Source organism: Zootoca vivipara, chromosome 7 (genome assembly GCF_965207765.1).
Source record: "Zootoca vivipara chromosome 7, rZooViv2.hap1.1, whole genome shotgun sequence".
NCBI lineage: Eukaryota > Metazoa > Chordata > Lepidosauria > Squamata > Lacertidae > Zootoca > Zootoca vivipara.
The window spans coordinates 76963115-77094026 of record NC_142590.1 but is presented as its reverse complement, the minus strand read 5'-3'; the positions used below and the strand labels follow the sequence as shown (position 1 = coordinate 77094026).

The following is a 130912-nucleotide window of genomic DNA, read 5'->3' as shown; positions in this document are numbered from 1 at the left end:
GGCTAGGGTTGCCGACTGTTCAGCCAGCCACTCTGGTCTTCCATGCTGCGGATAACCTCATATGCCAATGTCTGCTGCAGACCAAACTTGCTATTGGGGCAGACCACTGGGCGATTTCCCCCCTGCTAGATCAGTTGGCAACCCCAGTTGAAATGTAACCTGGATAATGCTTGCTCCATGCAGCCCATCCAGCAATCGTCCAAGTAGAACGTGCGGCTCAGCCACCCCCAGAAGGTATCGGATGAAAGAACAAAAACTTTACCTAGCTTTGATTGCTTGATATTTCCCCCTTCTGGGCTGTTCTTCCCATGGTATTTCTCGCGTGCTTTAGTCTCATTTAGGCTGAAAGAGGAAGACCAATAACGCAGACACTTCACATATTTGTGCTGGCAAATTCATCGAATCCCAAGCTGCCATTTAGATGCTTTGTACCTGAAATTCCCTCGTGCCGTTTCCATTGGGTAAAGTGTTCTTCCTCGCTTGCTGTCCTTAAAAAGAAAAAAAGAAAAAAACCTAGCATGTAGCGTTGCTCTGAGTTGTCAGACAGTTTGCTGCACTTGGCTGCAGGAGCGTTGACACTCCTGCAGCGTTTGCAAAGCGACTGCTGTGTTTGTTTCATGTACCAGCCCGTCGCTCAGAGGCTTGTAAAGCGCTTTGGGATCCACCGAGATGGAAGGAGCTTCCTTTATATGTATACTCGTTACCCTTAATGCCGAGAAAATGCTGGTCGTAGCTGTAGCAAGCATGGCAAAGCATGAGTCATGCAAAACGTGGCAGATGCCTTGGTCCACTGGTGGTCTCAGCTAAGCTGCTGTTGTAAACTAGCATGCTGTCTATGGTGTGAGTGGGAACAATGAACAAGAAACAGGACGGGACACCTGATCTGTCCCGGATTTCCAGGACTGCAATGCAAAAGGATGCGCCCAGATTTTGTGACAACAGGCCCATAGCCAGCATGTGCAAATAAGCAAGCCCAGATGATTCTGCAAAGTTGCACGCACACCGACAACTTTACTACCATAATGTGTCTTATTGGGGTCCACAGATCTGTGCAGAATAATTAGCCACTAGCTTGAGGACACTGTGGAATAGAGTCCCGGCACAAAGAAAGCTAGCCCTCTGCTGTAGCGCCTCTGCATTAGAGTTGCCACCTAAATAGCCTGAAGCATGGAAATATGTCAGGCTATAGAAGGGTCACCAAAGAAGACAGCAACCTTCTTGTGCAACCCAGAAATGTCCCTTGTGGCTTTAAATCCACCGTTGATTCAGGCAACCGGGAAGCCTCGATGCTTCTCATCCACTGGTCTCCTGATCCTTTTTTGCAGCCCTCTCCTTTGTCTGCTGAAGCAAGTAGGGCACCAGGAGGACAGCAGCAGGGCAAGCAGTGCGGGAGAAAAAAACAGACAAAAAGATAGGGCAAAGTGAATGTGAGAAGTCACTACTGTGCCATGCCCTGATTTAGCGGGAGATTTAAAGGTCCATGGGCAATGACAGACTTGTGATCCAGTAACTCAGTGGGTGGTGCTACAGCATCTTTCTGTCTTCAGGTGCTTCTGTGAGGTTTACCCACATTGCAGTCCACGAGGGCTGCTTCCCAATCACAGGGCAGGGAATTTGTGCCGCTAGACAGGGAAGGTAACAAGATGTGAGACCCCAGATTGTGGTTTGCTCATGACCCCTCTATTCTGTAACCTGGTGCTGGGTCCATGTGAACAAGTTTCAAGCGCACACGCAAATCTTTGCACAACTGGAACCTTAAACATCTAGCCAGGCAGCCTGTGTGTGTTTTTAAACACAGATCTCCACTAACAGCTGGCCAGGTTAGATGAGAAGTTCTGGGCTTCAGACCTTATTGGTGCTACTCAGAGGCAAAACTCTTGAGATCAGGGTAGCAAGCAAACAAACTAGAACAACTTCCAACTGTTTGCGAGCCTATCTTTTTTTTTACACCTTTTAAAACCTGGAAATCCTACCCAAAAACCTGAATCCCTCACTCCAGACTGACCACCCAGTGGCCACCACTGAACTACCAAGGGCTACAGCTGTGAATTCCACAGCACCACCCATCCCTGCCACATGGAAACAAAATAAACCACACCACCAACCCAAACCCTCTATTTCTCTGCTTAAGAACTTGATTGTTGTGCAGAAATTGTACTTCCCTGCCCTTCCTCCCTCCCCCCCCCCAAAAAAATAAATTTGCTCGTGCAAAACTATTAAGCACTGGTTCAATTAAGTGTGAGTTCTGTTTCTCGCTGCGCTCCACCTTCTGCCGAACTAATAGAACTGCAAATGCAAGTCCCTCTGGGGCATGAGAATATGGAAAGGTTTCAATCTCCTTGGTTAATGACACCGTATCAAGGAGAGGGGAGGACAGCTCATTTGTCAGTGGTACAGGGGACCAATACTGTGCTTTTAAGTTGGCAGACAAATCTGCCTTCTCCAAAAATTACTGCCTCCATCCCCAGAACGGGCCAAATTCTCATTCCAGCTGAACTGTGACTATTTTTCAGCCTCTCGGGCTTCTGAATACTAATGGAGAGGGGAGGGAAGTTGCTTGGATGAGGGTTGTCAACTTTTTAACATGCCACCATCCCTGTGCCTTTAACAGCTGCCTGAAACACAAAGCTGTTTACACGTTACTAGCATAAAACACAGCTGGGTTGTTCTATGTCTCAATTTGGACCGAAGCTGGTTGGGGTGGGGGTGGGGACTCACCAAAACGCAGCATTTGAAAGAACAGGATGGATGCAGGGTAGAAAAGGATTGTGGCTAATGCCGAATGTACACACCAGCTTCCTGAACCAGAAGCAGGAGTGCATTGGATGTGGAGTAAATTGGGAACGTGTACACAGCCACTAGGAAGAGATAATGTCCGTTCCCAAACTGTAAAAAGTTGCACTGATTTCTGCACATCAAGGTGCTGTTAAATGGTGCAAGAGCAGACCGAAGAGCTTTTTTTCTAATCAGTTGGCAACCCTGCTATGATAAAGTCAGCTAGCAAAAAGTTTGCATTTTACCCTGAGCTGCGGCAGGTGGGGAAGGAATGGGAAAGAGAAGTTGCTTCTCCCTTATAGGGGACATGCTAGTGATAAGTTATTACACAAATGCTTCACAGTATTCCTGCATGCTCAAAAGTAGAGTCCTCCTTTAGCAACGCCTGAAATCAAGGATGCCTACAAACAGAGCACCCTGCTGATTATCTGCGTTTTACCATTCCTTAATGCAACCACAAAACTGTGATCCAGCACCAAGGCTAACCCAGGACACCCTACAAATGGCCCCACTGCTATGCCATCAATGGAAGCCTCCTATGTAATAGGTGAAGCTCAGCAGTAGGACTTAAGACCTCTCAGTCTGCATATCCTGGGACCATGCCTTCTCCTCAAGTATCCAAGGTGAAACAAGAACACCAAGCCATGAGATGTGGGATACTTCTGTACACTGCAAGATTGCCCCCAGATCACATTTTCATGTCGGGTTAGGATGGTCAGATGCAAAGGAAAACAGTATAACGCTTTAGGATCCAAACGGTCATTTCCTTAAGAGGTTTGCATTTTAATAAGTACCGAAGCAATGCTTGCAAACAAGTAAAAATAAAATACAATAATACAACTAGAAAAAAACAGATTTAACAATGTAATAGTGTTGGTACTGCCCAAATGGCCAGGAAAACAATAATGTAGTTGCCAGAAAACCAAAATGTGAGCCTCCCTACTGAGAACATGCCATAAACTACCGTAGTCAACATAATAGTGTGGTGTAAGTCTATGTCTCTGAATTATCAGCCTTGCCACTACATATAGGGCCAATATATGTAGTTGTGCAGATGAGGGGATATCATTAGGCATGCTATTTTGCACCCCTGCAAGAATCCCATGAGTTTCTGAGCCATAAGCAGACAATGCTTCCACACTCAGCTTCCCCTGCCTGCCGTGTGATCAAGAGGACTGGAAACTTGGCCATGTGTGTTTATAAAAAAAAACCCTCAGTTGCCCTCTTAGGGCACGGTGTTGCTTTTTCAGTTTCACAGTTCTTCCCCCCACCCCCAGTTGTTCACATCAGTCCAAGCTAATGGTTTGGATGCGGGAACATATGTTGAGATTCCTGCATTGCAGGCGGTTGCACCAGATCAGGGGTCAGCAAACTTTTTCAGCAGGGGGCCAGTCCACTGTCCCTCAGACCTTGTGGGGGGCCAGACTATATTTTGAAGGGGGGGAAATGAACGAATTCCTATGCCCCACATATAACCCAGAGCCCCCACACACCCCGGAGATCCTGGGGGCCAGGCCAGACCACAGGCCAGACCCTGACGCCGACGCCACTGCCTACACAACAGAGGCCAGAATACCCACCTGCTCCCCTACCACCAAACAGACCGGACCACACCGACAACCCCACCACCCCCATCAGACCCCGCCGGGAGTCACAGGGATGAATTGGGGGGGATACAGGGTGGGGGGTGAGGGGAGTCACAGGGATGAACCGAGGGGTGGGAGGGAGGGGAGTACAGGAAGGGGAATCAAAGCAGTCACAGGGATATACCGACCGATTTGGGGGGGGGGAGCCACTGCAACGCGTGGCAGGGTACAACAAGTTTTAAATAAAAGCACACGATCTACTCATGTAAAAACACCAGGCAGGCCCCACAAATAACCCAGACATGCATTTTAAATAAAAGGACTCATTCTACTCATGTGAAAACACGCTGGTTCCCGGACCGGCCGCGGGCTGGATTGAGAAGGCGATTGGGCCACATCCGGCACCCGAGCCTTAGTTTGCCTGTCCATGAACTAGATGGTGCTTGGGGTCCCTTCCAACTCTACAATTCTGTGATTGCTGTGATGTTTGTGTGCCCATCAGAGGAAGCTGACAGTGCAGGGATGACTTCACCCTATGCAAAGGTGGTTGACACCTTCGATAGAATTAGGAATGGCTCAATACGGACACTGATTGGAGTGAGGCTGCTTTGAGAAACAACACATCAAACAGCAGCATTCTATAACCAAGTACTGTATAGGGTACATGTGCATTTTTAGATAAGGTCATGTGAAAATGACCTAAACCCCAGCACTAGAAATGCACTGAGCGCACAGTAAATGAGAGAGCAGCACAGGCTTTGACTGCATGTACCCATCTCTCGGGGAGCAGTTTAATTCTGCAGCCCTTAGGAAATCCCTATACTTCGCTAATGCTGATTTCTGCATCATCAGATCTTAGCAAAAGGCACAGGAGCAGTGTTTTGTTGTTGCTTCTGGCCGGTTGGCAACCCTGCTCAACTTTACATACCCATTTGAGGAGGAAGAGACATTCCTGGCAACATATAGCCCTGCTTGGCAAACGACTGCCTGAGCCGCAGTGCCCCTTTCAGAGCGATAATAAGATTTTCTCGCTCGGCTGCAGTAAAGTGAGAGTTTGGCAACGGCAACTGCTCCATCGTGTTGCCTGCGTGTCAAAACTGTTGTGCAAATCAGCCCCCGCGGCCGCCTGGGACCCTCGCTCTGTCGCATGCGCTAAAAGCTCATCACATAACACGCAGCGCTGTGCTTCTCCTCTGTCGGCTCCCTGAACAGCGGCCGGCTCGGGTGTGTGGGCCCTTCTGCAGCTGCTGGGCCACTGTAATTACCCTCGGTCAATGAGCCTTGCTAAAATGAACCCGCTTGAATACCAGGCAAGGGAGCAAACTCCTGAGCTGACAACTCCTGTTTGCTTTTGGGCAAGGCACAAGCAGTTTTGCTGCTTTCTCCAGAATCAGCAAGCAGAACAGGCCATCTGCTCCGACAGACCTTAATAGGAGATCATCAGCGTCTCTCTTGCCCCTGGAGCCTCTGCGTACACTTGGCAGGGCTTTGGACGGCTTCGACGCACGTCCCTTTCCCAAACGCTGGGAAGGAGACAGAGAAAGAACCAGTCCGCAATCCTGAATCAAGAAGGGATAAAGCCCCCAAATTACCTGCCCACTTATCTTTGCTGAAAGTGAGGACCCAGGGCAAGTACTTTTCCTAGCAGTTACATATAGGGGATTTTGGCTTTTTTCTGTACCTACCTGGCAAGCAGCATCAGCCAGATCCCCCTCATTTCTGCAACTATTAAAAGGTGCAAGATGCAGCCCCAGCCTCCTCTCCATCTGGCCAGCCTAATAAATCAAAGGCCCAGTAGTTCTGAAACCAGAGTCAAGTTGCCAGCTTTGCCTTCCTCTGGCTGCCCCTCCAGCAGCAGTTTGAGCTGCAACAATTAGCAAGTGATTACATTTAGCAGGTGAGCATATTTAGCTCCAAGCAAGTAAATGTTCGCTTGCTTATCTCTGTATTATCGCCAACCCTCTCCTAAAAGTTGTGGCGGGGAGCAAGCCAGGTATATTCTTTCTTGCTAGTTGGTTACCTCAGCATTGGGGCTGCCAGCATGTCCCACTGTACAGAGGTCAGTCCTCTGTTTGAGGGGTCTAGACATGGAAGGTAAAGGTAAAGGTACCCCTGACCATTAGGTCCAGTCGTGACCGACTCTGGGGTTGCGGCGCTCATCTCGCGTTATTGGCCAAGGGAGCTGGCGTACAGCTTCCGGGTCATGTGGCCAGCATGACAAAACCGCTTCTGGCGACCCAGAGCAGCGCATGGAAACGTTTACCTTCCTGCTGTAGCGGTACCTATTTATCTACTTGCACTTTGACGTGCTTTCGAACTGCTAGGTTGGAAGGAGCTGCGACCGAGGAACGGGAGCTCACCCTGTCGCAGGGATTCGAACCACCGACATTCTGATTGGCAAACCCTAGGCTCTGTGGTTTAACCCATAGCGCCACCCAGATCCCTCTAGACATGGAAGACTGGGGCTCAAATCCCCAGCCAGACACTGCGTTCATTAGGTGATGGCCAGTCAAGGCCTCTCGGCCTACCTTACCTCACAGTAGGGTTGTCGCCCATCCTTAGGAAAACAGGATCGCCCCATTTTTGGACAAAATGTCCTGTTTGGTCTTCAAATGGGATGCCTTTACCCCCATATTCGAGTTTGGCCAACCCAAAATGGCAGTTGTGTTGCTGTTGGTGCAGCTGACCAGGAGCCTGGCCTGGCGCGAGTGACAATAGAGAGAAGGGGGGAGGAGCGACCTCCCTTCTCCCTCCTTCGCCCCCTCCTTCCTTCCCTCTTGCTGGTGCTCCTCCTCAACCGCCACCCTTTGGTCTAGCGAGGTGCATGTCCACCACTGCTTGGCCCCTCCACCACCCCGACCTGCCCTCCCCCCCAGGCTTGACTGTCTACTGACGGTGAGAGGCTGGAGCTGCGGCTCAATTCTTCTGTGGGAACCATCTACCCATGGCCCCTGCCTGTCAAGGGAAAGAGTGGGGCCAAGCCAGGGTGGTGAGGGAGGTGGGAAGCCGAATTCAGGGAGGAATTCAAGTAAATCAATCCAGAGTATTTGCTACTTATATGGAATTAGTCCTCCATTACATTACTTAATTGCCCTTCAGAAGAGGGAGAAAAAGGAGGAATCTAGATCCAGGCTTGGGCATCATCCGCAGAGGCTACTCTGTTACGACAAGTAGGGCGCTTCCCCAACAACCTTAGTCTGCCCTTTCCGATGCCACAACTGCCTTCCTTCTTCCTTCCAACTGGTCAGGGGATTGTTCTGTCTGTCATTCGTGCTGGTGCCAAATGCTGTTGGTCTCCTTGCCTTTTGGCCTACCAGTCCAGTGGGCACCAGCCATGCCTGGGCATCATCCTCATGTATTATTGTCTGTTAAAATGCTTGTTTTATGCTGGGTGCTGTGCCTGGATCAGTCCAGTGGCTCAGGGAAACTTGCAAGCAACACACACAAGTTAAGGTCTGTCCACAGACTCCCAGTCTTTTTTAAAAAATGAGGCAAAAGGAGAGGGCAGTTGGAAGGTAGATGAAAGTTTACACTAACCGGAAGAAAAGGAAGAAAGAAAATGTCCTAGTTTTGAACTATGTTTAGTAGTTCAACTTAGGAGTTGAAAAAAATAAGTCAACTAGAATATTGACAGGGAAACACAGGGACCCTTTACTTTTGTGCGTGATGTGAACAGAAGAGTATTTTTGTCAGTTTTTCTGTTAAAAGTCCAAAAACTCTACTGCAAGGTGGCAGGAGGAAGTTGGGGAGAGCATCTTAAGTCCTGAAATCAGCTTCCCAGGAGGCTTGCCAACTTCTATTAGCACTATTTGTTTGTATTAGCTTTACTCATCAGCCCAGCATGCAGAAATTTGGCAGCAGGAGCTTTCCTTGGCACAGAAGGAAACTCTGCGGCTGCTGAATTCCTGTCTGTGGAGTTGTTGATAAAGGCACAGTAACAATGGCAGTGAAAAGTTGGCGTCGCAACTATACGTGCCAGTCCGCTTACCTCTGGAAGAGGCTGCAAGGTGGTGCTGGGCCTCTTGCCCTGCTGCCTTAGAACAGTCACTTCCCCCCCCCCCCCGCCTCCCTTCCTGCCTGCTTGTGGTGCTCTGCAAAATTCTCAATCCCATACAGATATGTGGGATTATTGGTCTGCAATCTGGAGAGTGTCCCTGTGGAGCAGTCTTGGAGACCTGCTCACTGGAAAGAACAACAGGAGGAGTTGGAGTGGGCAGAAGAAGCCGCCTTGTCTGTCAGCAATCCAACTGCAGTGCCTGTAGTGCGCCTGATCTTGTTGGACTACAAGTCCCATCATCCATGGCTGTTGGCTGAGCTGGCTCAGCATCATGGGAGCTGGAGTCCAACAACAACGACTGAAGAGCCTCGGGTTCACCACAGAGATGGCCCCTGCATTCTGGTATGAGTTTGCATGCATGACCACATTTTATCTCAACAAGTGTGGGGCACTCCCAGGGTTTTCCTCCCCACTTTCGCCAACAGAGATCCTACAACCTTTAACAACTACAGAACAGCCAGGACTTCAACAAGTGCAGTGTTGCCCTGAAGAGCGGTCCACTGAGGAGAAATCCGCACCTGTTGGATTTCTACCTGTTGTGCAGCAGTTAGTTGCACAAGGCTTTGGAGTGGAGGCTACCCCTCTGGAAACCTATGCGCTCCAGTGCTCATGGACGACATTAGCAATCTTTGCACATCTTTCCTGGTCTGGTTTCCTCTCTTCCATTACGGGCGCCTGGCCCTGCATCCTTTCTCTTCCACCCCAGCCCAAGTCACAAAAACTCATCTCCCCAAAACGTAGTGTCACTTTGGATTGTATTAGTCTACAGGGCAAACTTTCCACGGCAGAGGAAGCAATTGATCTGGTCCTCCAGCCGTCTCAGACAGATGCAGACCAAGTAACAGGAAGCCGCATTCCTGGGCCTGGAGATAGAGAGGCCCTAAATGGTCTGAGTGTATTAAAGAGTCTCATTTTATGATAGACAAGGCAATCAATTTGCAGCCATAATGGGTGCAGCGATGCCTCAGCCCATCAGGTACCGCACAGAAGATGGGGGTTCTTTGTCTTCTCGTTTTAGCAGCTCCCTTCTTATAGCTTATTGAGGTGGAGCGAGGGAGGGATCCAGTTGTAAAGTCCCTGTGGCAGAAATTTATAATCCCAAACAGTAATTTCCACTCTGCTGCTGCTGCTGCTCAATTTGTTCTTAAGCAAGTTGCGCAGTCCCAGAACTGAGGTAGAACTTTGTTCTCAGTCCAGGCAGAGTTGCTCTTTCCAAGGGCAAGTTAGCGTGCAGAGGGCCCATGTCCTTAAATTGTAAGGACGGAGGAGAAATTTGGTACGGTTAGCTCTGCATTTTCATGCAAACCTACGCAGTGGAGCCTTGACCATGAGGGTGAAGGAGGGGGGCACTGTCCCACCAAGCACAGTCTGCCTTCAGCTTGTCCTGCGGCGCTCTTACTTGCACTGCCTGTCACTGCCAACTTTCTCCTGTAGGCTCAGTGTTGCCTTGGCACACCTCAGCAGGGGGGAAGATAGAGAGAAAGATGGGATTGGTTGTCTGTGCCTGTTGTTTGCTCTGGTGCCACCTACTGTGGGGCTCCCAGCCATCTGCCCTACCAGCATTAGGGGTCACCAGCCCCCACAGAACCTAGACAATCTGCATTTCCCAAAACAATGCATGAACCGAAACACACAGCTATCCTCGGGGATTCTCACTTTGCCAGATGTTGTTGTGTGGTTCTGCAGCAGCAACAGAAGTGCATGCAAAGATACACATTGTGTAAGGTAACGATAAAGGGACCCCTGACCATTAGGTCCAGTCGTGAGCGACTCTGGGGTTGCGCGCTCATCTCGCATTATTAGCCGAGGGAGCCGGCGTATAGCTTCCAGGTCATGTGGCCAGCATGACAAAGCCACTTCTGGCGAACCAGAGCAGCCCACGGAAACGCCGTTTACCTTTCCGCTGTAGCGGTTCCTATTTATCTACTTGCATTTTGACGTGCTTTCGAACTGCTAGGTTGGCAGGAGCTGGGACCGAGCAACGGGAGCTCACCCCGTCACAGGGATTCGAACTGCCGACCTTCTGATCGGCAAGCCCTAGGCTCAGTGGTTTAACCCACAGTGCCACCTGCATCATGCACAAAAGCTTAGATAAAGATGTTATATATGTATGTTGTTGTTGTTGTTGTTGTTGTTGTTGTTGTTGTTGTTGTTGTTGTTGTAAAGAAGCTGGTAAAATGCGGCTAGAAAATGCTACCATTCAGTGGATCTGTAACTGGCTGACTGACCGAAACCAAAGGGTGCTCATCAATGGCTCCTCTTCATCCTGGATCTGGAGAGAAGTGAGTAGTGGGGTGCCACAGGGTTCTGTCTTGGGCCCAGTCTTATTCAACATCTTTATCAATGACTTGGATGATGGGCTTGAGGGCATCCTGAGCAAGTTTGCAAATGATACCAAATTGGGAGGGGTGGCTAATACCCCAGAGGACAGGATCACACTTCAAAATGACCTTAACAGATTAGACAACTAGGCCAAAGCAAACAAGATGAATTTGAACAAGGAGAAATGTAAAGTACTACACTTGGGCAAAAAAAATGAAAGGCACAAATACAGGATGGGCGACACCTGGCTTGAGAGCAGTACATGTGAAAAGGATCTAGGAGTCTTGGTAGACCACAAACTTGACATGAGTCAACAATGTGATGCAGCAGCTAAAAAAGACAATGCAATTCTGGGCTGCATCAATAGGAGTGTAGCATCTAGATCAAGGGAAGTAATAGTACCACTGTATTCTGCTCTGGTCAGACCTCACCTGGAGTACTGTGTCCAGTTCTGGGCACCACAGTTCAAGAAGGATACTGACAAGCTGGAACGTGTCCAGAGGAGGGCAACCAAAATGGCCAAAGGCTTGGAAACAATGCCTTATGAGGAACAGCTTAGGGAGCTGGGTATGTTTAGCCTGGAGAAGAGAAGGTTAAGGGGTGATATGATAGCCATGTTCAAATATATAAAAGGATGTCATATAGAAGAGGGAGAAAGGTTGTTTTCTGGTGTTCCAGAGAAGCGGACACAGAGCAATGGATTCAAACTACAAGAAAGAAGATTCCACCTAAACATTAGGAAGAACTTCCTGACAGTAAGAGCTGTTTGGCAGTGGAATTTGCTGCCAAGGAGTGTGGTGGAGTCTCCTTCTTTGGAGGTCTTTAAGCAGAGGCTTGACAGCCATATGTCAGGAATGCTTTGATGATGATACCTACTTGGCAGGGGGTTGGACTGGATGGCCCTTATGGTCTCTTCCAACCCTATGATTCTATTATTATTATTATTATTATTATTATTATTATTATTATTAGCATTTCACTCCTCCATTCCTGGATGTGTGATTGTTACATCACATGTCTGTGATTATTTTCTAGGCTGGAAAGCCTGAGAACGGAAGCTAGCATTATCTCTTCCGCTCTGTTGTGGTTTTGTACTTTTTACTTTCTGTTCTCTCTCGGAGCTGAAGTGAGAGAATGTCATGATCGCTTTGTCCTGTATATACTGCTTAATAAAAGCTTAGAATGAGCACACCAATCTTCACTTTGTTCCTGCTAAACTCTGCTAAGTGTGCGTGCACATAGGCATCTGCTATATGTCGCTGGAGCGCCCTGGGACTGTTGATTTGTGGAGGTCCTGGAGCTGGGCAACACCAGGAGGACGCCCAGAGAGGTTTGTCTCATCCCAGGGGCTGCATGGGCCCCCAGAGGCATATCCTGACAATTTATACCCCACTCATCTGGCTGGGTTTCCCTAGCCACTCTGGGTGGCTCCCAACAGAGGACTAAAAACAGAATAAAACTTCAAACATTAAAAACTTCCCTCAACAGGGCTGCCTTCAGATGTCTTCTAAAAGTCTGGTAGATGTTTTTCTCTTTGACATCTGGTGGGAGGGCGTTCCACAGGGCGGGCACCACTACCGAGAAGGCCCTCCGCCTGGTTCCCTGCAACATCACTTATCGCAGTGAGCAAACCACCAAAAGGCCCTTGGAGCTGGACCTCAGTGTCCAGGCTAAACGATGGGGGTGGAGATGCTTCTTCAGGTATACTGGGCTGAGGAAATGACCATTTTGCGCTTGTCCAATATGTGCGCGACCAAGCATGCGTGCATTGCCACGACCTAGAAGTGACCAGAAAACGGGTGGGGCAGGGCAGGGGCGCAAAGGGGTGGAGCAGGCTTATGTATGCTCCACCGACATGTGTTGCAGGATCCAGAGCATACCCCCACACAAAATGGTTGTTACCTGCACAAATCTATTTAGAATATATCAAAATGCATGTATGAGTGAAAAAGCTGCATAAATGCATTATATTAGAGGTGCAATAACTTTATAATAATAATAATAATTTATTATTTATACCCCGCCCATCTGGCCGGGTCCCCCCAGCCACTCTGGGCGGCTTCCAACAAAATATTAAAATACAGAAATCCATCAAACATTAAAAGCTTCCCTAAACAGGGCTGCCTTAAGATGCCTTCTAAAGGTCTGGTAATTGTTATTCTCTTTGACCTCTGGTGGGAGGGCATTCCACAGGGTGGGCATTAACTTTGCATGAATACCCGGTTCATTGTGTGTGGTCCATTTGTGGCCTGGTGAGAAAGCTGTCGGAGCCACTCTTCGATCAGAGATGCAATTCGGGACTCACTTTCGCAAAGCAATTCATGATTTCTCAATAAGGAAATATTTGCATTGCTTTGTTACCTGCCCAAGCGCACAAGGTGTGTCTGGCCCACAGGTATTTCACAACAGTTGTCACAGAGCTGAGCAACAATACACGCTTCTACTTGTGGGTGATGAATCACCATAAGGTATGCCGTATCACCTGCTCATGTCTCCGCATCAAACTGCACAGCTGTGGGGGCCTGTGAAAAGTTGGCAACCCCTCTTACCAAACTCCTCCCCTTCCACCTCCTATACCCCCATCCCGTTTTCCTTGTTCTGTGCTTCAGATGTTTAAAACACACACACTTCCAATCAATCCTGGTATGCATTTTCAATTCTCCTGCCCAACGTCTATTTTATTAGGACAATTTTACATCATGCATATGGGGTGTTAAATAATGAAGGTGATGGTACAATTATTCCTGCGGACGGCGGGTGAGTGTGGCTATGCATATTTCAAATGTGTGGCCTTTGGAGCAAGCTGGTTTCCTTGTGGTTTAACTGCAGGTGTCAAGTTAATCTGCAGAGATCAACTTAAAATTCTGTGGCCATCACCAGTCCTATGGGTTTTAAGAACCATTTCACACATTAAGTGCCACCAAGTCCACCCTCAGCAGTGAGCTGTGGGCCAAAATCCTGATTCAAAGAAAAGCATGTGCCTGTTTCCCTCCCAATTTACAGATGTGAAAAGTTTCTCAAACTGCCACTGTAAAAGCAAAATATATATTACTAGAAAGCTGCAGTGGCTGTCCACCGAGGGATGCTTGCTGAGCAGAAAAGCAAAATGTTTGCAGCTTGACATGCAAATGTCAGCAGTGAACGCTGGGAACCCTGCAGAACTTAGCTGGCAAGAAGGGTATCTAGCATAAGTCAAATTCCTCTTGAATTCAGTTTTTAATAGGTCTCACTTATCCATTACACCGAGTATTGTCTGCTTTGGCAACGGTTCTCTAGGGGACCTGGCTGAAGTTGAGCACAACACCTGCTACCTGATCTTTTTAACTAGAGATACGCGGGTGGCGCTGTAGGTTAAACCACAGAGCCTAGGGCTTGCTGATCAGAAGGTTGGCCGTTCGAATCCCTGCGACGGGGTGAGCTCCTGTTGCTTGTTCCCAGCTCCTGCCAACCTAGCAGTTCGAAAGCACGTCAAAGTGCAAGTAGATAAATAAGTACCGCTCCGGCGGAAAGGTAAACAGCGTTTCTATGTGCTGCTCTGGTTCACCAGAAGTGGCTTAGTCATGCTGGCCACATGACCCGGAAACTGTGCACTGTCAGCTCCCTCGGCCAGTAAAGCGAGATGAGCGCCGCCGCAACCCCAGAGTCATCTGTGACTGGACCTAATGGTCAGGGGTCCCTTTACCCTTTATGTTTAGGGTTGCCAGACATCCAAGTCTGACCTGAAGTCCTCAGGTTTGCCTGGCCTCTTCCAGGTGGCAGGTGGAGGGCTTGAATCTCCAAGTGGGTGAGAGCTGCTTTAATAATAATAATAAAACATTACTATTAAGACTGCATGCAAGAGCTGGCTGCAAATCATAGCACAGGCACTTGGGAGATCTGCCCTTCTCCTCTCCTAATTAACTTCCATTTCCAAGGTCTGCCTCAAGGCATCACAGGGTACTGTCCCTAGGTCTCAGATTTTGGCCCTGAAATCTCAGGCTCTAGGATGTTCCTGAAAGTGTATGATCACATTAAAGGTGATTTGAGCCAAAATAGGATGCTCAGTGCCTTGGGGGCGGGGCAGTTGTTGTCTTCTTCTTCTTCTTCAGTGATCACTCGTAGCCGAATAAGATTGTCTTCCATTAACACAGTTATAACAGTGAGTCCATAAGTGACTGTGGAGGCCAATTCTGGATCCGCATGTCCTTCCACAGTGGAGACATAGGTTTCCGGGCGGGAGATGATTATGGTGAGGGTTTGCCAAATGTGCCTTCCACTTAGCACTTTGCTCCTTTTCACCCTGAATTTGTGCTTCTTCAAAGTCCATGACACCTTTGGTAAAGGCTCTTCTCCAATTGAAGCACTCGCAGGTCAGTGTTTCCCAGTTATCAGTGCTTATGTTACATTTCTTTAGATTTACCTTGAGAGCATCTTTAAACCTCTTTTGTTATCCACCAGTATTCCGCTTTCCATTCTTGAGTTGGGAATAGAGTAGTTGCTTTGGAAGACGATCATCAGGCATCCGCACAACATGACCAGTCCAAGTTGATGGTGAAGAATAATTGCTTCAACACTGGTGATCTTTGCTTCTTCCAGTACATTGACATTAGTTTGCCTGTCTTCCCAAGTGTTGTGTAAAATTTTTCAGAGACAGCGTTGATGGAATCTTTCGAGGAGTTGGAGATGGCGTTTATAAGTGGTCCCCGTTTCACAAGCAACAGTAAAGTTGGTAGTACAACAGCTTTGTAAATGAGCATTTTGGTTTCCCTGTGAATGTCCCAGTCCTCAAACAGTCTGCACTTCAGTCGTGGGAAAGCTGCGTTCGCAGAGCTCAGGTGATGCTGGATTTTGGCATCAATGTCGGCCCTTGTGGAAAGATAACTGCCCAGGTAGGAGAAGTGATCGCTGTGGCGGAATAGTGCCTGGTGATGATTCCGGTTCATCATGGGTTAACCTATCACTCCCATGATAGGCAGGTGTTCCCTGGCAGGCGGAGCTAGACTGCGTTCTAAATGGAGGGGGAACAACTGTCGAAAGGCAGTTGGGGGTTGGGAGTTGTGGAGTGGAGGGTTAGAGAGGGAGCAGGAGGTTAGGTTTGGGAAGAAAAGTTATAACCATTATTATCAAGATGCAGGAGATGTATTAACAAGTCTGTATTATATGAAAAGAAGATATGCACTTTTAAGAACCAGAGAAATCCAGGTTTTCAAGTTAAATAATAAAGTTAAATGTGCCTAAATGTTCGTGCAGTGTCTCAGTACCTTCAGAGGTCTGACTAAGAGGCGAGAACAAAGCTTTCCTGTGGAAGAGGAAACTCTTTGCTTTTTCTCCTGTCATACAAAGGGCTGGTTAGTGAAGCCAAGGGAGCCACATAGTTGCCTAAGGGAGAGGCAAATTGTAGCAGTAGGGATCCATGGGAGGGAGACCCCACTGGTGGCAATAGGTTTTGAACACAGAGCCCTGAGGTACCCTGGAGGCAAGTCCAATTTGGACACTGGAGGTTTACTCCCGTTTGTATAGAAGCACAGGGAGAGCCTCTGTTGTTAAAGCAGTGAAGGGTGGGAAACGGGGAATCCCTCACAATCGACACTTTCCAATGTTACACCATTGAGTTGGATTTGTGGTGCTGCAGGGGGGTTGTTTTGTGCTTGTTGGTGCAGCACTTTGGTTTTTTGGATATTGAGTGATAGGCCAAGTTTTCAGTAAGCTTAAAGTCAGAGTGTGTCTGTGTTTGCATACTCATGCAACAGAAATTTGTCAGTGGAATGCAGGTTCTCTTAATGTGTTCCACAGAATAGTAACTCAAGGGAAAGTAGCAACGTGAGCAAGCCAATTAGGCTGGGAATGGAGATTCCACCACTTACGCACTTACTGTATTTTTGTAGACTGCAAGTAACAGGACTACTCTGAGGTGCTCACAAAGCAAAGCATCAAAATAAAGAGTAGAAACTGCAGCAAATTAAAAATTTTTTTAAAAAACACCTCACTTTAAATACACGTTCAAACATTCTCAAAAACTTGAAACTTCAGGCACACTTTCCACAAAATATACATTTTGAAGCATACAAACACTGCAAGTTGTTGTTGTTGTTTATTTATTTATTAATTAATTAATTAAATTTGTATACTGCCCTATACCTGTAGGTCTCAGGGCAGTTCACAACATAAAATTACAATAAATAAAAAACACACAAAACACAATAATAATAATAATAATAATAATAATAATAATAATAATAATAATAATTTATTATTTATACCCCGCCCATCTGGCTGGGTTTCCCCAGCCACTCTGGGCGGCTTACAACAGAAAAATGAAATAAAATAATCTATTAAACATTAAAAGCCTCCCTAAACAGGGCTGCCTTCAGCTGTCTTCTAAAAGTCTGGTAGCTGTTTTTTTCTTTGACATCTGATGGGAGGGCATTCCACAGGGCGGGCGCCACCACCGAGAAGGCCCTCTGCCTGGTTCCTGCAACTTGGCTTCTCGCAACGAGGGAACCGCCAGAAGGCCCTCGGTACTGGACCTCAGTGTCCGGGCAGAATGATGGGGGTGGAGACAAAGACAATCCAATAATCCTTCTTTCTACAACACATTTAAAAGGGCATCGGATATCAATCAGTCGGAGCAGAAATATATATATATATAAATAAAACATTGTCCAGTAGCAACTTAGAGACCAACTAAGTTTGTTCTTGGTATGAGCTTTTGTGTGCATGCACACTTCTTCAGATACACTGAAGAATTTAAACCAATGAACAATCTTAGAATTCTAGCAGCAGCAGCAGCAGCAGCAGCAGCAGCAGCAGCACCGCAACAAAAGTTATTGATGACACAGATGATTTAGGAAATACTTATTAAGATGTGTAAAAGCAGAGTCCATCACCCATCTCCTACTACCCTCCTGAGAAAAACCCCACCCCACCCTCCCACTACGTATATAAGGGTCTGGTGACTTCTGTTTCAGCGTATGGTATCTGAAGAAGTGTGCATACACACGAAAACTCATACCAAGAAAAAACTTAGCTGGTCTCTAAGGTGCTACTGGACAATTTATTTATTTATTTATTTATTTATTTATTTATTTATTTATTTATATTCCTACTGCATAAGACCAACACGGCTACCTACCTGAATCTGTCGGAGGTTTGGTTAAATAATAATAATAATAATAATAATAATAATAATAATAATAATTTATTATTTATACCCCGCCCATCTGGCTGGGTTCCCCCAGCCACTCTGGGCGGCTTCCAACAAAACAGAAATTCTAAAATACAGAAGTCCATCAAACATTAAAATACAGAAATCCCTCAAACATTAAAAGCTTCCCTAAACAGGGCTGCCTTGAGATGCCTTCTAAAGGTCTGGTAATTGTTGTTCTCTTTGACCTCTAGTGGGAGGGCATTCCACAGGGTGGGTGCCACTACCGAGAAGGCCCTCTGCCTGGTTCCCTGTAACTTGGCTTCTCGTAGTGAGGGAACCGCCAGAAGGCCCTCGGAGCTGGACCTCAGTGTCCGAGCAGAACGATGGGGGTGGAGACGCTCCTTCAGGTATACCAGACCGAGGCTGTTTAGGGCTTTAAAGGTCAACACCAACACTTTGAATTGTGCTCGGAAACGTACTGGGAGCCAATGTAGGTCTTTCAGGACCGGTGTTATGTGGAAAAAGGAATGCTTTCACCTAAAGGTGTATAATGAATGGTTGAGACAGATTTTAGCAGAGCTATTTTTCTAGCTCACCATGAACTTCTCCCTTGTCCTCTTAGAATGGCAATGGCACCCACCTGAGAGGTGCTGGGGCTGAGCTCCAATGAGCTCTGACTGAAATAAAGCCTTGGATTTTAGTATCCAAAAGTGGTAATTGACAGAGCTGCAAGCTACCTAAACATACAGGCAATTGTGCCAGGGAGCCAGATGCATCGGCAAGATATCCAAGACAGAACCAGCCAAACAGACACAGTTGAGCTGTGGCAGAAGATAACAGGCGTACAAGATTCTAATTACATAGCAGGAAATGGGGAATGCGCCCTGGGGAGGCGGGGGGGGGAGAGCATCTTCACTCCTCCCACCCCTCCAGCTTGTTCAGTTCTACATCTTCTTTTCAAGACTTGTGGGGTAAGTGAGCTGGACCCAGGAGAGAAGACTTCAAATCTCCACTCAGCCCTGAAGCTCACTGGATGGTCTCTTGGGCAAATCACTCTTGCTCAGCCTAGCCTACCTCACAAGGCTGTGATGAGGATGAATTGGGCAGCAGGGAACCTAGCTAACAGCAATGGGTACAGAATAAGCCCCCCCTCTCCCCAGATTGAGGCTGAAATTCTATGTACATTGCTTGAGTGTAAGCACCATTGAATGCTGTAACACTTACTTCTGAGATCAGCCCTGAGTGCTCACTGGAAGGACAGATCGTGAAGCTGAGGCTCCAATACTTTGGCCACCTCATGAGAAGAGAAGACTCCCTGGAAAAGACCCTGATTTTGGGAAAGAGGAGAAGGGGACGACAGGGGACGACAGAGGACGAGATGGTTGGACAGTGTTCTCGAAGCTACGAACATGAGTTTGACGAAACTGCAGGAGGCAGTGGAAGACAGGAGTGCCTGGTGTGCTCTGGTCCATGGGGTCACGAAGAGTCGGACACGACTAAACGACTAAACAACAACAACAAATATGCACAGGATTTAGGTTTGTAGTTTTGTCCTGTATAGAAAATAGGAGCTTCTTCTTCTTTTAAATGAAGGCTAAGACTCTAGTCTAGGCCCTTCTGCTGGTGTTGCAAACCATGGCCCTTTAAATTCACTGCCCTGGGAAATTGCCCCATTTGTCCTCTCATAAATATATTTCTGGATGTGCATCTAAGGCATGGGGGGTGCACTTATACACCCCCACTGATCTCAGTGATTGGACTGGAATATGTGATAGAAATATTGTCTTCTCAATAGGGCTGGGCAAATGTTTCAACTTTGGTTTCTCATTTTCCCAGTCTTAATTAAGTTCAGTTTTCTTGCAGTTTTCTCTTTAAGTCACCAGTGAATTTCTCCTAATTTTCCATGCCATTTTATCCATGCGTCTTTATGCACACTATATGCTAGTATGCGGAATTTTGCAAAAAATTATTTGGCTGAAGAACCACATTGCTAAATTCAGAAAAGCACAAGTTTAGAAGAAGGGTGGCTGTGTTTTGGAAAGGGGAAACTGGAGGGGTTTGCCTTTTGGAATCGAATCTCCCCCCTCCGTACCTTTTGTCTTTTGGGGTCATGCCCCTCCTCTTTATTGCCAAGATGTAAGCGGCTACCCTATAAACCGTTGCTCATGCTACTTCTGCAAGGGCCCCTTGAAAAGCTGGCAACCCTTGCTGCGAAATCAAGCCTGAAAGTGTGCTTTACCTTGAGGTCCTGAGAAGGTGACCTTAAGCTTTTTAGGCTCCGTAGCAGTAAAAGAAGATCTTCTCCCCATCCCTCTGAATTTCCACTAAAAGCCTTGTTTATTTGATCCAGACACAGTGTGCATGCTGTCAGCTAACCCCTCCATTATCACAAACGTCATTTTGAACAGATTCAGAGGGTTTCGTGCTCAGCTTCACAAGGCATGTTAGAAAAGCTCTCCCAAACACAATTCACACTGTAGGTTTAACCTTCCTAGAAGTCTCTCCCCTGCCTATCTTTTTAGCTCTGGTGACACCGATAAATGCATCAGGCTCCCGCGGGAGGCTTAGATGCCAAAGCCTCTCCTCTCTGGCTGCTTTTTGTCACTCCATCCATATCACTGAACCACAGCCCAACTGGGGAGCCTATTGTATTCCAACATGACTCCTGTATTTTATACATTTTTAAAGAGCTGCAGCCTTAAATAAATGGCGGAGAAGGTCAGTGAGGTGCTGTGTCTGGTGAGAGAGCATCATGGCTAGACAGCCAGTCTGGGCAAGAGGGTGCCCTGATTTAGAATCAGAGAATCGTAGAGTTGGAAGGGACCCTGAGAGTCATCTAGTCCAACCCCCTGCAATAAAGGAATCCTGTCCACAGCCATCCCTGGGTGGGCTCAGTGCCCTTACGTGTGCCAGGACTTACTGAGGATGCTCTTCCATTTTTCATTGTTGTATTAATCAGCTATGAAGCCAACCTCTTCTGAGTCCTTTTCATGCCTCTTCTGGTTCTGGGAGACAAGGGGGAGGGGAGCTTGTCGCAGCAGGAGGGGGAGACACCCATGGCTTCTGCTGCCTGATTCTGGGCTTCTCTGCCACAGACTCTCCCAGCTCACTAAGTCCTATTACGTGTCTCGCCATCATTCTCCAGGCTCTGAGCCTTCTTCCCTGGGGGTCCCCCAGCTGCTTCCTCCCACCATCCCTCTGCATCTAACCAGTCCATGATGGGTAGGATGATGGGTCCAAACGTTAAATGTGCTTATTGCAGCATCTGTGACCTGTACCAAAAGTGCAAGGATATTTGTTTACCATGAAGCAACAGGAAAGTATGGGGCAGGTGGGGAGGGGGGAGGAAATGTGTGTGTCTTTAATCTTTCTCATGGGGTCCACTACATAGGTATATATTTAGACACACGCAGAGAGACACACACACCTTCCTTCTGCGTCACTGGTGGGTGAGTGATTAGCAAACTCTTTGTTAATTCTAATTGCTTTCTTATCAAGCATTTGTACTGTTTATCTCCCAAACATCTTCATTTGAAGCTTACGCTGCATAGCAAGCCTCTTGCTAATTTGGTTCTTTGCCATACCAAGGAAAATGCCCACTGCCCGTTGCTTTATGGCTTGGTGTGTCCAGGGTATTGAAAGAACTTTCCCCCTCCAAGGTGGATTTTATTTTACTCATATAACTTTTTTTTACCCCTTGCCTTTCTCTGCCCTCTTATGCTCTGCTCAGAGTGTGGCTGGTTTGGGATTACTGTACCTCCTTCTGTTGTTCCAAATCACTTCCTTTCATGGTGCCAACGGGAAGGAGAAGGTGGGATCATCTCAAGGGGTCCCCCCCCAGGTTTGTAGAAGCACAAAATAGTGACACAGTTGGGTGCCACCCATTCTCACTGCCGAGCAGTAGCAAGAGTCCATGGGGCTCCAGATACTCAAGAGTCTGTGTTCCTTTGGAGAACTGAGACACAACAGAGAGCGCCATAGCTTTAACGGCTTATTCACCTATTTACACCTTCAGTCTGCACAAAGGGAGTCCAGATCTTACAATATGGGCATTTCAGGAGGGTTCGTCCTCCACAGCAGTGCAGCCAGCCTTCAGCCAACCTGCCCAAGATGGATCCCAGTCTTTTCTCTCCCTCCTTCTTCCCAGAACACCTTGCTCAAAAACTCTCTTTCCCTTCAAACCCCATCACCCCATCACCTTGGCAACATCTGTCTCCCCAGGCCAAAGGATCCCTCTCAGGTGGCCCATCAACATATTTTGTCATGTTAACAGATCCGCTCTTCACTGGGCCAGCCAGGCTGATTTGCATTAAGTCAGTCCAGGGATTCCTGCCAACCTAGCAGTTCGAAAGCACGTCAAAATGCAAGTAGATAAATAGGAACCGCTACAGCGGGAAGGTAAACGGCGTTTCCATGTGCTGCTCTGGTTTGCCAGAAGCGGCTTTGTCATGCTGGCCACATGACCTGGAAGCTGTACGCCGGCTCCCTCGGCCAATAATGCGAGATGAGCGCGCAACCCCAGAGTCGGTCACGACTGGACCTAATGGTCAGGGGTCCCTTTACCTTTACCTTTTACAGTCCAGGGATACCCTTGTCTGGCACAGCTCTGCAACTTGTACTTTCATCCATATTCCAATTGACCAAATTCCTACCGCTTATTAATTTCTAGGGTTTAGGGCAGGGGTGTCAAACTCAAATTCATCGGGGGCCGCATCAGCAGTTTGGTCACCCTCAAAGGGCCGGTTGTATCTGTAGGACTATGTGTCCACTCTTTATTATCATAAATTATTGTCACTGCATTCAATTATTACTGTTTTTTGTAATAATGTAAGTAATAACTAGCTCTGAAAGCAGAAACATAGTCAGAATAATGGCAAGTAGATATTCAAATGCACAATTATTGTACAATTTATTGAAAAATGATTTTTGGTAACTGCACTGGGTGGTGGAGGCTCGCTAGGGTTTCATGCAGGACCTTTGCAGAGCTACTAGTACCTGGAGATGCTGGGGTCCTTCTGCATGCAGGGCAGATGTTCTGCCAGTGAGCCACCACCCTTCACCAAAGGGACTGGCTGAGGTTGACTCACTGAAGCTGCTCTCCTGGTTCCAGGGTTTAAGGGCCAGAAGTATAAAGCAGCATCCTATGTTTCTGAGGAGAGGGAGAGGGAGGGGAGGGGAGGAAGGAAGGAAAGAGGGGAGAGAAAGAAGAGTAGGAAATAAGGAAGAGAATAAAGAAGGAAAGAAAAAGAAAGAGGGAGAGAAGACGGAAAGGGAGAAAGAAGGAAGGAAGTAGAGGGAAAGAAAGAATAAGAATGAGGGAGAGGAAGAAAGTTGGGAAGGACGGAAGGAAGGAAGGAAGGAAGGAAGGAAGGAAGGAAGGAAGGAAGGAAGGAAGGAAGGAAGGTAGAAAGAAAGAAAGAAAGAAAGAAAGAAAGAAAGAAAGAAAGAAAGAAAGAAAGAAAGAAAGAAAGAAAGAAAAGAGGGAGCAGGAGGGAGAGAGGAAGGAAAGAGGTGAGAGAAAGAAGAGTAGGAAAGAAGGAATAAAGAAGGAAAGTAAAAGAAAGAGGGAGAGAAGACAGAGATAAGGAAGGAAGGAAGGAGAGGGAAAGAAAGAATAAGAACGAGAGAGAGGAAGAAAGAAAGGGAAGGGGGGGTCGCCGCCTTGATTCAGTGCCAGAAAAGAGCGCGAAGGGACCCAGGGGCAAAAAGCATTTCCCCGGCCCCAGCTGTTTGTCGGCGCTTTGTTGGCGCAGCGCTTCAGCAGCAAGGTCCCACTGCTGGGTCCTGCTGGCTGGGGCGCTCGGCGGGCCACATGACGAGGTCTGGCGGGCCTTGTGTTTGACACCCGTGGTTTAGGGGGTCCCTCCAAACCTATAACAATATATTTAAGAGAGGGAAAGCCTAAAGCAGGAGTCCCCAAACTCCTGCTGCGGCCCAATCGTCTTCTAAATCCGCCCCCTGGATGGTCCAGGAATCAGCACATTTTTACATGAGTAGAATGGGTCCTTTTATTTAAAATGCATCTCTGGGTTATTTGTGGGGCATAGGAATTCGTTCATTCCCCCCCCCCCAAAAAAATATAGTCTGGCCCCCCACAAGGTCTGAGGGACAGTGGACCGGCCCCCTGCTGAAAAAGTTTGCTGACCCCTGGCCTAAAGTGACTCTAGGGCCATCGTTTGATTTCCAGCATTGCAAATCATTCTTTTTTACATCCAGTATTGACATCAGCCTCGCTCCCCATTCCTCTCCCGAGTGCCAGCTTCCATATGGCACTCTTCACTCCCGGCAAAGGTTTGTTTCCCCCACCCCTTTGCTTTCTGAGGACTTTTAACTTCTTTGCTCTCAGCTGCCTGCTTCACTTTGACTGGCGAGCCAGAAAAGCCCAGAAAGGTGTCAAAGCCTTGCAGAGAGCTGTCGCATGAGCTTCGAGAGCTCTTGAAGAGCAATTCAAAGCAATTGGCTCCGTTGGGGACCATTGCTGCCCATCACCCGGAACGTGGCCTTGGAGGCAGGCAGGCAGGCAGGTGGGGGATAAAAATCAGACCGCTGGATTTCAACGGCAGGAATGTTCCTTCCAGAATTGCTTTGCCATCTAGGTTTTTTTTTTCTTCTTCTTACTGCAGTTGCTGCCGGTGAGAAGCTGAAACTCTTCATCGGTGGCATCTATCTGCTCCCTTTCTTCCAACAGCTGCTCCTCTTTCTGTTGCACAAGTAGAGACAGGAAAATCTGGGAAATGGGATTGGTGGTTGGAGCTGCCAGCGAATTCAGGCAAGAATGCCTTCCTTGAGAAAGGGAAGAGAGCTGTCATTCTCAGATCTGACTGGCTGAATTTCTCTACCCACCCTTCCTCCCCAAGGAACTTGGGGAAGCAAACAGACATCCTGTTAAGAAACAACAGCAAAGCAAAAGCCTTCTAAAAACAATTTGACTTGAAGACAGTTAAAATTAAAAACATGATAAAAGCAATTGCAATTAAAAACAGTATTCCATCCAATGAGCTCAAGGATCTGTACCTTTCAGACACCTAATAATAATAATAATAATAATAATAATAATTTATACCCTGCCCATCTGATTGAGTATCCCCAACCACTCTGGGAGGCTTCCAGCACATATAAAAGCATAATAAAAAGTCAAACTTTGAAAACTTCATGATACAGGGCTGCCTTCAGATGTCTTCTAAAAGATAGATAGATGATAGATAGATACAGTGGTGCCTCAACCTACGAATTTAGTCTCTTCCAAAGGCACCTTTGTAGGTCGAAAAATTCGTAAGTCGAAAAGTGCCATTGGAAACGCAATTCCCCATAGGAATGCATTGGAAACGGAAAAAATCGTAAGTCGAAGCAACCCCATCTAAAAATTCGTAAGTCGAAAAAACCCTATCTAAAACCGCCGCGGTTTTCGTTCGGATGTCGAGAAATTCGTAAGCTTGCAGCCATTTGCCCAATTCATAAGTCAAAAAATTCGGTTGTCGAGTCGTTCGTAAGTCAAGGTACCACTGTAGATAGATAGATAGATAGATAGATAGATAGATAGATAGATAGATAGATAGATAGATAGATAGATGATAGATAGATTAGATAGATACTTTATTGTCATTGTACATAGTACAACGAAATTGAATGCCATCCCATGAAAACAAAACAAAAACACAATTACAGCCACACACACACACCCATCACAACTCCCCAAGATCATATTATTTAGTTTCAGCATTTAATATGGTTATAGCTCTTGGATAGAAACTGTTTTTTAATCTCTTCGTTCTTGATTTAATTGTTCTGTATCTCTTGCCCGAAGGCAATGGTGCAAAAAGACTATATCCAGGATGAGATGAATTCTGTAAAATATTATTTGCTTTTTTAAGGCAATGGGAACTGTATAGTTCTTCCAGAGATGGAAGAGGATGACCGATAATCTTTCGGGCTGTGGTTATGACCTTCTGGAGCACTACATCCATGACTGTGTAGTTGGAAAACCAAGCACAGATACAGTATGTAAGAAGACTATGCTTCAGGTATACTGGCCTGGGTAGACAGGGACATTTTCAGATTCCTCCTGAAAGTTAATAGTGTTGGGGACAGGTGCAGCCTCTCCTGGTATGCCCCGCGGAGGACCTTAAGGTCTACAAACAACAATATGCTGGAGATCCCGAGCCATAAGGTGGCTAGATTGGCCTCAACTAGGGCCAGGGCCTTTTCAGTATTGGCCCCAACTTGGTGGAACGCTCTTTCACAGGAGACCAGGGCCCTGCGGGATTTGTCATCTTTCCGCAGGGCCTGCAAGACGGAGCTGTTCCGCCTGGCCTTTGGGTTGGATTCAGTCTGACCCCTGTGTTTTCTTCCCTCATGGTTTGGATTTATGGACTACTTAAAATGAGGCTGCATTTTAAATTTTAATATTGTATTTTAATCTGTATTTTAATTAATTGTTTTCTTTTCTTTTATGTCTCATTGTAATTTTATTGGTGTTAGCCGCCCTGAGCCTGGTTTTGACTGGGGAGGGCGGGGTATAAATAAAAAATTATTATTATTATTAGAGAGGGCATTATGGGAGAGAATCTTAGATTGGCATTACCTCACCCACTTCAAAATGTGGTCAGCCGGCCAAGCTGTGCTTAGAGGCCCTCCTATTTATTTCTGCTGAACCAGGACCCTGGATGTCTGCCCTAAACTCCCAACTTGATGGCACCACTGGTCATTCATGTAATGAGAACAAGGATGCAGGGTGGGGCTTTCATGGCAGGGGGGCTCCTGTGCCTTTGATAATGGACTGCAAAGCTGAAATTCAACCACAAAAGCTTTCCACCACCAGCATAAACATGCAGAGATTGAGAACGTTTTACCTGTAGAAATTCTGCTTCTCTCTCTGCCAAAGGCAGCAGGAGCTCTGGCAGAGGAAAAAGCTGGTGACTTTATTGAGAAACAAAGAAGGAAAGTATATTCTTCCCACTGCTTTTTTTAAGCTTACAAGCTTATCTAACTAGCAAGCTTATCTAACACACACAGGGATGTGTCACTGTCATCCAAAGGGAAGGAACCATCGCTCAATGACCAGCAGAAGGTCACAGGCAAAATCAGATTAAGAAGACAGGCAGAGGCCTAAGGTGGGTCACCTGCAAAATGTGATAGAAAGGACAACGCAAATAGAAATGAGACACTTTTACATTTGCATGCATAGGTAAGGCTGCCACGCAAAGTTAACAATCTCACATCAAACAAACAGCTTGCAATGAGCCTGTTGGCATGCAAAATACCTTTACATTAAAAGCAGCTAATGAAACGATGCCTTATGAGGAAACGATGCCTTATGAGGAACGGCTTAGGGAGCTGGGTATGTTTAGCCTGGAGAAGAGGAGGTTAAGGGGTGATATGATAGCCATGTTCAAATAAATAAAAGGGTGTCATATAGAGGAGGGAGAAAGGTTGTTTTCTGCTGCTCCAGAGAAGCGGACATGGAGCAATGGATTCAAACTACAAGAAAGAAGATTCCACCTAAACATTAGAAAGAACTTCCTGACAATAAGAGCTGTTCGGCAGTGGAATTTGCTACCAAGGAGTGTGGTGGAGTCTCCTTCTTTGGAGGTCTTTAAGCAGAGGCTTGACAGCCATATGTCAAGAATGCTTTGATGGTGTTTCCAACTCTCTTCCAACTCTATGATTCTATGATTTCATTCTCTGCATCTATGAAAACTTTTAATGGACCACAGCAACACAAAAGCACACATGGTTTCGCCTGTACAAAATGGCCACACATTTCACCATGTTTCTCCAAGGTGAGGAGAAACTCTTCAACCATTTCGCAGGGAAGAAACGCACCAGTAGCAGTTTCTCTCCCCTCTCCCCTCTGCCCCAGCCCCTCCCTCCCTCCCTCCCTTTCTTTTTCAGCAACTGTGTTGGCTGCCTCACAGCCATTTTGCCTCCTCCACAATGACCTGGACCCAGCATCATTCTAGGACACTCTGTGGGGGGGTGGGGTGCAGCATGGTTGCTGCCATCCAAACAGAAGCGGATCATATTTGGGGGACATTCTGTAAAGATGAGGAAAAGAAAATTTATTTGGGGGAAATTTTGTAAAGATGAGGAAAAGAAATTTTATTTGGGGGAAATTCTGTAAAGTTGGGGGAAAGAAAAAGCCAAGGGGTGGGGTGGGGATGTGGCCTGTAAAACATTGGTTCCACTCTATAGGAAATGTCATTTTACCCAATAGTTCTCTTTTGATTAAAAGGGAAGAGAAATGTAAATATGTGCATGGGCTGCCCTCTAGTGGTAGTCCAAAAGCTTGCATACGGTGAAGCAGCTTGCGTTTCAAAGGACGTCATCTGGGGATCACATGACGCCATCTGCGTAAATATGACATTGCAAGGGTATTAGCACAATATGGACGGAGTGGGGAGGAGGGAAGAGTCTTGCTACAGTGAGGATTGCCCTAAAGGAGAAAGATGATTGTACTTGCCATTTTTGGCTACAGGCTGCACGCCCTTAGGTACTGGAGAGGGAAAGGGGCATTTGCTAGCTTGGAAATAAGAGAAGTAAATAGTCCAAGCAGAGGCAGGGCACTTCTGTGGGGGTATAGGTTAGTCTAGGTAGGATTTGCAGCTTTTCCAAAAGTTAATATGGATGCCACTTGCATTTAGTGTTAGATCCTTTAGCATCTTGCATTATTACTAAAGGCACTAACTTCTGTATGCAACAATAAGAGAAGGGGAGTGGATTTGGATTGTTTGTCCCAAATGATGTCGGAGACCCCCCAAAAATGGCAGCCGCTAATAATAGGAGCACCTCCAACCAGCTTTGGCTGATGTGTCCGCTTTATCTGGCTAGAGATAGCGTGCCTACACTTTTCCACACTTCGGTAACTGCCAGGATGGGAAGTTCTCATAACACTAGAAATTGTGGACATCCAAGGAAGCCGAATGTTGGAAATTCAGGACAGTCTCCCCAATGTTCAGCTTCATTGGTTTTAGTATTATGAGAGATGGAGAGGGGGGGAATATCACTTGGGGGTGCCCTTAGTTCTCAGGCATGGGTCCTGAAATCTCAGGGTCCAGGATGCTGTTTACCTGGCAACCGTAGCTCAGAAATTTTTGCAGTACTGTATTGTAAGAGGGAACACCACTTGGATAGCTCAGTCAGTAGAGCAGGAGGCTCTTAATCTCAGGGTCGTGAGTTCAAATCCCACATTGGGCAAAAGATTCCTGCATTGCAGGGGGCTGGACCCCCCTCAGGGTCCCTTCCAACTCTACAATTCTATGGTTTTATGTATACCATCATGTGCACATATCATGGATGCACAATAAAAAGGACAGCTGGAGCCCAGCCCTCACCAGTCACCCCTACAAATGGAATTTAACACACACACACACACACACACACACACGATATATGCATTTCAAAACTTTACTTCCTCCCCCCTCTTTCTGCAGTTCCTTAAATTTATTTTTAATATTTTCTGCACATCCAAATTATCTTGACTTATTCATTTATTTATCTTCTTTAAATATACTTTATTTTTCCATCTATAACACGCCCCCATATATAAGATGCCCCCTATTTTGGGGGACTCCGAACTGAGAAAAATGGGGGGGGGGATATTGTATTGTATCCATGTATAAGACAACCCACAATTTTGAACATAATTTTTTAATTAAAAAAAAAACCTAGTCTTATACATGGAAAAGTACGATATACTCTTATGTAGCTGCAGTGTGGAATGTCAATACAGACATGGGATGAAAACAATCACACATCAGCAACGGGAGGAAATAAATCCCAACAGCACACTGGGTGGACATTGGGTCAGATTACCGATACAGTGGTACCTCAGTTTAAGTACACAATTGGTTCTGGCAGTCTGTACTTAACCTGAAGCATACGTAACCTGAAGCGTACTTTCCCATTGAAAGTAATGGAAAGTGGATTAATCCGTTCCAGACGGGTCCGTGGAGTACTTAAACTGAAAGTACTCAAACTGAAGCGTACTTAAACCGAGGTATGACTGTACTTGTACCTAAAGGAAATAAAGGGCTGGATAGAATTCTAAGCATCCCATGCCACGTATTTCTGGGATTTAAGACATCGCAGCACCTCCCCCTGCCATGAAACGCAAGCTAAGAAGAAAGTGACAATAAAGCTAACTCCCAGATGTGCGAGGGTTAATAAAAACACAGAGAGACTGCAGTTCTCCTGGTGACCAGATGGCGGTTGCAAGAGAGACACTTTGGCTCTCCTTCGCAGGAGCACAGGCCTCATTTGCAAGCAAACGCTCCATGATTATGTATGCAAATAGGGCAATTTAAAAACCCCCGAGCCGACGCAAACAAATCTATACAGCATCAAACAGCCGGGATCGGCTTGGCCTGCTATTGCCTGCACTTTTGCTTCTATTAACTTGAGCTTAAATTGAAATGTAGTTTCCCCCATATGTGTCATTTGGATTAGAAGCCTGAATAATTTGCCGAGAACACGGCGGAGCAAGGCTGGAATGCTAAAACTCCGCCGCAGACTGGAAATGTTTGGGCTCCGACGTGGTTAATAATCTAAACTGAAGGTTTGGAGAAAACAATCAGCGAGGCAGGGACACGCTCGCTGCCAGCGGGATACAGCTCCAGTTTTTAATAGGATACCCGGTCAGGAGAAATATGTTTGCATCAAGGAGGCTGTGGATGTCTGGAGACAGGCTGCCTGGCTGGACCTCTCCTAGGAGGTGAAAGCGTCATGGGTGCAGTTTGCCATGCAAAGGGGGAGTAGCGCCCTCTGTGGCGGAGCATGTGCTCTACATGTACACGGTCCCGGATTCAACCCGTGGCATCTCCAGGTAGGACTGGGAAACACCTCTGTCTGAAAACCTGGAGAGCTGCCGCCAGCCAGTGTTGACAATACTGGCAGGCTAGATGGAGTAGTGTTCCTCTGAGCTTTGCCTCCTTAAAATCCCTTCTTCTGAGAGTGGCTTTTGGAAGTAATGGGCTACGCAGAAGTGGCAAAGCTGACAGGGAAATTAAGAGATCAAAATGACTAACTTCTTATATAAGAATGGAGGGCCTTACATGGGCTATTTTTTAAAAAATAATAATAATACCGTAGTCAAATGAAATTGCGGGCAGGACTCGAGATAAAAGCTGTGGAAGAAAATTGATAAAATAACTGTAACTTTTTGTCATAGAAAAAGATATAATGCAGTAGAAAATGTTTGATTAAGAACACTGTGGAAGTGGGGAATTCATTTTATGAAACAACGTAACTATGCGATATATGAAGATTATTGTGAAAATATTCAACAATAATAATAAAATTATACAGCAAAATCCCCTCTTCTGAAAGCGATCATTCACACTGAAATTATCCATCCCTAGCCACTACCCCAATGAAAATGGCACACAAATGCATATTTATTTTGGAAACTGCTGTTTGGCACAAATACATTTTTAAAAAAACGTGTTTCAAAATTTGTTTTTGAAATTGGCCATTTCTCCCTGCCCGCCACCCTCCAACTGCAAAACTTGCACTAATCCAAGGATATTTTTTTTTAAGCAGGCACATGTGGACAGATAAAACAAATACTTGTGATGCCTGCAATAGACTTCAGGTTTCTGGAATTTCTGGAGGGCAGGGAAGTAGTATTTGAGAGGGAGGTAAAACAGGACACGGTGCAAATTCAGCCCAGTGAGCACAGCCCAGTGGTATGGATGAGTAACATCTAGACAACTAAAAGCACTCTTTTGTGGATGAAAGCACACAAAATCACGCATACACACACACACACACACACACACACACAGGCTCGGTGGATCCTCACATATGCATTAAAAACACCCAGGTGTGTACACAGCCTCAGTGATCATGTTTATCTAACTTTGAGGTTCGGGCAGGAAAGATGGCTAAAGTTTACCTTACTAGCCCTGGCAAGTATTCCTTTTGTCAGCTAAACTAGAGGTGACATGTCACCGCAAGAACTAAGGAGTTGGCTGCTCTCGGCTTGTAGAAATATCTGAAAGGGAGAGGCTGGGTTTCCACGGTGCAGCTGAGTCATTTCAGACTCTGGACTTCCCAGTCTCACAGCCCTCCATTCAGATGGCAGTGTGTACTTTTTGGACCCCACCAAAATGTGACAAGTCAGCTCTGTTGTATTTGGGGATCCATCCTACTCATTCCGAGTAGCTCCCTAGTCTGCTGGCCCCAGGTCCTGCCTGGTGGGGCCACTGCTAGCCTTTCCCAGTGGCTTGGAATCTGCTACCTGTTCTCTGTTGTGGATGATGCCCATTACAGCAGGAGTGGAGGACCTCTTTCAGGCCGAGAGCCACATGGACCCACAGTTAACTTTCTGGGGGCCAAATGTCTGGGGAAGTGTCTTAGGGACCCCAAAAAATACCTTTCAGAATGATTGCACCACATTTGTTGTTTAGTCGTGTCCGACTCTTCGTGACCCCATGGACCAGAGCACGCCAGGCACTCCTGTCTTCCACTGCCTCCTGCAGTTTGGTCAAACTCATGTTGGTAGCTTCGGGAACACTGTCCAACCATCTCGTCCTCTGTCGTCCCCTTCTCCTAGTGCCCTCCATCTTTCCCAACATCAGGGTCTTTTCCAGGGAGTCTTCTCTTCTCATGAGGTGGCCAAAGTATTGGAGCCTCAGCTTCAGGATCTGTCCTTCCAGTGAGCACTCAGGGCTGATTTCCTTCAGAATGGATAGGTTTGAACTTCTTGCAGTCCATAGGACTCTCAAGAGTCTCCTCCAGCACCATAATTCAAAAGCATCAATTCTTCGGAGATCAGCCTTCTTCATGGCCCAGCTCCCACTTCCAATCAATCTGATTTCAATGCTGCCCATCTGGTGATGTCCATGTGTAGAGTCGTCTCTTGTGTTGTTGGAAAAGAGTCTTTGTGATGACCAGCTTGTTCTCCTGACAGAAATCTATTAGCCTTTGCCCTGCTTCGTTTTGAACTCCAAGGCCAAACTTGCCAGTTGTTCCTTTTATCTCTTGACTCCCTACTTTAGCATTCCAATCCCTTGCAATGAGAAGAACATCCTTCTTTGGTGTCATTTCTAGAAGGTGTTGTAAGTCTTCATAGAATTGGTCCATTTCAGTTTCTTCAGCATTGCACCACATAGGAGCAGTTAATTCTTTTTAAAAATAAATAAATGACAGATTTGGGGTAGTCTCGAGGGACCCCAAAGAGCCTCTTATGGGAGCTGAATGCTTCCTGCAGGCCCTGGGGTATCTACACCTGCACTGACTGCTAGACGCCTTCAAATTGTACTTAGCATCTCCTGGCATTGCAGCCTGGATGAAGCAGGACAGCATTTAACTAGACCTCCTCAATGTCAGGCCTGTACACTTATAGCTTTAGACATGTCGTTACCTGCTAAATTTAACCACTGGTGCTTCACTGTTATCCACCTGTAACACTGCAATTCTCAAGCCATCCTCCGTGTCTATTCTCATAAGAGATTTAAATGCACAAGCAGATGGGCAGGTCGAATCCACTTGATGAGCCGGTTAGTGCTATATTCAAGCATTTGGGCATGAAAAGGTGGCTATCAGAAGCCCTCGAATCTGTTCAGAATGGCTCCATAAAGAGCACCAAATGATACGTAACGCAATGGAGTCAGACACAAACGGGGCTTTATTGCTGAGAGTGTGGCAAAGAATAGCAGAAGCGCAATCCGTTATCCTAAATCTCCTGGTAAGTCCATTAGCCGATGAACACCGATGAAACTGGGGGGCTCAAACTTGACGTAAACTAATAGGAACAGAGCCTTTTTCAGATGTGGCTTGACCTCCATGCATGGAGAATGCCCAGATACACTTGAGCATCTGCTCAGGTGGCGCAGCATCAAAAGACCATTGGCCAGTGGGAAGATCCATAGATCAGACCCCCAGAGGGTCGACATAACCTGCCCAGGGGGTCCATGGGATATACCCATCAACAGTCTGGGACATCCCATTTTGGGGGGCCTTGCTCTCACATGGAACAACTACAAAAGTGGCACTGCCGACGTGAGCTGCCATACGTCCAGATTTCCCCAGAATACTGAGGTCGACAGCAGTTGTCCAGGTGAAAATTTGTCAGATGTCCGAGAAAATCCATGGCAGCTCATACCAGCAGTGCCGCTTTTGCAGTTTTCCCATCAAAATGGCTCAAAAATAACTTTTTTCACCGTTTGAAAAATGGTAACCCTACCAGGTGCGCATGTCATGCAAGATCGTGGTTGCCCCCAAACACACACTTTGGGGTGCTGTGCTCTCACGCAGGTACATGACTCACATGTGAGTGCGGCCCAGAAACACACTCCCAGTTTTGCGCTGGGACTTATTGGAGGGTATGGGGGCACCATTCACATATTAAAAACTACAGTACTACAGAGATGTCAACCTTTTCAAAAGCAGGAGGCCCATGGCTTGGCTTTTGAAAAACAGGGGGCACACAGTACTTGGCTAATTGGAAACCACTGCTGTGAAGATGCGCATGTGGATGTCCTCATGCTCCTGCTCTCGCCCCCTCATGCAAATGAAGCAAAAACATACAGAGGACTAGTGTGGGTGATGTTCTATTGACACCAAGAAAATAATCCCAGGGTGGCATCATCTTGTGAAACATGACAGCAACATAGCCCAAGGGTCTTATCATCCAGACCCTCCCTCCCTCCTTCTTGGGAATCCCCACTTTAAACTGGACATTCATGTGCTTTGAATGTATCCGCACCATACATTCAAAGCACATGGCTCCCCCCAAAGAATACCAGGAACCGTAGTTAACCCTGAGAGAGCTGCAGTTCCCAGGACTCATAACAAACTGCAATTCTCAGGCTTGTTGGAAGGAAGCCATGGATGGGTGCGATTTAAGTCTCTGGACCTAGACATAGAGATATTTGGCCGATGTTGTGGTAACAGGAGACAAATATTGCTATTGGCCCAAGGACTAAAATGCAACTTGCATATACACGCATATCGGAGTTCTCGAGTTCAGTATGGATTTCCAGTCCACGTAACACAACAGAAAGATGAACCCATAGGAACCTACAGTGTTTGTAAAGAACAGGTCTGGGTATGTTTCAGGCCTGAAGGCTGTTCAGAACCAGTTCAGAACCAGTATGAGACAAAAGAGCAAATATCCCAGGCTTTCAAACTTTGCTTGTTCTTGGAGAAACAGATTCCTGGAAGAGTTTCACAACAAATCGGGAAATGGTGTCTGGTAATGCTGAGCTGCCTTTCAATGGATCCTTTGTGTATTTAGCGTTCTCCTGTGGTTGCTTCATTGGTGGGTGGAGGAGCTCCATGGGAGTATGGTAAAGGGGAAGGGGAACAGACAGATGGGCGGGCACCTGGTATTGTCACAAGCAGCCTGCCCGCAAGCTGGCACCAGGGGTTGGCATCATCAGGTCTGCCAAGCCCCCCCCCCTCCGCAGGGAGTCAAAGGCTGACACCCAGAGCCTCCTGGCCCTGCAGCTGTTCCTCCTTGCTGTCACTCCCTTCAAGGGAAAGTTTGCTGCTTTGCATGCAGAACATCACAGGATCAATTCCCAGCATCTCCACGTAGGGCTGGGAGAGACTTCCCGTTCCCCTTTGTGAGTTTTGGTCAGGGCCAGGCATTCCTTTGTTGCAACAGGTTGACTACAGCAGGTTCACTATACTAGTCAGTCTTGGCAATAAAGTTTTGAATTCCACCAGTAGAACATTTAATCAACAGGGAAGAACTTTAAAAACTCTCGTTCCATCCCCATACCCTCCAAGTGTCCCTATTTTCCAGGGATAGTCCTGGAATTATGAAAGTTTCTGATTTGATCCCGGAATGTCCCTATTTCCCCCACCAGTGCTCCAGGAAGAGGATGAGCCTGTACTTGTCCAGAGCGGCGGTGGAGAGGGAGAATCCTGTCATCTCTCCATGGCCTCCCACCTTCGGCAGCTCATGGTGGTTGCTGGAGAGTGGGCAAGGAGGAGGAGAGTGGCCTCCAAGGCCTCGGGGGGGGGGGGGAGAAACGGGGAGCAGAGAGGAGTACAAGGAGTCTTGATAGGAAATGCTGGGGGGGAGGACTTCCAGTCTACCGCGCTGGTGGAGAGGCGCAGAAACCTCGAGGTCCAAGGTTTCTGGCATCACGGGGGGGATCCGCAGGGGCACGCGGATCCCCATAAAAACCCCGGGTAGAGCGTCCCGGGGACATAGTAGCCCGACGGAGCTCCAAACGCGACTCCTCCGCTGCCCAGGAAGCTCGGCAGAGCCCCCGAGAGCCAGCGGAGTGGTAGTCGCGGGAACCATTTTGGGCACCATCGTCACCTCCAAGAAGCGAAGCTCCGAGCCTACAGCCTGCAAGCGGTGGATTCTTCCTGCAAAAAGACTGGATTTGAACTAAGTAAGTCAAAAAAAATTGATCTGGACTAAGAATTTGGCGCTGGGAGGAGGCTTAAAAGGGAAGTCAGGCCCCCCCCCCAACTGAGTATTGGACGATGCAGTAAAGCTATGGAAAGCTCAGAAATTTACCTTAAAAAACTTTTTCCTGATGCAGAGTAAGGGAAAAAGTTAAAGTGCATTTAATCTCAGCAAAAGACTGAGATTTGACAAGGGAAAACCTCCCTGTGAACTTGGAACCGGGTCAAAGGAAAGATCGGCTAGCCGTCTTTATGACATCACAATACAAAGGAATGCACCTCTCTGAGAGCTAGAGACTGAGAGCTGCAGATAAATAAAAGAGGAATTTTTAACTTTAAGGCTGCTCAGTACTGAGTTGGATTTGGATGGTTAAGAGAAGAAGAAAAGAAATAGAGGTTGGATCCAGACCAGACAGGATTTTAACTTTTTTTTTTTTACATTTGGATAATACAAAATAAGGATAATAACAACACCACTTCCTGCCTGTTACAAATATGGAGGAGGAGAGCATTAGCAGACTGGGAGAGAAGGTTCTGGATGGTGGCAAGGAAGACACACAGTGGGATTTGTTGATTTTGAAAACAATTCTGGAAATGACAGAGGAGATTCGTAATTCTAAACTTGATATAATGTGCATGTATGAGAGGACTGAGGAATTACCAGAATTGAATATTGAAACAGATGAACTATTTGGACTTAGAAAGGAAGAAAAGGGAGAAGAAGAACGACCAGAGGAAGACGTATGCTGTGATGTGACTTTTGGGGAAACTTCAGAAAGGGCAGAGGAGAATCATAATTTTGAAGGACAATTTGCTGAACCAACAGAACTGATTTCTGAGATAGAGGAGGAGGAAGAAGAAATCACTGTTCCATGGGTGGGAGAGGTGAAACAGGGAAGGGTTGTGATTCAAATGCCCCTCAAAAAGGGGAAAAACAAAAAGGTTGTTACCCCGGTGAGAGAGGGGGAGAGGGGGGGGAGTGGGGCAGGAAGAGAATGAGAGTGGAAATAAAGTGATGGGAATATAGCAGGGGGGAGGGTTCAGCAAAATTTAGACTGGGACAGAGCAGGAGTGGGGTGAGTGAGAATTGTATAAATTTTTATGGATTGATAAAAAATGGTCTGAATTTGGAATGTATTAAGGAGCTGGCTGGAATTTCTGGAGATACCGATTCCAAGGAAAGGGGGTAGATTTAGTTCTGTGGGTGGGAATAAAAAGGGGATAAAAGAGCTTGACAATTAAGTCTGAATATTTCTGGGTAATAGGGTAGAGAACATTGGGTAATAAAGGCAATGTGAAGTATGAAGGGTTAATGGTTAAAAAGAAGTTATATTTTGGAAGAAAGAAAGTGTGGTTAGAATTGGAAACTGCAATAATTAGTGAATTATTGAGAACTCAAGAAGGGGGAATGAGGAAGTCCGAAATGTTTAGAATTAAAGTTGAAAAGCATGATAATATTTTTTTTATTTTTTTTATTATGAATATGGATATTTTCTTTTTATTCCTTTTTTATATAAGTGAAGAATATTGACGAAACAAGATTTGAGGAAGCTATGTTGTATTTTTTTGTATTTTTCTTTATGTAAAATCCAATAAAAATTATTATTATTTTTTAAAAAAGGAAATGCTGGGGGGGGGGGGAACCAGAAATGGGAGGTCGAGGGAGGTTAGTTGTGGGGAGAAGTGAGGGATGTCCCTATTTTCATCTGAGGTAGAAAGGTAAATGTAAAGGACCCCTGGACGGTCAAGTCCAGTCAAAGGCGACTATGGGGTTGTGGTGCTCATCTCGCTTTCAGACTGAGGGAGCCAGTGTTTGCCCACAGACAGCTTTCCAGGTCATGTGGCCAGCATGACTAAACCGCTTCTGGTGCTACGGGACACCATGACAGAAGCCAGAGTGAACAGAAATGCCATTTACCTTCCCGCCACAGCAGTACCTATTTATCTACTTGCACTTAGATGCTTTCGAACTGCTAGGTTGGCAGGAGCTGGGACAGACCAACGGGAGCTCACCCTGTCACGGGGATTCGAACCGCCGACCTTCTGATTGGCAAACCCAAGAGGCTCAGTGGTTTAGACCACAGCACCACCCGCTCTCATTTTTACCTCATCTGAGGACTGTTGTCCAGAGGAAGTCCTCCTTCTCACAGTGCCTAGTTAAATATGGAACTCGCTCCCACAGGAAGCAGTGAAGGCCACCAACTCACCAACTTTCAAAGAGATTAGACAAATTTGTGGAGAGGAGTAGCTAATGCTTGCGAATACCCATCGCTGGTAACCACAAAAGGGGAGAGTGCTGTCGTGCTCAGGGGGTTCCTCACAGGCATCTGGTTAGCCTGTGAGGACAAGATGCTGGGCTAAAATGGGCCATTGGCCTGATCTTGCCGACTTTTCTTATGTTCTTACAGGACAGGCTTTGGCACAGCGCTGCTTTAATTTAGCCTTGGGCAGGGAAGACCTTCAACCAGATGTCTCCAACTCTCCTCTGTAAATTAGGGCACACAAGCAGCCTCGTTACTTACAGCAAGCTCACCTTTTAATCACATGGAAATTTACTCTGACAGCTCGATGGCCGCTCTATGTACTGTCCCAGTAAGCCCAGTCCATGCAGATCTTCTCTCTCTCTCTCTCTCTCTCTCTCTCTCTCTCTCTCTCTCTCTCTCTCTCTCTCTCTCTCTCTCAACAGAAAAAGGACAAAGCTTAAGACTTGTTCTTCTTTTCAAAAAGTTGGCAGGAGGGAGCGTGATTTCTCATAGGCCCACAACTATAAAGAGAATCACCAAGGGCGTCTTCACCTCCGAGGAAGATGGATGTGCGAGTGCCTGCCGCTCGCTTTCCGAGGGGCCTTAAGGCTAAAAATGACCAATGGGAGCTGCTCTGGTTCTTTTAACTAATCGACTGGAACCTTCTGAGCAATGGCAGTCATTAGGAACAGGAGTGCTGCGGCAGAGCGGCCCGAATGGCGAGGCTGTTGCTTTAACCAAAAGACGCCGTGACAGGAACGTCTCTCTGTTGAGGCTGTTGGGAAGGGCTGACCCCGCCGGATGCGTAAGGGCAGCATCAAACACAGCAGCGTGGATTTTCTGCAATACCTTGGCAGGCAGGAAGCTGTTGGCATTCAGAGCAGGGGTGGGGAGCCCCGTTCACATTCCCTCAGAGGCCATCTTCCAGGAGCCACATGCCAGCAACCGTTACTCTATCTCTCTCATGCATCTCTCTCTCTGTTCCCCATCCCGGCAAGCAAAAGGCATTAGCACAACTTGAAAACCCTTTTCCAGCCAGGCAAAGGCACTTGAGGAGGGTGGAGAACCAGGCCGTTGAGGTGTAGCTTGAGGGTGTGGGTGCAGCCTGGAAAAGGCTGTTGCCTAGGAGGACTTCCAAAAGTCAGATAAAGAGGCCTGGAGCCCGAGGTTAAAAAGCATAGAGCTGTCTCATACCAAGTCAGACTTCCCATTCAGCTCAGGCCATTGTCTATAGACTGATAGGTTCGATCCCTGGCAGCTGCCAGCAGTCTGAAATCTGGCATAGCTAAGGCCAGTTGGTGACACGAATACTGACCTGGATGGACCAAATCTGACTCATTGTTTAAAGTAGCTTCCAATCTTTCTGTGTACCTCTGTCCGTTGCCTCAGGTGTGCCCTTACCTGAGGCCCCCATCATAGATGGCCTACGCTTCCCTTCAAACTTATTCAGACATGGCCCATTCCTGAGGCCCTGTTAGCAAGATGTCTTCCAGAAGGAGGGAACTTGTGTGGAAATTGATCCACAGGGCGGTCTTCTACTAAATAGCTATGCACCTGCAAGAACTAGTGCTAGAGCAAGGGGACATTCCCCCTGTATGCACCCCACACCATCCCCAAATCTGCTCTGTGGATTGAATGGATTTAGGGGGTGCACAAGGGGAGGAGAGGGGAGGAGAGGGGGGAGAATATTCTGTTTTACCAAGGGAAACCCTTGCACTGTTGGAACCAGCAACTTAGCGCCAGGTTGAATGCAACCCACAGAGACCTTAATAATGAGCTTGCTTATATAAGAGAGTTTGCTTTAATTTATTTTAGGAGAATTTGCCTCTGCTTTCCTCATTCCTGCGGTGCCACTCCTTTTTTTCTGGGCTGACTGTATTGCTCACCTCTGAATTTTTATTTTTATTTTTAATAATTTTTATTAATTTTACTGAAAAGAAAACACAGCACTTTTAACACAACAAATACAAACAAAAATAACAAAAGAAAACATTATAAGAATAACAAAACAACAACACAAAAATCCAAAGACTATAATCCTTTCCCCTTAACATTATTAGAGGGGACTTCCTCGAGTTCCCTCTATCTGCGGTTCATTTCTCATTCATCTTTAGCAATTTCCAATTCATTATTTAAAACTCTTTACAATTTCAATTCTCTCATACATCAATTTACTTAACATAATACTTAAACCCGCAGTTTCTATAAACTTCTAAATTTAATCTTAATATACAATTTTACCATACTTTTTTAGATAAACTTTAAAATCTTTCCACTCTTCTTCAGTCGCTTCTTCTCCCCGGTCGCGAATTCTCCCGGTCATCTCAGCCAGTTCCATGTACTCCATCATTTTCATTTGCCAAACTCACCTCTGAATTTTTGGCCCTTTGCTTCATTAGCATGACTGAGGGATGCGGTTTGCTAGGCATGCTAATGCCCTTGTTGCTTTTAACACAGTTACATGTGCTTTAAAAGCAACAACTATACACTAATTCTTCAGGCTAGGAATCTGAACATGAATCTACTTTGAAAACATCCTTTGACTGAGGTGTACGCTAAATAAGTCTTCAAGACTTCTGGACAAATGATCACCTGAGCTCTTTCCCACAAGCTACCAGCAGAGGGCAGAAATGACCAATCTGCATGGGGGAAAAAAGATGAAACTTATTAAATGGTTAAGTAGGTGCCTTTGTGCCTTTATACAAAGATAAGGTGTGGAACTGGGCAGAAAATAAGTCATTGGGAGGATTCAACTATTTTTAAATAGGATCAGATGTCCCTATTAAAAAGATTACTAAAAGAAGATAATAAACATTTCTGTCAACTAAAGGTTCATACGCCTTGTGGGTGAGGTTTGCCTTTGAAAATACAATAAAAAGAACAAGTTAGTCCATGTTTAGAACCTTGGGTAAAGAAAGAAAAAAGTATTTCTTTAATAAATAGGAAACTTCTTCCCCCAACAAGAGAGGAGACCATTCAGATGGTTTAACATACACTGCAATTTTTTTAAAGAAAGTAAAATAAAACAAACCATTTTATAGAGTAGCATTTTAAGAAGTGAGCGTTTGTTTCCCCACTCCTGTGAATAGTCTGAAAGCATTTAATGAAACGTTTAAAACAAAGTATAAGCTAATATAGTAATTTTTTTTCCTTCAGAGATCCATGTTAATGTTTGATTTAAATAAATTGTTCCAAGAAAAATGTAATTGTTACAGGTCAGTTATTTAAAGTGCAATTAATCTCAACTCAAGCTTCAGTTAAAAGACTTTGGATGAAATCAATTATAAATATTAACTTTGTTTCTTTCATATGAAAGATCCAGATCCAGCAGGACTGAAATATCAGGTGACCACAGAGTGCATTAGAAGGTTGGTGTCTTCTGAGAGAACAACTTGAAGAGGTGCAAAATACAGTGACATTCTTAATGAGCTGAGAGAGATGCGATGATATAGTTCCAAATTATCCCATTATCCAAATTATCTCCGTAAACTGGCAGAGAGCCACAGAGAACTGTTGCCTTGTGGGTGTCTTTTCTTAGGATGAGAAAAGTCTGTGTTACAGGGCATGATCCTGGCAAGAGGCCATCCAATTCAGAGAGGTGTGTGAGTGATTCATGAGCAACAGGAGTTTCATTAGGAGAAAAGATCCTCAGGGCTTGCTTTGCCGCCGCATGAGGAATAGTTGAGGGAGTTGGGTATGTTTAGCCTGGGAGAGGAGATAGAATACCCATCTTGAAATGTCTCAAGGGCTGTCCCACGGAAGGTGGAGCAAGCGTTTCTCCTGCTCTGGAGGGTAGGACTTGAACCAACGGATTCAAGTTACAAGAATGGAGATTCCAGCTCAAACACCAGGAAGAGTCAGCAGTGTGATGCAGCAGCTAAAAAAGCCAATGCAATTCTGGGCTGCATCAATAGGAGTATAGCATCTAGATCAAGGGAAGTAATAGTACCACTGTATTCTGCTCTGGTCAGACCTCACCTGGAGTACTGTGTCCAGTTCTGGGCACCACAGTTCAAGAAGGATACTGACAAGCTGGAACGTGTCCAGAAGAGGGCAACGAAAATGGTCAAAGGCCTGGAAACAATGCCTTATGAGGAACGGCTTAGGGAGCTGGGTATGTTTAGCCTGGAGAAGAGAAGGTTAAGGGGTGATATGATAGCCATGTTCAAATATATAAAAGGATGTCATATAGAGGAGGGAGAAAGGTTGTTTTCTGCTGCTCCAGAGAAGCGGACACGGAGCAATGGATTCAAGCTACAAGAAAGAAGATTCCACCTAAACATTAGGAAGAACTTCCTGACAGTAAGAGCTGTTCGGCAGTGGAATTTGCTACCAAGGAGTGTGGTGGAGTCTCCTTCTTTGCAGGTCTTTAAGCAGAGGCTTGACAGCCATATGTCAAGAATGCTTTGATGGTGTTTCCTGCTCGGCAGGGGGTTGGACCGGATGGCCCTTGTGGTCTCTTCCAACTCTACGATTCTATGATTCTATGAACTTTCTGACATGAAGAGCTGTTCGACAGGAGAACGGACTCCATCGGGAGGTTATGGGTTCTCCTTCCTTGGAGGTTTTTAAGCAGAGATTGGATGGCCACCTGTCATGGATGTTTTAGCTGAGATTCCTGCACTGCAGGGGGCTGGACTAGATGACCATGGGGGGTACCTTTCAACTCTACGATTCTATGAAATTCGCTCCCCCAAGACGCAGCGATGACCGCCTACTTGGATGGCTTTAAAAGAGGATTAGACAGATTCATGGAGGGTAAGACTATCGGTGACTACTAGCCGTGTTGGCTATGCTCTGCCTCGATGCTGGATATAGCATTCTTCTGAACACCAGCTGCTGGAAACCACAGGAGGGGAGAATGTTGTTGACTCAGATCCTGCCTTGTGCATTTCCCATGGGAATCTGGCTGGCCACTGTGAGAACAGGATGCTGAACAAGATGGGCCACTGGCCTGATCCAATAGAGCTATGTTCTTATAAGATCACTAGATTGCTGCAGGCTGGTTTATATGCTGGAGCAGGGGTCAGCAACCTTTTTCAGCCGTGGGCCGGTCCACCATCCCCCAGACTATGTGGGGGGCCGGACTGTATTTTGAAGGGGGGGAAATGAACAAATTCCTATGCCCCACAAACAACCCAGAGATGCCACTCACCTCCTGCAATATTAAAAAGTCAACTGCTAATATAACACTATCAGAACATATTGTTTTCAGGGAGCCTGTTGATACTTGCAGCACCAGCCCATCCCAGGGCGGCTTTGAGGTCAACTTTATGGGCATGGGTAAATAACTTCCTGGAAAAACACGGAGACACTACATAGTATGGGCTTGGGCATATCACCTAATTAATGCTGGGTTTTTAATAAACAAACAAGGAAATGAAACCATCTGGTGATGAGCAGCTGGAGCAAGTTCCTTAGTTTTGGCGAGATGTTTACAGCTGTGATAAAATAAGCTCTAGAATCAGAAACTGGGTAAGGTCGGTCTCACAGAATCAGAATTGTAGAGTTGAAGGGACCCCGAGGGTCATCTAGTCCAACCCCCTGCAATGCAATAATCCCGACTAAAACATCCATGGCAGATGGCCATCCAACCTCTGCTTAAAAACTCCAATACTCATAAAGGTGCAGGGTAACAAAAGCAGGTTAGGTATAGTTCTGTCTCCAGTTTCCATTCCCAACTTCCGGTATGTGCAGCCCAATCTTTTTCTCTGAAGTAAAGCATAAGAAGGATTTTTGCAAAAATAAAATAAAATCTTAGATCTTGTGGAGGTCATGGCTGGGACAATGTGGGCTAAAGCCTGGCTGCCTCGCCATCAAGCATACAATCTCCTACAGCAGTCTTGGTCAACCTGGTGCCCACCCAATGTTTTGGACTACAACTCCCATCAGCCCTGTGCTGGCTTGGGCAGATGGGATTTGTAGTCCAAAACACCTGGCAGGCATCAGGTGGGCAAAGGCTGTTCTACAGTCCTTGTGAACGGTTTGGGAACACCTGACACTGTAGTGTCACTGAAGTTAAGGCCTGATCAATAACCTAGACTAAGGCTCCTGCTGTATATTGTGCTCTATATATTGAGAGCCAGTGTGGTGCAGTGGTTAAGAGCGGTAGACTCGTAATCTGGGGAACCGGGTTCGCGTCTCTGCTCCTCCACATGCAGCTGCTGGGTGACCTTGGGCTAGTCACACTTCTCTGAAGTCTCTCAGCCCCACTCACCTCACAGAGTGTTTGTTGTGGGGGAGGAAGGGAAAGGAGAAGGTTAGCCGCTTTGAGACTCCTTCGGGTAGTGATAAAGCGGGATATCAAATCCAAACTCTCCTTCTTCTTCTTCTCTAGGAGGCTTTGTTTGGTCGGAATCAAGAACACACCACCAGAGTTAACACTAAATACATTAATTCCGGTAAATACGCCACCACAGACACTAGAGGGCTGTGGAAATTTGTGTACCAGGCTTTTTAGAAACTTCTACCTATGTACTGTCTGATACCAAAGGGGTGCATTGGTTGCCAGATGTGACTCCCCCCCCCCCCCGCAGCTCTCCTACCCCATTAAGGTTGTTCATGGCATCAGCCATGGAAAGGATCGTCACTTAGCTTTGGAGACTCCAGCTGTCCTAGGTACCAATTTACACTTCACACTTGCAAGCCATCAATGAATGGACAGTTCAGAAACGCCAGATGACAATAACTGCTCCTTGCTGTGGCTCCAAGCCAACAGTGCTGATTAGGGGGCCTAATCTTTTGTCATTATGGAGCTCTCTTCATAGTTCCACCGCCCAGGTAGGTTCAAGGAGTGGCAGCCTGGGAGGAGACATTTGAGGTGGCAGCTCCTGGCTGTGGAGTTCCCTCCCTAGGGAGGCGAGTCTGGCAAGTGGACTGTATGTTTTTCATCATATGCTAACTCTTTGCCCAGGTTTATGACACCTCAGAGGTATACATTTTAGTCCCCAACCTATTCTTCAGATTGTAGTTTGTTTTAACTGATTTTGATGCTGCATTTTTACGTTGCTGTAAGCCCGCCCTGGGACCTTATGGTGAAGGGCGGGTAAGAAAGGAAATGAATGAATAATACACATGTTCTCAAGTTGCTGTTGAGAGAGAGAGAGAGCTGGGGATTAAATTCAAGCAAAGTTCTACATCGCAACTGTAGGGAGGGTGAAGTGTGAGTGAAGTAAAGGAGCAGGGTCAGGCCATTTCAATCTCAGAAATAAGAAAACAGCTCAACATCTTCTGAAATACCAGAGACAACGAGGCTTTAATTAGGTGCTTTTCTTCATGCACAGTAACAGTCTTCTGGTACCATTCTTGCTCCGCACCCCTAGCCCATAATATACCAACAGAGCAAATGTAAAGATGGACCTGAAATAATAATTTAAATTGCTCACCCCACTGATGGAAGTTCACAGTATTATTCATCATTCATTCCCACCATGGGTCAGTGTATTTGACAAAGTATAGGATAAAGTGCATTACGGGTTGTTGTTTTTTGACACAGTCCTACAAAAGCTCCCTAATGTACATTTACAGAACAAATCATAATGGGTACAGCCCATTTTCTCATTATTCCAAAGTAGATGGTGCTTGCTGTTCAAGGATTCGACATAACTCCCAGAGACATTTGGCATTAGAGATCGTCCTTCATTTCAAACTATGGTGCAACCTTTTCTTAGGAAAGGAGTTTCCAGGTGGCACTCTTACAAAGGTGTATACTGAGTACACTCTGCACAACTCGAGTACTGTCATAAATCTAATTTTTGGTGTCATCGACGCAAGGGAGTCCACCCTGTCACAGTAACTCCTGCTCATCATCTTCAGAACCGGAGGGCCCTTGTCGCACTTCTTCATACCATTTGTTGGTGAGGGTTTTCATCTGTATGCGTCCGTGATGTAAGTCCTAAGGCAAAGGAACATTGCAACCACTTTAGACAGCATTTCTATCTTTCCCTACGTTGGAAGCACAGCCTGTAGCTGAAAAGTGTGAGTTCTGAACGTGTGGGTTCTGAACAAAGCAGGCACCGAATCTAATTATGAAAGATTTCTTTGTATGCTACAAAATGTTGCTGTAGCTCATCCAACCACGCTGTGAAAAAGGGAGCATAGGGGCAACATTCACACAGAATAAAGAAACTTTGCAGGTGGAAGGAGTTTTCTCTGCCAGGGTCTCAGCCTGGGAATGCCCTTTCTCTCCTGAATCCCACACCTAACCTCTCTCCCCAGGGAGGCCTGAACGGCACCAATGCTGTCATTGTTTCAGCACCAAGCAAATATAGGTTACTGTAGTTTGTTTTTGTTTGTCTCCTAGGCATCTAGGCATCTGGATTGAATGTTTTTACACTAATAGTGTTTTTAATAAGTTGGGTGTTTTTTTATAGTATCACTATATATTTTCCTTCTAAACTGCTTCAGGACATTGCTGTGGGAAATGATTCCTCAGAATGTAAGAAGAGCATGCTGGATCAGGCCAATGGCTCATCTAGTTCAGTGTTCCAGCTGCCAACCAGATGCTAGTGGGAAGCCTGCAAGGTGGACATGAGCACAACAGCACTCTGCCCACCTGCAATTCCCAGCAAATTCCTTCAGTGCCTGAAGGCCCCAGTCCTGCTACTCACCACCTGGCCTAGGGCAGGGCCCGAGGCCTATAAGAACTGCTGCTGCTGCTGCTACCAGCCAGGACTCCTCCTCTGCTCAGTGCCTGAAGGCCCCAGTCCAGCCACTCACCACCTGGCCCAGGGCGGGGCCTGATGGGCTCTATAAACTAAGGACTGTTGCCGCCACTGCTGCTGGGCAGAGAGGGCTCCATTTTATTTTGTTTTTTGTTTAAATTCCTGGTATTTTTTACCTATCTTATTTTAAACTGTATTAAGGATGTATTCTTAGTTTTAGATTTTGATTTATGTCGAAATTGTTTTCCATTTGGTTGTGTATTTTTTGATGCGGTTTATGTATTGCAGGCATCCCCAAACTTCTGCCCTCCAGATGTTTTTGACTACAATTCCCATCTTCCCCGACCACTGGTCCTGCTAGCTAGGGATCATGGGAGTTGTAGGCCAAAACATCTGGAGGGCCGCAGTTTGGGGATGCCTGATGTATTGTTTGTGACTTTTGTAATTGTGCTAATGCTGTATTGTTTTAATATTCGATTGGGAGCCGCCCAGAGTGGCTGGGGAGACTCAGCCAGATGGGCGGGGTACAAATAAAAAATTATATTATTATTATTATTATTATTATTATTATTATTATTATTATTATTATTATGTTCAGAGGCACAATGGCCAAACCCACCTCTTGTGTGAGCCGCCTAGTGAAGAAAGGATTCAAGTATTTAACATCGAGCCACATAAAGCCTTTGAGGTCCTGGCGCTTTAAGTAGTGGGCTTCATACTCTTCCTCAGTGAGTTCGGACAAGTGTTCAGATTCAATGGTGTTACCCTGGAGAGATCAGAGAAGGGAAACGAAACATCAGAATCTCAAACCATTGTTTCCTCGGTCACTTCTTAGCCTTTCCCATTCACATACTTCCCTGAAGCCAATCAATACCCCCGATGGAAAGCACCAATATAAAAAATAACGATTGTTCGGGTAATGGACTGCCAATTTGCAGCAGACCATTTCAAGAATGTGGGTTCAGAGGAGGCTAAAACTGCCATGACATTTGTCAGTCCTGCTCTGATACTGCTGACGGCTATGGCTGTGCCAAACACATGGAGAAGGAAAGCGGCAAGCGCATCTGCAAGGGACTGCTTGCCTCTTTTGTGAATGAAACCTCCAACCGAGCTTTGCCCGGTCTGGATTTGCACCAGTAGCATCAAAGTAGATGGTCAAGAAACATTACCATAGGAAAGGGGGAAGCCCCCTGAGCCTAAACCAGGCATCCCCAAACTGCGGCCCTCCAGGTGTTTTGGCCTACAACTCCCATGATCCCTAGCTAACAGGACCAGTAGTCGGGGAAGATGGGAATTGTAGCCCAAAACATCTGGAGGGCTGAAGTTTGGGGATGCCTGGCCTAAACTGTGGCACATGCCACTAAACTGTGGCTTAGCACAACATGTAAACTAGGCTTTTAAGTGTCCTCGATGGGAGATAATGATGTTGGAGTCACCAGTGTTTTAAAGGCCGTGGGTGCATTTGGATTTTTGAGTGAGTGATGTGGGAGCCACCTGCTCTGGTTCTCTCCCCTTGCCCTGGATCAGCTCCCCCCTCCCCTCCCCACAAGAGAAAGAAAGCATAAGTGTGCATGCATGTGTGGGCTCTCTCTCTCTCCTCTCTCTCTCTCTCTCTCTCTCTCTCTCTCTCTCTCACACACACACACACACACACACACACACTCTGCTCGCTTTTCGATGAATCTGGGTGAAAGTCAGATCCTGTAGAATGAACCTGGCCTTGAAAAGTACATAGAGATGAGAGGAAGTGGGAAAAGATGCTTCAGCCTTTATGTGAAGATTCACGTGAGGTGTGGCTCTGAATGCTCTTTCAGTACAACTCATTTTCTCAGTACACACTGGCCTGTTCTGAACCTTGCAGAAGAGCAGCTTGGGTAGAGCCAACTGTTTCACAGTACTTCTGGTCTGGCAAGATAGTGGGCGTAAGCAACCTTTACTCTTTGGGGAACTCTCTCTGCCTTTCTCTGAACAGAGTCATCCATATCCCCATTTTGAAATGCTTGCCAATGATTTACAGCTGCAGCTTAATGGCGGAGGGGAACACCACTGTCTCCCTGAGTGATGTGTGACTCACTATCTATGTGTTATTGACATTTACTTATATGTGACTCAGTCCACCCAGTGCTATCATGACTGAATTTCAGCAGAAATGCTATTTCACTTAAAGGAAATAACTTGCCATTAGACTTCAAGTTGTGAGTGGTATTACAAACTGGAAAAGGGCTCTGTCAAGCCCTAGATTAAAGGGCAGAGATGTTCCACGCGGAACATTTAGGAGGCCTTCAACTCCTTGGCCTGCAAGCCTCTCCTTTCCTTTAATGCCCATACAGTGACAGAAGCAGTCAGAAAGTTTGGCGAAAGGGAAGGATCCGCCCCGCTTAAGCCTGGAAGGAAAAGGAGCTCACCATTTTTTCTGTCTTGCTGAGGTTAATGTCCTTCTTGTTCTTTCGCCGGGCTTTGGAGTCTTCAATGTCAATCAGTCTGATTAAGGGCATGGTTCCTCCTCCCAGTAACAAGATGGTGAACAGCACAATGATGATTGTCGTGGTGCCAATGAGCTGCCGCTTCTCTATCGGCTCCAAGCCCAAATGGAGGCTCAAGGCATATGGGATGGCCCCACGCAAGCCTAAATGAGCAGAGGAAAAGCCCGCAAAATAAGGAAAGCAATTTATTTACCAGTGGGCAGGCTTCCCAAGCTACACAAACAATTTGGTTGTTTTGCTTGTTGCTTTAAGACTGGGTGCATCCCATGCCCGGCACCCTGCCTTGTTCTCATGGACAGTGAAAAATTATGAGTGATGCACGGTCTTTGAGGAGCACAGATTTTTGACAAGGCTGCATTGGTCATCCCTTGTTACCCTTCACCCTGTCTCTGTTGGGGAAAAGGTTGCAGCTCAGTGGTAACATGTTTTTGCATGCAGGAGGTCTCGGGTTCAATCCCTGGCATTTCCAGACAGGCCTAGGAGGGACCCCTGGCTGAAGCCCTGAGGAGCTGCTGTGAGTCAGTGCAGGCATAACTGATTTATATGGACCATTGGTATAGGACAGCTTACTATGTTCCTAGTGTCTCCTTCACAAAATGTTGGACATTTGAGTTGCCTTACGCTGAGTAAGGTCCCTGGCCCATCAAGCCCAGTATCATTCTGACAGTATTGCCTACTCTGACTGGCAGTAACTCTGCCCGGAGGTCTCCACCCGGAGGTCTTTCCCCATCACTTCCTACCTGGCTCCATAAACACAGCATCCATAAACACAGCAACCTCCTACCTGGCCATTCCACTGGAGATGCCTCAGCCGCAGAACTGTTCGGCAGTGGAATTTGCTGCCAAGGAGTGTGGTGGAGTCTCCTTCTTTGGAGGTCTTTAAGCAGAGGCTTGACAGCCATCTGTCAGGAATGCTTTGATGGTGTTTCCTGCTTGGCAGGGGGTTGGACTGGATGGCCCTTGTGGTCTCTTCCAACTCTATGATTCTATGATTCTATGATTCTATGATTCAGCATGCAAAACTTGTGCTCTGCTGCTGGCTGATGCCCCTCTTTTTTCTGCAGGGCAGTTAAATTAGTAGCATACAAAAAAAAATGGAAACTGTAAACTCCTCAGGGCAGGGACCTGTCTTTTTGCTTGCATTGCTCCATAAACGTTGATCAGTAGTACAATATGAAGAAATAACTAGGATTTTTAAAAAAGCATCAAGTAATCCAAAATACTTACCACTAAACCACATGATGAACATCATTTTTGGGGTGATCTTGTGATCGCGGAAGAAATTGAGCAGGTAGGAGAGAGGGAAAATATTGACAGCTCTGCCAAAAAGCACAAGCACCTGTCAAAAAGCAAGCAAATTAGCCACTGGGCAAGGGGAAGCATTCTTCCAGGTGCATCGGAGCAGTCCAAATTGTAAGCAGCTTGTGAGGACATACCTCAGATCAGATGACAATCAGAGTCACAAATAACCCATTATACACCAGCTCTTCTGCCAAGGGGTAGTATCCAAGGAAGTGCTTCCAGCAGCAAAAGGATTTCTATTTTACACAACTCCCCCTCCCTCTCCTGTCCCTGCATATGCCCCGTGTTCTCCCCAAATCTGCTCAAGAGGGTCGGGGGGGGGGGACACAAAACAGATTTAGGGGCTGTGCGGGAAGAGGAAGAATTGCATCCATGGAAAGCGTAAGAAGGTCACTGCCCTAACTAAAGTGTTTTCATTAAAGGAACTAAAACTATTCCTTTAAGAAGGGGAGTGGGGTGTAGCTCATGATATACCGGTAGGTTACAATAATGTGTGTGATGCATGTAAAATAATACATTTTTAAAAAATTATTTCTCAGTTATACCCCATCAGGGATGTGGGTAGCGCTGTGGTCTAGACCACAGAGCCTAGGGCTTGCCGATCAGAAGGTCGGCGGTTCGAATCCTGCATTGCAGGGGGTTAGACTAGATGAGCCTCGGGGCCCCTTCCAACTCTACAATTCGAAGATCATTCATATGCTCCTCCCCTTGGCAATTCACTGTTCAACAGTGACAGAATAACACTCCCTGCTAGTAGCAGTCTCTGCTGTAGACTAATTCTCTTTAGACTACCCACTGAAAGCAGGGAGGGGAATCCATCATTCTGACACTCTTAACTATTTCTGACTATGAGACAGCACAGGCAGCCAATAATCTCCATGTTTACTTGGAAATAAAGCAGCACTAAATAAAAAGAGACACTTCCAAGGAAATATGCAAGGGAGCAGAGTGCATATTAAGTAAACACAACTATATTATCAGAGCTTAGGCAAGAACTATGGGTTTCTTGCACAACCACTACAAAACAACATGTCATGTTCTGAGATGTGCACCTTTCGTTTTGAAAGAGAAGCAAATGCCTAGCTCCCAAGGCCTCCTGAGAGCAAAATGGGCAGAGGCAGTACCTCTCCAGTAGCAGACATGGGGGGGAAACAAAACAAGGTAGCCATCACTGCTTTGTCGTGCTTGCAAGCTTATTATGGAGGCACCCAGCAGGCCAATGCTGGAAACAGGATGCAGGACTGGGCAAGTCACAATGTCTTGCCCTAGCTGGGTCCCTGGTTGCAGGGGATTTGTGCAAGGCAGGAATGCCCAAGGCTGTTCCAAGGTCCAATTCCAGGCAAGTTATTTGCTCCAATAAGGGCTCAGGAAAAAAGCAAACCAATGGGCAGTGCAAGGTCCATGTCCCAGGAAGCGAAGGGTCAATGAAAGGCTCAGGAAAAAGGCAAACTGAGGGGCTGTTCAGGTAAGCAGTGCGTCAAGATCAGGGGCAATGTGCTGTGCAAGCTGCTCTCCCAGCCTTGTAGTGAGGCTCTTAAGACAGAGCCCCACCCTGGCTCCTGCGAGGTTGGTAAAGAGCAGTGGCGTGTGGTAATGTTTTCATAGGGAAACAGTTAGGGCCAGAGGCATAAGCTTGTGAGGGTAGAGGACATAGCCCCATCCAAATCCCCACCCCCCGGAAGAGTAAATTGCAGGTTTCTGTTAGTCTGCTAAATTCTATTCTGACAAATAGCAGTTCCATAAACTGAGGGGCCACCACAGAAAAGGCCTTCAGATTATGGAACTCCCCCTCCACGGAAGTGAGGGTGGCCTCGACCAAAGAAACCTTTAAGTGGACTTCAGAAACCTATTTGTTAATCTGATCTATTCACAGAGCTCTGCTAACTCAAGAGCACAGCCACTAAAAGTCGATGGGATTTCATTAGGGCAGACATTTCTAAATTATAAGAAAATCCCACAACTCCAGAGTGTGATTGTTAATTTACTTAACTTTCTCATTCACCCTGTTCTTGAGACCTGCATTTTTGAACTTTTCACATATACCCAGATAAATATACTACAAAGAGAATATATGCCAAAATCACAGACCCTTGGGGACTTTGACCAAGATCTTTCAGAACTTCTGAAAAGCTCTGTCTCAGGCTTTTGACATGGTGCCCCTAAGTGCAGTCACCACGAATGCTTTGCCATTATTCCTATTTTGCAAAAGAGAATCTTTTTTTAAAAAACAAACAAACCATGATGGCTACTCAGTGGGTTCATAGCTCATCAGAAAATGGAACCATTAAAATTTGGGGGTCCTTTGAAACAGCACCAGAGGAGCTCAATACAACACCTATCTAAAAAAAGTCTGAATGTTTATCCCTGAAGAAAGTACTTACTATGCACCAGATGACAAAGGACATTTCAAACTTGTGAGGAAAGCTAAATATTGACAGGCCTAGAAATGCAAAAACGCATGTTTCTGAAAGAGAGAGAACAGAGATGAACAGTCAACCAGGCTGGATAATGCAAAACCACATGGATGACCCTTTGATGCTGCAGTTTATTAGCACTGAATTACTTTGGTCTGAACGGTGTGGGGAATGCTTAAAAGGACTGCTTGATACGTATGCAGCTGTATAAATGAACAGGCAGCTGGAAGAGTGTTGTAAAGAGAAATGGAAAGAAGCATTCATGACACCCTGATAGTTTCTATTTTCTTCTTAAAGGCAGTAGAAGAGGAAAGAGGGAGTAGGAGGTTCCTCTTCTGCCTCCTTCACAGAAAGCTCTAAAATTGGACTATATTTCCTTTTATGTTCTAAGTTGGGGGAGCATACATTGAACTGGTGAACAAAAGCAACAGCAACCCACCCCACTTAATTTTAGACAATAATTAAAGAACTTGTATGTATATGCTACCTGTATGAGAACCGTGAGCAGGAACAGCAGAGAAACAGATCCCGAGAGCAAATGGATTGTACTTTGGATGTACTGACACAAAGAGCCTTACATTTGGGCTCATGTAACTAGTTGATTAGGGAGTTATCAGAAAACAAAACTTTGTAGACAACTGCATGTGCTTAAAACTAATTAATTTGTTTAGCAATTAAGAGTGTTGGACTAGGACCAGTAAGAAGAGGGCTCAGCCATGAAGCTCACTAGTTGACCTCGGGCCAATCATTTGTCTCTCAGACTAACCTACCCCGCAGGGTTATTGTGAGGATAAAATAAGGACCAGGAGGTGAACAGTGTGCACCACCCAGAGCTCCTTGGATGAAAGGTATGACATAAATGTGATGATGATAATAACAATAATTTAATCCCCACTTAAAATGACAAACAAAAATGGCTAAAATAAGGCAATATCAGAAAGGATGGGCTATGCAGAGAATACTTTTTATATTTAGTCACTTCATATTCTTTCATATTCGTTTGTTACCAGGTCCCCCCTCCCCAAAAAAAAGTTTCTTTATATCCAAAAGCTTTTAACAGCAACATAGGCATGTTGCGTCTCCTAAATCTAAAAATAGCCTAGAGGGGGAAAGGAGTCAAAGAGATCTATTTTGTTATCAATCTTGTGGCAAGTCTTAGCCAGAGCCCGGAGGATGAGGGAGAGAAAAAGATTTACTGCACATTTTATCCTGTTTGGCAGTAAAGGTGACTTTAGACTGCTTGGCAGACTCCGTATTAGTAAGTCGGAAATGTGTGGAAGAGATACTCCCCTGGCTACAGGAACATTTCTCTCTCTGCCTATAATTCATGTCTCTGAATGGCTTTAAACGGCGGTTAGATGAATTCAGATGTGATCGTTCTGGCAGCGGCTGCTACCCAAGGTATCTTAAGTGTTCAGGTTCACCGGGGGGAGGAGATTAGCAGGTGCTAAGGGACAACAGCAGAGGCGAGACATCACCTCCATTCCCCCACTGCTGGCTTTCCCAGAAACATCGATATGCAGTGATGTCCAAGACATTGGACTAGATCAGGGACGGAGAATCTGTGACTCTTCAGATGTTGCTGGACGTCAACTCCCATCATTCCTAGTCATGCTGGTGGGGGCTGGTGGGAGTTGGAGTCCAACAATATCTGGAGGGCCGCAGGTTCCTTAGATCCAGCAGGACTCTTACAATAACTTGAAACCCCTGCTACTTGCTCAAGGTGGGGCGCAGGATTCTCCTCCTTGCCATTCGATCCTAACAACAACCTTGTGAGGTAGGTTAGGATGAGAGACAGTAAGTGACTTGTTCAAGATCACCCCTTGAGCTTCATGGCTGAGTGTGGATTCGAACCCTGGCCTCTCGGGTCCTAGTCCGGCACGCCAACCACTATGCGACACTGGCTCTCTCACACCACGCTGTGCACAATAACTCCTAACCACACTGCCCTGAGCTCCATGGAGGCCTGGCAAGATACAAATGTGAGAAACAATTCCCTGCTCAGGGGAGTTTTTAATGTCTGATGCTCTATTGAGTTTCAGTTTGTTGGAAGCTGCCCAGAGTGGCTGGGGTAACTCAGATGAGCAGCATATAAATGATTAATAATAATAATACAGTCATGCCCTGGATCCCAAACACTTTGGTACTCAGACGTTTTGGTTCCCAAACGCCGCAAACCCAGAAGTGAGTGTTCTGATTTGCAAACGTTCTTTGGAAGCTGAACGTCCGACAGGGCTTCCAATTGGCTGCAGGAGTTTCCGGCAACCAATGAGAAGCCACACTTTGGTTTCCAAACGTTTTGGAAGTCGAACGGACTTCCGGAACGGATTCCATTCGACTTCAAAGGTACAACTCAAATAATGATGGCAAGCCAGTCTATAGCTACGTGAGATCTACAGGAGTATGTGGATAATCAGGAAACGTTTGAATAGCTGAAGTTCAGATTAAGGAGACCAAGAAGAAGGCAGCTTATACCACACATGAAAGCAACGGTCCTCAGTGTCTGCTGCATTAGGATCTGTGTAACCGGCGAGAGGTTATGGTGAGTGTAGTGGGACATCACGATGCCAGAGAACAAGATAGCCATGATACCTGGAGAAAAAACAGCACAAAACAGGTAAATATTATTTCACGTTATCATTGCATAACCTTACAAATCTCCCCCAGTTCTTGCTCATCCCAGACCAATTAGCAAAACATCAACACTGTTCTGTGACGCAGAAAAGGGAACGGGGAAGATAAATCAGGGAGTGAGCCCTACTCCACCTTCGGGTGCAAGTAGTTGCATCGACATTGTACAATTAGTTTGGCCAGCTGCCAAAGGCGCCTCAACCATCTGGTTCAACCTGTGCAAACATAGCCAAACTTGTCACTGTCAGACTTAAAGGAAATTTTTATGAGCTCAAAAAGCACAGAAGCTGCTATATATGCAAGGGCTTCCTTATTCCTTTCAAAATTGGAGGCAGATTGGAGGATGGATGCTGATGTTTAGGCGCCTTTGAGATTAATGGGAGGCAGTCCCTGCTTATGACGGAGCCTCAGGTTTGTGCTGGAGCTCCTAAGGCACTTTGGATTGGGCTACCGAGCTGCATCACCGTACGAGAGGCTAAATCCACATGTTTTCTGCCTTAGGGGTAGAGGAGCTATAAATCAAAACATCTACAGGCCAGGAAAAGGCACCATCTGTCCTTCCACAGCATGCACTGCCCAGATTTCAGGGGGGGAAAGCTTGCAAGAAACCAAGAAGGAAATAAAATACCGGTATTTTCTGGGATAGCAGATAACGCTGGACTGCATACAGTCTGTGAACATATTGCATTTCATCATCGACAATCTTCTCACTCTTAAGCAGCCACCCTTCAATACAGTTAATAAGTCAGCTCTGGGGGTGGGAGGGGCAGAATCTGAAGTGGCCCCTTCAAGATGAGCACATTTATTGTGGCACAAGGCTTCCTGGGTGAAAGCCCACTGAAACCCGGACTTCCGGTCTGGCGCTAATGGAAGCCGGCGAGGGAATTCTTGGGCTCCGAGGTTCCCTGCGCCTCAGGGGGGGGGAGAGCCGCTTGAGCGAAGCGGCCACCCGGAGAACCCCCGAATTGAGCTTTTCGGGAACGTGGGCACTCTAAGCTGAGCTCCTTAGAGTCCCGTTCGCCGCCCGACAACCCCCTTTTTTGGAGTGACATGAGCAGGTTGAGCGGGACGGAGCCTTGGGTCGATTCGCTAACTCTGAGGCGCAAAGCTCCGTGCCAGTGACAGCGCACGCCAGATGCCTTCAAAGACTTGATGTGGACCTGTAAGTCCCCACCGAGAAACCAATAAGCAATTGCCGAGCCTGCAGCCATTATGCTGGAACGGGACTCTGAACTTTGCTAAAAACTAAATTGAATTCTTCCCCTGTGGTAGCGGAGCCAAGGGGAGGTGAGTGATTTTCTGTGTGGACTTCTGCAAAATTGGAACTGCTTAATAATGAGCTCTCCGGTAACCGGGTGGCAGGAACCTGGAGGCCCCGACCAGCTAAGATTGGATTTTGCCTCTGGCACAACAGCCTATGCGCCATATTGTAACTTGAGAAGACAAAGGATACAGACAGTCAAAACAATCTGACAAGGTGTGTGAGAACGGGATACAAAGTGTATGGGAAAAAGTTCAAGAGGTGATGATGGGAGTAAAAGAATACAAAAGACTTACAAAGTTATGGATTGAAACCCAGCACCCACAGACAGCTTTGAGACACAGACTGAAACTTCAGAAGATAAAAACTTTAAACTTTTAAAAGAGGACCAAGAGGAGCTCCAGACTTTGAACGAAGTGCAACCGGTGAGAGAGGTTGCACAGGACATGTGTTATAACAAAAGAGCTGCATTGTGTAAAGACTTCCAAGAAATGCTTCTCCCAGTGAGAGAGGGAGAACAGGTTCTTGGCAAAAACAACCAAGCTGTGTCAAGAATCAAAGAGGTGGTCTGGATTCGAACATCCTTAGTGAGAGAAAGGAGGCAAGAACCAGGTGAAGGACATGTTAACTGGGGGGACAAGAAAAAGAGGAAACTGGAGTGGGGTCGACAGAGGGGCTGTTGGAGAGAGGAAGCAGGGCTGGAGTGGTCGAGAGACGGAGTGGGATGAGATTTAGTGTAATTAAGGGACGGATTAAATGGTTTGAAACTGGACTGTATACAGGAGCTGGTTGGGACATCCAGGGGAATGTCACACGGTTGAGGAGAGGGGATTTAGAATTTAATTTGATAAAGGTGAGATGTTAGAATTGCTAGAGTGTATAAGTTAGAATATTTTTAGTGAAATTTAATAGGCTAAAGGGTATAATTAGAGGAATAAGTAGTATATTATGTGGTTTAAAGAATTTTACATAAGGTATTTTTTTAAGATTTAAATTGATGGTTTTGGAATCATTTAATTATGAAAATTGCTAATATGGGATATAATTCGACTCGGGAAGGGAGGAACGGGGAAGTCGAAGTTACGACAGCGTTATTAATATAAGATTGGTTTTTTGCTTTTTGCTTTTCTTTTTGTAATTTTCTTTTTTTCTTTTTCTTTTTTCTCTTTTTTCTTATGCTTTTTATAGGATATTATGATGTAATATGATGATGTGAATGGAATCTTAAGTTGAAAATGCTAATAAATATAATTTTAAAAAAGAAGAAGAAAGCCCACTGAAACCCAGAAAGCACTATAACTCCGAACCTTGTTTAGCAAAAGCAGTTTAAAGGACTGGTGAGGTTTTGCTACAAGTTGGTTGAACTGGAATGGAAAAGAATATGGCTCAGAGCAAGTTATTTTGAGCATTATAGCCTTGCTCAGTTGGTTAGAGCATGGGGCTGAGAACGCCACGGTCACAGGTTTGATCCCCGTATGGGTGCGTTCTCTGGCATTGCAGGGGGCTGGACTAGATGATCCACGGGGTCCCTTCCAGCTCTGATTCTATGTATGTATGTATGTATGTATGTAGTTTGGGACTTTAAGTCAAGGTTGGAGTATACTATAATTGTTGTTGTTTGTTGTTTAGTCGTGTCCGACTCTTTGTGACCCCATGGACCATAGCACACCAGGCACTCCTGTCTTACACTGCCTCCTGCAGTTTGGTCAAACTCATGTTCGTAGCTTCGAGAACACTGTCCAACCATCTTGTCTCTGTCGTCCCCTTCTCAAAGGAAATGAAAAACTTCCTATGCAATCAGGACTAGGCTACAGGCACAAATGGGGGCCATGCCTCTGCAGCATTAGAAACACAGATAGTGATCTGATAGTAGCTGACAGGCTCAGTAAACCTCAGTGTTTCCATAATCCCTTGGCTGATTTTGATACTAGTATTACAGAACCCCAACATTTTTCAAGTTGATGCTTCTTAGTAACTTAGTTTTGAGAGACTTTTTTAAGATTTCAATTTTTAAAACAAAATTTATATAATATTTACTGCATAACTTGTGATTTATCAAACTAAAGGCATCTCGCCAACCATTCAGCAGGTGAACTCATTCAAGCTTCCACAGAGGCCATCTGAAAGTACACTGAAGATCCTGAACTATGGTTTTAAAGCTAAGCCCATTGATTCAAAGTCCCTGTGTACTTTCTATGTACAGTATTCACAGAGCTGGAGGCTGCAGGCCGAGATATTTTCAAGTAGTGAAATGACGGCATGTACCATCCACGAAAGCGAGATCGCACGTGACATGTCACCAAACTCCACCTAGACAGCATTTGCCAAGCTCTGAGGAATTTCACTCAGATGTGCAAGTGCTTGTACAAAGAAAATGAAAAACTTCCTCTGCAATCAGGACTGGGCTACAGGCACAAAAAGGGGCCTTGCCTCTGCAGCATTAGAACACAGATAGTGATCTGATAGTAGCTGACAGACTCAGTAAACCTCAGTGTTTCCATAATCCCTCGGCTGATTTTTAAAAAATGCTCAGTTACGTAATAACTCAGTTTGCCCAATGTAATTCCTAACACTTCATTAAGTGTTTATTAAATCATTGAATGGGCTCCAAATTTCTAATTATTAATAGTTCCACGGTTTCTCATATTTCATCTGGGATGCACTGCTACAGAAGGGTAAACATAGCATCCTTAGGGTCGCTTCAGGACGGGGAAGAGCTTTAAAATCCATTCCATCTTAAGTGGAATGGAAGTGGTCATCAAAAGAGCTGCTTCATGTCTGCCTTAGATGAATTAGATTCACTGTGCAGCTGTTATCAGTCATCCATCATGCCTCCTATGGAATCCTAAAGGAACAACCAGAAAGGGAAGGAATAGGGCACCTCTTACATGTAAAGCAAGATGGATTTCAAGCTCTGATGCTTGAGATGAATGGCAGGCAGGCAGACACATCAGAGAGCCACCGTAGTGCAGAGGTTAGAGCGTTAGACTAGGATGTGGGCAACCAGGGTTCGAATCCCCACTCAGACATGGAACTCACTGGTGAGCCTGGGTCAGCCTAGCCTACCTCAGGGTTGTTGAGAGGATAAAACAGAGAAAGAACTGCATGTGTCACCTTTGAGCTTCTTGGAGGAAAGGTCGGAAAGAAATGTAATAATAAGAAGAACTATAAAACTTGTGGCAAATCAAATGGAAGTTTTCTTAAGTAGCTGCAGAAAGAATGAGGGAGAATGTTTCAAATCCTTTATGCAGAAACCACCACTATTTGACTGTAATCTTTCATACCTGTAATTATAATAAATGCAAATGTACTTATGTGAAGTCACAACACCCCAGATGCTTTAGAGAAATAGCCAGAGGAGCACTCAGGCTCCTTACTAGTCAATACATTTGCGTTTCATTGATGATTAAATATGCATTTCCTTCCATGTCTTAATGCATGGTCCCTTATTTGGTGGCGGGGGTAGGGGGTGGGGAGGAGAGTAGGGTTGGTGTTAAAAACAGGCGATTGTGTTCCAATGTTCAGACTCTGGAAAGGGACCTGGGTTTCCTGAAGCACCCTTGTTGGGGCTAATGCAGCATTAGCCTTGGGGCTAATGTAACCACACGGGTTACATTACGAGCAAAAAGTGTTGGAACAGACTACGAAGCAGGCTTACATCATTCAATACAGAGAGAGCTTCTCCGTCTTCTCTTCCTATAGACATGACTAAGTTCAACCAAGAACAGACACTTTATTTATACTACCTGAGCATCAACCTCATACGACGCATGACTCTTGTACAGATGTTCTTTCTTCTACCTAGAATGTACAGCCTGAGTACACACACACACCCCACCTTGTTCCTTCCCCCTGGGTAAAAGTAACTCAGAGCCACACCAGGTTTATATGTATTGGGGATTTACACCCACTATCCATCCCCTCTCTTTCAGTCTCAGACTGGAGGTTGGGTTCCAGGACACAAATAAACCAGGCATTTGTCTTGGTTAGGTATTAGCTTCTACCCTGAGCTACTGGGGTAGAACAAAAGCATGCACTGATCTGAAACAGTGCACTTTTCCCATGGTGGAGTTCCCCCCACAGAATGTACTAAAGCTCAAGCAACCTACAGAAGTAGCGTAAGAGCTTATTATTTGGATGCAACAAAGCGGATGCAGGAGAATAAAGATGACTGAACACCCCGCAGCACAAATATTGGCGCATGAGCTCTACAGCCCTTGCAGACAATTGTGGACAAGAAATATGCCGAAGAAGCAGAAAGTTCTGACGATCCCAACAGACTGTATATCTTTTTGACAATCTCAAAGAGGCCTTGGGCTTATTTGTTTTGCAACTTACCTGAGAGAGAAATGCCTTCTGCAAGTCCGTAGGGAAGATAAGCAAAGATGATCATCATTCCAAACTCCAGGGAAGGAGTTTTCCGTAAATCAATATGCTTCAGCACGTTAATATCAAAGAGTTAAGCAAAATAAAAGAAAGATACGGGAGCAGGAAAATCAGACAAGTAGAAAAACAGTTCTTTTTTGACCGGAGGAGAACAAAGAGGGCTGGCAGTGGAGGTCCCATAGTGAACCAATATATAGGACCCATGAGACACACCCTGTGCAAAGCAGAGTTCTTGTATTCTTCTCTACATGCTGTATAGTGCAGGGGCAGGCAATGTTGTACGCTCCAGATATACAAGTCCCACATCAGCCCCAGCAAACATGACCAATGATCATGGATGATGGGAGTTGTAATCCAACATCATCTGGAGGGCACCACACAGGCTAGGCCTGATATAAAGTAGAACAACAGATGCTGTTTTCCTGCCATCTGGTGATGCTCTGTTGGAAGAATCGAATTTTAAAGGCTCCAAGAAGCAGGGCAGGTCCACTCTGTATACAAATGCCTGGTTTGCACAACACACTAGGCCAAATCACGGTTTATCAACATCGCACAACTGTCCAGGCTCCTGGAGTGGAGCTTGCAGCCGCTTTGCTCCTCACTGGTCCTTTTTGATGCCACGTGGCACTAAGCCAAGGTTTGCCCTAGCATGTTGTCCGAACTGGGACAAGTGGCTGGCTAAGCTCTCTCCTCATTCGCCAAAAGGTGAAAGCAAGGATTTGTCTATTCATTTCAGTGGATCTACTGCAAATATGACTTAGTAGGATATTGCCCTGTGTTTTGCACCTTGCAAACTACACTGGAATCAATTTGGTGAAGCACAGTATAAGAAATGCTTTACCTAAATAAATAAAATTATTAGAAAGCTTGTGACCCAGAAATATGCATTTCTCATCCAAATCATTCAGCTGTATGATGATAACAAATAATGTCAGTTGCCTTTTGCCTTAACACATTATTATGCTCCAGAGCTAAGGTACTACTTTTTGAAATGGAAAAATTTAATAGAAGGGAAACTGAACTACCCACTTCCTCATTTTTGTTCTTCAGTTATCAGCTGCCAATGATCAAAAGATGAAAAGGTCATTTTCCCACCAACCCAGCTCAACCACAAAGGTTTAATTTTACAAAACAACCCCATTCAGTGTTTGCATTAGGAATGACATGAAAAAGCCCCTTTGGCTAAAATTTACTTTAAAAAACACACACCAAAAACCACCTATTTCTTTATTTGCATTAAAAATATACTCTGCCCTTGAAATATACATGCACTGCACTATTTTGAAATCACCAGCTTGTTTTCCTCCCTACCCCCCAGAAATCTTTTGAAGCTGCTTAACTGGTGTTGAATTGCATACCACCTGCACTTCCCTGACTTTGCAAGATGAAGTCAGTTGGTCAAGCACCATTAAAAACGCAAGACAATGTCAGCACAAAGGAGACACAATCTCTGCAACCCTGACTGTAGCTCTAGCGGAGGGACTCTGGAGTTCAAGCTAGTATGGAAAGCCAATTCAGTTTTACATAAATCCTTAATGAATGAGAATGATGGCCCAACAAGCCGTATATACTTTTCAGACTGTGCTGCACAATTAATCTTCCCCTTCCCCCTCCCCCCAAAAAACCCTCCCCCCCAAGAGTTGAAGGACAACTTACTAAGCATTGAGTCATATGAGACTACGGTGGGAGGGGAGGAATTGCCCCAAATTGGGCAGAAGAATCTTGCATCTTGGCATGCCAACTCTAGGGGGTGGAGGGATCTTCAGCCCCCTTAATATTTGTTTCAGCCCCCGCCCAATGTTTAGGGGGCATGGCACGATGTTGTGGAAGGCTGCGCTGACCTGTGTGGTGTTCGGAGACGCTGCAGGGACTGGTGTAGCCTAGGAGAGGGCTGCAATAGCCTCCATGGCGTCAGATGTGTGTGACATTGCGTCACACACACACAATGCGTGCCAGCCCCCTCCCCAATCTTGGGGGCAACTTGGCATCTCTTCTTGCATCGATGGCATGATCCAGCAGGACTCTTCCTTCGTTCTTAGGAGGGGAAGGGGGAAATCAGTTGTGTGAGCTTGCCTTGTGCTTGCAAAATGCTGGACACTACAACCCTTAGTACCGTATGCTTATTTCAGCAACCAGGCCCGCAAGGTGGGTGGTGGGTGAGGTGGGGCAGAATCCCTAATTTGCTTATGGGATGTTTTATACATATGAAAACTGGAGCATATGCTAACAAAAATGACCCATTACTGAAAATGGAATTAATGCATTAGGACTAGTACAGCAAACAATCAGCATATTTATACCCCTCTATAAGTATGTGCAATGAGCTATTATACAGTAGCTTAGGCCTTAATGGGATCTGCGTAGAAATGCAACGGTTTAATGTGATCCAAAATCGCTGCCCACTGGCACTGCTACGATTAAACACGAAATAGAAGAGAGGAAACAGAATGCCAACAAAAAGGCTTTCGAGGTTTTTGTGTTGTTGTTTTTTAAGAAAGATAATCTCCATATGAAACATGACCAAGGGTCATTATTAAAATGGAAAGGCATTCTGCTTTATGCATCTGCTTTACTTTACCTAAAAGCGAAGGATATTACTGCAGAAATAAGGCCAGTCAGAGTTCCCAGCGCTGCGGAACCAAAGAACATCTTCAGAAAGTAACCCAAGGCCTGCAGAAAGGTTTGCCATCCACTCACATCTGACGTATGTTCTCTTGTCAAGCCTTCTGCTGTGCTGGGAACAATTAAAAATAAAAGGACAAGGAAAGAGGCTACATATTTGAATCTTATGACTTGCAAGCTCCACTCCATTAAAAAAAATATCTCATCAACCTCTATTTCTTTGTTGAAACTGCTCTTAAAATGCTTTTACTGTGATATAACAAGTAGAATGTCAAGAGGCATTAAATCAAGTGCTGATGCAATCCCCCCCAGGGGGAAACGCAACTCTACTGAAAAAATAACAATAATCTGGAAGTCTAGGTTCGCTTTTTGTGATGCTCTTAAGCAATGGTACAAAATAAGCAAGGAAGATGCCTGCTGCAGCAGAATAGATGGGAATATGTATAAGCAAAGAGGAGATGCACTTTTTAAGAATAAACCCACCAGCAGAAGGCCCGGACTCTCCCTCTCCCCACCCCTCTCTCTCTGTGTGTGTGTTACAATGCTGGATAGATCCTGCCTCCTTGGAAAATAATATCTATGAAAAAAGAAGGTGCTCTTTCCTTTGATCAACAAGGCAGGTGAGAATATGGAAGGGAAGCATTCTGTGTGTAAGCAGGGGTCAAAGGAAAAAGGCAGGTCAGGACATTGGGGGTGAATAAAACTGGAAGGCTGCGACCCTTGGGATTATAAACAAAGCATCAAGCCATAAAGCTAAGTACACCTGGGGAATAGGGCTATTTCACATGTTATCTGGAGTCAAAGGGGGGTCTGACAGCAAAATGCTGCAGCCAAAAATCACAACTCCCTGACAAGCATAGAGGAACATTATGGCATGTACTTACTTTGTTAACACAATTGAGACAGCATCATTGAGAATACTTTCCCCAAAGACCAACATGTTAAGCACAGGATCCACATTGAGAGCATTAAAGATAGCAATAGTAGCTACTGGGTCGACAGCGGAGATCAGGGAGCCAAAAGCAAAGCTGTACAAAAAGGAATAAACAAAAGTGTTAGCATTCTTTTCGAACTATTTAATGCTACTGTGCATGTAATAATAAGCATCGCTGAGCAGTCCTGGGGTGCATCAATGGATTTTTAAAAAAACAACAGTTTTAACAGGAGTGACTTTTCACATTGGAAGACAACTGCTACCAAAAAGTCGCAATATCCTTTTCAAAATCCTTTTGATCAATCTCTTAAGTGAAATAAACTATTACCAGATCAAATGTGTGTGTCTGTGTGTCGCTTTGAACTGATTCTCACCGTGTTACTAATTCAGAATGAAGGTTGTGAGCACCCTCGAGCAACCCAGTCAGATGGACGGGGTACAAATAATAATAAAATAAAAAAAAATTAAGTTTTAAAGAACAGGGCACTGTTAACAAAGAAAGAAGCAGCAGCTGGGAAAGTTCTGCTACCCATTAACTGGCCAAATCTGAGTGTAAACCGGCAGACATTATCTCGCCAGTGATAATCATAAGCTGATGAATCATTTACAGCTGGTTTCCAGATTTCTCAGCAGTTGCATTTCTCTTCTGCAAGTACATATTTTTGATCAAACGTCCCCCATATTCAGCAGGAGTGGATTGTACCCCCTGGAGGGTAGGGCAGAAGGCAAGGAGACCAACAGCAGGTGCAGCCCGCGGCAATGGCAGGCATAGCCAACTAATTCTAGTTTTGTCTCTACCCTCCTCTTTGCTGAGATCTACAAGCATAACACAGAGTTTAAGAAGGAAGAAGTCGATAGGCAGTCCTGCGACTTGGATTGGTTGTAGGTATGAAGGCATGCTGGTTGAGGGTAGATTAGAAAATAGGTGGGGAAATGCCCCACTTTCCCTAAGGGAGCATTTGCAATGGTTACCCATGAGATTTCTCTTTAAACACAAAGCATCACTATTAAGTGATGCTTAATAACAAGCCAACTGAAACGTTATAATTAATACCGAACGAAGTGGTGCAGATGAAACTAAGGTGACTTCTTATCCACAATTAATAGACGGAAGGGCTCGATACAGAAATGTGTCCTCCTTGTCCCGCATCCCCTGCCCTCCCTGGCACAAATTTCCACGATAGCCATAGTTAAGAATTGAATCAGCATGGAATGAGCTGTGGTTGCAAGTAGTTGGGTTCCCCCCTTTCGAGGATCTGCCAACCACCCTTCAAATAAGTACCAATTTCATCAAGAGCTATCAAGGAGAAGTGCAACCACTGCAGCATTTTGGAGAATCTCTTACACAAATAATAGATAATGACACAGATTCTGCCAAAAGCTTACCTGTCAGTCATGTTGAGTTTATAAATAACGTCAGCCTAGAGGGGGGGAAAGCAATGAAAACAGAAAAAAGACTTTTTAAAAAATTAACTTTTTTGCTTTTTAAAAGTCTGTATTTTTGTGCCATGAAAGAGGCATGCGTCCTAGAAAATTCTGACAAACGAGAACACTTACAGTCGCAGCTCATACATCCTAATTAATTTATATACTGCCACCAATATGTGTGAGAAGTAGATTCTGTAAAAGACCGAGAACACTGAAGACCAGATAACTATTTGGGCACTACAGGTTATCAGAATCTTAATTTACTGTTCAGTGAAGTACTGTATAAGGAAGCAGCACAGCTTGCTACAGCAATTTTGTTTAAAAAATGAACCAAAACAGGATCAGGTATAGTATTAGTAGTAATAGTAATCCCACAACTTAAGTGCCTATAGCTAAAATCGTCAAAACACATTGGGTTCAATAGCAGGTGGGACTGACAAAGTCCCTTTCTGCCCTCTGTTTAATTTTTAATTTTTCTAATGCATTCAAGTTAAATGCTAATGAATGTGTCATGGGCTGGTTGGATGCAGAGGAAAGGTGGGGGGAACCAGCTAGGAATCCCCAGGGGAAGAAGACTCATGAGCCTGGGGAGTGGTGGTGGGATGAAGACGAGTGGTCAGAGGGAGAAGCCTGGGAGGAGGAGGTGTCAGAAGATGAAGAGGTAACAGGGCTTAGTGAACAGGAAGAGTGTGTGGCAGAGAGAAGTCCAGAATCGCAAGCTGAAGCAGGAGAGGGGGGAGGCCAAGAGGTAAAGATGAGTCAGGCTAGTGAGGAAGCGTGGGGGTCTCTTCCTCTTGCTGTGATCAGCTCTGCTCCCCATTGGTCCCCCAGTACCAGTAGAGGCAGGAAGCAAGAAGAGCAAAGATAGGCATGCCAGCACAGTCTCAGATTGCCTGGGGAAAACCCTGGAGAGGAGACTTAGGCAGCTGTGGGAAGGCGGGGACCTTTAGTCTCTGCAACTGCTTCATAGGAGCAAGGCCTACCGAAGGGACTTGCTGTGCTCAATAGGCCTGGCACTGCTGTGTAGATCCTGTTTTTCTAATAAAGAATTAATTTCACCTACTCTGTGCGATCAGCAGGTTCACTTCTGACAAAGTGTTATTTTGACAACTAGAGAAGGGTTGGTGGAACATTTCCAACTCAAGAGCTATATTTCCTCTTGTCTAACCTTCTGAAGGCTGCATGCCTATGGTGGGAGGAGCCAGAGGCAAGAAGTGGGTGGAGCAAAGGGTGTGACAGAAGTTAACCATGAAAGTGCCGGGGGGGGGAGCAGACAGGCAGACAAACCCTCCATCTAGGCAAACAGAGAATTATGCCCCATTCAAGTACACATTATTGAGGTGGACACAGAGCAGGGCCAAGCATGAGTAGAGTCCTAAGGGCTGAATACAGAGGCCTGGAAGGATGCATTTGGCCCCTGAGCCTGAGGTTTCCCATGCCTTCCCTAGAGCACATTGCACAAAATAAGAGGGCCACAGAAGGCTATATATTGCCATCATGCTTAACATAAAATCATAGAATCATAGAACTGTAGAGTTGGAAGGGACTCCAAGGGCCATCTAGTCCAACCCCCTGCATTGCAGGAATCACAGCTAACATAAAATGCCCGAGAGTGGGGTGCTAACAGAAATAAATGGATCATAGAAGCCTATGGATAATGAGGTGGTCAAGAGATGCTTTACTGAGATAAATCAGAATATCACAGAAGGACTGATCCCCTGCTTATCATACAACGAATGATAAATTACAGGGTGCGAAAATGGGCAGTGGTGGTTTTCTTGGCACATTTGGAATCAAACTGGACAAGACGTAAGAAATCTATAAATAGATATCCTGGTATTTCCTTAAAAGGGGAGAGGAGAAGCAGCTACTGAGGGCAAGAGGGAGATTAGGGTAATAGCACTGAGGGAAGGGGTTTAAGCCTTTTGTCTACATAATTTTCCTAAAATAAATCCTCTCTCCTGAAACTGCTATTTGCCTCATTGGGAAACATGTCTGGGTAAATGCAAGACTTAAACGTGGTATGGGACAATGAATGCGACAATGCTGTGATCGATGAAGGAACTCAAATGAGGAGACTAAGCTAACCACTTAGGTTATGCAACACTTTTAATGAGGGACGGGGGAAGATCCAAATTAATTAAAATATATCCACAAGGCAATAGTAAAGAGCACATTTGCTTGCAGAAGCATGAGTCGTAAGCAGAACAGGCAAATTACTTGCTCATACTTTGCAATGTTCGTAGTATATAAGCAAGCTCTTGTACAAGAAACAAATCTGAAGGGCAAAAGCAAGGAAGATGTATGATCACTTGAAAAAAGCCGAGACAATGATCTGGTTCTCTTGTGACATTAAATCGTGGTTAAAATAAGCTATGCCCCTGAAATCGCAAGCACTACGCTCCTTCTCCACTCCTACTGGGAAAGAAGCCGTGGTCTGGCTTGTGTTACCCGAACCTTGTTTCACTCAAACTATGAGCACTAAGAGGCTTCCCTTGTGGTCTGTTTGGGAAGAAACAAACCATGATCCTGCGTTCAGAAAACAGAATAAGCCAGACCATGCAGAGGCAGATTTAGGGGAGTGCAAAACTGCTTCAGTTGCACTTGATGCAGAGCCTCAGGGGCACCGCAACTATCAGTTAGATTGGAGCATGAGCGGAGGGGCAGGGGGTGCTGAATCCTGTACAGTTGGTTCTTCTTGCTTAAGTGCAGAACCTTGCATTGGCCCAACTGAAATTTATTTTGTTAGCTTTGGCTTACAATTGTAAATTTATAGACATTTTAAAGCAATGGTTGATTTTATCCAAGGTGTAAAATACCACATTTTTATCTTCCTAGTTGTAACAGTATTTTATACATTGCAGAAACGATATTATGATTATTTTTTTGGCAAACAAATGAAAAGCCTGTCAAAGAACACAATGTGAAAGTGATATGAAAAGTTGACTTACAATGGCTTCCTTGCAAAGACTGCTGTACACATTGTAAAGTCTCTCTCTTTCTGCTCTGCGTACAATGGCCCTCTGGGATATCGTAGTCTAGGGCAGGGTTGACTTAACCATGATACTAGGCAAGGATTCAGTCCCTGCTGAGGTGTAATTAATTACCAGGAGTTCCCCGGTGTGAAAATTTTGCTTTCTTTCCCCTTGCACTGGGATTTATTAAAATCTCTGTAGTTCAGAATACAGTAGCTGCTTAAAGTAGCACAAGGCAGAGGAGCAACTATGGGGTGGTATACAACATTAGTCATACTCAGACTCAGTGAAATCAATGGGCTTAGGTCCATTGATTTCAGTGGGCCTACTCGGAGTATAACTAACATCGGTTATCACCGGCTGTTTTTTTCTCATGTAAAATACCAACATGGTCAGCATGAAAAGCTGAATATCTGTAATGTGTAAGATGGAGATGATAACTTGTTGAAGGTGCTTCTGAACAGTCAGTAGAGCATGAAACTCTTCATCTCAGGGTTGTGGGTTCGAGTTCCACATTGGGCAAAATATTCCTGCATTACAGGGGGTTGGACTAGATAACCCTCATGGTCCCTTCCAATTCTATAATCCTATAATTTTATGAATGCCCAGATTTTTTGGGGGGGGGTGTTCAGGAGGAAAAGGAAGGGAAATATTCTAATAGGCCGTCAAGTTACTCTAAAATTTCTGTATACACACACCTATGAAATTTATCTAAAAATAAATGTTTTGGGTTTTTTTTAAAAAAAGAATTTCCTCAGCACTTCTGGATATTTCTCCCTTGCTTTTTACCCCTGTGGGAAGGTAGTTCTCTTGCTTCTGAATCCCTCATGTCATTCAGCTTGGCCCTATTCCTAGATCAACATCACCAAAGACACTTTGATCCTGGTACGATGCAACATTTCAGTCCAAGAGGGAATGTGGATTTCTGAAGGTTGCGTCTGAAATTACACTGATCTGCTTGACAAATCAGCCAGGGGCACAGCCCCCCAGAATGTCATCACAGCCCAACACTATGTTGACCCAAGTCTGCCTGCTAGTTGTGCGTCTGAGATGCACGTCTGCCAATCTTTCCATCACCACAAAGGCTCGTGTCTTCAGCCATTTCTTTCCAACAATCCTGCGTGTGGGTCAAAGGACCCAGTCCTTGGCAGCGGCCCAATATTTCACACCGCAACAAACCACATGCACTCAGGCGGCCTCACCTGACCCAAGAAGTAAATTCCTCCACCAACAATGAAAGCCGAAATTGCTGTCCCAATCACAGAAAACAGAGTGATGGAGCCGATGTTCTGAAAGAAGTTGCCCTAAAAACAGGTGGAGGGGAGGAATAAACAATAGTGGGTTTAGAGAGGACTTAAATATGAGTTAGGAATCATCTGGGTTCAGACCCGGAACCTGGAAGCTCAGCCTCTGAACGCATGAAGTAATAATAAAGAATAATGTATTGGAGAAGCACAGAATGTGTTTGCCCACGAGTAAGTAAACAGAGCTCAGCCATGCATGGCTAGGATTAGCAGACAGGGCTTTCAGAACCAGGGGCGCTGACTTTTAAGAAGGCCTAGCATCTCATGTTCTTAGAAGCTAATTGGAAAGTGCAGGCATTTTTTTCATTCTATTAGAGCAAACAAAGAACCAAGTGCATTCACAACTGTTTGGTTTTAAAGCTGCTGGGGCACTTACATGCTCCACCCCAATGAGAGTAATCAGTGTGCAGAAACAGGGCTTTCTCCAAGGTGAAATAGATCACTGGCTGGCGGAACAGATTGTTGCCACCCACCTTGCCCGACAAACTTCCTGTGTAGCTGATGCAAGGAAGTGGAGTCTCAGTGCTTCCCTTCCTCAGATCAGTACTGAAATGATTATTAAATGCATTTGAGCCAGATGAACCAAGACTAAGGTACTCTCTTTCCCCTACTTCAGGGGTTAGGAAGCCCCCCAGGTGTTACTGGACTACAACTCCCATCATTCCTGGCGATCGGCCATGCTTGCTGGGGCTGATGGGAGTTGGGAGTCTTCAGCAACACCTAGAGGGATGGAGGTTCCCCATCCTTGCCCTATTCCCACCCCTTCCTCTCTAGCAGTGACAAATCTTGAGTAGCTCAGATGCAGGACAGCATTTTGTAGCTCAGGTGCAGGACACCCTTTTGTGGTGTTCAGTTCTCTGTACTGGGGACTACTATGTCCCATGTGATTTTGAAGCAAGCCTTTGACCAAACGGGAAAACAATTTTCAAAAAGGTAAGAAATGATGCAGGGACCAAACAAAGCAAGATAAATGAGGAAATTTTATTTCTCCCTGTCAAAAGAAAAAAAAACTTTCTGACAGTTAAGAGCTGTTCAGCAGTGGAACAGATTCTCATGAGAGGTGGGGGACGTTCCTTCCGTGGAGGTTTTCAAACAGAAGTTGGATGGTCATCTATCTTGGATGCTTTAGCTGAGATTCCTGCATTGTAGGGGGTTGGACTAGATGACCCTTGGCGTCCCTTCCAACTCTAAGATTCTATGATTCTATAATCCATTTCCTGGTGTGCTTCTGAAGGATCTAGTTCTCATTTAGATCCATATGACTATAACAATTTGCCACACAGTGATACTACAAGCTCTGGGCAACATTAATAATGGCATTAAAAGTTCACATGGATTTAAGCAAAAAGTATGTGCACACATATCATTCCTGCTAAGTCTCCTCCAGAAAATCAATCTCACTCCCCCCCACCTCTCGCTGACATTGAGTAATTTTCTTATACAATAGTTTATTAGATTTTACACTTGGTGGAAGGAAATGTGACTTAATTAATTAGTTAATCAATGCAACTTTGAACTGCAACTCCCGTCAACCCCACCCAGATCTGGAGGGCACAAGGCTTGAGAAGACTGATCTAGCCTTTTTCTTCCAAGTGGTCCATCTCTCCTTCATAGGAATCAACTCCTATCACTTTAACCCTTCCCTTCCCAAGCACCATTGCCTTCGTATGTCTTTCCTTCCCACCCTAAATCACAACAGGGGGGCAATCATGATCAGGAGTGGAGTGGAGTACTTGATCCTAATAGCATTCCCAATAGTCCCTTCTTACTATGCTCTGAGTCAGGCATGTCCAAAGTCTGTGTCAGGGGCCTAATCTGGCCCGCCGGTCGATTTAATCCAGCCCCAGTGGCAGTATATGTTCTGGGGTAAAATCCTTAAAAAACAACTTTGAAGCTCAACAACTTTAGGGTTAAATCCTTTAAAAAAGCTCAAGTACTTTGGTCGGCCCTCACGCATGTTCACTTCATCAAATCTGGTCCTCTTTGAAAAAAGTTTGGGCACCCCTGGTCTCAGAACAAACCACCCCTCCCTTAACATTTGGGGCTGGGGAAATGGCTTCAGAATATTATTTGGGTTCCAGAATTCTAGAAGCAGAGTTGCTATTCCAGTTTCACCCTAAAGCAGAGAAGCAGCTAAATCAGGCATCCCCAAACAATTCCCATCTTCCCCGACCACTGGTCCTGTTAGCTAGGGATCATGGGAGTTGTAGGCCAAAACATCTGGAGGGCCGCAGTTTGGGGATGCCTGAGCTAAATCATTCACATTTCGAAGCACTCTGGAATTCTGCCCTGTTGGAATCTTTCTTTAGTAGATGCTGGTATTGGGCAAGTTCAATGCTGGTATTGGGCAAGGAGATAGTCAGGCCTTGCAACAAAGGACTGAACTAGATTGCTTTTTGGTTTTGACTTTTTTTGCTTTTTGGTTTTGACTTTTTTTGATCAAGGCATAAGTAATGAAAGATAGAAGCCTCAATATTAGGATCACCCAAGTTCTTCTCTTAAGGGCTGGTTCAAACTTGTATGAATGGCCCATCACATCATTGAGGTACCATGATGAGAAATTAACATTCTACCTTTCCCAAGAGATACACTTGACATAAAATGATGAAATTTTAGTGAATGCCTCCTGTCAACTCCAATGTAGCTGTCATCACAGTAATGCCCAAGACACAAACATAGCTACAAAGGATCTACGATTTCTCACCTTGTGTAATGAATACCCAGATTCAAATATAATTGGTGGAAGTAAAAGAAGGAAAAACATATTTGGGCGAAACATTTCTTCTTCCTGTAAAATATAGCAGACAAAAAGATATATGAGAAGGAAATTTCAAAATTTGTAATAAAAAGAAGGATAGCACATCTGGGACAAACAAACCCAACTCCAGCTTTTTTGAAACATCTACCAAAAGGGGAATATTTTAAGAAACTAATACACTGGGAAAGGAATTTTATATTAATCTGCCTCATTCCCCACCATGAAGAGGACTTTAGGCAAGCAAACACCCTCAGGATTGCCTTTAAATTGCCTTTCATTCAATTACTGAAAAAAAGGAAGCACAATTTGAATTGCTGCATCCAAATAAATAGCGAGGGAAAGCGAGCCTACTGTGCCGCAAAAAACTACATTTCACTATAGGACATACTGAGGCATTCTTATCTTTGGCTTTCAGAATCAGAAATGCAATCAATAATAAGTGGAACTTTAATATGGATGTGGAACTGTGATGAGTTCTATCACTGATTGTCACAGACGTGTGCTATCTACATTGACAAAGGTGGCTTCCATCCTATGGAAAGTCCTCCTTCCACAGTGTGGATGCCACAACAGGTGCAGAAATTCCAGGCAGAGGAGATACAGGAAATACATTGTTCTTGTAGCTCAGCATCTGCACTGGTTCCTTAAAGAAAGTATGTTTCAAAAGCATGTTTCAAAAAAAGGCTTGCTTTGACCAAGAAGTCTTAAATGCCACGTTTTACAATCCACAGGTACCACCCCTTTCCTAAAGCCCAGTCACGACACCTACCATCAGCTGGGAATACTCTTAATGGCATTTTATTGGTGAACTATAATGGACTATAAAGCAGCATGGTCACTTCTTGGTCCAGAGCTAAGAGATTTCCCTTTCTCTGACAAACACTAAAGAAAGAGTGTTCATTCTGACCCGTTAGATTATATCTGATCTTTACTGAGCATCTGTTTGTGGGGATATTATGTAACAATGAACGCTCATCCTGATTTGCTTGCAGGGTGTTCATATGTCTTCCCTTTCATCATCCCTTCATCCCACATTGTTCAAAATTTCTCCATCACTTTCCTAACTGCAAAAAGTCAAATTCTTTTTTAAGTGGATTTGTGGTGCTAGAGTGACAGAGTACTTTAATCCACTTTAATTGTTCCAGCCTTTTGTGCCTGAACCACCCCACACACAAAAAATAGCAGAGGCACCCTAACCAACTCTCTGACACTGCATGACCCAAGCAACAGATTCACACTCATTTATCAGGGGCCATAGAGGTCAGTTAGTAGCAACAGATACTTCCCAGGCTGCTTCCCTCTTTTCTGCCTAAACCCACTAAAGGAAACAGCCACATAAAATACACAATCTATAATGGTCCAGCACTGAAATCTCAAGTCTTTTCAGGGTTGGCTCACTAGCCCAAACAGGTAACCTAGGCACAGGTGGAGATCCTACCAGGGAGAAAGGCAGTAGCAAAGGAACTAGTCAATAGAGAGGGGTCAAAAAGGAAGTCAAGAAAAAGAGTCAGGTAGATACTGCATAGTTCAAAATGAAGGACAAGATAGTGGCTGTAGGGCAGAGTGGGGAACTAGGGAGTGTGTAGTAAGATGTTTTGAAACTCAGAATTGTGGCGCCAGGTCAAATCCTCAAATACTAAGTTATTCAGTGATCCACAAAGCTACACAGGAAGGACTAACAGCTGCATTTTTCTCCAAATATTGCAAATCTCTGATATTAATATAATTGATGGAGCTTAAAAGCTCACAAATTGTGGGTGTTGGGGAAAATGCTTAACTCAGACAAATTGGTTTTAAAAAGTCATTTGCCACACTTTCTGTTTTTCAAATGCTGCAAGCTGACATCAGCAAAACCATTTTGTTGATTTCTCATGGCTTTCTCCTGCATTTTATATTTACAAGTGCAACATTTGTACTGGAAATTACATAGGGCTGCAGATTTTTTAAGTGCTGACTTTTAAAGTCCATCATTCCAATTGAATATCAGGCTTGTAAAGTGCTGATAACCCTTTTTTAAAAAAAGAGCTGAATTTGAAGTAGACCACATTTTTTTATGATTCTTAAAAAAGAAATCTAAGCAACTAGGTATTGTTATATAACCATTACAGGTGGGACGGGGAATTGAATCAAATCGATGGAAAAGGGGGGTGGATAAAGAGATATAGTGATATAAAAAGTATAGAGAGAATTATCTCATTGTCTAGACAGATTGTTTCCTGTTTCACAGTGAAGAGCTATTTTGCACCAGGGCGGAAGTGAAAGTTGCCCATAAAAATAAACAGAGGAACCCAATACTTTAATATAGCTGGGATTAAGCACCAGGGTGTCCACCCCCACCTAATATCAAAAACTCTATTATAGCACCCACCTTTTGCAATGCCCACCCCCAGGTAATTCATGAGGTAGAGACAGTAATCGCTTTTAAACACCTCTTAATCCCTTCCCAAAGCCATCAAAAATGGTGGCCATCCCCACATCCTGTGGCAAGGCAATTCCATAAAGTAATGTTATCTGCCGCTCCAAGTAAGATCCCCAGCATCTCCAGTTCAAAGGTCTTTCAAGGTAACAGGACCACAAAATATTTCTCGGGAGATTCTGGAGAGCTGCAGTTAGGCAAAGCGGACGACACTTAGATTAGCACTGATCTGTTTGTATGCAAACTTCCTTCCCTAGATGTTTCTGAAACTAGACAAAAAGGAGTGGGTTAAAGCACTCTGTAACTGCAGCAGCCTGTAGTGGGGAAACTGAAGCCCAATAGATGCTTCCGAGATATAAAAAGTAGTAGTTAAAGGTATAAAAGAACATGGGGCTGGTTGGGCGCAGGCAATACTTAAAGCAGGTGGTGGGGGGGAACGTTCAGCCCATGGACCAAACTTGGCCTGCCAAGGCAGTTTCCCCCAAACCATGTCCAGTTGCCCTACAACTTATGACTTATGTGACACCATACATGATGTCATGTGAAGACATGGCTGTTGCACAGAGAGTTCAATCCTGCTTGGTTCAGATGCACCAGCCAGTCCCCACTGGTGTGGCTGGTGTGCCCCAAACAGGTAGGGTTGAACCCCACACTCCCCCTGTGCATATGCCTTAAAGGAACATGCTAGACAGTTCTCAGCTTCTGGCATTTGAATGAATTTTATTTTTCATTCTTTGATCTGGCTCGTTTTTAGCAGCATTTCCAGGTTGGCTAGAGATGAAGAGTCCCCAATTAAGCTATGTCTCTTGGGCACTTGCGGTAAGTGACAACTTGTGCTGCCTGCCTCCTATCCTCTCCTGCATCTGGGCAGGAGGGAGGGAAAGAGAGGAGACTGTTGAACTGCGGGAAGGAAAATGCGGGAAGGAAAAGTATTAGGAATGGGACACACATCTCTCATAGTGCTAAAATCTGTGTGGCAAGGGTGAGGGTCGGTGCAGGCATTCCCCTTTCCAAGTCCCCTGGACTAACCCAATGCTTCTTAAATGGTGATGCCCCGGGCAGCTGCTGCTACTGCTTCTTTTGTGGGCTGCGATGACCAGTGCAAAATTTGTCCTGCTTCAGGGATACAAAGCAAGGAACCCTAAGTGGCACTTCTTTTGCTTGCTCAAATTAAGCGCAGCATAAAAGATATGGTAAAAACAACAACCAAGAACTTTAAAATGTTGTCAGAGTACCTTCCAGTTGGCTAGCTTTTGAGCTTCTATAATTTTTATAAATGCTCCCATGAGGATACCTAAAAGGAGAAAGAGAGAAAAGCACAATGTGAAACGTGAAAAGCTTTGACCCATCAGAGTGTTCAGGTGCTCAGTTTTCTGTGAATGGGGAACACAAAGATTTAGTGGTGTCGCCTCGCCTAAAGCACAATCCTGTGCACATCGCAACTATGACTCAGCCCGTTCAATCGACGTCAGTCCAGATTCAGTGAGCTTTGCTCATCCTCCTCCCCTTTCCACCCATTTTCCTTTTCCACCTATGTTTTTAGACAGAGTACAAAATAGCCAGGGCTCCTGGAAATGCATAGCCTTATGGTATTCCCTGCTACCTCATATCCAGGAAATCCTTGCAACCCAGAAGGAAAAAGGAAGGCTAAAAGGAGATCTCTTGCCCTCAGTTCCCCTATTGCAAATTTGAAATAACCACCTGGTAGCCTGACTGCAGAAAACAACCTCCTGCTTCAAAACATTTAGCAGAAGAAGAGGTCATTTCTCCGATGGATTGGTAATGCCTTGGTTTCTCTTCTTTAATAGTTCCTTCCTTCTTCCTCTAAACTCTTAAGGAAGTAACCTTCTAACTCCTCCTTCTAACCTTGTTGTTGTTTAGTCATTTAGTCGTGTCCGACTCTTCATGACCCCATGGACCAGCGCATGCCAGGCACTCCTGTCTTCCACTGCCTCCCGCAGTTTGGTCAAACTCATATTGGTGGCTTCGAGAACACTGTCCAACCATCTCGTCCTCTATCATCCCCTTCTCCTTGTGCCCTCCATCTTTCCCAACATCAGGGTCTTTTCCAGGGAGTCTTCTCTTCTCATGAGGTGGCCAAAGTACTGGAGCTTCAGCTTCAGGATCTGTCCTTCTAGTGAGCACTCAGGGCTGATCTCCTTAAGAATGGATAGGTTTGATCTTCTTGCAGTCCATGGGACTCTCAAGAATCTCCTCCAGCACCATAATTCAAAAGCATCACTTCTTCGGCGATCAGCCTTCTTTATGGTCCAGCTCTCAATCCCATACATCACTACTGGGAAACCCATAGCTTTAACTATACGGACCTTTGTCAGCAAGGTGATGTCTCTGCTTTTTAAGATGCTGTCTAGGTTTGTCATTGCTTTTTCTCCCAAGAAGCAGGCTTCTTTTAATTTCGTGACTGCTGTCACCATCTGCAGTGATCATGGAACCCAAGAAAGTAAAATGTCTCGCTGCCTCCATTTCTTCCCCTTCTATTTGCCAGGTGATGGGACCAGTGGCCATGATCTTAGTTTTTTTGATGTTGAGCTTCAGACCATATTTTGCGCTCTCCTCTTTCATCCTCAATAAAAGGTTCTTAAATTCCTCCTCCTCCCTCTCTGCCATCAAGGTTGTGTCATCAGCATATCTGAGGTTGTTGATACAGTATTTCTTCCAGCAATCTTAATTCCGGCTTGGGATTCATCCAGTCCAGCCTTTCACATGATGAATTCTGCATATAAGTTAAATAAGCATGGAGACAATATACAGCCTTGTCGTACTCCTTTCCCAATTTTGAACCATGTCCAGTTCTAACTGTAGCTTCTTGTCCCACATAGAGATTTCTCAGGAGACAGATGAGATGATCAGGCACTCCCATTTCTTTAAGAACTTGCCACAGTTTGCTGTGGTCGACACAGTCAAATGCTTTTGCGTAGTCAATGAAGCAGAAGTAGGTATTTTTCTGGAACTCTCTAGCTTTCTGCATAATCCAGCGCATGTTTGCAATTTGGTCTCTGGTCCCTCTGCCCCTTCGAAATCCAGCTTGCACTTCTGGGAGTTTATCAATGAAAAATTGGTGTGGTGCGAGCAAATTTTTATTCTGAAAGTGCGGCCCAGAGAAAAAAGTTTAAGAACAACCTTCTAATCTAAAAATTTGCTCGCACCACACCAATTTTTCATTGATAAAAATGCATTAGAAAACAAAAAGAAACAACTCCTAGCAATGTTTGATTTATAATAGAGAACACAACCACTCCATAATATGAACACCCAGAAAATACAAAACAGAAAATATGAACACCCAGAAAATACAAAACAATGCAACTGCATAAGAACATAACTCATTCCCAAAATATAATTATAAACGAGCCTCTTACATGTGTACCTTACATATGCAGACAAACTCAATGAGAGGTGTTAACTTGTTTGAGAGGTGATCTCATTTATCTTAGGTCTAATTTGAGACAAACTCTCATATCCTCATCAACACAAAGAAGCCTCTCTCGTTTCTGAACTTTTATATTTCTGAACTATAAGAGTTGAAAACCCCTGTTCACCCACAATATGTTGGACAGAATTGCAGAATAGCCAATATTCTTGCTCTAATTTTGAAAAATATCTATCCATATGCTGCTGTATCTGTCTGTCTGTTTGTCTGTCTATTTACACAAAACTATCACTACATGACACTATTTAAATGTTTCTTTGATTGTCCATCCTCTCCTGCCTCACCTTTTGAGAACCACTGTTCTAACTCAACTTAGATCTCTGTCTGGCACCTATAGTTTGTACAAGATTTTCCCCACACACACTTACGCTGGGGTTACATTCTCCCCCCCCCCCATATAAGTGAAATCACGTAAAGTGGGGGGCACCCTCTAGTTGCCATTTTTGCCACTCTGTCTCTTCAATCCACACAAAAAATACTGTATCCCCAAATATCCCCAACTAAAATTGAAGCTCTGGGGCTGACAGGAGGAGGATGCAAGGGAAAGCAGCTACTGCTGCTGAGCTACCCCGCACATCAGCTGTCAGGCGGGGAGGCTGAGCAGCATAAACAAAGTCCTGCTGTGCCTCTGGTCTCTTTGGAATCTGGTGAGGGTCTTCTTGCAAGCCACGAGGCCTCTCTAGCCCTCTCCCACCATTTCTGGGTTTGAATTCAATCATTTATTTAATTCCCGATGCCATTCGCACACGAGGCAATCACGCATAAGTGAGGGTGGGGGAATGCCTGGATTTACTTCAACACAGAAAGGCATGTAGGAGCAATTCTTTATTCTAACTCTGGAAGATGTGGTTTGAGAACTGGAAGTGAGAGTTTGGAAGGGTATTTTTAGAACAGGCAGGTGCCACTCTGACCTACAGAAGTGATCAAAAGAGCATCACATGAGCAGCTCCTGATGAATGTGTTGTAACGCAATGTACTGTGAAAATATGAAGCTTCTTTTTGTTTCAGGGACAACCTTCCACGTGTCAGTATAGGATGACCCCTTAAAAGATTGCAATAAAGTGGTTTGGGGGGCGGGGAGAGAAGTGCAGCGACAAACCTTGAAAAGTTTACTGTTTACTGTCTGTTGTTGAATGACCTCCCAACAAAGAAAGCAGTGTGTGATGCAACAGAATTTTTCTCTTAATCTTTTAAGTACAGGAATAAGAAGAAGCCCAACTTATATTTTACTTGTGGAAGGTATTTCTTTTCCAGCAGGCCTTTGGTTAACTGTGTGTTCAAGACTAAATTGTTGCAATATTCTGTGGATTTTCATTTTAAACAGCATTTTTCTTTTACCTGCTTATACTGTTTGTTGTGACTCACCCCAAGATTACATGCGATGAGGCACAGGTCATATAAATCTTACAAATAAAGAAATAGTTGAGAGGTACCCTAGAAGCTATGCGGAGCTGACTCTCACTAATTCCAGCAAAGTCATCCTTCCTCCAAGGAGCATAAAACCAAAACTAGTCAATCAAATGGAACAGTGTCAACTGAGCCTGATCCAATCTGCCGCTTCCCAGCTATTCATAGACTCTTGGAATCAGAAGAGACCCCTGAGGGTCATCTAGCCCCAACCCCCTGCAATGCAAGAACCTTTTGTCCAGTGTGGGGCTTGACAACTATATCTTCAGTTCAGAATTGTAGGCAAGCTTTCCAGGTACCCTGCAAACTTGAACCAGGTTGTGCTTACTTTCTCTTTAAAAACTGTTAACAAGGCTTTGGTCACATTTGCATTTCATAGGCTGGGAGAGAAGACCTACATTTCCAAACTTGATAGGCTGTGTCGAACAGCTCAATCTATTTCCCACAACCCATAGTGCTGAGGAGAGTTTGCTCTGCTGCCAACTGGAGAAGTTTCCTAAGCATAGTTAGAACATGATGCCCTGCAGGCATTTCCATGGGAAGCTACAAAAGTATGCATGTAAAATGGGACAGGTGAGCTCATTTTGGAATGGGTGGAATCTCCTAGCCAGCAGGAAGGATGTGATAGAAAGCAAATCCACAGGAGAAACCAAGAATATTGCTTAAACAGCTAATGGGTTAAGATTAAGCAACTGATAGGAAGGTATCTGAATTTAGCCATTTAATCTTCTGCCTAGTCACTGGCTGGCAAGCTTTTATCAAGAAGCAAAACGAGAGACGACTTGTTCCAAACTATGTTTGATGTATCACTTCTGCACTGAGTGAACTGTGGGAAATGTCATAACACAGCTGATTGCTTGAAATCTCAAGAGTGACACGTTTTCCGTAACTGTTCATAATTAATGCTTTCGTTCCCCATACACATTTTACTTTAATCTCTTATGTATTACGCATTCATCTGTTGAAGAATAGAACCTGCTACATTAAGCCTGTTCAACCAATTTTCAAAACTGCTGCTAAACACACACACACACACACACACACACCGACATACCAGCTGTTCTGATACCAACTTCTTCTGTAAGCTTTGCTTGTTGTTGTTGTTTAGTCGTTTAGTCGTGTCCGACTCTTCGTGACCCCATGGACCATAGCACGCCAGGCACTCCTGTCTTGCACTGCCTCCCGTAGTTTGGTCAAACTCATGTTCGTAGCTTCGAGAACACTGTCCAACCATCTCGTCCTCTGTCGTCCCCTTCTCCTAGTGCCCTCAATCTTTCCCAACATCAGAGTCTTTTCCAAGGATTCTTCTCTTCTCATGAGGTGGCCAAAGTATTGGAGCCTCAGCTTCACGATCTGTCCTTCCAGGGAGCACTCAGGGCTGATTTCCTTAAGAATGGATAGGTTTGATCTTCTAGCAGTCCATGGGACTCTCAAGAGTCTCCTCCAGCACCATAATTCAAAAGCATCAATTCTTCGGCGATCAGCCTTCTTTATGGTCCAGCTCTCACTTCCATACATCACTACTGGGAAAACCATAGCTTTAACTATACGGACCTTTGTCGGCAAGGTGATGTCTCTGCTTTTTAAGATGCTGTCTAGGTTTGTCATTGCTTTTCTCCCAAGAAGCAGGCGTCTTTTAATTTCGTGACTGCTGTCACCATCTGCAGTGATCAAGGAGCCCAAGAAAGTAAAATCTCTCACTGCCTCCATTTCTTCCCCTTCTATTTGCCAGGAGGTGATGGGACCAGTGGCCATGATCTTGGTTTTTTTGATGTTGAGCTTCAGACCATATTTTGCGCTCTCCTCTTTCACCCTCATTAAAAGGTTCTTTAATTCCTCCTCACTTTCTGCCATCAAGGTTGTGTCATCTGCATATCTGAGGTTGTTGATATTTCTTCCGGCAATCTTAATTCCTGCTTGGGATTCATCTAGTCCAGCCTTTCGCATGATGAATTCTGCATATAAGTTAAATAAGCAGGGAGACAATATACAACCTTGTCGTACTCCTTTCCCAATTTTGAACCAATCAGTTGTTCCATATCCAGTTCTAACTGTAGCTTCTTGTCCCACATAGAGATTTCTCAGGAGACAGATGAGGTGATCAGGCACTCCCATTTCTTTAAGAACTTGCCATAGTTTGCTGTGGTCGACACAGTCAAAGGCTTTTGCATAGTCAATGAAGCAGAAGTAGACGTTTTTCTGGAACTCTCTAGCTTTCTCCATAATCCAGCGCATGTTTGCTATTTGGTCTCTGGTTCCTCTGCCCTTTCGAAATCCAGCTTGCACTTCTGGGAGTTCTCGGTCCACATACTGCCTAAGCCTGCCTTGTAGAATTTTAAGCATAACCTTGCTAGCGTGTGAAATGAGCGCAATTGTGCGGTAGTTGGAGCATTCTTTGGCACTGCCCTTCTTTGGAATTGGGATGTAGACTGATCTTCTCCAATCCTCTGGCCATTGCTGAGTTTTCCAAACTTGCTGGCATATTGGGTGTAGCACCTTAACAGCATCATCTTTTAAAATTTTAAATAGTTCAGCTGGAATATCATCACTTCCACTGGCTTTGTTATTAGCAGTGCTTTCTAAGGCCCATTTGACTTCACTCTCCAAGATGTCTGGCTCAAGGTCAGCAACCACACCACCTGGGGTGTACGAGACCTCCATATCTTTCTGGTATAATTCCTCTGTGTATTCTTGCCACCTCTTCTTGATGTCTTCTGCTTCTGTTAGGTCCTTACCACTTTTGTCCTTGATTATGGTAATCTTTGTACGAAATGTTCCTTTCATATCTCCAATTTTCTTGAACAGATCTCTGGTTTTCCCCATTCTATTGTTTTCCTCTATTTCTTTGCATTGCTCATTTAAGAAGACCCTCTTATCTCTCCTTGCTGTTTTTTGGAAATCTGCATTCAGTTTCCTGTATCTTTCCTTATCTCCCTTGCATTTTGCTTGCCTCCTCTCCTCCGCTATTCGTAAGGCCTCGTTGGACAGCCATTTTGCCTTCTTGCATTTCCTTTTCCTTGGGATGGTTTTCGTTGCTGCCTCCTGTATAATGTTACGAGCCTCCATCCATAGTTCTTCAGGCACTCTGTCCACCAAATCTAAATCCTTAAACCTGTTACTCACTTCCACTGTGTATTCATAAGGGATTTGATTCAGATTGTATCTTACTGGCCCAGTGGTTTTTCCTACTTTCTTCAGTTTAAGCTGGAATTTTGCTATAAGAAGCTGATGATCTGCGTTACAGTCAGCTCCTGGTCTTGTTTTTGCTGACTGTATAGAGCTTCTCCATCTTTGGCTGCAGAGAATATAATCAATCTGATTTCGATGCTGCCCATTTGGTGATATCCATGTGTAGAGTCGTCTCTTGTGTTGTTGGAAGAGAGTGTTTGTGATGACCAGCTTGTTCTCTTGACAGAACTCTATTAGCCTTTGCCCTGCTTCATTTTGAACTCCAAGGCCAAACTTGCCAGTTGTTCCTTTTATCTCTTGATTCCCTACTTTAGCATTCCAGTCCCCTGTAATGAGAAGAACATCCTTCTTTGGTGTCATTTCTAGAAGGTGTTGTAGGTCTTCATAGAATTGGTCAATTTCACTTTCTTCAGCACCGGTAGTTGGTGCATAAACTTGGATTACTGTGATGTTAAAAGGTCTGCCTTGGATTCGTATCGAGATCATTCTGTCATTTTTGAGATTGCATCCCATTACAGCTTTTGCCACTCTTTTGTTGACTATGAGGGCCACTCCATTTCTTCTACAGGATTCTTGCCCACAGTAGTAGATATGATAGTCACCCAAACTGAATTCACCCATTCCCTTCCATTTTAGTTCACTGATGCCCAGGATGTCGATATTTATTCTTGTCATCTCATTTTTGACCACATCCAGCTTACCTCTATTCATGGTTCTTACATTCCAGGTTCCTATGCAATATTTTTCTTTACAGCATCGGACTTTCCTTTCGCTTCCAGGCATATCCGCAACTGAGCGTCCTTTCGGCTTTGGCCCAGCCGCTTCATCAGCTCTGAATCTACTTGTACTTGTCCTCCGCTCTTCCTCAGTAGCATGTTGGACGCCTTCCGACCTGAGGGGCTCATCTTCCAGCGTCATAACTTTTATATGCCTGTTGTCTTTGTCCATGGAGTTTTCTTGGCAGGGATACTGGAGTGGCTTGCCAGTTCCTTCTCCAGGTGGATCACGTTTAGTCAAAACTCTCCACTATGACCTGTCCATCTTGGGTGGCCCTGCATGGCATAGCTCATAGCTTCTCTGAGTTATTCAAGCCCCTTCGCCACGACAAGGCATTGATCCATGAAGGGGATAAGCTTTGCAAATTGCTTCAAAACACATTTAGCCTGGGACAAACCAGTATGTGGATAGGAGACCAAGTGCAAATCCAACATAGGTTACCACAAATTCTGCCTCAGGCAAACATAAAAACCAGCCAATTAAAAAACCAGTAAAATCAATTAAATACTTTCCATCAACCACATAAAAGTGGTTGTTGCTTTTTTAAAAAGAGAGACCAGCAAAATTCACAAGGCAGAGGTTCAGAAACAAAATCTGAGCGCTTAGTAATGCTCATCACAAAGGAAAGCATTAGAAGGCCCTCAGTTCTTCTCCAGCTCAGATTGGAAGCCAAATTAGAGAAGAGTTCTCAGTTTACCTCCCCCATTCAGTCCCAAAACAGCCAGTGTGGAGCAAATAGTGACTGTTGCTGAGTAACTTCTTGCCTCAAGGAGTCTAGAAACATAGGAAGCTGCCTTTTGCCCATCAAACCCAGTGTTTGTACTCCTGGGATCTCAAGCAGGATTCTGATCCATCACCTAATACCTGACCCTTTTAACTGGGTTTTAAGTGGTTGAAACTGGGACCCTCTGCATGCAATGCATGTGCTCCAGGATGGAGTTAAGGTCACCAAGCTATCCCATCTCCCCAGCTACATTCAAAGCTGCAGCCTCTTTCAAATATCCCCATTGATTTGAATGGGGACTTTGGACAGGCTGGCAAATAAGCTCAGCAATTTACAAATTCTGAGGGAAGTGGTTAGTTTTCTTTCTGTGCCAACCCAATGTGGTCCATGAGAAACCATCCCTAGTAATATCCAGTAGTAACTGCCCCGTTACAGAGCGCTAGAAAAATTTGCACACGCAGAGGCTTAAGAGGGCAGAAGCACAGGAGACTAATTGGATTAGCACTTCCACCACTTTGACTAGAATAAGAGATCGTCAATGGTCGCCTTCTGCAATACTGCAATGGGATATCTTGAATGCAGGGGGGAAGTGTATTCAGTTGAACCAAGGCAAGCCCAAGACATTTTGCTGCCTGTGGAAAAGGACAGCGTAACACTACAGCCCCAGTCCACTTACAGAAGGCAACTGGACTACAAACCAGCGGCAGCCCATGGGGTGGGAACTGTTTTTCCAACACTAGCTTCACTGCTGCATACATGGATGGGGCTGGGCGGTGGCAAGGCTGGGGCTGTGTGCATGCCCCAACAGATCCAATCTAACACTCCTGCCATTGTACCTATGCAACTCCAGCTACACCCAGCTCAGGTACGTAGTGGCGCCGGTGGTGTTGGGATGGTGGCTCTGCCCCCAGCATGTGCACCACTAGTGCTGCCAGGTGAAACTTAATTCAACCCCTAGAATGGGATAGCATCCTCCAGCACACCTAAGGCAGACCAAGGATAGGTCATGTGGCATACACCAAGAACCTGCCCCCTGAGGCAGTCACCTCCTTCTGCCTAATGCTAGCCTGACCCTAAACTGGACCTTTTAGGATGATGGCAAAATTATAACCAGATTACCTTGCAATGTTACCAATGGTAAGGAGTTTGGGAGGAAGAAACTACAGTAGTACAAAGAAACAATAACAATAAAAACCTGCTTCTAAAACAAGCTCGTAAATGACAATGAATTTTATCCCCTGAAGGTCATGCAAATAAATTATCTTGAACGCAGACTGTAAGGGTTCCTGGCATGCAAATTTGGATCTCTTTGGCAGAGGGAGTTCATAACAACCCTTATTGTGAAACAGTGGTTGGGCCCGGAAGCTAAATTTCCAGTAAAGAGTCGGGCGAGACAAGAAAAACTCATACCCCACTTATTCAACAAGTAAACTGCTTTGAAGTCAGGATCCTGTTGACACAACACTAAAAAATGTTACAAGATACAGGATTCCTGAGGAAACTGAGAGGAGAACTTGCCCAAAACGTAATCCTTGCATTCCTCCCTCCAAGTGAGATTGCAATCAGTATGAACATAAAACTGCTACTGAAGGAACTTCCAGGAAAATTCATGCAAATAAAAGTTAATAAGAAAAAGGAGAATCTGATGTTCTCACACCAGGGGAATTAAACAAAATGCTCCTTTGTTTAGAATTAAAAGTCGCTTAGAATTAAAAGTCGTTTAGAATTAAAAGTCTTCCATATAACTGTCAATCAAGATAGTAAACTCAGCAGAATATGTCACGTCTGTTCTATAACCACTAGATGCAAGATTCAGGTAGGTAGCCGTGTTGGTCTGATGCAGTCGAAATAAATAAATAAAAATTTAAAAACTGTTCATTAGCACCTTAGAGACCAACTAGGTTTGTTCTGGGTATAAGCTTTCATGTGCATCCACACTTCTTTAGAGGTGCACATGAAAACTTATACCCAGAACAAACTTAGTTGGTCTCTAAGGTGCTACTGGACAGTTTTTTATTTAATTTTATTTATTTCCACTAGATGAAAATTCAGTCTTCTGTTCTCATTTACGGGATATGCAAACTGAATTTGCAGTGAATTCCTAAATTGTGCTTTTATTAACAAATGCTCTTCAGTTGTTTCTCATTGCATGTTTCTGTGATCCACCCTGTGACCACATGGCACATGGCAGGATAAAAACCTCCCAAATAAATAAATAAAATTACAACGGCACACGTTCTCACGCTTTGAAGGCATAGTCACTCAGAAATCAGGAATGCTACATCAGCAAGCCAAACCAATGGGTAAGCAGAATCCAGCTGCTGAACTTTTTAAACGTATTTGCAAATGCTTCAGAGTTTGATCTGGATTTAAGATGACAATCTCTTACTCCCCAAGTGACAGAAATAGCCCTCATTACGCTACATTAAGGATGCTTCATAATCTTGCAGTAGCTGTAAGATTTTAAGATACAGAGATTAGGTTCTCAGAGCAAGCTCAGTAGCATACACCCTTAAGGAAGCACTTCTGTATCTCTTTCAAATACCAACTACCCCAGAGTAAATTATAGTTGCGGCACCCAAGATTGACTAGAGCTGGAAGGTGCCCCTCCTCCCCAGCTCCTAGGCACATCTTAGTTTTGTAATAAACAATTAGAGAAGTCAGCCTGAACCATTTCAGAGGTAGATTAGTAAAGTTTTAATGAATAGATCTGGTTGCTTTATTTTTGTGCCAAATATGATCCGAAACAAGCTCTTTCATTTTGAGTCCAAAGTTAGCAGGTACATTGCATGTTATAGTGAAAGCACTTCTGCTAACCACTTCTGCTTTTCCATTTAGCAATAAAAACACATCTCACCATTCGTCTATCTGGCTCAGTACGTCAAGAGCGGGCAGGAAAGCAGTTAAGAGATATGTTGGTAGATCTCTGGGTGATTTCCTATAGGGTTTATGACTTTCAGTTTTTTAAAAACAAATAAATCTGCCCCACCCCCAAAAAAATACTTTTTTGCTGCAGAAAGAAAGAAAGGAGGATGACAGCCAGGGGGCAGTAACCAATTTTTTTTATGATGAAGGATAACGAGCTCAGCTCAGTTCTAGTACTCACAACAAATTCATGGGCTCAGAATCCCTCAATTCTAGATACATGTCTTTTGTACCTGCTCCCAGTTGGTAGATCTCAGGGCTTACATCCTGCAAGTCTAAATGCTGCCCACCCTGGTTCACACTGACTGGCAGTGGCTCTCCAAGGTTTCACAAAGGAATCTTTCACAGTCCTATCTGAAGATGCCAGGGATTGAATCTTTTTGGATTCAGCCCATGTGCTCTACCAACTGAGCTACATCCCTCCCTCTTGAGGACAGCTCCTGAAAGATAATGTGGCTGGTAGTATCATATGCCAATGAGCGGTTCAGCAGAACCAACAGGGATGTGCCTCCCCTGTCCAGTTCCTGCGTAGATCATCCACCTGGTCGGTCTAAAACCAACCAGAATCAGGCCTGAACTCATATAGGAAAGAATTCAGATAGTGAGCTTCATCCAAGAAAGGCAAGAGGTTGTTTACCACGTTCTATGACCTTAATCAAGAAAAGAGCACTGAACACAGTCTGAGAATTATCTAGGGCAATGGGATCCAATAATGCCTTTTTCAACACCTCTACACCTCTAGGCTTTACCATCACAAGTGAACTAACTCTTCTACCTGCTGCAATATTTTATGGTCTCCTTGCTTGTACTTTCTCTCTGTGTTCGTACTTTAATGTCCTTTCCAAAACAGCACTCCCTTATATTATTGCTCTTTCCTAAGTGTCTTATGGACTACCGCAATGCGCTCTTATGTGGGGCCACCTTTGAAGGCAACCCGGAAACTACAACTAATCCAGAATGCGGCAGCTAGACTGGTGACTGGGAGCGGCCGTCAAGATCACATAACACCAGTCTTTAAAGACCTACATTGGTTCCTAGTACGTTTCCGAGCACAAGTCAAAGTGTTGGTGCTGACCTTTAAAGCCCTAAATGGCCTCGGTCCAGTATACCTGAAGGAGCGTCTCCACCCCCATCGTTCTGTCCGGACACTGAGGTCCAGTGCCGAGGGCCTTCTGGCAGTTCCCTCGTTGCGAGAAGCCAAGTTACAGGGAACCAGGCAGAGGACCTTCTCAGTAGTGGCACCTCCCCCTGTGGAATGCCCTCCCACCAGATGTCAAAGCGAAAAACAACTACCAGACTTTTAGAAGACATCTGAAGGCAGCCCTGTTTAGGGAAGCTTTTAATGTTTAAAAGATTATTGTATTTTAATATTCTGTTGGAAGCCGCCCAGAGTGGCTAGGGAAACCCAGCCAGATGGGCGGGGTATAAATAATAAATTGTTGTTGCTGTTGTCGTCGTCTTGTTTTTGCTCTATCCATAGCCACTGCTGGCAGGAGGTTGGACTGGGTGGCCCTTGTGGTCTCTTCCAAATCTATGATTCTATGATTCATATTTATCCTAAGGCTTTTGTCATTTGTTCCAGGGCCAACTCAGCATCTGATCTCCCTCTTCTTCAGACAATGTCTCAAATGTGTTCCTCAGTTCAAGTTGGATGTACTTCACAGGACATATCGTTCCCCTAGTCAGCTTTCTTTGTTCCTTTCTCCTGGCATTTTATTCTTAGTTTGGCGTTGCCTTGATGGCAGCTCCTCAATGGCATGCAATGTTTTAGTAGCATCATGATAATTAATACATGGTTTTTATGTAGTACTTAATTCCAAAGGGCTCAAAGCTTATCAGAATTACTTACATATTAATAAGAAGCAGCACTATGACCTTGATTATTATTTATAAAGAGCTTAAAACTATTCTGGGTCCTATAGAATAGCTCCGTGAAAAAGCACTCCTTGCCAAAGGCTTACAACTTAACAATGCAACAGGGAGAGAAAAGAGCAATCTTAAGAAGAACAGCTAATAATTGCAGTTAAAAGAAGGGCTAGTTATTTTGTGACTATTTATCTACATTAGCTCAGCAATACTTAACAACAAACCTTAAGGCAGACTAGTGTTAACATAGGTATTTTACCCATGTTAAAGATGGAAATGAGCTGCTGCTGAAAGGTAGGCAATAGAACCATCCCCAACCCTATATCCTTCAAATGATTTAGATGCAAATTCCCATCATCTTTAGCCAGCATGGCCAATGGTCAGGGATGATGAGGGCTGCAATACAACATCAGCTGATGGTTGGAGACACCTGCACTAAAGACCACAACCAGTGAGTTCATGACTGGTTTAAGATGTAAGGGATGTAAGGGACTTGCAGTGCAGAGTTCATGCTTTTAGCTACCAGATTTCCCTAAAAATAGCTTTCCATCTTGGATAAATCTTCCAACTTTCAGCTTGGATGAATCATAGAATTGTAGAGTTGGAAGGGACCCTGAGGATCCTTTAGTCCAACCCCCTGCAATGCAGGAATCCCAACTAAAGCATCCATGGCAGATGGCCATCCAACCACTGCTTTAAAACCTCCTAAGAAGAAAAGCCCACAACCTCCCAAGGTAGTCTGTTCCACTGTTGAAGAGCTCTTATCGTCAGAAAATTCTTTCTGATGTTTTGTTGGAATCTCATTCCTTGTATCTTGAAGCCATGGGTATGGGTCCTACCCTCCAGAGCAGGAGAAAACAAGCTTGCTCCATCTTTCATGTGACAGCCCTTTGGATATTTGACAATGGCTACCCTGTCTCCTCTCAGTCTCATTTTATCCAGGCTAAACATATCCAACTCCCTCAAATTGTTCCTCACAAGACTTGAAGGGAAAGCCATCGCTCTCTTCTCCTTTCAATTGACAATGTAAACAAAACTTGACTTCCTCATGCAACATAAAATCCACTATAGCCTCATTTGAACAAAATGCAAAACACCTGAACAGACCTCAAGGGGAAGCACTCCCACTTCCTTTTCCACCCCGTTCAAGACACTCACGATAGGGAGAAAGCTATTATGTTGAAACCCGACCAAACTGTGGCCCGCGTTAACTATAGTTAAGAGATCAAACTGTGGTTTACGATCCTGTCTTCTTTAGTTAAGCCATAGCTAAGATCGAGCACAATCTGGAGACTGACATAAAAATAAACCAAAGTTAATTGAAACTAAGTGGAGGCTTTTGATCTCCTCTTCACAATTGTACCAGAAGAGTGAGGACACGAGTCTAAGGCTCATTCATGTAAAACTAAACCATAGTTTAGTGTTACACATCCATACCAGATCTATGTCTATTATTCCCAATCTCTTTCCCCTGCAGGACTCCTTCTCATGTTCTGTTACGATAGTCTACTTTCCTATTGCCTATCATTTATCGTCTTTTGCTAACTGTCAGTCACACGTTTGGAGACAGCTGCAGAATGCTTCTTCGATTCCATACCTCTTCCAAGACCTTCAGCTGAGCAATATTTTGTATATACTAACAAGTCAAGCATAACCTCCATGCATCTGCCTACAGTGAACTGTGAAATCTGGAGAACTACACACAGTACATCTGCTTCTGAAAGCGAGAGAGCAGCACTGCCTATATCTAGGCCAACTCCTGCCACAGGACACTATTAAACTGCGGGTGAAAGTTCTCTCCAAAATCAAGGAAACCTTTAAAAAAAGCAAGCGAAAAAGCACTTTATGAGCTCTTCACGCCATAAATTCTTAACTTTATGATACTGGGTCTTGTTTATAAGAACTCTGTGCCCCTGCCTGTAAATTCTGCCTTCTCTGCTTTTGTGTATTTTTTAATAATGATCTAATTCATCAGACTTCACACACAACCCGGTTGGTGCCTCTGAATTTTCTCCAGCTGCTCACATCCTTATGATAAGCATCTCCCTGGCTGTTGACACAGAGTCCACGAGAAAAGCAGATGGCTGCATGCCTGCTGCTGTTAGGAACATGGAAACTGACTTATACCAGGTCAGACTATTGGTCCATCTAGCTCGGTATAGTCTGGCAGGTGCTCTCCATAGTTTCAGGCAAAATCTCTCCTGGGCCAACCTGGAGATGCCGGGGATTAAACCTGAGACCTTCTGCATGCAAAGCAGATGCTCTCCCACCAAGCCACGGACCTGGGAGACCAGGCTTCAAATCCCCACTAAGCATAAAACTTGCTGGGTGACCTTGGGCCACTCACTGCCTCTTAGCCTAACCTACCTCACAGGGTTGTGTGGAGATTAAAGGAGCGGGGAGAACCATGTGACTTGAGCTCTTTAGAGATAAATGGTAATATATAAATGCAATAAACAATAAATAAACAAATTCCCCCCAAGCACAGCAATGAATGGGTCTGGAGAGAACTGGTTCCCCCTGCGAACTAGATTAGCTCTCAGACAAGACCTGGTTCGTTCCCTGCAAAACAGCCTGCACCGTCCCTTCTCCCTCTTACAGCCCATTTGCTTCACTGAATCGGAATGAGCGCTGGAAAGAAAGGATGTGTTTTATCTGAATTAATAAGTACACAAGAATACAGTTCCTTTCCCCCATTGTTATGAGGTACTCACCTAAAGAAACAACAGCAACACTCTCTGGCATGAAATGCAGCCTGAATCTTATCAATAAATGCACCAATATGATGCAGATACCTGGCAGGGGAAAAACAACAACATTTAGGTACAGGATAAACAGCAGCTACATAGTACAATTCAAACAAATTGCACGATTCCCTTTTGAAATTGAAAGAAATGCAAAGCCAAAAAAAAGTAGTAGTAGCGAAGGAGTTGAGAAATACCAAATATTGCCAGAACAGGGACACGTTCATTAAAAGATGAAATAGTAGGTTTTACAGTGTTGTGCAGGTTCTTTGTTTTTAAGAAAATCTCCTTCAGTATCCCCCAGGTGGATAGAATCATTCTTGATGACTTGATTACAAAGAACCATGCGTGCCAGTGCACATGCGTAACAGGGCTTTCGAGACCCAAGTGCCCTAAAAAGTCCTGATTCTCAACACATTGGCACAAATCTTAAGATAAATGAAGAAGCTTACAGAAGGCATGTTTCTCTTCTCCTCTTGCAGCCTCCTGTGTGCCCCCAAAAGCCTCACTGGAGAGTCAGGAGAGCTCCGCTAAACTATTTAGAATAAGGTGGGGGAGCTCTTCGGGGAGATGGGAAAAAGGAAATATTCCTTCTATGAACTTCCTTCAGTTAACTTTTCTTAGGAGCCAGCCTGATTTTGGCCAATTATCTTCATCTCACATTGCTTAGGAAGACATCCCGACTCTCCCGAGATTTTTAGGCAGCGGTGTCTGCAGGGGAATCGGGGTAGAAAACTTTCATTTCCACTGTCTTCTGTAAAATAACTTACCTTAGGATGCCAGCTGTTTACATGGCCATTAATCCAATGGATTTCAGTAGAACTTACCTTACAGGTAAAACATACTCAGATATTAAACTGATAAGAACAGATGCTACACTTGATCTTAGCCAAAAGGCTGAGAACCTCTTGATACTACCCCTATCAGTGCCGCAGAAGTGCCATTGCTGTGGTGGACTGTCAAAATCTGGTATCTAGCATTTGCAAGCCAGACAAGGACAACTGGTCCTCTAGCGCATTGGTCTGCAAATGGTGGTTCAGGACCCATAACCAGGTTACAGGTACGGTAGATGGATAGAAACAAAGCATTAGAAATGGGTCCCCAGATACAGATTTGGGCTGAAAGGGATCCCAGGGCTGAAAATATTGAAGACTACTACTCTGATAAATGGGGTACATGGGAGGGCTCAGATCCATTCCCTCAAATCTCTCAGTTGTGTTGTGGTTTGGAGCAGGTATTAGGAGGAGCAGTCTTGTCCGAGCAAAACGAGAGGCTCCTGCTGCTGCTTAACGTCTTCATACCTCAGTGCAAATGAAAGACTCTCTGCTAGTCCCTCTGTCCACTTCAAGGGGATTCTGTGGAGAGCAGAAGGCTGGTGGCAACCATAAAAAAAGATGGCTGGCTAGTCCACCAAGCCAACCTTTGCAGACTCCCCAGCCCATGTGTTTATTTTGTGCCAGCTAGTTATAGTCCTATTGTTACGGTTGTAGCAGCTGGACAGCTAATGGCACAAAACCTCTATTTGGGGTAGGGGTGGGTAGTAGCAGGTAGATGGCACTCACAGTACTGGCTGCTTCCAGGACAGTTTTTAATACAGTCCAGATCTTAGTTTATTCTGCTAGAAAAGGGAGGGAAAGAATCTTCAGAGCCAAAGAAACCTTTTAAATTCTTTGAGATGTTTAGACTTTGAGTTGCATTATCTTCTGCCCTTTCCTTTGGCTTGGAACTTTCATTTTTATGACTCCTTAAACATCAAGTTAGCCTTGGATGCAAGGCAGATGCTGGTTTGAAGACAAAGGGCTGTTTTGCACAGACAAGGAATGTTCGTTTATTTGCAACAAAAACAATCTCAATTTTATTGTCTTCTTTTGCTTTGCTTAAAAAAGTCTCTTGCCACTTTACAATAGGATCTGTCTCTCCGTGCTTATAAAAAACGTCTATGGTAGTGCAAACAAGCCTGTACTTTCTCACATGAAGTGCATATTCTTATTACAGCAGACGTCTAAAAGATCACGGAAAACTGTCAAACATTTTGCTTTGTTTTTCTGGAGAGGACACACACACACACACACACACACACACACACACTTGCAATTAATATGCTATGTAAGAACACAAGAGTCCTGAAGAATCAGCTCATCTAATCCAACATCCTGGCCAACAAGGTAACCCCAGGAAACTCACAAGCAAGGTATGAAGGCAGCAGTCCCGACGGCCCAGTATTCCCACCAAGTGACAGGTGTTTAGCAGGAAACTACCTTTGAGCATGGGAGCTGCATAAAGCAGGGGTGGGGAACATCTGTCCCACGGGCCAAATGTGGCCGGGTGTCCACAAACCTATCAGCAAGGGTCTTCATAGGCAACCCTTGCCCTAAGAGACCACGACTCAGTGGCAGAACACATGGTGTACATGCAGAAGGCCCCACATTCAGCCCTTGGTAAAGGTAAAGGGACCCCTGACCATTAGGTCCAGTCATGACCGACTCTGGGATTGTGGCGCTCATCTTGCATTATTGGCCGAGGGAGGTGGCGTACAGCTTCCAGGTCATGTGGCCAGCATGACAAAGCCGCTTCTGGCGAACCAGAGCAGCACACAGAAACTCCGTTTATCTTCCCGCTGTAGCGGTACCTATTTATCTACTTGCACTTTGACGTGCTTTTGAACTGCTAGGTTGGCAGGAGCTGGGACTGCACAACGGGAGCTCACCCCGTCGCAGGGATTCGAACCGCCAACCTTCTGATCAGCAAGCCCTAGGCTCTGTGGTTTAACCCACAGCGCTACCCGCGTATCTCTAGTTAAAAAGATCAGGTAGCAGGTGTTGTGCTCAATTTCAGTCAGGTACCCTAGAAAACCGTTGCCAAAGCAGACAATACTCGGTGTAATGGATATATAGTTGAACCTTGCTGATGGCAGGTTCCTCTAAAGCCTAGTACAAATATGTTATCACCATCAACACAGAAAGGTACATGACTTTGGAGAGTGGAAAATGCCAGTTGAGCAATACTATCTCAATCTACTGCAATTAAATTTGCCAAACGCCTTCTGCATGCCCTGCAGATGTTGCAGGACTCCAACTCTCATCAGCCCCACCAGCAGGGCCAATGATAAGTGACACTGGGAGATGTAGTCCAGCAACATCTGGAGGACCTTGGGTTCTCTTGCCCTTGCTTTAGGGCAGCAGCATCTTGTCCAGCCCTACCACTCCCTTCTGCTCAGCACCAAGCCTGAAGAAGAGCTCTCCAGAACTTGCTCACTACTTTGTGGGACATTTGTTGGTGCTAACAGAGCTATTCTTCTTCTGCGATGGCATGAATACTAGTGAACAAATGACTGTGGGCCCTGCAGTACCCAGAAAAGCATGACAGCGAGGATGCAATTAAAGCAGCAAAGTGTGTCTTCTTCACTGCCACTGAGCAGGCTCAATAATGAGCATTCACTGTCATTCCATCCCATTCTTCTGGAGTTTTCCTCACATGCATTCAAGCAGAATCCTAGCTTGTTTCATTGCCGTCAGCACTGGTATATACCAACAAGTCTCCCATCAAGTGGGATAGGGGCATCCATTTATTCCACAGATCAACCAGGGATTCAGCAAGACAGCCAGTCATATTATCTGGAAAAATCCCCCAAAGCCTTTTGGAAACTAAACGAATCTATCAGCCTCTGAGGGCAGACCATCCTAACAGGTCCCTAATTTCTCACGGGCTTGTGTAAATACAACAATCCGCATAGAGAATCACCCAGTTCATATGCACTAAATAAGCATGCAAATAAAAACCATGCAAAAACTCAAAGGAACAAAAAGGGTTTACTAACGTTCCACACTGAAATAAAGCTAGTGATTGGGACAGGGAGGAGAAAAGAAAAGTATTGTTTGACTACAGACCCTCAGAAGCAGACTAGTTTGCTTGTTTTTTAAGGATCAGAAACATAATACCAGGGACCAATTATTGATAGAAATAACAAATATGTAAATGAAGTCTAAGTGGGAATGGCCTGTGAACAGTGAAACAGGGGACTTGGGTAACAGAGATGTTTAGGTTACCCATGTTCCTTAGTTTCCACTTGCCCACCTGCATTTGCTCCGGGGAGCAGCCAAGAGTAACTGATCAGAAAGTCTTGGATGCACATTCACCTAATACAAGAAGACTAAAGAATATAGTCATGCCGCTTGACTGCTCCTCTTGTTGAGCTTGCACCCCAGTTTGCACTGGAAGGATAGGCTTGGCAGGCGTAGGAAGCACCAGCTTCGTTGTGAGCGCCAGCGTGGTGTGGAGGGTGGCATTGAGCACTTCATGGGTAGCATTTGAGAACCTGTAAGAGAAAACACACCCAGGTTAGACTGAGCAGACACTCAGCTGGTTTTTCTCCAGCAGGCATCATTTCTGCATGACTCACTGAAAGCTAAAAACTCTTTTGTTTTCAAGTTATGCTTTCAGTTAAGACATCCTTGATATAAAAAATATGGCAAAATGGTGTTAAACCTGGCCCACATACTGAACTGCCTACACTCAGCTGCATGCACTAAAAACAAGGTTAGGAACATGTGATGTTGCCTAAGACCACAGACCAGTATTCTTCAACCACGAGTCCCCCATATGTTGCGAGGCTGCGACTTCCATCATCCTAGACCACTGGCACAGCTGGATCGGATTTGTAGTCCAGTAATACCCAAGGAGCCAAGGTTGAAGAGCACTGATATAGACCAGGCATAGGCAAACTCTGCCCTCCAGATGTTTTGGAACTACAACTCCCATCATCCCTGGCTAACAGGACCAGTGGTCAGGGATGATGGGAGTTGTGGTCCCAAAACATCTGGAGGGCAGAGTTTGCCTATGCCTTATATAGACAATTTGTCGATCTTGTCCATTGTTGACATTTCAGGAAGAGATCATTCCCCATCTGCTGCAGACACAAGAACCTTTTAACAAGAGATGTCAGAGACTGAACCTGGAATGTTATACATGCAAAGCACCATCTCTGAATTACTCCCACCCCCAATGATTTAGTACACAGTAAATGTTTATTGGAAGAAGTATTTTTTCTGTTATCCCAACCCCCCCCCCCCAAAAAATGTGAAATATGGGCACCTCTCAGAGACCCTATTCTCCTGCACTTCTGTTATGAATGAACATGTGTCAGATGCAACAACAAAGTATTTGGTAAGAAGCTACACTGAAACTAAAGTGCTCATTAAGTACATATTCCTATATGTGTGTACGTTGCCTCAGGTATGTGAGAGTGACATGTTTTGCTGCTTTAAATTTTCTGCTGTGCAGCACTGAGCCTGCCTAGACAAAAAAAACAAATTAAAGATAAGATGCCAAACGAAGAGGGGTGTGTGTGTGTGTGTTTTAAAGGACTCTTCTCATGAATAGTCAGCAGCTTTCAGGGACTGGCTAGTGTTCCCTGCAGGATCAGGTCCCTTTGGACATAGAGGAGGAGGAGCTGGATCTTCACAGGGGTGGGGAGGTGATTTGGGGGAAGCTGCTGATGGAGATGGAATGTATTTCAGCAAAGTAAATAAATGGTCAGTTCTAGAAAGGCAGCCACAAAAGGAGGCAAGTGCAGGAAGAAAAGGAACTAGCAGGGTTTGTGGAAGTGAGATATCAGGAAAGGGCCAACTGAGGCAAGACGCAAAGCAAAACATAACAAGAACAGGCAAAAGCCAGGAGAGAGGCTACAGTAAATGCTTTGCTGCACAGAGTAAAGGCTGCCAAAAGGAAGTTTATACAGGGACAAAAAAGGGCATTCACAAATCAAAGAGGGGAGTGGTAGAACTGGGCAAAGAGCCAGCAGAACTAGTTGGGCCCCAGGAGGCCTGTGATTTTCCAGAGATTCAGTGCCTTATAGAGCAAGGCTTCAGCCCAACTGCACAAGGTCCAGCATTTAGGGAGGGAAAGGGCATTAAAAAAAAAAAACCTGTAGCTGAAGATATATCTGCCAGCCTTGGATGTAAATCTTCCCTGGTGTGATGCAAAAAAAAAAACCCCACCCACAATTTGCAGAAAGCAGGTTACAGCAGAAAGCAAGCAAAAGTATTGGTGGTAGGGATGTCCCAGAATGCTTCTATTACATGGCAGTATTGTGATGAATGAGCAGCTATGCACCTTGCCTGGCACCCTTGTTCTACTTCTTTGAGGGGAAAGACAACCATATTGACCCTTGGACTTAAACTTCGTAAGAGAGAGTGGATGCCTTAGGGTACCTTCAAGCAACCAATATCTTAAACGGCTCAGGACCACAATACCTCAAAGACCACTTCTCCCCATAAAAACCAGCTCACTCTGCGATCATCCTCTAAGGCCCTTCTTCATGTTCCTCCTCCATGGGAGGACAGGAGGCTGGCAACATAAGAACGGGCCATGAAAACCATGAGAACAGGCCTTTTCTGAAATGGCTCCGTTTGCGGAATGCTTCCCCATGGAGGCTTGTTCATTACTGTATATATCTTCATTACTGTATACATCTTCATTACTGTATATATATATATATATATATATATATATATATATATATATATATATATCTTTAGGTGCCAGACAAAAGCCTTTGACCTTTTTAAATGTGTTTTGTGAAAGGGGGGAGGTTATTGGCTTGTTTTGTTTTTATTATGTGCTCTGTGGCTATCCTTCTGTACTTTTATGCTGTGAACTGCCCTGAGATCTTCGGATGAAGGGCAATATAAAAATTTAAGAAATGAAATAAATAAATAAATCTCTAAGCCCGCTGAGAATGTCAGAGGCCTTGTCAAGTGTGAGTTAAAGCAGCTAGGCCAGGCATGTTCAAAGTCTGTTTCGGGGGCCTAATCCCGCACCCCTGTGGCAGTTTATTTCCTGGGGTAAAATCCTAAAAAAACCTCAACAACTTCAATCCTTAAAAAAGGTCAACAGCTTTGGTTGGGCCTTTGGCTGGCCCTCACGCCCCTTCACTTCATCAGATCTGGCCCTCTTTGAAAAAAGTTTGGACACACCACTGAGCTAGGCCAAGTTGGTGAGAAATTGAGAATGCGACAGTCTTGGATGATGAGGCAGGCGGGGGCGCAGATATGGATCATGAACTTTGTGATAATGATGACTGTGAGGAGAGGGTGGTCTTCTGCTACCTAAACAACACAGAAAGACCCCAAAGTAACCTGAGGTGTTCTCAAGGAAGCAGAAGATAAAGGGGGTGAGAAGACATATACGAGTTCTTGCCAAGATGGAAATAATGGGCAATTATTCCTAGACACAATGGGCTCCTCAAAACATCCTTTTTTTTTGCTGCATTCATGTTGTTTTGTGTTTATGATGGTATTGGGAAGGTTATATATGATTCCTCTTTCAATACTGTACTGCTTTGGGCCAGCAAATGTTTTGGGGTGGACATTCTGCTTTGTTTCCAATCAGTGCATGCTCCATACTTTCCTGTTGAAATCCTGTAATTTTTTGTTCCACTTTTATTGCACTATAGTACAATAATGCCCCTCCAAATGGCAGTAGCATAACCTTGGGGAATTACTGCAGAACAAGCAATAAAGTGGAATGGTTTGTGGACAGTACAGTGTAAATCTATCACTAATGCAATATTATTACATCGGTGGCATGTTGCAGAATATACCAGCAAAAACCCACCAGTCTGAAGGGGGGGGGGAATACATGTTGAATTATTATGGTCCAGTCATATATTCAGGTATTCAAGTATTTGGTATATTGTCGTGCACATGACAAAAACAAATAGTAGCACATGATGACAAAGGGACTCTAGCATTAGGTACTGGATTAAAAGAGGTAATAGACTGCAGGATATCATAAGCTTTTATCTATAAAAGGCGGAAATCACTGGGACCTGCAATAAAATGTTGCAGTACATTGTACTCCTGTACAAGGTGCCAGACAGCCAAACATGCCCTTTTCCTGTATATGCCATTTCACTCTTCTTCTCCCACCTGTTTTTCACTACTACCTATCCAAAAGTTAATCAGCATTCTGTGCCCACTGCAGTGGAGTAGGAATGGGCAGAGGGCAAAGTGAATTTATTTCACAACAGGGATTGTGGTGTCATATCTTGAGCCACTACAGTATATGCAAAACCTCAGCATGTCACAAGCTTTTCTCTGAGCGAAACCCACCAAATAAGCTGAGGAAACAAAGAAGTAGGTTTAGGTTGCACAGCATGCTTGCCTAAGAGTTCAACTGCCACTTTTAGTATAAAAAATGCCCAAGTCTTTTTGGGGGGTGGCTTATAGGTATTTCTAAAATATAGTTTGTGATTCTGCAAGCTTGGGGAAGGCATCCCTCAAAGCCTGGGGCCCTTATATAACCCAAACAGCACAAAACACATGAAAGGAGGTATCAGCGGGCTTTGGGGGACACCTCCCCAAGCTTGCAGATACCTCCTTTCATGTGTTTTGTGCTGTTTGGGTTATATAAGGGCCCACGCACAAAGGAGGACACCTGACTCATGTTTAAATGTTTTTAATTCTTTTAATACTGTTTGTATTGCTTTTGTTTTGTATTGTCAGCTGCCCTGGGCTTCTTTGGGAGGAAAGTCAGGATAAACATCAGAGAGAAAAAATAAAATAAACCATAAATAATAAGGAAATAAAGCTGCTGTTTCCTTTTTTATTATCTCTACAGTTTGAAAGCCTGCTTCTGAAGACTGGGAACTCTGGTCTACCCTTGCTGTTTCAGGCTGTTTTGCTGTATTTACAAAGAATGCTCATCTTTAATAAAATACATTTAGTGCTGTTTTTTGAAGAATACTAATAAAAGATGACCTGCTTCAAAATGCTGCAGTGTGAGGGGCTGCTGTTCAGATTCTAGCTGCTCTGTTCCATTTCTCCTTCCCCACCACTGCTATTCCAGGGCATTTTACCCCCAATAGTCAGTCAGAATTTTAGCACACCTAAAACTCACTAGGGTATCTTGGAAGTTCCCCTTTATAATTTCTCTTCCTTTAAAAGAAATGTACGTCAGCTCACTTTGGGGTTCCTCCAAACCCTCTTGTGCAGGGGTAGTGCTGCTTTGGCTACTTAAGCAACAATACTCACAATCTGAACATCAGAGAAAGAGGAAATGATATAAAAATGCAATGTCATTAAGCAATGGTTCAATGGTGACTGTAAAACTAAGGGATCAAACTTAGAGGAAGAGCCACCAGGATGAGTGAGGTTAGGACAGTATAAAATCTACAAAAGAGGATCAAATTTATGTGGGAAATGTTCACATACAGAGGGCTCCTTAATTCACATGTGGTGGCAATGCAAATTTGAAAAAAATGGGAAATTATATATAACAAACTAAAAAAGATGCTTAAGTGCACTTTCCCCCAAAAAACCCAGAAGCATTCCTGTTAGCAATAGTAGGTCAGGAAATACCAAACAAAGTTAAAAACTTATTACTTTCTGCAACAGCAGCCACAAGAATACTATACGCAAAAATGTGGAACGAGAAGGCTATCCCAACAAAGGATCAATGGCTGCTTAAACTAATATAATATGTCGAACTAGCAGGTATGACGGCCAAAATAAGAAATATAGATGGAAAGATAGTGACAAGTGAGTGGGAACAATTTGAAGGGTATTTAAAATGAAGTGGTACTAAGATAAATCTACAAGCAGGGATAAATCTGTGATCAGCATACAAAATAAAGGATCATGAATGGAAGGAGAAAAGAATAGATATAATCCATGGAGATGTAGCAAACTAATGAATCTGTAATAGGATGTCAATGAAAGACAGGTTGGGAAGTCTGTATTAGATTTGATAGGATGGAAAAAGATATGTATAATGTATGCTGAAAAATGCATAACTAAAAATAAATTTAAAAAACTGATCTCACACAAGACTTCTCTGAGGTTTGCAAGCAGAGCCCTGAGGCATCCCTAGGCCCACTTTCAAAGAAAATTGAGAATGATTTATGGTGCCCACATCACAGCTGGTGAAGCATTATTCTGGCAGCTTGGTGAAGCTTTGCTGGAGCGGTGCGGGACAGGCACACGCTGAGGGTGGTATGTGGGGCAGGGAGAATCTTCCAACGCTTGGTATACATTCAAATCCTACATTTGTACCTTTCTGCTAAACTATCAAGCTGCTAATCTGCCGCCTCCTCATCTTTTTCCTGCCCAGACTCGTATGCCAACCTGCCATATGCCAACAAACTCTTATGAGCTGTCCACACTTTCCCCAAAGATTCTTAGTAATGGGTTTGCTCACCCCTCCAGCCACAACCTGAAGGACACAACTTTGGAATGATGGTGCTCTGGTCTCTTTCTTTTTTTACACTTATGTAAATCGTATCATTTATATAAAATCCTTACTTATATACTGCTGTTTGATATTTGACAGCTATTTACCTAAATCCTTTGCTGTGAATACCTTCAAAAAAATGTTACAAACCATATTTTAAAAATAAAAGTTATATTTTCTTTTTCTTTCTTAAACTTGCACATTAAATGCAAAGGAACCTCTAATGTAAAAATGAGAGAGGGGGGATAGAGTGGATTTCTGGAATATGCCGCCTTAATTTACCTAACCCAGCTCAGCTGAGATCCAGTTTGCTGAGCCATGGCTGAAAAAGAAGTACTTGGGAATGTGGCATGGTTGGAACCAAAGAGGGATGACAGGCTGGATCCTACGCCTGTTTCCATCTGCCAGACTTAGGCCAGCTCAGCCAGCAACAGCCCTGCTCCTGAATGGAGCTTGGATCTGGTGTACAGTGGTACCTCTGGTTACGAACTTAATCCGTTCTGGAGGTCAATTCTTAAGCTGAAACTGTTCTTATCCTGAGACGCTCTTTTGCTAATGGGGACTCCTGCTGGCGTGTGATTTCCATTCGCATCCTGGGGCAAAGTTCGCAACCAGGAGCAGCTACTTTTGGGTTAGCAGAGCTCGTAACCTGAAGCATTCGTAACCAGAAGCGTTCATAACCAGAGGTACCACTTTACTTTATGCCGGCTCAATTTATACCAACATGCTGTATACTGTATAGGATTGTTCCCTTAATCACTTCTTTGTGAAACAGTTGTGAAGTGCATGAGAGTGTGAACTAGGTCCACAAGTTGTTGTCCCTCATCCTAATTAACCTCAAAGACCTCTAGCAAAAAGTGTGTCAACATAAAGAAATTCAAGTGGGAAGCATCAATAAGGGGGTGGGGGTGGGGAGAGAGAAGGAAAACAAGTCAACTTGCTATCCCCCTTCACTTTTCTTATAGCTACTTGGCACAAGATGTACTGGTGACCATCAGCTTGGATGACTTTGAAAGATTACACAAATTAACGGAAGACAAGGCTATCAAGCCACAATGGCTATGTTCTTTCTCTAATGTTGAAGGCAGTACACCTCTGACTATTACTTGCTAGGAATCACTGTGAATAGAGGATGTGTGATTATAATGAGGCTTTGACCTGATCCACCAGAGCTTTTCTTGTTTTCATAGGTTCTCTGGCTCCATATTCCTTCAGTCAGCAGCCAGCTCTCCCTGTTAATGTGTGGGGCCATCCTGCAATTTACCTAATGTGCCCATCCTTTTGAGCAAATGATTTGCTTAAATAGGAAGGAAGCAAGCAAACATACATCCTCTTCCTTCCAGTCTAAGATAGTCCCAAACCAATTCTAGGGGCTTTGCTGAGGCTGAAAATACAGCAAGGCAGTAATAGTTCTTTTTCAGCCTAGCAACTTGGCAAGTGCTGCCTACTGGTAGACATGCCATGTGCTGATCATCTTCAGGGGCTGCAGCTGACTCCATGCAGCACAACCAACTCTGATTTCTAAAAGTCTGCAGGTGGTTTTATTTGTTGGGAAGGGAGAAGTGACAGGCATCCACACCTAATTATCTCACTTAATCACCCCAATTCTCACACACTTGCAAATCTAAGCTGAAAGGAAAGTGGTGACTGGCAGTGGTTAGCTATATGATTTGCACCCACCCCGAGATACTAAGCTATTATAAAAAAAGAACTCCAGATAAATCCATGCACAGAAGGAAGTGAAGAGGAGAAACATGTCCTTGATTGTGGAACAGCTTATCTGGTATCAGTGACCTTACCAACACCTGGAACTTGAGCTGGTAATACCCCCAGGGCCCCTATATGCTGGCTCAGATGTGTATTTACATGCAACACTTAAAAGCACTTTCATGAGCTATTTGTATGCAAGCATTCAGTTGTCAACATAATAAAAGGAATTTCTTAAATGCATGGGAGCATACTGCCCAAGGTACATTTTACATTTGGACAACAGATAAAGGGAGAGGAGGACTTTGTATGCTGCCGTAAATTCCAAAGGATGAGGTAGCAATCTAATGTTGATTTATTTTACATTTTTATCTCCAAGGTGCTCAATGTGGCATGTACAATTCTCCCCTACCTCCCCAATTTTCCATCCCCAGAACACCTCTGTAAAGTAGACTAGGCTGATACTATAAAGTGGTTCAGACATAACCTTAGGCCAAACCATGTTTTCACACAAATAAGCAGGTTCCTGGAGTCAAAATCCAGGCCCTGCTCTTCCTCTGGTTCTACTGCTGCTGAGCTACTGAGGACAACTCAGGACTAAACCATGATGTGGCTTAGGTATATGTATGAACTTTGCCTTGTTGTTTGTCTCACTCCAGACAAATCACAAGCTGTAACCAAAGGCAGTTCTCAGCATACTATGCATGGTTTGTCTGAGAGATACAAATCATAAGCCTGAGATCAGGATGCAATACTATGCCAAACCATGGTTTAGCCTTGCGTAGTGTGGCAGCAGAATGTCCAGCAGCCACAAACTTCACCCTGGTAACCCACATGAGTTCACACCGTAGCATCCACACTTCTGTTTCTGCCATAATTTCTAGGCATAGATCAGCACTTTGTAGGCACGGGTCCAAATGATGGTTCTGTTTTTGTCCTATTGCTTTCCCCACAAAAAAACTGAGGATGGTCGTTTCCTCCCATTCTGTGGTACAGAGCAGGTTTTCTCACGCACCAAGGCAAAAAACAAAACAAAAAGGCAATCAAGATACCGCACTTTATAGCTGTCCCGTGTCTAGAAACACAGCAGAAAAGGAAGTCTGAATGAGCCCTGACCCTGAGTTTTCCTAGAGAAAGTCAAAAAGGAAAAGAAAAAAATCCCACTCTGACCCCATGCCTACAAGTTTTGCCAAGAAACTGCGGTACTAACAGCAGTCCGGATGATCCCACAATGAGGGCAAATGGCCTATGTGTGAACTAGGCCAGGGATTGGCCACAGGTCACCCAATGTATTTTTCAGACCGAGTGAACCCTGGCTACCTGGCTTGTAGCCCAACATCCTCATTCTAACTGGCAACGCGGCTGGTTCAGGACATGGGGCTGAGGCAGACGAAAACAAGGGTGCGAACCGCACGTTCCCCGGGGTGGGGTGGGGATTTTGACCCCAAGGCGCTCTGCACATGCTCAGAGGCGCGTGCCCCTGGGGCAAGCAGGTTTATGAGGGCACCCGCTGAAGGGCAGGGCAGCGCCTGCCGTGGCTCTTTACCCCTCTGCCCCGTTCAGCGCCTGCCTCGCCCGGCCCGGCCTCGCCTCCCCACGTTCCCTCTCGCCCGCATCGCCCTGGCAACCGGGGCCTCCATTCCTCCCGCCTCGGCCTGCCGGGGATTTCCCCGCGGACGCGCCTGCCAGCCTCCTTCACGGGGCGCGCTTTCCCCCTCCCCCTCCGCAAGGAGAACCCACTCACTCCATTTCCGCCATTTCCTCGCTTTCTTCTTTCTCCCTCCCGGATCTTAACTGGGGAGGGAAAACTATTACCTCACCACACACCCCCACCCTCACCTCGCACCATAGAGAGCCGGGGCTAAACCGGCCGCAGCACACTTCCGGGTTCTCGCTTACGCCTCTTTGGGCTCCGGACGAGGCGTTTCCATGGCAAAAGGGCGGGGTGAGTATCGAGCGAGTGAGACGCGCGGGTTTCCTGGCAGCGGCGTCACCGTTGCGTGGTCGGCGCTGGATATCACAGCCGCCCTTGCGAAACGTGTCGCCCTGTTCCGCTGCGCTGGGAAACTATGACGAGAGAGGGAGTTGCATGTGGATTCCCGGGAAAGGGCGGCGAGCGGACATTCCTCTTCCCTCCCTGTTCCCTTCTCCTTTCGTATCGCTTCTGTTCAGCTTATGAGCTGGGACTGCGATCCCCTAAAAAAAAAAAAAGAAGATTCCTAGCTACACCCAGGACTGCGTTGCAATGCATACAGTACATACAGTACATTTTTCATGATAGGAAAAAGTAGCCCTTTCCATCTTCCTCAGAATGACTTATGGCACTTGACTGTCCTCTTGAGAAGATGAGCACAGCCACCCTAAAGGAGCCAAAAAATGGCACACTCTCCCCCTCAACCCATACATCTTTTCCAACGGCATTCAAATTATTTTGGCGCATAAGGCAATAAAATACCTCATGGGCCTCATCTAAGGACCTCACGCTTCCCTGACAGTAAAAAAAAAAAGCATCGTCCGTGGTACAGTATCCTGAAGCAGCTGTCTGAGTTAGGGAGGCATGTCGCTAGCTGAATCACTGTCTTTGGTTGCATTTAGCCATGTATCCGTACTTCCTAGGTACCTGTTGTACCTTGTAACCTGTGCCTTGCCTGCTGTGCACCAATCAGATTTATGCCTTTGGCTGAAACAAAGCTGGGAATTTGAGTTCTTTGCCCAGCAGTGAGAGCCAGGGGGACACTGGCAAACCTAGTAAGATTCCCCCACCAGAGGCTTCATAGCCCCGCTATGATAACTGAACAAGTAATACCGTAGTTGAATATGGTGGTTTCTGTATTTCGAAAAGTGGTTTGCAATGGAGCCTGTGGCTTGTCAGGGCCCCCCTTCTTCATGGTAAAGAAGACATTGCTTCACTCCGTGTGGTTTTGCGGTGATGTGCTTGAGACGTGACTTCCTCACAGGTTTTGCTAGCAGCACATATTTGGTAGGTCAGTAGAGCTGATTCTGGAACACAGTGTTGCTGGTAACTTCCGCTCTCCTTGTATGTAGAAGCATATTGGATATTTCATCATTTTTCAAAAACCACACTGCAGGTATTTGATCAGCCAGGCATAAATATTTATTTGATTGTAGCAAACTACAGAAAAAGCGGGGGGGGGGGGTTCTTTTGGGTGTTTCTGTAAGTTTCTAATGAGCCTGGTTATAGGACATTTGATTTGAACCTTTGATTTGATTTGAACCTTGCTGGATCAAAAGACTTACAGGATGCATTTTCAAAAGTGGTGAGCATCCATATTTTTAGGCGCAGGGCTAAGGAAGTTGCATGTGTCCCAGAGCTCTGTTAACCCCCTTTACAATGGAAAGTCTTTGCATGCAAGATGCTGGTTTCCAAGCATGACACCATGTTACCACAAAGTGTGAAGGAACAACTTTCTGGAATGAACAGGAAGCCCGACAAGCCACAAACAGAACGCAACATGGCCTTCTCTAAAAGCTACAGAATAAAAGACTCATCATTTTTTTGGTAAATGATATACAAGGTTTCTATCCTGCATTTAGTTGCAGTAAGCCCCGTTTTTATATAACAGGAGTTACTTCTGGGTAGACAGATATAGGATTGTGCTGTATACCACCAGCCTTTACAGGTTGCTCTGAGGAGCTCACTACATGCTAGTGCAGACAGATTTAACTGAGCCCTGGTACTACCTTGGGAGGGGGGAATTTAAAGCAGGGAAGAAGAAAGAGAGGAAAGTCCCTTCACTCTAAATTTCCACCTCCTGAAATGGCATTTCATTTTAAAGAACTGAGGTTTGGTGACATACATTTGCTTGTCATGTACATTACTGTGTATAACTGGTCTACTGTAGGACAGAGGTGGTCAATTTCGTGCCCTTCAGATATCGTTACAATACAACTCCCAACATCCCCAATGTTCTTACTCCAGCTTCTGCCCTTCCTGGACAGATAAAACCAGCATTGTGGGAACTGTTCTCGCGTAGTACAATCCCCTGCCTTGAGGATGGTGTGAATTTTCCAGCTAGGTGGGTGGGGACAACTGCATATCTGTTTTGTCTCTTTTCCATCAATTCAGCAACCTCCCTTCAGGCATCACACCAAACAGGTCAGAGAAAGTCACATAAGTTCCAGGGGCGTACCCAGGATCAAAACTAGGGGGGGGGGAGCCATGGTCGTTCAGGGGCAGGGCCAAGGCACGGGAGGGGAGGGGACACAAACGACATCGCGGGCCCAACGACATCACGGCGGCGGCGGCCACCTTGTGCTTCTAGGGCTGGCAGCAGCGGCGGCTACCCTGTTTGGCTGGAGAGGACAGGAGGGTCGGGCAGGCGAGAGGGGGTGGCAGGGTGGGCAAGGGCGAGGCAAGCCATGGCTGCAGTCACGATGGCTCCGAGACATTGCTGCGTATCAGCATACTATTTCAACCATGTCTTGGGTTCAAGCCCCACCTTGGGGGAAAATTCCTCCATTGCAGGGGGTAGGCCTAGATGACCCTTGTGGTCCCTTCTGACTACAATTCTATGATTCTATTGATATATTACCATAGCATATGCATCATTCTGCTTTCTTGAATTGTCCTACTCCTAGGCATAGCAGCCAACTCCTAGAGGCCTAGGTGCCTCCCCCCCCCCCAATTACTGGTAAATACCGTATTTGAAAGAGTCATCCCCCCCCATGTTGATGGGCTTTCTATGTGGGGCTTACCTGCCCCCCCCGTATTTTATTAAAGATGGAAGAGGGAGGGAAGGAAGGAAGAAATAGAGAGAGGGATAACTCACATTTGTGGGTGCCTCTGGGTGACGCTGTGATGCTGGAACTCTGCAGCAAGAGGAAGATACCGGTACGCCTGTACAGGAGCCTTGTAAGCAGCTTTCTCTCTGCTTGATTTACAGCAGGCACGTCCAACAGGTAGATTGTGATCTACCAGTAGATCACTAGATGTCTGTGGTAGATCACTGCTAGATCACTGGCACCCCTAAAAAAAGCTCACCCAAAATTTTCCTCCTCCCTAAAAAAAGCTGAACTATGACCTGAAGCCCTAAACAAAAATGGGCCACCCTCCCTCCTAAAAGAGTCTCAACAAGTTTGACCTAAACCCCCCAAAACAGGGCTTCCCTTCCTTAAAAAAACTCAACAGCTTTGACCTGAACCCCCCAAAAGGGGGTAGATCACTCCCAGTTTTTAACTCTGTGAGTAGATCAGAGTCTCTTGGGAGTTGGCCACCCCTGATTTACAGTATACAGATGCAGGAGGAGGGGCAGACTGGAACACCACTGCTTTTTATAAACATCACTGTGTCTATCAAAGCTACAGCTCCCCCTTTTCTTATTCACTTCCTTTTAGCCTTGCAGAGCCACCTCAGTCAAATTGAATCCTCTGCACCCTCATTAAATCGCCAATAGAACTCTTAATGCGATCCCTGAATGCTCATTAACTCCCACTGAAGAGCAATAGGGTGAAGTGGTGAGCTATCAAATCTTGCCTGAAAGGGGATATCTGCTCCATTGTCTTAACTGCTTAACTACCGGTAGCCACTTTGCTTTATTTATTTGATGTGTTTTTGTTACAGCTATGCTCCGGCAACACACACACACCCCCAAGCAAGCGGAGACCGAGCGGCTCTCGCTAAAGCAAAGCATGTCTCCCATTTGCCCTTTTCCACTTCAGTTTTTGGAGGGGAAAAGTGCTGGTTATGGTCTGTAAAATACGTGTGTGTTTTTGCTTCGGGGGGGGCAGCTGCCCCCGCCTGCCCCCCCCCTGGGTACGCCTATGATAAGTTCCCAAGTGGCTTGAATATTTTTCTGAACAAGATGATCCTCTAGACTAGTTTAAGGAGCCATAGCTCAGTGGTAGAACATTGGTCTTGTATGCATGATGTCTCAGGTTCAATTCCCAGCATCTCCAGGTAGGGCTGGTAGGAGCGGTGCCTTTTTGAGACCCCAGAGAGCAGCTGCCGGTCAGTGTGTAGACAACCTGGCTTTGGACTACAATTCCCATCATCGCAGACCCTTGGTCCTGCTAGCTAGGGATGGTAGGGATGATGGGAGTTGTAGTCCAGAAACTGCTGGAGACCCAGTTTGGGCAACCCTGGTGTAGACAATACTGAGCAAGGTGGTCTGGCTTGTTATATGTTCCTGTGAGACTGTAATCAGCCAGTTCTGAGTGGAGGCACACTCCTCTGAAAAAATAGGTTTGCAGCTTTGTGGTGGTCCTGAACCCTCCTTCGTCTTTTTGGGCACAAGAGACTTTGAGAGTGGAGAATGCTTTTCATTGGCTTTGGCTGCTATACCAGCTGCAACCTCATCTGAACCCAGAGTCTGGCTGTGTAACAGCCTCTTAAGATAAGTGCAATGAGGTCTATATGTGCTTGCCCCTGGGGAGCAAAACAGATGCCGCAATCTGTGCAGGATGCACGAGAGTTGACTGGCACTGCTGACTCAAATGGCATCTCAGCGGTCTTAAAAGAACTCCACTGGATGCCTGTTTCTTTTCCTGATCCAATTTGAAGTGTTGGTGCTTACCTTGAACGTAGGGTTGCCATGTGCCCTACTTCACACAGGCCTCTCTTTTGAAGTCCTCCATTTGGAGGTGTTCTCTGTTTAAAGAGGCCGCCCAGTCCAAATCTGGTTTAAAGGTAAGGAACCCTACAAAGGGAGGGGCCTTGACGTTGCCCATCAACAGCTAGGTCAGTGAGAAAGGAAGCAAATCCCCAGTGCCAGTGAAGTTAACTCTTTATTCAATGAAACAAAATACAACTCAGCCTAGTGGTCTCAGTAACCCTTCCCAGTAGGCCTCACCCATATGGAACAGTTGCCAGGATGGAAGGTCCCTGCCTTCTGCCACCCTTAAGGCCCCATCCAGGATGTTTCCCAAGCAGTCTCAAACTGTGCCTGCGCACCTCTGTCCTGTGTTCTGCCCTCCTCATTATCCTGTGCAGTCTTGGAGACCGGGGGTGGGAGGGGCTTTTTGCAGCAGGAGGGGGAGACTCCCTGGATTCTTCAGCAGTCTTTTAACCTCCCCCCCCCCCTCTGCTCCAGCCTCAGAATCTGAACTCTTCCCTGTCACAGGCTCTTCCTGTTCACTAAACTCTGCTGCCTTTTCATCTTCCAACACCTCCTCCTGCCAATCTCTCCTCTCTGACCACTCCTCTGTCTCCCACCACCAGCCCCCTGGTATTGGAGCTCTGTTTAAATTATAGTAACTGTAAGGGGGAGAGGGTATAGAGAACCTCTCCCTCTCATCAGGAGCAGCTCCTCCCCAAGCAGCAATGGAAGCGCGGGGTCTGAAGGGGCTAGTCAGGAAGCGGAGAGAGGGTGCCAGGTCTCTGGCAGCATGGGAGAGCCCCTGCTCCACAGGTGGGAAGAGAGAGAGGCGGAAAGGGGGGGAAAGGGAAAGGACGGAGCGTAGACCCTGTCCCCCGGCACTGGAATTAAGGAGGAGGAAAAAGGGGAGGAGATTCACTGTCCCCAGGCTATTATGTTGGTCGAAATCGCGCAAAGGGGCAGTGCCGGATTCTGGATCGGAATGAGCAGACATGTTTCCAACACCTTGTTACACTGTAAATAGAGTGCACCAATAAAGACTGTTAAAAGACAAGCATGTGGAAGGTCGTTACTCTTGAGTAGTCGCAACAACCCCTGACAGTAACTATTTCTAAATTTGCAGCTATAAATACAAATTACTCTTTGCAAATTTGTGTCATATTTCGGGGGGAAATGCAAAGCCTCTTTATTGGCAATGCATAAGTGGCCACCCTACCTTAAAGCCTTAAATGGCACCATCAGCCAAAGTCCGCCTCCAAATACCACCTTCATCTGCAAGAGAGGGGGCTTTGTCAGGAATGGTGTCCAAGCTATGGGACACCCCTGCCCCCGGGAGATACATGTGGCACAAACTTTGCCATGTTTCAAGCACCAGGCAAACTTAAAACAAAAAATCATGCTGGCATTTAAAAACATTTCTGCTCCATTGTATTTTAAAACCTTCTGGCTATTAATGGCTCTTTCCACCTGCTCTTTGTGGTTTTACCCTTGGGGCAGTATTCAACAAACTCATACCATCAGCGTTAAGGACTTATGACTGTACAATTGAAATACCTCCCCAACAACCCTGCAGAGCAGATTTGGGGGCATGGGGTTCACACTTGTTTTTTTGGGGGGGATAAAGAATTGCTTATTATAGGTGGGGGGAAGAGATGAGGGGGAAAGTTCCATTGTGCAAGTGGAAATCTTAGCACTAACAGAACAAGACTGTGGATGCCGCCCTGTATCACTTTTGCAAGCCCCTTTGACATCATTGATAAAAGACTATAACTGAGATAACAGGATAAATAAAATATTCAAGCACCCTGCTGAAGAGGGTGGGCTCGCATCTCAGAGGAATGGCATGGTTTGGGAGAAGCGGGGGAAGAGAAAGAAAGAGAGGCAGCGATGCACAGAAAACCTGACATTTTGAAATGGTTTTTGCTGGTTAAATTGTGCAAAGGAAGAGAACCCAAAACTTATTTTTGCTTGCACTAGAGAAGAATGCAAATAGAGCCAACCTGGTAATAGTGTACAGTACTCTTCACAGCCCACACGCTGCTGTGGCACAAAAAGTCCCCCCTCCAAGAAGAGCCATCTGCAAAGCTTTCATTTGTGGTTGTCTGCCTGCATGGTTAATAAGCATCTGTTAGTAAATGTTTGCTTGACTCCTTCCTTGAATGTGCACAGGAATTTTATTATTGTTTGAGACTCTTCCCCGCCCCCACCTCACCCAAAATGATACAGCACTAAATTATCCTGTGTTTAGCCTTAATTGCTGGATGTTACAGGGCAGTCTAAACATTAGCTGTCATGATATAGTTGGAATCAATGCAACAGATGTCCAGAAAACTGTGTAATGTTGTAAGTCTACATATACGGTAGATGTATGTGTATGTGTTGTTAATCTACACGTATCTATTTAAAGACATAAGCTTTAGAGATGGAATATATGTAACTCCAAACAACACAGATGCATATGTCTGGGCACTACGAGGTCACTATTTCTTCAAAGAAAGTTCTTCCTCTGCAAAGACAAGTAATAGCTGCTATATTCTTTGTCTTAAATGAGTTGGGGATAGGCACTTATTTTCTTAACCCATAATCCAAGAGTGGAAATAAAAATAAAAATAACCCACAACCTTTAAAAAAAAAGTCGCATATCAATTTGAGTTGCAAAATCAGCGAGTATTCAACAAGTTGCCTTGTTAGTGGGAAGTAACCAAATGAAATCTAGATTTTTGCTACAATTTGTGTTGGTTTGTCTCAAACTGTAAACTGCTTGCACTTCCTACTGGGATAGTATTTCAGTAGTATTTTCTGTGATGCTGATGACTGATGTTATGGAACAGGAAACAAAGAGTAGGGAAAAAAATGGAAATTTTATATCAACAGTTTAGAGATTTATTTTAATTATTAAGCAGTATATGAAACTTGCTAAATAAATGGATATTCTCTCCCAATGGAGGAAGTGGAATCCTCCAAAGATCAGTACAGTACAGGGGCTTTAAAAATCCCCACTTGTTCATAAATGACTGTTGGGATTGTTCTAAGCAAAATCTGCTCTTATTCCCTTATGGGGTACACAAGAGCCTTATTGGGTTCTCCATCGGTCGGAGAATATATAACAGAGGCCAACCAGAGAAGTTTGAGAAGCAAAGCCTTTATTTGCTGTTGCAACAGGGTCCTTCCTCTCACGCAGGAGAACAAGGAAGGAACCCAGAACAAAAGAGAACCTCCACTTTTATCAGTTTCCCCATCACCAAGAAACGCCCCCAATACATCATTCCTACATCACAGCTATGTAATCAATACCTCACAAAAAGGAGGGTTCAAGGTAGAAATCTGAGCACTTTTGACACCTCTCCTAGTCCTCCTATCACCCCTCCCAGGTGTGAATTCCTAAACACAAAGAGAAATTAACATTTTTATAAGAGTTGATCACTGTCTTTTGTTCAGAGGAGTCTTCCATTGTGAATGAGATACCACTGACAGCGAATTATGGCTCCCAAGTTGCTAGTCATGTGGAAATGTGCGCATATGCTGATCCTTAAGCCTTCCTTAAGGCAGGGTTGAGTCCAAGCGGGAGGGGTGCGGGTCTCTGGAGTGGAGCAGAGGCGAAGAAGGTGGTGTTGCAAGGGATTCTGGGTAACTGCAGCTGTCAGGTTCGGTCACCCCTCTCTGTTCATTAGTAATGGTGCCCTGCAACCCCCCCAATATTATTTTATAACAGGATGAACAGTGAGGTAGCTACATTGACTGATGGCACCAAATTGCTCAGGGTTGTTAAAAATAAAAAGGGATTGTGAGTAGGATCTCTCCAATTTGGGCGAATGGGCATTAAAATGGTGAATGAGATCCAGTGCAGACTAGTGCAAAATGATGCACATTGCACCAAAACATCCTAACTTTCATAGCAATATTTACATGCCTTAATGACCGGTTACCAAAATTTTAGTTTGCCTATGTTTTCGTTCATAATTTGCTTTCCATATTTTTGACCATATTTTGTTTCCCATGCTTACTCAGAAGTAAGTTCTGCCAAGTTCAGTAGGACTTGCTCCCAAATAAGTATGCATAAGATTGCCTATCTGCCAACATTTTGGTGACAAAGGCAGGACTGCTGCTTTTATGCACTGCATTCCACACTGAAAAGGGCTTTCCCCAGAATTCCATACTTTGCACTGGCTGCTGAAACAGGATGTGTTAACTGAGCATAACCATTTACTTTAGTTTAGGAATGTTTAATCTCATAATAGTTATATGGCTGTACTTATTATAGCTGCACCTTAAACTTCTTAGCAGATTCCATTATCTGGATAAGCAAATATGGAAGGGGAGCAAGGCCTGGAAATTTTGTGCTCCATGCGTATGCCTTTATATTTGCATATGTACAAGAGCAAAGATTAATCTGCCACAACCTCAGGTACATGAAGATTTAATGTCTATCGATGAAGGGGAGCCTGAATGGGAGAAAGGGAGACAACATTATCTGCTGTTCAAAGGAACGGCCTTGCACTGAAATCTGAGCAAACATCTGAGAGGAGATTTAGCATCTGAGAGTTAATCTACCTTGGTAACATATTAGCAAACACAATGACTGTTCTTTTACTCAGCAAACCACTGTGTCATACGGTACTGCTTCTGGAAAACATAGATTGTATGGCAAATTGGGGAATCAGTACAACGGTACTGTACTCATATGCATAGCCTCCTGGGAGTAAGTTCCATTGAACTCTGTGGTGCTTGCTGCTGACTGCATAGGCTCAGCCTGTAAAACACATTGAAATTTAACAGAAGGTCTTCAGTCAGCTGAAATGCAACATTTAGCTTTGAATTAGAAATGCAAACCATCTTGCAAATAAATGTTGCCTCTTAAACTTAAACAGGGCCTCTGTCAAAAAGAATAGGTGCATGGTGCAAACTCACTGGCTGTCATGGACTGGCTGGACACAGAGGAGTGGTGGGAGGCACCAGCTGGGGAGAAGAGGGAGCCTGGGAGGAGGAGATGTTGGGAGCTGAAGAGATAACAGGGTTTAGTGAGCGGGGAGAGGCTGTGGCAGAGGAAAGTCCAGAATCAGAAGCTGAAGCAAGAGGGAGACCAAGAGGCAGAGATGAGTCAGGCTGGTGAAAAGCCAGGGTGTCTCCCCCTCCTGCTGCAAGAAGCTTCTCTCCCCACTGGTCTCCCAGGTCCAGAAGAGGTATGAAGAGGGAGAAGCAGAGACAGGCACGCCGGCATAATCTGAGATTGCTTGGGAAGGACCTGGGGAAGGAGGAGCTATAGGCAGCCTCTGCAACTCATAGGGACAAGACCTACCAAGAAGAGTTGCTGTGCTCCTTAGGCCTGTCTCCCCTGAGCAGGCCATGTTTCTGCTAATAAAGCATTAACGCCACATACTCCATGTGATTTATGGCTGGGTGGTTCCCTGACATTGGCAGAGCCTATCCAGTGCTCCTGCTGGCGCACTTGCACTGGATCAACCGTCTCACCCCTCACCCTCTCCTCAGAAAGCAGCAGCATCCCACCTGCGGAGAAGCTAATGTTAACAGTTTTGCCCTACCCAGCAAGCTGCTTCTGCTTATTATTATTATTTCCTGATGACACAATATGACACAGTGGCTTATCTATGACGCTCTAGGTTGATAAAATAGCCTGCTTCCAATTTATCATAGATCTAATGGAACCTTTGCTGATAAAGCCAGCACTTGTCAATGCAAGGAATTCAAATCACCTCCTGTATATATATGGGGCCTATTTCTTTCTTTGCATATACAGTGGTACCTCGAGTTACAGACGCTTCAGGTTACAGACTCCACTAACCCAGGAATAGTACCTCGGGTTAATAACTTTGCCCCAGGATGAGAACAGAAATCGCACACCGGCGGTGCAGCAGCAGTGGGAGGCCCCATTAGCTAAAGTGGTACCTCAGGTTAAGAACAGTTTCAGGTTAAGAACGGACCTCCGGAACGATTTAAGTTCTTAACCCGAGGTACCACTGTATAATAAGAATATAAGAGCATCAACACTCTGTTTGCCTTGGCTGTTTTCCAAGGTTCTTAAGGCAGGGATGGGGTGACATTGCTCTGAGAACAGTGGGGTGGGGAGAGAAATGAGTAAGAGCAGGTTAATATGACAGTTTTGGTCCTCTAGTGGTCGGGGGAAGGGAAGAGGGAAAGGAAGAATTCGGGAGGGGACAGGTGGAACTGGCTGGGAGCAAAAGGGGAATCTAGAAGAATGAGAGGGAGGTGTTCGGTGAGATTTGCTGTCATGTAAGTGGGTGCACAATTTGAATCTTCTTATACTCTATGTTAAATAATAAGGCATAATGCAGTCACAATGTAAGCACTTTGAAAATCCACAGTCTTCAATGATAAATGCTGTTATGTTGTTGTTGTTTAGTCGTTTAGTCGTGTCCGACTCTTCGTGACCCCATGGACCATAGCACGCCAGGCACTCCTGTCTTGCACTGCCTCCCGCAGTTTGGTCAAACTCATGTTCGTAGCTTCGAGAACACTGTCCAACCATCTCGTCCTCTGTCATCCCCTTCTCCTAGTGCCCTCAATCTTTCCCAACATCAGGGTCTTTTCCAGGGAGTCTTCTCTTCTCATTAGGTGGCCAAAGTATTGGAGCCTCAGCTTCACGATCTGTCCTTCCAGTGAGCACTCAGGGCTGATTTCCTTCAGAAGTATTGGAGGGGTGAAGAATGGATAGGTTTGATCTTCTTGCAGTCCATGGGACTCTCAAGAGCATAACTTTTATATGCCTGTTGTCTTTTTTTTTCAAAGACAACAGGCATATAAAAGTTATGCTCTTATGTACCATACTTAAATCCACTGAAAACAAGGAAACTTCAAAATAGAGGTTGAGCTCCAGATGTTGCTGAACTACAGTTCCCATAATTCCCGCTAGTGGGACTCAAGGAAGTGAAGAATATAAGACAGAAGAGGCTGCAGAAATAGAGTTGGGAAGGTGAAAGAGGGGTTTAGCAGTTGCATGGGGTGAAAAGGAAGAAGGTCTAATGCAGGCATCCCCAATCTCGGCCCTCCAGATGTTTTGGGACTACAATTCCCATCATCCCTGACCACTGGTCCTGTTAGCTAGGGATGATGGCAGTTGTAGTCCCAAAACATCTGGAGGGCCGAGTTTGGGGATGCCTGGTCTAATGTCTTATCTCTGGGGCAGGTGGAGACACTGGCAAGCAGAGAGGCAGAACCCCTCTAGTTTTAAGCATCTTGCAGAATCTGCATGGCTTTCTTCACCCTACATAAAAAGAAGCCAGGATGTAGCAAGAACAGTTGATTTAAGGGATATTCCAACAAAAGCCAAGTGATGAGCTGCAGGTCTAGCTTTCAATAACGAGAGAAACATTTGATGGCCCCAACCCCCACATGCATTTTTGTTCATTTTGGATATTAATGAATCATGCTTCCTCCAAAAGAAGCTCGGAGCAATACACAACAAGCACAAAACCAAAACACACCAAGCATCACTAAACACATATACCAGCTGAACATTAAATAACAAAATCATTAAAACACAGACTCGTCCATTGCTGCTAAGGATTAAACTTTTCAATATGAAAATAAATAAGATTTGTCATCATCAAACCGTTAAAAATCCTGAACAAATTAAAAATTATCCTCAAATGACACCCATTTATCCAATAACATGGGAGACAGGTGTAAGTCCAGGGGGATTTCATCCCAAAGTCTGACCCCCACTACAGAGGAGATTATTCTACACATCCCCTCACTATGAATCCTAGTAGGGACTGTGAGCAGAGCTCCTTCCATTAAGGATCAAAATGACTGGTATTGGAGGAAGCCCTCCTTGCAGATATTCAGGGCCCAAGGAGGTCAGGAGTGGGGTTAACTGGGTCTACCAGGGTTCCCCATTTTGCCCATGAGGCCAACATACATACACCTGCCCTACACCTGCCGCCATATATGATGTCAAACATGGAGCAGGTAAAGCAGCTGAGGGTTCCTGCAAAGCCCATTTTGTTCCATCAACTGAATGGCAGTGCCTACAAAGCTCTGTGCAAGTGCCCTTCCCAGGTGCCAACAACCAGCTGATTGCCACGTCAAGGAATCGTGAGGCTTTTTATGACATCTCTGGAATTACAATATTCTTGTGATCTAAATAGCATCTCCGGGTGTCACATCTCAAATGCGAATAGAATATATATGAAGACATTAAATGTGCCTCACCTCTCTAGCAAATTGCTTAAGAAAATATTAATTAGCAAATATCAGGCTTAAAAGTTTGTAACCAGTAGCACCTGTTTTGGACTAACGTCCTTTTTAATGTGGCACAAGCTTTTGTGTGGTCTTCTGTGTCCTGTTTTCTGCATCCTGTTTCATCAAATGCCAAAGTGTAATTAGCTAGCAGAGCCATCACAATATGGTTAGTGGAATGTTTGCTCTCAACAACCATTCATATATACTATACTATACTACAAACATCAAAGGAAGGCAGACGTCTTTATAAATGAAAGACGAGGCCATAGTCCAAGGATGGGGAAACTTTGGCCCTCCAGATGTTGTTGGAATACATTTCACATCAGCCCCAGCCAGCTAAACAGTGGTCGAAGGCACCTTTTGTGGCTTCCACTGTGGCATGGTGCCAAGTGAGGCTGGTCTGGTCACACTACCCTAAAACTGCCTCTGTTCTTTAATTTGTGTTTCCGAGCACAATTCATTTTGAACTCACAGCTGTCCATGGAGGCGCAGGTCAGTTCTGTGTCCAGGGTGGCTGTCTACCAGCTCCATCTGGCACGCAGGCTGAGCCCTACCTGCCCGCGGAATGTCTCGCCAGAATGGTGCATGCTCTAGTTATCTCCCGCTTGGACTACAGTGGTACCTCTGGTTAAGAACTTAAATCAGGGGTCCCCAGACTACGGCCCGGGGGCCGGATGCAGCCCAATTGGCCTGCCAATCCGGCCCGCGCCGCCGCACGCCGCACGCTCTTATGGCGCACAGCGCGGCAGCGCTCTTCCGGGTCGGGAAAAAAGTGCCGAAAATCTTTTGTGCGCATGCGTATGGGCCTCTCCCGACCCGGAAGAGGTCATTTCTGGTGCACTTCCGGGTCGGGGGAGGCCCATTTTCTTGAGAACGGTCACTCAGAGGTCTCTTACGACATCTCTGAGCAGGTTGAACTGTTCATTCATGTGTTTTAATTTACTGATGTCATCAGAGTTTGGTCTGTTTGTGTATTTCTCCAAGGAGGATGGCCAACGTAGACTGCCAGTGGACATTTGGGGCAAGATACCATGCAACCAACTATTCAATATTAAATCTGTTAAGCCATGGGTGCTTCATTTGTGTGGCTGTATGCATAGCCCCCCCCCCAGTCGCTTCTCTGTGCTCACTGGTGTTGGACAGAAGTTTTCATGTTTAATACAGATCTGGTATATCTGCAGTGCTGTTTATCGCTGTATCCTTGAGTAGTGAGGAATACAGGAATACAGTTTGGAACAGCTTACAGACTATAGGGCAACTCTCCGTTTATCTGCACAAGTGGCTGCTGCAAGGCAAGGCTATTTTGTTGTTTCAAGGTAATGTATCTGATGGTTTCCAGCCTTCAGAGTAGCTCACAGCTCCAAGTGCAAATCGGTGTTGCATGAGGATGTGGAACTCCACTGCATAAATGCTGCAAGCTGTGAGTTGGTGGGTGGTAGCTTTTATTATGAAATAAGTCCTGAACTATTGCCCTTGATGGGAAATACTGTAGAGTGAGTTTGCTCTGAGATTTTTTAAGCTTTCACCTCATGCTTTTAACTGCAACAACAATGCTGGGCTTGTTATCTTGGTCAAATTCTCTATTATTATTATTATTATTATTATTATTATTATTATTATTATTTTGCTTAAAAGTTTCCACTCAGCTTTTATAGCAAGGATTTATTCAGGAATCAAAGTGGTTTGCATAGATTTGTTTACTTCCAAAAATTTAAACATGTTCTAGAGCAGCGTTAGGGAACTAGTGTAGGGAACAGTGTTAGGGAACTTGTCCTCCAGTGTTGCTGGACTCCAGGTCCCATCAGCCCCAGCCAGTATGGTCAATGTCCAGGGATGATGGGAGTTGTAGTCCAACAACATGGAGGCGGCGGATACTTGATCTAGGATGGCTGGAAACAAAAAGATGCAGGGCTCCAGTACCATTTAAGAGTTGTTGAAGGAATTATTCATAGGTAAAGCTTGTCAGGAACTGCTCATCTGGGAGGGTCTGACCTAAGATGGGCATGCTCACATTGCCATTGCTTGGAGACCTTCAAGTGCAGTGATAAACAGCGCTTTTGAGCACTGCAGATATTCCAGATCTGTATTAAATATGAAAACTTCTGTCCGACCTTCGAGCGACAAGCATCTACAGTATTAGGCAAAATTGCACATATTATTGTGAATAGGATGTGAAATTTGCACTAAAATGTTGACTGATATTCAAGGGGACTTAAAAACAAACAAACCACAAACTGATGTGGAAATTAAGACTAGAAAAACGAGAAACTAAGAAAAGCCAAAAGTGACAGATCTCTACTGACAGCTTCCCTGTTTCTCCTTATGCCAGCTGTCAGTAGAATTTTGCATGAGTAGCTTTAGAAACTGGCACAACCCAACCCACCACAAAAACAAGGTGGGGTATTGCAGAACGGATGGATTGAACGAATAAATAAACCACCTAACTGCCTTGTAAATAAAGGCTCATTTACGCCAGTCTCACCATTGGTTTAATCTATTAATCTATCTGTCTGTCTGTCTGTCTATCTATCTATCTATCTATCTATCTTTTTAATGCATATTTTTATTTAGAATGTAGAGCCTTGTGCATGTTAACTTGAATGTAAGTCCTAACTGTGTGGTCATACCTGCGGCTCCTACATAATGATTGTGACCTGTTACTTCTACCTAGTCTGTTTGGGAATGGAAGAAGTCGGCTCGCTTTGCTTCGCATCCCAAGTCAAAAGTGTTGTGTCCTGGCATATTGATTCCCATGGGAAACATCCGCAGTCAGCAGCTTTTATCTGAGATATTCACGGGTGGCTCTTTTCTCAATCCTGCCTCCCTCACAGGCATGCTCAGTAGGGACCATTGCGGTAGCTGCTCCCAGAATTTGGAACTCCTTCCCTGAAGAAGTTAGGCTGCCTTTATCCTTGTTATCCTTCCGGATCATAAAATTGTAGAGTTGGAAGGGAACGATGAGGATTATCTCGCCGAACCCCCTGCAACGCAGGAATCTTTCACCCAACGTGGGGCTCGAACTTGCAAACCTGACGTTTAAGATTCTCATTCCAAGAGGCTTTCGAGAATGGGCTGCTTTTATTGAAAGGGCTGGTGCCGTGTTGCTTTTATTGCAATTGTATATATAAAGTTTTAATCCTATTAATGTTTAATTGTTTTTTAAAGATTCCCCCCCCCCCAAAAAAAGTTTTTGACTGTAAGCCGCCTTGAGTCCCTGTCAGAGGAAAAGGCTGCTGGATATAAATAAATTAACAACAACAACAACAATTCTGGCTTTTCCTGGTGGTTTGTTAATTTGTAAATGTAAATGGGATAATAAAGGAATAATTGCCTCTCTTGGCACAGAACTGTTTCTTACACTTCTGCTGCTTTACTTAGCTGGGCACTTAGCGGGCTGGCAGCGCTGCTGGAAAAGATAATGGATGTGCTACAACTCCCCGTGAGCACGCTTGCTGCTTCCTAGAATGTGACTAATCCAGCAAATTCTCATGGCTATCTGCGTGCCAGCTAGCAGTTGTTAGATAACTGGAGTATCAAAATGCATCTAATTATGTAGGGAGTGAGTAAGGTTGCACCTAAAGCAGGAGTGGAGAAGTTGTGGCCCACCTAGATATTGAGGGACTACAATTCCCATCATCCCTGCACTGGCCATGCTGGCTGGCGCTGATGGGAGCTGGAGCCAAAGACATCTGGGCAGAGTGGCCAGCGACACATGAAAAAAAAGAGGACAGAAGAGCTCACAGATTTGCATAAAATGTGCATGCGCGCAGATGCAAAGTTAGAAATGATTGCTATAGTTTAAATAGAAGTGCAATACATCTTGCCATAGTGAAGATGCTTGCGACGGACCACATGACCTCTGTTTCTTCTCAGGTTGGTGTCCAGATGCAAACTGTTGATAGGCAGCTTCAAGACACCTCATCTCCCTATTTTCTTTAAACTGAACATGCACCAGGCAGGCATTCTAATCTCTAGCTACCTTACCTCTGAATTCTGGAAGACCACAAGTTAGGGAACCTGTGAAACGGAGTCTTGTCTTCCAAAACGTACCATTCTACCTGTTTAATGCCTGTTCCTCCTCCACTCCCTTCTCACTGCTAGTGACCCAGGCCCACATGTCACTGGCTGAGAGAGAGAAAAATAAAATAAAACAGGTTTACATCTTTGGTATAGTATACTGGTCTACCCTGTGTATTGATATCTAAATAAAAGGTAAAGGTAAAGGACCCTTGACAGTTAAGTCCAGTCGAGAATCGCTCTGGGGTTACGGCACTCATCTGTCTTTACAGGCTGAGGGAGTCGGCTTTTGTTCGCTCCGCAGACAGTTTTTCCGGGTCATGTGGCCAGCATGACTAAGCTGCTTCTGGCGCAATGGAACACCAAAACCAGATCAGTGCATGGAAATGCTGTTTACCTTCCCACCTGAGCGGTACCTATTTATCTACTTGCACTTTTTGGGGTGGTTTCAAACTGCTAGGTTGGCAGGTGCTGGGACCAAGCAATGGGAGCTCACCCCCTTGCGGGGATTCAAACCACCAACCTCCTGATCGGTAAGCCTGAGACACTCAGTGGTTTAGACCACAGCGCCAGTGAATTCATTCTCCCAAGCGTGGATCCTTGACGAGGATGATTGACATTTGTTAGTTGCCTCTAGCAAAATAAACACGACAGACAAAAACAATTCAAACCAGAGCATTTAAAACGTTTGATGCAAAATGGCTAAAACGCTCATCTAATGTTGACAAAATGGCAGAATCCATGCACAAGGCGGAGGTATCTGCAGCAGTCATGGAAGCAGCTGGCATTGGTGGTGGTGGTGGTGGTGGTGGAATTGCTGGGCCCAAAAATTGTTGGGGAAGGGGTATGGTGAAGAGTAGAGAGCTAGGAGGCCTGGTGCAACAGCTGATTCCTGCAGCAGCAGTGCAAGATTCTCCCATGGAAAGTGCAATCCTTCTGGCTGCACAGGTCTGCTTTGCCATCATGTTCTGCACAAGGAACTAAACCCTGCTTCCTGAAGCGCAGTCCTAGAGGGTTTTTTAAAAACCCAATTAAACATTAACCCTGCCCCCAAATTGATTGGGGGCAGGATCAGAGTTGGGAGTTAGTTAGGTTTTTTGGGGGGTGGAATTACATAGCCCTAAAACAAACACGTAGGACGTGGGTATCGCTGTGGTCTAAACCACAGAGCCTAGGGCTTGCCGATCAGAAGGTCGGCGGTTCGAATCCCCGTGACGGGGTGAGCTCCCGTTGTTCAGTCCCAGCTCCTGCCAACCTAGCAATTCGAAAGCCTGTCAAAGTGCAAGTAGATAAATAGGTACCGCTCCGGTGAGAAGGTAAACGGTGTTTCCGTGTGCTGCTCTGGTTCACCAGAAGTGGCTTAGTCATGCTGGTTGCATGACCTGGAAGCTGTCTACAGACAAATGCCGGCTTCCTCGGCCTATAGAGTGAGATGAGCGCCACAACCCCAGAGTCGTCCACGACTGGACCTAACGGTCAGGGGTACCTTTACCTTTACCTTTAAAACAAACACATTACACTATCCATTTCTAAATTATCAGTGTTTTTTAGTTTCTCAGAAATCCAGCATTTTCTTCTAGTGAATGAAGTGCACATGAAAAACACACCTTAGTAAAAAATAACGTAGAAAAATGCATTACCTTAGAAAAGTATTGCTTTGCAAAAGTATGCATATCAGGAGAAACTTGCAATACAATGCTGATGAATTTTCACAAGAACTTGAAGACAAACCACACACCGATGTGGAGAATCAAAGATCTGAAAAAAATGAGAGACTGAAATGGCCCATTCCTAGTGAGGTCCATCTTAACTGCATTGCTACATTGGCTACGCGCTTTTGTTTCATTACATCTCAGAACTTCCATCTGTTAATTTTTTGAGCCTTAATGTGAAGCTGAGGGATCTTCCAGAACAGCATCAATCTGCCTAAGTGTAGACCCTGGAGAGAATTGCTTGTTTTATTGTCTTGAAAATGTATGCAAATAGCTTTCCAAAAACATTGTCATCACCATCCACATTAAAAGCAATTAACTTTCTTTCCTGTTAACATGTCTCTGCAAAGACTGCCCTTGCCAAAACCCAAGTGCAGCCAAATAAATCATTAGCAGCAGCAATTCTGCTCTGAACTGTTCTTCTCCAGATGAGGCATAAATCACAGGCAATGGAAGCGGCGGCGGTGGCGGTGGCAGCAGCAGCAGCAGCAGCAGCAGCAGCAGCAGCTGTGTCCAGCAAAACAAAACACTGTAGGACAAGGGTGGGGTTTTGTTTTGTTTTTATCTTTCCTTTCATTGAATGCTTATTTCTAATTGTTCATTTACAGCTTCTGTAGTCTCAGATTGATAAAAGGCTGCAATCCTCTGCACAATTCGGAATAAGCTAAACGCAATGGGTCTAATTCAGCTCTAAAACCAATGCTTGCTTGCTTGTTTTAAATTATTAGACAATGCATAGATTGGCTCATGCTGCCAGACTCTGCCCTGTTCACACCATCACCTCCAGTGTAGTGGACCATGAACTTGAATCACAGCCCAAATCGGGCGTAGCCAATGTGGTGTCCTCCATATTTTTTGTAGGACTTCAAATCTCATCAGTCCCAGCCACTGTGGTCAATGGGCAAAGGATGATGGGAGTTATAGTCCAGTGTCAGGGTGCTGTCGACGGCTCCTGGCTAACTGCCCAGGAAATCAGAGAGGCAGAGAAAGAGCAAGCTTTTCAGATCTTTTATTTTTACAGGAACTCAAAGAAACTTACCTACTTTGAACCAATGTTGCTCCGAGTAAAGTTCCTCCCTGTCAGTCAGACTCCTCCTGCTGCTTGCGGTGGCTGCTAAGGGCAAACTTCCTTTGGGCTCTCTGTTCAGCTATTTGCATCGAACGTCTGGTTTTTGGAGAAGGTGGGGGCTCTGGTAGACTCTCCAGAGACAGCATGTCATTTTGCTGCTGTACAGACTCTGTCTGTTCAATGCTACCTTGTTCCTGCTCTTCATCACCCATTATTTCTCAACTCCTATCTTCTTCTTCTCAAATCACACTTGTAGGTCTATACTATTTGCCCCTTCTTCCTTTCTGGGTGGCTCCTGGGGAAGCGGTCTCCACCAGTCCTCCTCATCTGCCCAGTTCCTGACACCCGGTGTGTCTGAAGTGCATCATATTGGCTACCACCAAGTACATTGATGTTTTCGTTCTCCATCCTGGGATTTAATTTCTGGTGCCCATGGAGCAAAAGCAGAACTCTGAAGAATGACAGTAACAACTCAAACTAGCATACCCTTCAACATTTTCTTGATGAAAATAGGGATGTCCTATTCAATAATAATAATAATAATCATAATAATAATAATCATAATAATTTTATAATTTATACCCCACCCACTCTGGGAAGCTTCCAACATATATAAAAACATAAAAAACATTAAACATAAAAAAGACCTTCCTTATACAGGGCTGCCTTTCAGATATCTTCTAAAGGTTGTATAGTTACTTAGCTCCTTAGCTTAGGGGTCGCATAACTCCATACCCTCCAACATTTCTCAGGTGAAAATAGGGATTTCCTAAGGAAAAGCGGGACATTCTGGGATCAAATTAGAAACCAGGGTGGCTTCTGTAAATCCAGGACTGTCCCTGGAAAATAGGGACACTTGGAGGGTTTGCACTAAACACATTAACAGCACACTGGCAAAAGGGGGGATAAGGATAGTGATGGACTGGGAACAGATACCAAAAAATATTCTATCCCTGGTAAATGGGACCAATGGGACAACATGAAACTGGTTTTGCAGTAATGAATGAATGTATATGAAAGCATAGACCAGCGTTTCTCAACCGCTGTTCCACGGCACACTAGTGTGCCGCAAGACGCTGGCTGGTGTGCCGCGACGTGCGGCGACGAGAAGGGCGATTTTGCAGCTGCAAACTCCACCTCCCTGGGCGTCCTATTTCTTCGCCCCTTCTAGTTTCCACAGACCAATCAGCTTTCATTATTTCCATTTTCCCCATGCCTCACGTGACAGGATCATCCCAGAATCCTTTAGCCAAGATGGCAGCCTCCAGCAGCTAATAGTGCCACACGTGTGTCTCTTTTTTGGAAAATCGAGCGGACTTCAAGTAGCTACTTTTAAAATATTCAATCTCCATCATTCAAAAGGTAGTTTGTTGCTAATTCACGGAGGCATGAAGACCAAATCGTCGTCTCACAAGTCCGAGAACACGCACAAGGTAAGAATACGGGACGGTGGGGTCGGGTGGGGTGGATCAGAAACCCAGATCTTTTAAGAACTCGGCAGCACTGACCCGCCGGAAAGCAATATTTGGCAAGTGTTTCTTACAGTCATAATTATAATATAGGGCGGCACAGAGTTAATTTTTAAAACTTTTTTAATGGTGGTGTGCCTCGTGATTTTTTTCATGGAACAAGTGTGCCGTGGCCCAAAAAAGGTTGAGAAACACTGGCATAAACATCACCTTGCCGACAAAGGTCCGTATAGGTAAAGCTATGGTTTTCCCAGTAGTGATGTATGGAAGTGAGAGCTGGACCATAAAGAAGGCTGATTGCCGAAGAATTGGTGCTTTTGAATTATGGTGCTGGAGGAGACTCTTGAGAATCCCATGGACTGCAAGAAGATCAAACCTATCCATTCTTAAGGAAATGAGCCCTGAGAGCTCAATGGAAGGACAGATCATGAAGCTGAGGCTCCAATACTTTGGCCACCTCATGAGATGAGAAGACTCCCTGGAAAAGACTCTGATGTTGGGAAAGATTGAGGGCACTAGGAGAAGGGGACGACAGAGGACAAGGTGGTTGGACAGTGTTCTCGAAGCTACGAACCTGAGTTTGACCAAACTACGGGAGGCAGTGCAAGACAGGAGTGCCTGGCGTGCTCTGGTCCATGGGGTCACGAAGAGTCGGACACGACTAAATGACTAAACAACAACAACAACAAACAATATGAATGCAATGCAGCTGAGATAAATCTTGATTAAAACTTACTGCTGCTTCCATTGCTATGGAGTGACACTGACACCAAATTAAACAGAATGTAGTTCAGGGGAAAGCATTTATGACGAGCATTTTTTGTTTGCACACAACCACCAGACTGTGTAGGACAGGGGTCCCCTAACTAAGGCCTGGGGGCCAGATGCGGCCCAATCACCTTCTATATCCGGCCCACAGATGGTCAAGGAATCAGCATGTTTTTACATGAGTAGAATGTCTTCTTTTATTTAAAACTAGCTGGCCCTGCACGCGTTGCTGTGCGTTAGTCTGTCAAATGGAGGGTAATAGCCCCCCTTCCGACCCCCCTGAGTCTCAGAGTCCCCCTGTTTTACAGGATCTCGTGGCGGAGGCGGGGTTTGTGGGTGTGGGCTAGACTCCATGGGGAGGGAGGAGGAGGTGGAGGAGGAGCTGTGGGAATAACATCACTTGAGGGTGCTGTATTAGTTTGTGGAAAAGCAGGTTTTTACCTGCGCAGGTATGAGATGCGAGCAATCTGAGGTTGTGCAAACAAAATTCCAGGACAATCAGTCAAGCGGTTTCGGAGAAAAGTGGAGCCCACAGTTTCACCTTTTTTACATTTTTATATATATAGATGCATCTCTGGGTTATTTGTGGGGCCTGCCTGGTGTTTTTACATGAGTAGAATGTGTCCTTTTATTTAAAATGCATCTCTGGGTTATTTCTGGGGCATAGGAATTCGTTCATTTTATTTATTTATTTCAAAATATAGTCCGGCCCCCCACAAGGTCTGAGGGACAGTGGACCGGCCCCCTGCTGAAAAAGTTTGCTGACCCCTGGTGTAGGATGTAAAATTAATTGAGCCACAAAGTGCACCTAGAGTAGCACATGCAGGGTGATTTTAAAAAGAAATATTGCTGTCCCAAGACTAACTTTGCAGGTTTTGCAATTAATGCTTCATTAACACAAGTTGGTGGCAATAGGAGCTTAATACCAAAGGCAGGAAAGCTATGGGTTACTAGTGAAGCTGGTTTCTGTTTTATTTCAAACTACTACACCACAAGCACAATAGCTCTGTCAGCACAAGACTCTTAGTCTATTACCCCACTCTGGGTAACACATTCCTGTATTGCAGGGGGTTGGACTGGATGAGAAGGAGGAAAAACACAAGTAGGACAACACCGGGAAATCAGAAGTCAATGGAAATAACTGTGCATCAATGTTCATGGCTTTAAAAATCTCCTGATTTTACACAATCGCTTTTAGATGAGGGTATGCTTAGTATTTTCTGCTCTTCCTTTTTTGATCAAGTCACAAGGAAAGAGAACCGAGAAATTGAAATGCTTTAAAAGGAGCTTCCTGTCCCCTCTTAGAAGTAGCTTGTGGCTGAAAGGCATATTCAATTATATATATTTTTTCCACTAATAATATTTATTCATTTTCCACATAAAAAAGAAATAACCATTTTGATAATTTCGACAAGTTATATCACTTCTTATCTTAATACACATATATAAATTTCCAACAACCATTACATACCCGTAACCCACCTAAAGAGAAAAGGAGACAAAAGGGGGGGGGGAGAGAGAAAAAACACGCAAACAGACAAATATTGGACTTCCACACTACCTTTTGCTGTTTTGTGGGGTTTTTTTTGAAATTTTTATAGTTTATGCAGATTTCCCTTCTTTATTGTTATGCTTTATTTACTATATTCTATTTTTTATAGGTAAACATCCATTTATCACTGAATTTCATTATTATGTATACATTGTATTTTGTCTTTTTCTAGAATTAAACCAATAAAGAGTTTTCATTTTTGACTATGAGGTGTTTTCATTTGCCAGTATTTCCATTACCCAGTTACCTTATCCATATATACCTTAACTTTCCCCCATTCTTTCTCATACAGCTCGCTACCATGCTGTCTCAGTCTAGATGTCAATTCCGCAATTCCCATATACTCCATCATTCTCCTGCGCCAGTCTTGTAACGTTGGAATTTTATTTTGCTTCCACACTTGTGCTAAGGTTATTCTTGCACCTGTAGTTGCGTATAGGAACACTTTAACGTCATGTTTCTGTACATCCTTTCCGACC

At 44.9% G+C, this 130912-nt stretch overlaps 1 protein-coding gene and 1 pseudogene across 5 annotated transcripts; both read right to left on the bottom strand.

Moving 5' to 3' along the window:
- Nucleotides 1–45711: 45711 nt before the first annotated feature.
- Nucleotides 45712–107137, bottom strand: SLC9A8 (solute carrier family 9 member A8). Of its 5 annotated transcripts, none has more exons than XM_035121465.3 (16): nt 106972–107137; nt 97272–97450; nt 93106–93186; nt 77288–77346; nt 73583–73666; nt 70777–70878; nt 66558–66592; nt 65122–65265; nt 64211–64349; nt 61568–61673; nt 55813–55929; nt 53305–53387; nt 50849–50960; nt 49544–49764; nt 47758–47904; nt 45712–46369 (listed from the first exon to the last, which is right to left on the bottom strand). In XM_035121465.3, the coding sequence occupies exons 1-16, from the start codon at nt 107001–107003 to the stop codon at nt 46262–46264; spliced, it is 1749 nt and encodes a 582-aa protein (XP_034977356.2). In that variant the 5' UTR covers nt 107004–107137; the 3' UTR covers nt 45712–46261. The 5 variants fall into 5 exon arrangements, with proteins under 5 accessions (XP_034977356.2, XP_034977358.1, XP_088530745.1 ...); XM_035121467.3 differs by having other exon boundaries at nt 106912–107034; XM_088674619.1 differs by lacking the exon at nt 106972–107137 and adding an exon at nt 106817–106940.
- On the bottom strand, nt 93941–94044 carry LOC118089614 (U2 spliceosomal RNA; annotated as a pseudogene).
- Nucleotides 107138–130912: the final 23775 nt, after the last annotated feature.

Bases quoted from the DNA above. Each gene is read 5' to 3' on its own strand.
- SLC9A8 (XM_035121465.3), bottom strand. From the start codon at position 107,003: ATGGAAACGCCTCGTCCGGAGCCCAAAGAGGC. The intron at 77,347-93,105 runs GTGAGTACCTCA...TTCTCCTTTTAG, and splicing joins TGTTGCTGTTGTTTCTTTAG to GTATCCTCATGGGAGCATTT. The intron at 66,593-70,776 runs GTGAGGCCGCCT...CCCCCCCTCTAG, and splicing joins GAATTTACTTCTTGGGTCAG to GCTGACGTTATTTATAAACT.